This window comes from Henckelia pumila, chromosome 1 (assembly GCF_033568475.1).
Source record: "Henckelia pumila isolate YLH828 chromosome 1, ASM3356847v2, whole genome shotgun sequence".
Lineage (NCBI taxonomy): Eukaryota > Viridiplantae > Streptophyta > Magnoliopsida > Lamiales > Gesneriaceae > Henckelia > Henckelia pumila.
In genome coordinates this window covers 6,650,367-6,794,545 of record NC_133120.1, presented here as the reverse complement: position 1 = coordinate 6,794,545, position 144,179 = coordinate 6,650,367, and the positions used below count along the sequence as shown (strand labels likewise).

The following is a 144,179-nucleotide window of genomic DNA, read 5'->3' as shown; positions in this document are numbered from 1 at the left end:
TCCTTGCAATCTCTACTAGTGTCCTATTTTTCCTCTCAACGACCCCGTTTTGTTGAGGAGTCCTAGGACAAGAAAAATTGTGACCGATGCCTTTTTCTATACAAAAGTTTGAAAAATTCTCATTTTGAAATTCAGTTCCGTGGTCACTACGGATCTGTTTTATTGAAAGATTTTTCTCATTCTCAACTCGTTTAGCAAAAGTTTTAAAATACTCAAAGGCATCATTTTTGTGAGCTAAAAACAATGTCCACGTGTAACGTGAAAAATCATCTACAATGACAAACGCATAAAGCTTTCCTCCTAAACTAGCGTTCCTTGAGGAACCACATAGATCTAGGTGGAGAAGTTCAAGGGGCATAGAAGTGGATACAAAATTTTTGCTTTTAAAAGATTCCCTTGTATGTTTGCCAAATTGACACGCATCACAAACAGAATCAAGTTTCAAATCAAGTTTTGGCATACCAACGACTAAGTCAAGTTTTAAAAGTTTTTCGATGGTACTAGGACCAACATGACCCAATCGTCTATGCCAAAGAATGTTGTCATCAACATTCACGGATACAAGGCTTTTTATATTTGATAAAGATAAATTATTTAAAGAGACCTTGTAAACGTTCTCACTTCTATATCCTTTGAAATTTATGGATTTATCACTAATAAATGATACAGTGCAGTGTTGGGGAGTGAATTTGACTTCATAACCTCTATCGCACAATTGACTTATGCTTAGTAGATTATGCTTAAGTCCTTTCACTAGGAGTACATCATCAATTAGACAAGAATTAGATATACCTATTGAGCCGATGCCTTCAATTACTCCTTTGCTGTTGTCTCCAAAGGTGACAGTCCCCTTCTCCTTTGGTTTGATTTATTGAAGAAGATCCTTGTTCCCCATCATATGTCTAGAACATCCACTGTCTAGATACCATATGCTAGGGAGAGCATTTTTCTTGTTTCCCTGAAAATAATTGATTTTGGTACCCTTTAGTTCTTTTGGGTCCACAATGTTAGAAAAGGGAGATACAAAATAGACTTCTAAGAGTTCAGTCTCTCATAGCAACATCATCGCCACTTTCCAAGAGTGCTCCCAGTAGTAGGTAGGGCATATGGCCACTTTAAAAACCTATTTCCTTGGACAGAGCAACGTTCAACAGGGAGACCAGCCGCAAGTCAAGGCATTTTTAAGCCGGTCTATATTGAACTCCCTTAGATTTTGATCTCATAATGCCGACTAATGAGTTGTTAAGTACTCTTAGGCCTCCATTTCATATAGCTCTTTTGAACATATTGATATTTCAATGATCTGCATTTATTTCTAACATGACCAGATTTGCAACAATAAGAACAAGTAGGGGTTGATCTCATTTTAGCTTTAGCTATTAGACTAGCAAAGTCTATAGACTTTTTACCATAGCCTATTCCTCCCTTATCAAAGCTACATTTTTGCATGCTAAGTAGGTTGTTCAATTTATTGCTACTCACATTGAATTTATCGAAAGATTTTTCTAAGTGATCTAAGTCATCCTTAAGTCTAAGGTTATCATGCTCCTTAGTTTCTAATTCCTTTTTAAGATTTCTATTCTCTTTTCTAAGAACCTTAACCATATCAAACATATCTTTATAAGCATGTAAGAGTTCATCGTAAGTAGGTACCTCGTCATCGTCGTCAGAGACGATGTCATCACTTTTAGCCATTAAGCAGAAGTTTGCTTCCTCGTCGTCGTCGTCGCTATCACTCCAGGTAGCTAGTAGGGCTTTCTTCTTTCCTTTGTCCACTTTCTTCTTGAGTGGACATTCATTGGCGTAGTGACCTTGTTGTTGACAGTTGTAGCAGGTCACTTCTTTCTCAGGTTTCTTGTCCTTTTTGAATTTGTTTCCTCGCATGAATTTCTTGAATTTTCTTGCGAAGAGAGCCATGTCATCATCGTCATCTTCTTCGACTTGTGTAGTCAAGGCTATCCCTTTGTGCTTGACATCTTCTTTCTTTGATTCTTTTCTTGTGGACACTTCTAACTCATGGGTTTTTAGGGTCCCATGTAGTTGATCAAGATCATAGGCGGCAGTGTCCCCTTTGTTGGATTCGATGATGGCGGTTCTCTTTGCAACCCATTCTTTTGGTAGGGCACGAAGAGCTCTCCTCCAAACTTGCTTGGTAGGATATTGTTCTCCCAATTGTGCTAACTCATTGATGATTTGAGTAAGCCTTCGGAACATGGTGTCAACATCTTCGTTGGATTCCATCTCAAATGTTTCGTATTTGAGTTGGAGTAAGTCGATCTTTGTTTCTTTCACTTGGTTGGTGCCTTCGTGACATATCTTTAGCTTGTCCCATATCTCTTTAGCAGATGAGCACATCGATATCCGGTTGTACTCGTTCATATCTAAGGAACAATGCAAGATATTCATAGCTTTAGCATTTTGCGAAATTAATTTCATGTCCTCTTTTGAAAAGTCATCCATTCCCTTAGGAATTTCAACCCCATCAACTATTTTCATAGGTGTATAGGGACCTTTCACCGTCACTTTCCATAGGTCATAGTCTACGGATTGGATATATAGGGACATACGATTTTTCCAATACCCGTAGTTTATGCCATTAAAAAGAGGAGGACGATTAGTAGATTGCCCTTGAGCATAATCACTCGCTAGGTTTGCCATAAAAAGGATTTGAAAAGTATTTTCAAATGGCTTTGATACCACTTGTTAGAACCTAATGGGGGGGGGGATTTAGGTTCTATTGGCAACTTTAGCAATTTAAAGTGATTATGCAAGTACGCAAGCGGAAGACTTAAGCAATCAAATAAATAAGTGCGGTAAATAAATACGTAATGTAAATAAAGCAGTAAAAGGGATAAGAGATGTTTATGGAAGTTCGACGATAAATCGTCTACGTCTCCCCTTCTTGGTTAAGTCGATTAACCAAGGATCCACTAGCACTTCGAACGTCTTGGCCTTGATGGCTCCAAGGATAGCCTTACAACTTGGCACGATCACCGCGCCGATACAACTCAACACTCTTGGCCTTAAGGGCTCCAAGGATAGCCTCAACACAACACTTGGCTTCACACTCAAGTGCTTACAACGATAGCACAACACACTTGGCTTCACACTCAAGTGTTTACAACAATAGCACAACCAACTCACAAACTATTTTTACAAACACTCTCAAATATATCACACAAACACTTTGATAGTGAGAAATTGCTTGCAAAGGAGAGAAGAGATGAGTTGGGATGTCTCTAAATGGTCTTGGCAAGCCTCTATTTATAGTTGGCAAAGATTTGAATTTGAATTTGTGTGCTTGGAGCGTTTATTGGGAAGCCAAGGAGTAGAGACAAAGTGTAGGCGCCGCTGCCTTCTTTTTCCAGCACTGAGCAGCTTTTGTGGAAAAATCATATCTTCCAATCTAACCGTTGGATTGATCTGAAATTTAAACTGAAGCTTTAAAAATCTGGAGCTTCAATCTGAACGGTGGAGATTTGATTCTAACGAGTCAAACATTTCCAGTAAATCTCGGAAGTCGCAAAATCACGTTCTCGCTTTTGTTCTGAGCATTACTTTTCAAAAATTCGAATCTCACAATCCATCCGTTGGATTGGCCTGAAATTAACACACAATCTTTGTAACATCCTGATATTGATCGTGATTGGTGGAGATTGGATTTGGATGCCTCCATCGATTCCAGTAGTCTTCTGAATCCGATACTTCAGCAGTTAGCTCCTTGCAGAAATAGCTACTATTCAACATATTTGCAAAAATCATAACTCCATATCCAGCCGTTGGATTGATTTGAAATTTGGATACAAACTTTAAAACATCCTAGAAATCCATGTGATCGGTGGAGATCGGATTTTATTAACCGAAGCATTCCCAGTTATTTTCTGAAGTTGAGTCTTCATAGTTCATTCCTTGCAGAAGTAAGTACTGTGCAGCTTTGTTAAAAAAACTCATATCTTCATATCCAGCCGTTGGATTGCTATGAAATTTGGAGAGAAGCTTGAGAACATCCTGATCTTGATTTTCATTGTTGGAGATCTGATTTGGATGACCGAAAAGTGCCCAGTGAATTTTGCAAGTTTCTGCTTTATAATATTGGCTTGTCCTTGTCCATTTCTTTTACAACTTCAAAGTAACTTCCAAGAATTTGATTGTTAATATGATCTAATCTGCAAAGTCTCACTTTAAATGGTTAGTAACAATTAACAAAGTTTTGTAATCATCAAAACATAATAATATGAGATTTGTTAATGCATTAAAAACATTAATCTCATAACACGAGATTTGTATGCGTTTAAGGCGTAACAGACCAGATCAACACTAAATTTTTCTAACCTTTCACCCACATGGGTTGGCCCAAATCAGCTTTCGCTGCGCACTCTGATACTTATTGATATCGATATTATCAAGGATCTGACTAACTCCTACTGCAAAATAAATTCACAATTATTATTTGTTCCCAAGTGATTGTATCTTAAGAAAAATTTCAACTCATTATTTCAATGTGACTTTAATAGTTTAAATTCGCCACCTAAAGTCCTAAAATATCTGATACTTTCCTTAGTTCGATAACTTTAAATCATAGGTCACAACTTCAAGCTATAAAGGTCCGTAAAATCAATATATAATTTATGTCGATCTCAACCATAAATTAAAAGCTTTCTACCAACGAAACTATTCTTATTGTCTATTTACCAATTAAGCATAACACATATAATATAGAACTCGAGCTCTTGAGAAGTCTAAAAGTTCCCAAATTACTTAACAACGAAGCACTCAACTTTCCTAAAAGAAATTTCATCAATGCACAAATTGACTTTCGATCTAAATTTACAAACATAGAAACGTCATCCTACCGCCACTGATAATTTTCACAACTTACAAATTCTTAGATCTTTAAGTCATCGCACAACTTACACTTTACTATTTTTATATTACCATTAGTGCCCAAATTTTTTTCCACATAAGCTATCGTATGCTAATAACCGTCTACTAATCTACTAACTCTTCTTATCATGATAACTTCAATAAAAGAATTTTCTTAAAACTTTTCATGAAGCACAGTTCAAAATTTTTTTACACTGTTAGTCGTAGTCGAAACTCCGCCACATATCATTGAAAGATATGCTTAAAAGTTTTAAATAAATAATTTATGCACAAAAGCTATAAAAATACATGCTTTTGGAAATTATATTTTCGTTGCAAAAATATTTTTCTTAAAATTTTCTCACAAAAATTTAAAAATGTTATGCATGCAAGCAAAGAATTTCAGACATCATTTCAGAAATGAAAATTTCAATGGAAGTTGTTGCCTGCAAAAGTTATTAAATCCTTAATCGCCTCGCTAGACTTTCTCAAGCTTCTAAAATCATTTTAAACTTCTTCCAAAAATTTTTATGACCGATCCTCTAACAAAATCCCTCTTCGAACTTAAACTCTGAATTATATGAAGGAATCAAATTTTAGATCTTAAACTTGACAAAGACGACAACTCAAACAGCCGTTACAGCAACTTACAACAACTTACTGCAACTAATCTGACTGCATTCCTCAACAATGTAGTAGCAACTTAAAGAAAAGAAACTTGAACGCTTGACAACCGCTAGGAAAATCCACGAGAACCCAAGAATTGGACATCATCAATTTTTTAGTGACAGCAACCTAGAGAAACAATTTAATAATTTTGTCTACTGTCCATAGCAAGAATCTCACTTCTCAGATCATATCTATCACACTAACATGCATCTCAAACATTAAGTCAAGTCTCAGATTACACTACTAATTCAAACTAGAACCAAATCCAGAAACAACATGACAACCAGGGAAAGAAAAAAAAATTGTACCACATGCAACTTGCTTAATCTAATTGCTTGTTTATCTCGACTTCTAGGCTCTTATCTACTCAGACCAATGTTTTCCCAAATCACAATACTTAGTTCTAGGCTGCTCACAACCAGAAACTGTCCCAACAACGCAAAAACACAGTCACAAGTTACGCCCAACATTCTCCTTCAGAATGAAGGGAAGAACGAGGAACACAAAATTGACAGCAAATAATTGTTGGAAAACCTGTTCAGATCAATTAAGAATTGATACCCAGTGCAGCGAAAGTTTAAAAAATTTTATTTTTCTATATGGAACGATTCCATATCATTGGTATCAACACTTTACGATTAAATTATGTTGCAAGTAAAATAATAATAATCACAATTAATAATATTTTACCTCTTCAAGCAACGGATTGATTATGGACACCAACAGAATTTAATCTGCTCTTCTTGTATATCCCGGGAACCGATGGCTTCACGATCAATCTCCGAAATAAGCTCCACAAACAGAAAACAGAAACCCTCTGATTGATTGCACTAGAAATCAATCAGAAGTTTATCGTAGAGAATAAACAGATTTGATCTGTTAATTCGTAATGTAATTTTTCACAAAAATCAAAGACCGAATTTTCTCAAAAGGGACAGAGGATTTTCGAAAATCCCCTTGAATTATTTTATGTGAATTTCGAAAATTGTTAGAATTAATTGTGTCAATTTTCGAACACTACACATGTATTTATAGATAATTTTTAGACTAGATTAAGTTATAATTGTATTAGGACTCTAACTCCTTAGGGCCCACAATCCATAACTTAAGTCCAACAAGCCAAGCCCGTTGTTATAGAAATTAATATAAAATTCATTATGACTCCGATTGATAAACCGATTTCACCAATGTGAACAGAAACCATTTCTGCACCTTTTAAAGTCAAGATAATTTTTCTGAATCCGAATTCAGTGATTTCCAAAAATGCCCATCCCTATATCATTTTAGGAAATTCCACTCCCTTTTAGTTAAGAAGTCCAACTTTTCTTTCATTAAATTTAACTTTTTAAATTTAACTATCTCAACGGGGTTTAGTAATCCATTACTTGTGTGACCCTCAATGGTTCAGGGATACAGCTAGCCGTGGGCTCACAACTCCTTATGACTCGGAACAACAATTTCCGACTTGCCCAATGAATCATGGTAAGAGCGTCTAGCAACATCGCCCCATGATTCCATAGGTATCACTGATAGTGCCTGCAAGAACCAGTATATTTTGGTTAGCGTACAGTACGGTCCCTTCATCCAAATATCCCGATCGAATCAACAACCATTTGTGCATCGAGAGTCGTTCGAGATTCGATAACTATGCATTACATCTTGGAGATCAAATAGTGACATCGCATGTGTTACTAGGAAAACCGAGTAACCTAAAACACATCATGTACTCTGGCCAGAGATTCGTCACACTAATATCTCCTCAAATCGCATAGGATATCCACACTCGCAAGTATGTGGTGAATCCTTGACAACAAAGCATCGACTCCTATATGTGTCATAACTGTACCCAATCCCGACACCTGATGACCCCAATAGAGTCGGTAAACGAGTCAAAGTACAGTACTAGCATATAGAGTCTCAATGATGTTTCAAGTAGTAAGGACTAATGGTGTACAACCAAAACCGCGGACTTTATCCACTCGATAAGTGATAACCACTTGGAAAGTCCGAATAGGGTAGTTTGATCATTCATCATATGAATATCCATTTGCATGCTTTGAAAATCTTCATGTCCATTACCAATGAAACGTGGTACTTGGCATCACAAATGCTAGTCTCGATCTCGAGCGATCCTTATCCTTATTAGAGGACGGCTCAATTGACTAGGAAATGTTTAGAATATACAGTGACTATAAGATGTGTTTAATAATAGTGATCTCTCTTTATTCACTATCTCATCTTACTTACACTATAGTATATTCAAGGTCTTTATCAAAACATCAATAGTATATCACAATATAACAATATGAAAAAAGACAAAGAAAATGCCATTAATGAATGTAAATTATATTAAACAAAGATTGTTTATACATAGAGTCACAAAAGCCCTTAGCCACAAGTTGGCTAACCGGGCACCCACTCTTTCAATCTCCCACTTGCCCTAAAGCCAACTAGTCACACTACGCAATCCCATTGCTTCGCGATGTTTGTCAAACAATGGTCCTGGCAAGGGCTTAGTAAGTGGATCAGCGATATTGTCTGTAGAGGCCACTATCTCGACAGTGATGTCTCCTCTTTCCACAATCTACCGGATGATGTGGTATTTCCTCAGTACGTGTTTGGATCTTTGATGAGACCTTGGTTCCTTTGCCTGAGCAACGGCACCAGTGTTGTCGCTGTAGCGACCCTACCCGGATCCGCTACCTAATCAGAGTTAAGAACATAATTAAACATGCATTAAATAAATCGCTGCGGAAGACTTTAAATAAAAACAGACCGGCAGAATACAACCGGTTAAATAAATTCGATTTATACAACCAAATCGAATAAATAGCCTAAAGGCAAAACCTACAGCTAATCCTGCTGTCTTCACTGATCACTGGCTACTCCAAGCTCCTGGTGCTCCACCCTGCACCTACACCTGCCCCGTCGAATGGGGTGTCCAGATACACAAAAAAACTGGACGTGAGCTCTAAGATCAATACGAAAGCACTGGGTAAAACATACAAATATGATGCATGCAAATGATAGGGTATCCATATCTGGGATAACTGTATATAACTGCTCAGTAATGGCGCCTAGGACATGAGTGGTACAACCCGGGTAGCAAACCCTGCGTACACTGCTCATTCCTATAGGACGTGGACCGTGTCCCCCGATGCTAGCCACCCACGACCCATCAGTCAATAGGCCCTAGACATCAACCGTCCAGACAGGGCTGAGCGGCCCTACGTGGCTCATCTCGCAAGATGGATAGGCACAATATGATATGCACATGCTGCATAATAAATGACATACAAAATACAACATATAAGCATGCAAAACCCGCTGGCAATCTCAGTCTGTACTTGCGTACCTTACTACAGGCAGTTCCTAGCAGTCCCACTCTAGGTTCCAAGCCTATATCAGCTCTACAATGCAAATACCCATGCATCAATAATTAAGCTCTAAAAGCCTTAACTAAACTATTACATACTCATAAATAATTTAAGGAGACCATAGCTATACCTGCGTTCGTCGTCAGCCCGCTGATGACAATTGCCTCAAAACTAGGCCACAGCTCCGTCTCGATGCCTGGATCACTATGCCACTTCCGGATTCCCAATAGGATGCCTAGAACTCCCTAGATCTGAGTTAGAAGGCTTAGGAATCAGAGAGAAGAGAGGGAAAAGGTGCACTTTGAAATGAAATCTCGGCCCCCTATTTATAGACGGAGTTCGGAGCCTCCGAACCTGGTTCGGAACGTCCGAACACGATCGGAACCTCCGATCCCACCTTCGGAGCGTCCGATCGCCCAATATTACGTCAGCCATGACGTCACCTTGCTGACGTAAGAGATGACGTGTGCCCTGGTCCCGATCAGAACGTCCGATCTTGCCGACGGAGCTTCCGATCCACTTCGGAGCCTTCGATCCTGAGTTCGGATCCTCCGATCCAGTTCGGAGCTCCTGACTTGGTTCGGAGCTTCCGAACCCTCCGGACCTTCGAGACCTTTCCGGCTACTTTCGAGTGTCCTGAATCCATTTCTGGACTCCGTTTACCCATTTGGAATTTCCTTAATCATGTTTTACTTAATCTAAACATGATTACTCAATTAATATACTCATTAATTGCTAATTCTGGATACGGGTTACTATAGTCGCAGTATACCGGAACTGGACCAACGGCTTCAGGAATTACGCCCAACTCTTGGACGAAATTCCTCATCCAAACGGCCTTTTTAGCAGCAGCTGATGCTGCAATGTATTCTGCCTCAGTGGTGGAATCCGCTGTGGTGTCTTGCTTGGAACTCTTCCAAGAGACAGCACTGCCATTGAGCATGAATACAAATCTAGAGGTTAACTTCGAGTCATCCACGTCGCTTTGGAAGCTAGAGTCGGTATAGCCTTCCAATTTCAATTCTCTTCCTCCATAAACCATGAATATATTCTTAGTCCTTCTCAAGTACTTAAGAATATCCTTCATGGCTTTCCAATGCATTTGACCGGGGTTGGCCTGATATCTGCTCGTGACACTCAGAGCAAAGGCTACATCCGGTCTGGTAGATATCATCCCATACATAATACTACCTATGGCTGACGCATATGGTATGTGTGTCATTTTTTCTATCTCTTCGTCAGTCTTGGGACACATAGACTTGGATAGAAAAACTCGATGGCACATAGGTAGATGTCCTCTCTTGGACTCATCCATAGAAAACCTTTTCAATATGGTGTCGATGTAGGTTGCTTGAGTGAGTCCTATCATTCTCTTAGATCTATGTCTATAGATCTGTATCCCTAGAATATAGGATGCCTCACCCAAATCCTTCATCGAGAATCTACCTGATAACCATATCTTTGTTGACTGCAACATCCCTACATCATTCCCAATGAGTAGGATGTCATCAACATAAAGCACTAAGAACTTCACCGCATCCTTAACTACTTTCTTGTACACGCACGGTTCCTCCGGGTTTTTGATGAAACCAAAGTCCTTTATTGTTTTATCAAATTTCTGGTTCCAACTTCTTGATGCTTGTTTGAGACCATAAATTGATCTCTGAAGCCTGCATACCTTATGCTCGCTTCCCATGGATGTGAATCCCTCGGGCTGCATCATATAGATTTCTTCCTTAATGTTTCCATTAAGAAATGCAGTCTTCACATCCATTTGTCATATCTCATAGTCATACCATGCTGCTATGGCAATAAGGATTCTTATGGACTTGAACATTGCGACTGGTGAAAGGGTTTCATCATAGTCAACTCCTTGTCTTTGAATATAACCTTTTGCTACCAATCGTGGCTTGTAGGTAAGTACCTTACCATCAGGCCCAAGTTTTCTCTTGTAGATCCATTTACACCCTATCGGAACAATTCCATCGGGATGATCTACTAAAGACCAAACTTGGTTTGTATGCATCGAGTCTATTTCCGACTGCATAGCTTCAAGCCATAAATTAGAATCCACATCAGAAATTACTTCCTTGAAGTTTCTTGGATCACATCCAATATCGGGTTCACTTTGATCCCCTTCAAGAAGAAGACCATATCGAATAGGAGGTCTAGATGTTCTCTCGGATCTCCTAGATATAGGCGTGTCCGTTGAAGGTTCTTGAGGTGTGTGGTCGTTATTTTGTATCTCGGGTTCTTCTCGAATTTCTTCGAGTTCCATCATCTTGTCTTTCTTATCTAATAAGAACTCCTTCTCCATGAATGTGGCATTCCTCGAAACAAACACTTTTGTCTCATAAGGATGATAGAAATAATATCCGATTGAATTCTTCGGATATCCTACAAAATAACATAAGATGGATCGACTATCCAACTTATCTCCCACTGTCTGCTTCATGTAAGCAGGACATCCCCAAATCCTTAAGTACGAATACTTAGGAGCTTTGACATTCCATAACTCGTATGGAGTTTTATCTACTGCTTTAGTGTGGACATTGTTCAACAACAATACCGCCGTTTCAAGCGCATAGCCCGAAAACGAAGGTGGGAGCTCAGTGAAGCTCATCATAGATCGAACCATGTCCAACAAAGTTCGATTGCGATGCTCCGAGACACCATTCAGTTGAGGTGTCATAGGAGGAGTCCACTGAGAGAGAATCCCATTCTCTTTTAGATACTTAAAAAACTCGGTACTTAAGTATTCTCCACCTCGATCCGATCGAAGTGCTTTAATACTTCTACCTTGTTTGTTTTCTACTTCATCCTTGAATTCTTTGAACTTTTCAAATGATTCAGACTTATATTTCATTAAATATAAATACCCATACCTCGAATAATCATCAGTAAAGGTAATGAAGTAGGTGTGACCAAATTTAGTACTGATACTAAATGGTCCGCAAACATCTGTATGGATCAAATCCAACAGATTTTGACTACGCTCAGGCTTCCCTTTGAAAGGAGATTTAGTCATTTTTCCTTTTAGGCAGGACTCACAAGTAGGTAGAGAGTTAATATCAGACATATCAAACATGCCCTCTCCCACTAGCTTGTTCATCCTCCTTGAGGAAATATGACCTAGCCTAGCATGCCAAAGGTTTGCCGAGTTTTGACTATCGATTTTCCTTTTGTTTGTTGTTATCGGTTTATCAACATAATCAACTGGAACGTCTTTTAATTTTAAGTTATATAGATCGTTTTTAAATTGTCCATTTCAAATCAAACATTCATTCTTGTAAATATTGCAAATCCCATTCGCAAATTTTCAAGAAATATCTTCTCTATCAAGAATAGAAAAAGAAATAATGTTTTAATGAAATCTTGGTACAAATAAAAACATCTCTCTCAAAATATAGCATAAAATTGTTTTTGCAAAATTAAACAAATGTTTCCCATAGCTTTTGGATTCAACTCTGGAACCATTCCCGAGCCTTAACTGGGTCTCACCCATCCTAAGCTTACGACTTCTTGTCATCATCTGCAACTCATTGCAAATGTGAGATCTACATCTGATATCCAATACCCAAGAAATAGTATTAAGTGAAACATTTATAAAATATATCCTTTGTAGTTCGTAACTACTCGATATACATTCTTTGCAATTGCGCTTCTAGTAACCGGGTTTCTTGCAGTGATGGAAAACTTGTTTAGACTTGTCCAATTTTGCATGTAACATTTGGCCTTAAGATCATGGTCCAACCATTTCTCTAGTTCGGCCAACCTTTCGGCAGTTACATCAGCCGGGGCTGTTTTCGGAGAAGCCTTTTCTAACACTTAGAAAATATTTTTCCGAACTCTGGACAATCTTAACTTATTGAACCATTCCGTATAGTCGCGCCAGAAAGTTTGTTTTGTTCGAGAATTGAAACATGTGGATTACGAAGATTCATCATAATGATATACTGAGATGAAACAGACAATAATCGATGATTGTTTAATTAATTTACTAAGACATAAAATATGGCGAATTTTAATTTTATGAATTACACTCCCACTATTTTAACGATTTCACTATCCTCTAGTGAAAACGGGAAACTCCTTTCCTTAGTGAGATGGAGTCCAATTTACAAATCATAGTCCCGAATAATATCAGCCAACCATAATTTTCAAAAGGTAGAGCCCAATTACTTCCAAAGTAACCCCCATGTTTTTACCTCATGTCCAATAAGGGCCCAATAATATGACGTCGTTTATTGTGGCATGTCAAGATAACCCATCAATATTAAGTTGTGATGGACGGTCGCCATGTGGATCCCCCAATAATATGAGCCAATCCCATGGGAGTTCCACCCAACTTACAGCATGTGTCGATCCAATGTACAGCTTTCCGACGAACGGCCCCCCCCTCCAATAATATGAGCCGGACCGTGCCCGCGGGTAGCATCTCATACATTGATCTTTGATGGAAGGTAGGAATATTTAAACAATATTTAAATTCCCTTTTGTTTATCTTGATATCAATTTTAAATCATATTTAAAATGAGAGATTTTTAATTTTGAAAAATTTGTCTCATCAATCAATATTTGTATGCTTGCGGGATTCATGCAATTTAGTTCTAAACATTCATACAACAATAATATCATATATTATATTTAGGATGACCGACTCCAATACTAATCGACCCGTGGTTGCAAATCACGAGTCTAAGTCCAATCCTAGGTGATATGCAAGTATGCAATGCAATCCTATTACATTGAGCTTCCAATTTACATTTCTTCGGTCTTTATTGTCTGCTGGGCCCACCTTTGTCTTCAAATCTTTATCTCCCACTAAGTCTAATAAATTTACAATAAATTTCGATGACAAGTAGGGGATACATATTTAAGGGTGGGAACGGACCATAAACCAGGCCCACTTTTTATTACAAATGACAATTCAAATTGGGCCATAAACCAAGCCCATTAACAAAACCCAACAACAATAAAACCAAATGTAAATAACCTAACATACACCTACAAACTTGGTCATGGCAATCGATAATCCTTTTATCCAATAATTAATTCAATAATTAAATAATTGGATAACATGCAATGACATCATATTTAAAAAGATAAAATCAAATTTTATCTTATCATTTCATAAGATCATATCTTATCATCATATTTAAAAAGATAAAATCAAATTTTATCTTATCCTTTCATAAGATCATATCTTATCATCAATTGTACCAAAATAATTAATTTTATAAAATCTAATTTAACGGATAAAGTTTTTAAATTTTCAAAAAATTCAAATTTATCCAAAAATCAATTTTAAAATTTTCGGACTCGAACAATTTGATCCGATGCCTCGTGAACCAATCAAAAATAATTTTCGATCGGACCAAAAACTAAAATTTCAAAATATTAATTAAAAATCAATTTTATTTTTTTCCGGGCAGCCCGCGCCAAAAATTTTGTACAATCGATTAATTTAATCGTTTGATCTGAGCAACCTGGCTCTGATACCACTGTTGGAAAACGTATTCAGATCAATTAAGAATTGATACCCGGTGCAGCGAAAGTTTAAAAAAATTTATTTTTCTATATGGAACGATTCCATATCATGGGTATCAAAACTTTACGATTAAATTATGTTGCAAGTAAAATAATAATAATCACAATTAATAATATTTTACCTCTTCAAGCAACGGCTTGATTATGGATACCAACAGAATTTAATCTGCTCTTCTTGTATATCCCGGGAACCGATGGCTTCACGATCAATCTCCGGAATAAGATCCACGAATAGAAAACAGAAACCCTCTAATTGATTGCACTAGAAATCAATCAGAAGTTTATCGTAGAGAATAAACAAATTTGATTTGTTAATTCGGAATGTAATTTTTCACAAAAATCACAGACCGAATTTTCTCAAAAGGGACAGAGGATTTTCGAAAATCCCCTTGAATTATTTTATGTGAATTTTGAAAATTGTTAGAATTAATTGTTTCAATTTTCGAACACTACACATGTATTTATAGATAATTTCTAGACTAGATTAAGTTATAATTGTATTAGGACTCTAACTCCTTAGGGCCCACAATCCATAACTTAAGCCCAACAAGCCAAGCCCGTTGTTATAGAAATTAATATAAAATTCATCATGACTCCGATTGATAAACCGATTTCATCAATGTGCACAGAAACCATTTCTGTACCTTTTAAAGTCAAGATAATTTTTCTGAATCCGAATTCAGTGATTTCCAAAAATGTTCATCCCTATGTCATTTTAGGAAATTCCACTCCCTTTTAGTTAAGAAGCCCAACTTTTCTTTCATTAAATTTAACTCTTTAAATTTAACTATCTCAACGGGGTTTAGTAATCCATTACTTGTGTGACCCTCAATGGTTCAGGGATACAGCTAGCCGTGGGCTCACAACTCCTTATGACTCGGAACAACAATTTCCGACTTGCCCAACGAATCATGGTAAGAGCGTCTAGCAACATCACCCCATGATTCCCTAGGTATCACTGATAGTGCCTGCAAGAACCAGTAGATTTTGGTTAGCGTACAGTACGGTCCCTTCATCCAAATATCCCGATCGAATCAACAACCATTGGTGTATCGAGAGTCGTTCGAGATTCGATAACTATGCATTACATCTTGGAGATCAAATAGTGACATCGCATGTGTTACTAGGAAAACCGAGTAACCTAAAACACATCATGTACTCTGGCCAGAGATTCGTCATACTAATATCTCCTCAGATCGCATAGGATATCCACACTCGCAAGTATGTGGTGAATCCTTGACAACAAAGCATCGACTCCTATATGTGTCGTAACTGTACCCAATCCCGACACCTGATGACCCCAATAGAGTCGATAAACGAGTCAAAGTATAGTACTAGCATATAGAGTCTCAATGATGTTTCAAGTAGTAAGGACTAATGGTGTACAACCAAAACCGCGGACTTTATCCACTCGATAAGTGATAACCACTTGGAAAGTCCGAATAGGGTAGTTCGATCATTCATCATATGAATATCCATTTGAATGCTTTGAACATCTCCATGTCCATTACCAATGAAACGTGGTACTTGGCATCACAAATTCTAGTCTCGATGTCGAGCGATCCTTATCCTTATTAGCGGACGGCTCAATTGACTAGGAACTGTTTAGAATATACAGTGACTATAAGATGTGTTTCATAATAGTGATCTCTCTTTATTCGCTATCTCATCTTACTTACACTATAGTATATTCAAGGTATTTATCAAAACATCAATAGTATATCACAATATAACAATATGAAGAAAGACAAAGAAAATGCCATTAATGAATGTAAATTATATTAAACAAAGATTGTTTATACATAGAGTCACAAAAGCCCTTAGCCACAAGTTGGCTAACCGGGCACCCACTCTTTCAATAATTGCCTTGGCAGAAACTTAAAATATCAAGATAAAATTAAGGGGTCTTGACCAAACTTATTAAGCAGCCTCTAATCGTTTGACAGCCACGAAGCTCATTTAACAGAACCAAATCCCTTGACAGCAAACTCCTCCCTGACAGAACTAATTCTCTCTTAAAAAATACTCAACCAATCAAAAATTTTTGACTAGTAAATTTTGACAGCAAATTAAAAGAACATCTAGACAACAACCGGAAAGAAATATTTTATGACAACAAAATCCTCACTTTTTGACAGTAAAAGCCCCCTATTTACTACATCAACCTTGAACCTCACACCCAAATACAATACTAACAGCTGCCACAAAGACAAGAAAATCCTTCAATCCTCCCATCCAATTCCTACCCAATCAATTATGATACTCACGACAGAAAACAACGAGAATTTTACAGAAATCCCACGTTTTCACAAAAATCTTAGCATTAATACAACAACTAATTACAACAACCACTACACTAATTAAGTAGCAATTTGCCATAACCAATACATCACTAATACGACAAATTCCAGCAGCACATACAACAACAACCATCGAAATAAGATCAAGTGCCAAAACAAAAATTCATCGGTGACAGACAGCTCAAAGAAAATAGAAACCAAAAAAATATTAAGGAAATGTTAAACAATATTTAAAACTTGATTTTTCATGCATGCAAATCACCAATGACGAAGCTACGACCTCCTGAGATAGTGCATAAAGGTAGAAACACGTGTTTTAAAATAGGTTTTGAAGCTATCAATTAGAGCTATAACTGTATTTTAAACCCTTCACTTTAATTCTAGCACGAAACTTTCCCCAATTCGTGTTAGAGTAGGTGCCCGTCGAGCCAATGTGTTGGCCGATGGTCCTTGAGAGAACTCTTGTATGACAATCTTTATTTTAATAATATTTGACATTATTTAATTTGGCAAATCTTTATCTGTATACCCATGCAAGCTGCATAGATAAAACCCTTGAATATACAAATAGTAGAAAGAATATGAGATGGTCATGTGATGATTATCATGAAACTCATATTTGGAATACTGTATATTCTAAACTGTTCCTCGTCGATTCAGCCGCCATAAAGAAGGATAAAGGCCGCTCGAGATTGAGACTAGTATTTGCGATGTGAGTACCACTTGGTAAGGGACATGGAGATGTCCAAGAATGCAAATAGGTGCTCCTTGTAGAGTGCACTGAACAACCCTCCCTAAATGACTTTCCAAGTGGTTCTCACTTATCGAGTGTAGAAGTCCTAGTTTATGGTTGTACACCATTAGTCCTTATGATCCGGGACAACATGGAGACTCTATATGCTAGTGCTTCACTTTGACTTGTTTACCGACTCATTTGGGGTCATCAGGTGACAATGTTGGGTGTTGTGATGAAACATATAGGAGTCGATGCATTGTAGTCGGGGATTCACCGCTTACCTACGGGTATGGATATCCTATGTAATCTCATGTATACGTAGCTTGAAATCTCTGATCAGAGTAGGTGGTAATTAAGAAAGGGGGTTTATTGAATTACACCTTCGATGCAACTACGGCATGACACATAGTTATCGATTCAATGACAACTCTCGATAAACCAATGGTTGTCGAATCGGTCGGGATATATGAGTTGAAGGGACCGTACTGTACGCTAACCATAATTGATTGGTTCTTGCAGGCACTATCATTTGATACCTAGGGAGTCATGTAAGCGATGCTGCTAGACGTTTCACATGACTGGTTGGGTACTATCAGACTTGAGTTTTCTGACGTTCTTATTATCAAGGAGTTGATCAATAAGAATGGAGCTATTTAGGGTATGCTCATATAAGGGACTTGTTGATCCCGAATCACATGGAGATGTGAACCCATTGCTAGTTGTATCAATGAACCATTGAGGGTCACAAAAGTACTAGCTTTTTAGATCCCGTTGAGATTAAATTAGTTCAATATGTTGAACAACTTATAAAGGAGTGTATAAGTAAAATAAATTAGAAGTTTGACTTCTAAATTGGAGAATAAATGGAAAAGTAAATTTTAATTTATGAATGTGTTCCAAGATTAAAAGTTGACTTAAAATAATTAGTTTGTGAAAATGTTGATTTTCTAAACTATTATTTTGAACTTAATTAATTAATTCAAGTGTTGAATTAATTTTACACTAGTAGACTTTGTAATGTACAAATAATTAAATTAATTCAAGTGTTGAATTAATTAAACACTATTGAGTCTAGTAGAGCTCAAATTAATATAGTGTTGAATAATTATATACTAGTGGACTTGAATGAGTTCAAGTTGAATTTAATTAATTGATTAAACTTAAATGGGTTTAGGTTTAATAATTAATTAAAATATGTTCAAAAGTCATTTGAATATATATTTTTATATATATATATATATATATTAACGTGTATATATATATATGATATATATATATATATATATGCGTGTATATGGAAAGTCTTGCACTTTTTTATGCATGGTTTTAATTGTATCTATTTAATCCTTCTCCATTATTATATTATACACACATTCACATTCCAATTTAGAGTGGTGGCCGAACACTATATACAAAATTCTCCAAGTTTTTCTTTCAATTGTTTTGAGGGAGAAAGAAAAGGAAAATCTCAATGCAAAATTCTCTAAATATTCTAGTGCATATTTAGAGCGGATCTAGATCGTCTAGTCGTGGACCTAATTCGAAGGCTTGAAGTGTTGAATCCATTTTGAGCAAGGTGTGCTCTTGGAAGCTTGTAGATAGTTTCTACCACTTCAAGATCCTAGTTGTTTATCAACTTGGTTGAAGCCATAAATCAATCTTTGAGATTGATAGGTAAAACATCTAAACACCCTATGGTTGTTTGTGATTTTGAATGCTACACAAGTGCTCGGATCTCTTTTGTAAAAATTTTTAATATTTCCGCTGCGTTTCCGGGCACGATTTAACCGATCACCTTCAGTGGTATCAGAGCCTATGTTACTATTTTGTGTAGCATTTGTATGATATTATGTTGAGATAAATTTCTAACCGCATGAGAAAATCAAGATCTATCAATTTGGGGCTGTTTTTGGAAATTTGTTTTTATAAAAATGCTGCTGCCCATTTCGGGCAGCAGGGGCAGTCCACGGCTGCCCGACGGGCAGCCCTCTTTTAATAAAATTTTTTTTTTTTTGGGTTGGCCGGAATCTGACGACTTTGATATTGCAAAAGGTGTTTTGTGATATCCAAGTGTCATAAGCCCTAAGTTGTTGATATTGTAAAAGTTGATATTTTTATGAAAAATTGAAATTTTAAATTGTGTATTTTCTCATAAAATAAATAATTAAAGTGGGACTTTGATTATTTATAGTAAATGGTGATTTACAAGAAATTCGATTATAAATAAATTAATTAGAAAGTAAACAAAGGTGTTTGTTTATTTTGTTAATTTAATTTATAATTGTGGTGATTAGTGATTGTACCAAGATATATAATATTTGATCAATTGATTATTGAGATAATTAATTGATGATGTATGATATGTGATATTATGCATGAAGGATGATCAAAAGCCCAAGACCAATTTACTAGGTGTATGCTAGGATATTTTGTGTTGAATGGTTGTAATAATTATCAAATTATAAAGTGGGCTTGGTTTATGGCCCGTTCCCACCCCATGAGATGTATCCCTATTTGCCATGGATATTTTAATGTAAAATATTTGATAGTGAAAGTTCAAGATTGGAAGATGGTGGGCCATGATGAATTATGAAGATCCAAGACATGTAAATATTGGAAGCTTATGTAATTGTTACATTTGCATCCCATGCATTCCCTAGGAATTGGACCTAGGCCCGTGTTTGGCTCACAGGGGCCGAATAGTTTTGGGGCGATTGATCATCTTTGTTAATTTACTGTTTATAATATATGCATGATATATTATAAATAATGAGTATGTGCGTTATTATTTTATAATAACAAAGTTGCATGAATCCGGCAAACATACGATCAAACATGACGAGTTTTTTAAAATTAACGATGAGACCATTTCAAAATTAAAAAAACCCTCATTTTGAATTAGATTCAAAATTTATATCAAGCCCGAAAAAGGGAATTATAAATTTGTTTATAATTTCCATGTCTTCCATCGACAATGGATGCATGACGAACGCTACCCGTATTCAATGCTCGGCTCATATTATTGGGGGGGCTTGGATGCCGGAAAGCTGTGACATCCATTGACATGGTGATGTGAACTACGTGGAACTCACATGACTTCGTTTCATATTATTGGGGGAACTCATGGCGACCGTCCATTAAGGTTCAATATCGATGGGTAAGGCTTGACACGTCAAGATGAACGACGTCATATTATTGGGTCCTAATCAAGCGTGAGACAAAAGTTTATGTAAGGGTTGCATGGAGATGCAATTGGAAACTACCTTTTAGAAATTACGATTGGCTGATATTATTCGGGATCATAATTGGCTAATTGGACCTTATGTACCTACTAAGGAAAGGAGTGTCCCGTTTTCACTAGAGGGTAGTGAAAATGTCAAAACAGTGGGAGTAAAAACTTATAAAGTTAAAGTCCATACTTTATATCTTACTAAATATTTTAAAATAGTCATTAACATTTATCTGTTATTATTTTTCAGTACAAAGTTTTTGACAATGTCATCAATTCGCAATCCATTATCTGCAATACTCGACAAACATTTACTGACCGGTCCAAATTACCTCGATTGGCTAAGAAATTTGAAAATCGTCTTGAACTCGGAGAGGATTTCATATACACTTAATGAGTCACCCCCTGATAAGGCTCCGACTGATTGTAGCCCTGAGGAGCTACAGATTTACATGGATTGTTGTGACCATGACTTGAAAGCTAAGTGTTATATGCTGGGTTCTATGTCCGATAAACTGCAGAGGCGTTTTGAGGATGCTAAGAATGCTGCTGACATTCATTTGCATCTCAAAGAACTCTTTGATGAGCAAGCACGCCTGCTTTGGCATGGACATTATATGCGTAGCTGCAAGAAATATCTTGACCAGAATGGCTCTGGAAATGATACGTTCTACATTGAAGTGAACATTTCACTTAACTCTTCTTCTTGGGTATTGGATACCGGCTGTGGCTCACATCTCTGTAATGATTTACAGTTGATGACAAGAAGTAAGAGACTCGGGGATGGTGAGACCTTTTGGAGAATGGGCAATGGGGCAAGAGTTGCTGCCAAAGCTATTGGAGATGTTTACTTATTGTTGGACATTGATTTTAAGTTATGTTTGAGAGATGTTTTGTTTGTACCAGATTTGGTGAAAAACATTGTTTCCATTTCTATGCTTGATAAAGATGGATATTCTGTTTATTTGGCAAAGATGTTTGCAATATTTACAAGAATGAATGTTTAATTGTTACAGGACAATTGGAAAACGATCTCTATAATTTAAAATTGAAAGATATTCCTATGTATAATGTCCAAGAGATATCAACAACATCCAAAAGAAAACAAGATACTCTAAATCCAGCACACTTATGGCATGCTCGATTAGGTCATATATCTTTAAGAAGGTTGAACAAGATAGTGGAGAAGGCATGTTTGATATGTCTGATATTAATTCTCTTACTACTTTTGAACCCTGTCTAAAAGGAAAGATGACCAAAATTCCCTTTAAGGGCCATGTGGAGCGAGCCAAGGGACTGTTGGATTTGATCCATACAGATGTGCGTGGTCCACTTAGCATCACCACTAAGCACGCACATTCTTACTTCATTACCTTTACCAATGACTTCTGTAGGTATGGGTATGTGTATTTGATAAAACACAAATCTGAAGCTTTTGAAAGGTTTAAAGAATTCAGAAATGAAGTGGAGAAACAATTGGGACGAAGCATCAAGGCACTTTGATCGGATCGAGGTGGTGAGTACTTGAGTGCTGAATTCCAAGAGTATCTTAGGGAGAATGGGATTCTCTCACAGTGGACTCCTCCTGGTACACCTCAGTTGAATGGTGTTTCGGAACGTCGTAACCGGACTTTGATGGACATGGTTTGGTCTATGATGGGGTTCACGGAGTTGCTGCCATCCTTTTGGGGATATGCGCTTGAAACATCGGCACTGTTGTTGAACAATGTCCATTCAAAGGCAGTTGATAAGACACCATATGAGATATGGATGGGAAAACCTCCAAAGTATTCTTATCTTAGAATATGGGGGTGCCCTGCTTATGTGAAGCAGACAATGAGAGATAAATTGGATGCTCGATCCATTTTATGCTACTTCGTGGGATATCCAAGGAATTCGGTTGGATATTATTTCTATCATCCCAAAGAAACAAAGGTGTTTGTTTCTAGGAATGTGACCTTCTTGGAGAAGGAATTTCTATTGCATAGAAAATGGGAGATCATAGAACTCGAGGAAGTTCGAGAAACACCCACGATTGTAGAGCCCACACTCGAACAACCAAAAGAGGAGATAAAAGTTCCTAGGAGATCCGAGAGGGTCTCAAGACCACCTATGAGGTATGTTCTACTTCTTGAAGAAGGCCAAGATGAGGCTGACCATGGATGTGATCCAAGGACCTTCAAGGAAGCATTGTCTAATGCCGATTCATCCAAGTGGCTTGAAGCTATGGAATCTGAGATGAATTCCATGTATTCGAACCAGGTGTGGAATCTTGTGGATCCACCTGAAGGAATTGTTCCTATAGGATGTAAATGGATTTACAAGAGGAAACTTGGGACGGATGGGAAGGTGGTGACCTTCAAGGCTCGATTGGTAACAAAAGGTTATACTCAAAGGCAAGGAGTTGACTTTAAAGAAACTTTTTCTCCAGTCGCAATGTTCAAGTCTATTAGGATAATTCTAGCCATTGCCGCATGGTATGACTATGAAATATGGCAGATGGATGTGAAGACAGCTTTTCTTAATGGGGATATTAAGGAAGAAATTTACATGTCTCAAACTGAAGGGTTCACATCTATCGGAAGTGAGCATAAGTATGCAAACTTCAGAGATCTATTTATGGTCTCAAACAGGCATCTAGGAGCTGGAACCTCAGATTTGATGGTACAATAAATAGTTTGGGTTTACTAAGAATCCTGAGGAACCCTGTGTGTATAAGAAGGTTAGTGGGAGTGCTGTGACATTCCTGGTACTTAATGTTGATGACATTCTACTCATTGGGAATGATGTAGGAATGTTGCAATCAACTAAAGTATGGTTATCGAGTAAGTTCTCGATGAAGAACTTGGGTGAAGCATCTTTTGTATTAGGAATACAAATCTATCGGGATAGATCGAAAAGATTGCTTGGTCTCACCCAGTCCACATACATTGATACCATCGTGAATAGGTTCTCGATGGATGAGTCTAAGAGAGGACATCTACCAATGTGTCATGGCGTGTCTCTATCCAAGTCTATGTATCCCAAGAATGATGCAGAGATAGAGGCGATGACACACATTCCATATGCATCTGCAATTGGTAGTATCATGTATGCGATGATATCTACACGTACTGACGTGTCCTTTGCACTTAGTGTTACAAGTAGATATCAATCGAACCCTGGTCTTCCACACTGGAAAGCTGTGAAAGACATTCTCAAGTATTTGAGAAGGACTAAGAATATGTTCTTGGTTTATGGGGGTGGAGAACTAAAATTGGAAGGCTATACCGACTCTAGCTTCCAAAGAGATGTTGAAGATTCGAAGTCAACTTCTGGTTTTATATTCATGCTCAATGGTGCTGCTGTTTATTGGAAGAGTTCCAAGCAAAACAGCACTGTGGATTCAACCACTGAGGCAGAATATATTGCTGCATCCGATGCTGCAAAGGAAGCTATTTGGATTAGGAATTTCGTCCAAGAGTTGGGCGTTATTCCTAATGGAGTTGATCAAGTCCCGGTGTACTGCTACAACACTGGTGCCGTTGCTCAGGCAAAAGAACCAAGGTCTCATCAGAAATCCAAACATGTACTGAGAAAATACCACATCATCCGGAAAATTGTGGAACGAGGAGATGTCTTGTTAGACAGAGTCGCCTCCGCAGATAATGTTGTTGATCCACTAACTAAGCCTTTACCGGGACCATTGTTCGAAAAGCATCGCGAATCAATGGGTTTGAAAAATATGGGTAGTTGGCTCTAGTGCAAGTGGGAGATTGTTAGAGTAGGTGCCCGTCGAGCCAATGTGTTGGCCGATGGTCCTTGAGAGAACTCTTGTATGACAATATTTATTTTAATAATATTTGACATTATTTAATTTGGCAAATCTTTATCTGTATACCCATGCAAGCTGCATAGATAAAGCCCTTGAATATACAAATAGTAGAAAGAATATGAGATGGTCATGTGATGACTATCATGAAACTCATATTTGGAATACTGTATATTCTAAACTATTCCTAGTCGATTCAACCGCCATAAAGAAGGATAAAGGCCGCTCGAGCTTGAGACTAGTATTTGCGATGTGAGTACCATGTTTCATTGGTAAGGGACATGGAGATGTCCAAGAATGCAAATAGGTGCTCCTTGTAGAGTGCACTGAACAACCCTCCCTAAATGACTTTCCAAGTGGTTCTCACTTATCGAGTGTAGAAGTCCTAGTTTATGGTTGTATACCATTAGTCCTTATGACCCGAGATAACATGGAGACTCTACATGCTAGTGCTTCACTTTGACTTGTTTACCGACTCATTTGGGGTCATCAGGTGGCAATGTTGGGTGTTGTGATGAAACATATAGGAGTCGATGTATTGTAGTCGGGGATACACCGCTTACCTACGGGTATGGATATCCTATGTAATCTCATGCATACGTAGCTTGAAATCTCTGATCAGAGTAGGTGGTAATTAAGAAAGGGGGTTTTTTGAATTACACCTTCAATGCAACTACGGCATGACACATAGTTATCGATTTAATGACAACTCTCGATAAACCAATGGTTGTCGAATCGGTCGGGATATATGAGTTGAAGGGACCGTACTGTACGCTAACCATAATTGATTGGTTCTTGCAGGAAATATTATTTGATACCTAGGGAGTCATGTAAGCGATGCTGCTAGACGTTTCACATGACTGGTTGGGTACTATCAGACTTGAGTTTTCTGACGTTCTTATTATCAAGGAGTTGATCAATAAGAATGGAGCTATTTAGGGTATGCTCATATAAGGGACTTGTTGATCCCGAATCACATGGAGATGTGAACTCATTGCTAGTTATATCAATGAACCATTGAGGGTCACACAAGTACTAGCTTTCTAGATCCCATTGAGATTAAAATAAGTTCAATGTGTTGAACAACTTATAAAGGAGTTTATAAGTAAAATAAATTAAAAGTTTGACTTCTAAATTGGAGAATAAATGAAAAAGTAACTTTTAATTTGTGAATGTGTTTCAAGATTAAAAGTTGACTTAAAATAATTAGTTTGTGAAAATGTTGATTTTCTAAACTATTATTTTGAACTTAATTAATTAATTCAAGTGTTGAATTAATTTTACACTAGTAGACTTTGTAATGTACAAATAATTAAATTAATTCAAGTGTTGAATTAATTAAACACTATTGAGTCTAGTAGAGCTCAAATTAATATAGTGTTGAATAATTATATACTAGTGGACTTGAATGAGTTCAAGTTAGATTTAATTAATTATTTAAACTTAATTGGGATTAAGTTTAATGTTTAATTAAATTAAATAAGTTCAAATACATGTATATATATTATATATATATTTTCGAAATATATATATATATATATATATTCATGTTATATATATATGTGTGTGATGGAATTTGAAGGGTTGGAAGATTGGATGCAATTTTCCATGAAAGTCTTGCACTTTTCTATGCATGGTTTTAATTGTATCTATTTAATCCTTCTCCATTATTATATTATACACACATTCACATTCCAATTTAGAGTGGTGGCCGAACACTATATACAAAATTCTCCATGTTTTTCTTTCAATTTTTTTGAGGGAGAAAGAAAAGGAAAATCTCAATGCAAAATTCTCTAAATATTCTAGTGCATATTTAGAACGGATCTAGATCGTCTTGTCGTGGACCTAATTCGAAGTCTTGAAGTGTTTAATCTATTTTGAGCAAGGTGTGCTTTTGGAAGCTTGTAGATAGTTTCTACCACTTCAAGAGCCTAGTTGTTTATCAACTTGGTTGAAGCCATAAATTAATCTTTGAGATTGATAGGTAAAACATCTAAACACCCTATGGTTGTTTGTGATTTTGAATGCTACACAAGTGCTCGGATCTCTTTTGTTAAAAATTTTAATATTTCTGCTGCGTTTTCGGGCACGAGTTAACTCATCCCCTTCAATTCGATGGTCACACAAAATTGCAACGATACCTTAAGTCTATACCAAGTCCTCGCACGAGTTTCGATTCATTAATTTAACTGACAAAACTTACGTCTATCAATCTCTAAACAAGCTAGTCACTTAGTTGTATCCGACTAAAATCTATTATAAGAAAATAACTTACAATAGTAACACCATAATTAATATCTCATAATGCACAAGTTAATATTCTTCGACAAACTCCTACTTCCTCATCAAAATTATTAGCGCCACTTAATATCTCGAATAAATTCCACGTACTATCTAAGTTTGGAAGTAATATTGGTACACCAACTCCACTTAACTTGAAGTCGCATGTTCTTTAAAGACATTTAAAAAGGTACACTTTAAACTATTAAAAGATATTTTAAACAAAACAAACACTAAACTACACATTTAGGTAATTTAAACATCTAACTTTGAAAATAATTTTAAAAAGGGTGACATCAAAACATTTAAAGTAGTAATTCAAATATGATTAACATATAAAATTCATTAAAATTTACAGATTTTGAAGCAAGAATTCTCGAGCTTCTTGCAACCGATAGTAGGCACAAACCCAAACCAAGACCATTCTCTGATACCAACTGAAACGCCCCTCTAACCTCTAATATTTAAAAAATTATTAAAATAATGCAGAAGTTTTCAAAAAGATAATAATTTTGGCATGACCTATTTAAAACATTTAAGTTCCATCTGCCTGAACAACACCAAAAAAATTGAACTACAAGGGAACAATATAAACGATGAAAAAGCAAAAACTAAAATAAAGATAGTTCAAAGGTTACGAATGCGAAAGTTTAACAAACAAATGCTTAATATGCAAACAAAACTGATTTAGAAATTCTTAAATTTACATCTAACCAATATACAAAATAACAGATATCAAATCATTTAAAGTAACATATATGAAAGACTAGCATAGGTCGAAGGTATGTGCCAAGCCCGCTTCGCATTCAACTCAAGAGTCATGCCCCTAGATATCATCAAAAGTCTAACCTGCACCAAACAAAGTAGTGAGTCTAAAGACTTAACAATTATAAAGCATGAAGTAACGAAGGATACATAATACATGCACACGAATTTTTAAATAATTGTACTAAAATTACTTTGAAACATTCCTCGAAAAAATACTTGAAGTTAAAAGTAGACAAGACATAGAGCTTTAAAGAAATCGCATACAATGAACTCCCTCAACTTTAACTCAAACTCACGCTTGAAACTTTAAATTAACTCATGTCTTTAAACATAAACTATCATAAACTTTAACTTGAAATTTCCTCTGTGAATTTAGATCCTCGATTGTGACCCTCTTTTGCTTGATCGATCAATGGCTACAGTACTATGCTGGCAAGGAAGCCAAGATTTCTTCCGGCCCCACATTGCCCCTTTATGATAAGGAAACCAAGATTTCTCCCGGCCCCTCCTTAAACGTCTGGTTGGTAAGAAAATCTAGATTTCTTCCTGCTCCTCCTTACACGTCTGGTTGGTAAGAAAACCAAGATTTCTCCCAGCCCCTCCTTACACGTCTGGGTGGTGTGGAAACCAAGACGTCTCTCGACCCCTCTCTGCACGTCTAACTTCACAATCAACTTTCCTCATTCAAAACTTTTACTTTAACTCAACTTCAAACTTTTACTTTACTCAACAAGCATAAAGGTCTTGTACTCAACTTGCTTAAAACTTACTCAACTCAAATAAAAATTTCTTTGAAACCAATCACTCAAACATGCTTTAAATCAAGGAAAAATAATGGTTAAGTGGCTGCTACTAGGCTAAGCTAATCAACTACAACTCCCTTTTCACCTCAACCAAGGTTTACCACGAGCGTTCAAACTGAAAAACTCATAACTCAACCTTTCCTTAATCGAATTGGCTTTCTCTTGAACCGAAATCTTCAACACACCCTAAAATAATCCAAGAACTAGACTCTAACATCCGGAGTAAACCTGAGCAACATGTTCCAATAGGGTTCCCGGACAGCCCTTAAACTCCACCGAAAATCTACACTGACCACCTTAACTTAATTCATCCTTAACCTACATAAAAATTAACCAAATGGCTCCAAAATTGAACCGAAACGACCACCAAATCCTAGAATTGAATTATGGATAAGCCACCCTCTGTCCAGACCTCTTAATCCAACCTCCAGAACCAAACTCTAGAGGTAAAACAAAGGGACATAAAAAATCTGCACAAGTCCACTACTATCTTAATCCCTTACGAACACTTCACCGAATGAATTTCCCAACTTCCAACCTAAAAACCGACTCAATTAAATCCCCTTAGAACACGTTGAAACCTCGAGCCAATCCCTCACACCCGAAGCCAGCTCAAAGTCAAATTCTTAGCCGGTTTGCCCTAACCGGCAATCCTCTCCCACACGGCCACACTCTAGCCCTCAATCCCCTCATCTCCAGACCTTATAACCAACTCAAACGTCTTCCAATACACCAATTAAACTCCAAAACAACTTTCCTAGGCATCCCCTTAAGCATTATTCAATCAAATTTCCAGAAATGAACTCAAACAACACATGGATAGGGGCTGAAATTTTCGAAACTTACAAGCAACATCAAGAAGCTTTCAACACACATAAGATAGCTCATTTCAACACCAAAAACACACATGAATTTCGAAATATAGGCATGAACCCTACTGAAATTTCTGAAAATTTCTAAATCCCCATTCAAAAGTTATCAAAACACAAAATTCTTAAAGAAATCAAGTCACACAACATAATATCTTCACTTGGTTGCCAAAAGATTGATTTATACTTGCCTCAACTTCAAAAACACACAAGAAAAGGAGCTGAAAGGGCTGGAAAAACGTGAAGAGCAGCCCCTTTCTTTCCTAGGATCGAGCTACGGCCAGTGGAGAGGCGGGACGACGGCGGCTACTAGTTGTGGAGGAGAGGTGGCCGATGGTTTGGAATGGGAGGGGAGCAAAGGTGGCGGCCAAGAGGGTTGGGGGGGAAAAGGTTTCTAATTTTTGACTTGAGTTAGGGTTTGAGAATTAAAAACGTGGGTATTTAATTATGTGTGGGTAAAAGCCTTAAAAGTGCTACTTTAAAGGACTTAAAAAGTGCTACTAGGTATTTTACAACTCTTGCACTAATCTCACCTAATTTCTTAAATTTCCTATGTTTGAAAAGTTAAGAATTTGAGGAAAATAATTAAATTTCATTTGTCCGGGTTTTAAAATGCTAAATTTGAAAAGTTCTAAAATAAACTCTAAAAAGTCATAAAAACAATTCTGATCACCCGAAAAGTCTTAAAACCAAATTTTATTTATTTTTATGAGTTTATCATAAATCTCAAATCTTGCAAAACTAAAGTTATCGCCAAAATCCACCGTCTCCTCTTGTCGGACCCGGAAGCACTGAACTCGAGAATTATATTTAAATCAATGATTAAACATTTTGATGTCACCATGATATATAAAATATTTAAATAATAAATATAACGATTAAAATAATTTAAATAAAATAACTGAACAACTAAAAGTCATTTAAATAAATACACAATAGGGATTAAAAATCTTTAAAATAAATTGGATAATAAAAAATATTTAAATAAATAAGCTAGACATTTAAAATTATTTAAATAAATAAATAAGCGAGAAGTTTAAGTTATTTTAAATAAGTAAGATGTACAACTAAAATCATTTAAATAAGGAAGCTTAAACATTTAAAATCATTAAAACAATTAATTTACACAATAAAAATCATTTAAATAAATAAACTTAAGCAATTAAAAACATTAATTAAATAGTTAGTACAATAAAGTTATTTAAATAAAGAATTAATATTTTTATTAACTCATAATCAAATAAAGGATTTAAATAAACTAAACTTAAAAATAATAATCATAATATTTATTTAATTTAATGCATGCGATTTAGTATATTGGATTTTAGACACCACATATATATAAAAATTTAGATAATTAAATTTTTTTTCTAATGAAAATTAATACACTAAATTTTTGATAGAATTGATGTTCTCTAAACCTAATAAATCATATTATATTAACATTTAATAACAAAGCAACCGTTGTGTTGAAAACCAGTTGCATAAAGATATTCTTTTTTTTTTTTTAATGCGTTGCATACAGATTTGCGTTGCATAATTTTTAAAATTCATTTTTTTCAATATTCGCTCTATATTAAAAAATAAAATAAAATATTGATATTTTTTTCAAATCGTGATGGGTAGATTTTTTTATTGTATGTGGCAAACTTTTCTTTTCTAAAATTGTCCTTATATAATATAATTTTTTTTTTTATTCAACATTTGAAATTACAATTTCATCCCTCGAAATTTTTTAAAGATTATGACATGACCCCATATAAATATAATAAATTCAAATAACTATATAATCTTTCATTCATTTTATAACTATGATATATATTACCCTTATCCAAATATAAAATAAATTGATTTGAAAAAATATCTACTAGCACACAGCTTGCTCTTTGATGCACTAGTTATCTAATATATATATATATATGTGTGTGTGTGTGTAAATTATGATTATTTGTTTCATTTTTATTTTTTTTGGTATGCATTACATATCTTTTCATTTACATTATATTATAAAAGTGTGGACAATGGACAAAGGCTTTAGTTGAATTGTTGACTGAAAAAAACGGTGTACGTACTTTGTTATGTAAAATAGACAGTGTTATACTTTGTGTTGTAATACCAAAGATAACACAGTGCAGCGGAAATTTAAAGCGTAAATAAAACACAAGTAAATAATTTTGCATGAGTATAAAACTGGTGCGGGTGCCTTAGGGCTAAATATCACTAGTAAACGTATGATCAGTCTTACAAAGATAATCCTAGTGATTTTACAAAAAGTCAGTAAATTCTAAATTTCTCAACAAGTTGAGAAATCAAACTTGCATCCTAAACAAATCAGAGTAAATATAACAGATGCAACTCCCGTAGCCTAAATTTGAAGAGACAGTAAAGATCTTCAACAACACAATTCCCACAGTATTGTCTCTGATGTCTTCAACACGAACGACAACATGGGGACATGCAACAACGAAGGTTGCAAACCTTGCTTCAGAGTTCTTCAATTCTTCAACAGAAATCTTCAGAGATTATTGCAGCGGATTGTACGTCTGAAGCCTTATTAATCTTGTGCGTGAAAACCCCCTTTTATAGAATAGCATCCAACTTTTGAATGTTTCCTTAGATAGAGTCCTACATGAATAAGGAAACTTGTTTTAGTAGGAATAAAACTCTATCAAATCTAGCAAATCAAATCTTGATAATATCGAATAATATTATATCTAATAATTATCTTATCAAGGCACGATTTAAGCTTGGCAAATATATATCTTAACATATTCGAGATATACACAGGATATTTACCAAATATTTTATCTTGTCTAGAAAGCAAAATCTAATAATATCAATTAATATAAGAGCCAAAATTTCAAGGAATAAAATTCCTTTCAATCTTCCCTTTTTTGCTTTTTGGAAAAAATATTGCACAAGTAAACGTAAACATAAACTCCCCCTGAGTTTAAAAAACCTTCTCCCCCTGAATTGTACTTCTCCCCCTGAAGCGTTGTCCCTCGTGTTGTAACACCAAGGATAACACAAACCAAGACTTAGGGATTCTATAAACATAACATAAGAGGATTAAAAGGTGTTAGTCTAGTTAAGATATATTAGGTCAATAAGGCACATAACTAGAGCAAAAAAAACAGTTATATTAATCAAAAGATGAAACTAAACAACGAAGCAAAAATTAAGGGAAAGAAGCAAAAATTAAAACTGATCACTAGCACTATGTGAACCCTCTTGATCAGTAGCTTCTTCATCTTGTGCACTATCTCCCTCTGTTTGGCAGAAATGCCAAGTTGTCTCCGACAATCAGCCAAGACCATGCTGTAGAAGGCAATATCATCCTGTGCTTGAGCAATCTTTTCCTCAGCACGAGTCATCATCAGCTGAATAGTGGAAGCGGTAAATTCAAGAGGTGTAGAAGTAGGCACTGTTTCTTTAGTGTTGTCACCCGCGTTGGCAATCCGGGTGCAACATCAGCAACTTCAGCAGCAGGAGTAGGAGTGGCAGTCCAGGGCAAATCCAGAACTCGATTTCCCTTTAGGAGTCCAGCTGCTAACTTTAAAATCTCAGGTTGATCAGAGAGATCTTCTGTGATATTTCGGATGAATGCCTGAGACTCTAAAATGCCATAGATCAAGGATGTGAATGGAAGATTTGTAGACTTGAGTCCTCCATCAGCAAATTGGAGCACTGTACGAAATACTTGCTTCCCAAAATTGAAAGGACTCCCAGTCCCTATGGCATAGAGAATGAACGCTTGTGGTTGTGATTACTGTGGAGTTTGATGAAGGTGTCCAATTCCTCACAGCAATCTTGTGAAGGACAAAATAAAATGATAACTTGGCTGCAGAAAAATGGTCAGAAAACTTTTTGACCAAGCCACCAGTAAGGACAAAAATAACTTCATTAACATTTGGATGGGGTCCTTCATCAACATCGGGGGTTGAGTATAGAGAGTTGATGACAGCTGGAGTAAAATCAAATAGCCTACCCCCGAAGATACACCAAGCCATACTTTGAAGATTTTGGATCTTCAATGCTTGAGGTTAGATTAGCATAGAATTCCAGAATCACCCTTTTACAGTAGGGTATCACAACAACAACAGTAGAATAGAGTTGTCTAAGCTTTAGAAAATCAACAATATTGTACCTATCATAGGAGCGTACATCTATGTTCCTCTCATCCAGCAGTCCTCTATGAGTGAAGAGAGGCCAAACTACGGCGGCATCACCAAAATAAAACATGAGGGAATGAGCAGCATCAATGTCATAGTCCTCATCAACAGTGTTGTTGGTGGTGTTGACAATACCAACAGCAACACTGGCCTCAGCTGCAGAAACATCCTCTTTCTCTAGAGGTTCATCATCAGCATCCATGCTGGAAATCTCAACAGAATCTTCTTCCTCTCCTATATCAGCACTTTTGTCGGAAGAGCTTTCTTCAAGATGTGCTTTTACCGTAGCAAATTCCTCCATCATCTCAGCATCAGGTTCATCATCAGATTGATGACCTGTGGAGGCAGAGGGCGTAGCCTTTCCTTGCTTGAGGCTCTCCAAAATTTGAGCCAGAGTGGTGTCCTCATTAGAAAAAGTTTCCTCAAGAGAGGATTTGGGAGGGAATTTCTTCTGGATTTTGGCAGATGGGGCACTATCAATAGAACTTCTCTCAGAGGCAGATTCAACAATAGGTGTAGAGGAAGAAGCAGCAGTGGAGCCAGAGGGTTTCTTACGAGCAACGAACTCGTAATTTGCATATTCTGAATCATCACCGGAGCTGCGGTCTTCTTCTGCCATGGATATGCGAGGACCCTTATAAAACCTCTTGGATTGAGTAAAATCAGGGTCATACCCTGCTTGCCTTTTTTATCTGCGGACAATCGATGGAGGAGGATAAACACTGTTCAGGACATCAAAATTGGGCAAATTCTCCACATCGATCTCGTTTCCTCGTTCACCAGGCATGATTGTGGCAAGTGGTATGCGTTCCATGGGAACTGGAATCATCAGCAGAGAAGTGTCAAAAGATGGGTTTTCCGGTGTTGTAACACCGGCAGCAACATCGGGTTCTATATGGCCCATCTCGCTTTGGATGTCTTGAGGATCAAATCCTGCCATTGAAAATGAATTTGAGAGTGAGAGAGAGGTAGGGTTTGCAGAGAAAACAATAGGGTGAATTGAAAAATCAAGAGGATAATGATGCCCCATAAATATGAAAACTCATAAATAAAAACCCGTATCACCAACGGTAAGATTTTCCCTCTAACAAACCCATAATTACCCTAAATCCTTATATCTCAAGGTTATTAACGGTAACTTTCCTAACGGCCATAATTTAAAAACCGATATTAAGAGATAAAATCCCATAAATAAGAAAATAATCCGAGATATATATTTCATCCCAAATATTCCAAAATTAACGCCACATCAGCCTAACTCCACTGAAACAAAAATCAATCACAAGAATTCAATTTTCAGTAAATAGGGTAAATCATCAAAATTTGTCTATTTAGAACCTTACCCAAAAACAGAACCCTATTAGCAAAAATGTATATGCACGACCTATTTTATGCCTAAACAGAGTGTAACATAAAATAAAAATGCAATTACACGCAAGAGATATGTTCACAAGTGTAGTGTTACCTCTCGTGTTGACAACATCATCAACAACACCAAAGTTTTTCAAAATTATTTGAAATCTGCACACTTGATTACCCTTAAAAAAAACTTCTAGAAGTGGTAGCATGCACACTAAAAAAATAGTTTTCATTGGACTCAATTAGATAGCTTTTTCCATTTTCTTCCGATTTTTGATAAAGTTTGTATATATGACATTGGTCAACAAACTTGTTAAAAGACTGAACACTGAATTTGCGAAATCACTTTTCACATGGGACAAAAACATGAAATGCACGTACGTCTCTCAACTACTTAGTGTTTTAGTCAGAGTTCACAAGAAAGAAGGTCAGCGTGCTTAAAAAATTGCAGAAAAAACTTGGCATCAATTGAATCAATGTAACAGAGATTTAAACACTAAACATAACAGAGTGAGTGCAAAATGCCTAAAATCCTAAATATGCATGACAAGAACAACAGCAGTGTTGTCGGTGGTGTTGTAACACCAAAGACAACACATGCACAGGATTATAATGAACACATGCTGAGAGACCTCCGAAGGGTGAGAATATCTCATGATCTAATGCTTTAGTAAAAATGTCTGCCAATTTGTTATTAGTTCCAACAAACTCCATTCGAATCATACATTTTTTTACCAAATCTCGAATAAAGTGATGACGAATGTCAATGTGTTTTGTGCGTGAGTGTTGAACTGGATTATTTGATATATCAATAGCACTCTAGTTATCACAATAAACAATGGGAGGTTCACTCTTAAAACCATAGTCTTCAATCATTTGGTTCATCCAAAGAAGTTGTGAACAACAACTTCCGGCTGCCACATATTCAGATTCAGCAGTAGAAAGTGACACACAATTTTTCTTAAGACTATACCATGACACCAAATTATTACCAAGATAAAAACAACCACCCGTAGTGCTCTTTCTATCATTAACATCACCAGCCCAATCAGCATCACTAAAACCTACAAGGTTAGTGTTGGTTTCCCTCGTATACCACAATCCCAAATCCAATGTACCCGAAACATATTTCAAAATTCTCATAGCAGCTTTTAAATGGGTTACCTTTGGATCAGATTGGTACCTAGCACATAAACACACACTGAACATGATATCAGGACGACTAGCAGTCAAATACAAAAGACTCCCAATCATGCTGCGATACATGGTGTTGTCAACACCAGCCGCAACACTGTCTTTTCCTAATTTTTCACTCGAGCCCATTGGAGTTTTCATGTTCTTAACATTCTTTTTGCAAAAATTTTTCACCAAATTCTTTGCATACTTAATTTACCACAGAAAAATACCATCACTTGATTGCTTAACTTGCAATCCAAGAAAGTAATTAACTCTCCTACCATACTCATTTCAAAAGTAGAAGACATGCATTCAACAAAACTATCAACATGATTTTGATATGAGACACCAAAGATAATATCATCCACATAAACTTGACAAATAAGAATTTCACCTTTGGCTTTTTGAATAAAAAGAGTTTTATCAACCTCACCTCGTTTGAAGCCAATTTTGAGCAAATACTCTGTCAACCTACCATACCAAGCTCGTGGAGCTTGCTTCAAACCATAGAGTGTCTTCTTCAACTTGTAAACATGATTCAAGTGGTGTGGATCTTCAAAGCCTTTGGGTTGCTTCACGTACACTTCCTCATTTAAAATACCATTCAAAAACGCACTCTTCACATCCATTTGGTAAAGTTTTACACCCATATGACATGCAATAGCTAGCAATAGTCGGACTGACTCAATGCGGGCAACAGGAGCGAAGGTCTCATCAAAATCAACCCCCTCAACCTGTGTATACCCTTGAGAAACCAACCTTGTTTTGTTCCTAATGATGTTTCCTGATTCATCAGTTTTATTTTTTAAAATCCATTTTGTACCAATGACATTACCATTATCAGGAGGTGGGACTAAAAACCATAAATCATTTCGGACAAATTGCTCAAGTTCCTCATGCATGACATTTACCCAAAATTCATCATTTAAAGCATCATTGACATTCTTAGGTTCAATATTGGAGACAAAACAAGAATGCATTTCCTGTGAGTACACGGAACTCATGCATACTAACCCAACCATCTTGCGGTAGTCAACTTTGTCCTTAGCTCGGGTTTGTCTTGTTCCATGAACATCTCCAATAATCTGTGATGATGGATGATTCTTTTGTATCTTGTTCGGAATGTCCTTTTCAGTAGTTACCTTAGTTTCCTCATTATTTTGAGAATTTTCTTCATGAACAGTTTCTGGAGGAACCAGTGTTGTATTTGGTGTTGTAACATCCGGAACAACACTGTGTTCTTCGAGAGAAATTTTCAGCAAGCCTTCAATATCATCTTCAACAGTTTTTCCTTTGAGATCTTCACCATCATCAAAAACAACATTAATAGATTTCATAATTGTTCTGGTCCTAAGGTTATACATCCTATATGCACGACTATTAGTAGAATAACCAAGGAACAAACACTTATCACTTTTGGAATCAAATTTTGCTAGATGATTTCTATCATTCAAAACATAGCACACACAGCCAAAAATATGAGATTTGGCCTCTTTCCCATGAGGATTTCATAGGAAGTCATCGAAGAATCACTTCTCAAATAGACACGATTAGAAATATGGCAAGCTGTGTTCAATGCTTCTGCCCAAAATTTTTTGGAGATATTTTTTGAGCTCATCATCACCCTAGCCATCTCCTGCAACGTCCTATTCTTTCTTTCGGCAATTCCGTTCTGTTGAAGAGTTTTTGGAGCAGAGAACTCTTGTGAGATGCCCTTCTTATCACACAAAGAAGAAAAATATGAGTTCTCAAATTCCTTTCCATGATCAGTTCTGATCCTTGCTACTGTCAAAGTATGTAGGTTAGTAATTTTGGTAAACAACTTCATAAAAACATCAAAAGTTTCTGATTTTTCTCTAAGAAATCTCACCCATGTAAAACGAGAAAAATCATCAACATATACCAAAGAGTACTTTTTACCTCCATAGCTTTCAACTTCCATTGGACCCATCAAATCTATGTGCAAAAGTTCAAGACACCGCGTTGTCCCACAGTGTTGTAATACGAGGTGAAAAACACGGATTTGTTTACCTTTTTGGCATGCACCTCAAACATATGGAACACCAGACTTTATACTTGGAAGACCTCTGACAATTTCAAACATACTCAAATTCTTTAAAGTCTTGAAATTCACATGTCCAAGCTTTTGGTGTCATAGAATATATTCATCAACCTTTGAGTGTCTACAAGCTAATTCCTCACCGATTTGGTAGCAATTATCAACTGATCTTGTATCAAAATCTTCACAAGTATTCTTATCAAACTTCACATGAAAGTCATCATCACACAGTTGACTAATTGAAATTAAATTTGCATTAAGTCCTTTAATGTGTAAGACGTTATGAAGTTTTGGAAATCCTTCCACATTGAGTGTTTCTTTGCCAACAATTCTTCCTTTTGCACCACCTCCATAAGTCACTCTACCTCCATTTTGTTCGATGTAGTCCGTGAGGTGATCTTTCAAACCTGTCATGTGCCGAGAGCTTCCACTATCAAAGTACCAATTACCTGCAGTGTTAGCTTTCAAGGAAGTATAAATAACAAAACTTTTAACATCAGATTTTTGTGTCCATACTTTCTTCACAGTGGGTCCTTTTTTACCAGTGTTGCGCTTGGTGTTGGGCAACACGGGAGGCAACACCTGCTTAGATTCCCACAAAATATAGTCATTTTTAAGCTTACGACAAAAAGGCCTGATGTGACCAGGTTTGAGACAATAATGACATACAAAAGGACGCTTCCATTGTTTTGGCTTTGGGACAGAAACATTCTTCTCAACACTGGGTTTCTTACCTTTAGAAGCAGTTGAAGGATGGTTCAAAGAATCACTACCTTCCTTCACAAACACTGGTGTTTTGGAAGATTCACCAGTTTCAAAAACACTTTCTTTAAAACCAAGACCAAACTTATCATTATTACCTATAGTCAAAAGAGAATCAAGTTTGCTTGAACTGGAATTAAATTTAGCAAGTGTTGTTTTTGCTCTTTCAAGTTCCGAATTCAGCAATCTTAATTCCAAATCGTTTTTACTCATGAGAACCTCCAGTCTAGCCACAACAGCTTTCAATTCACTATTCTCTTTTGTGAGGGTTGTGTTCAACTGATTCATCTTGATCCAATCACAGTACAACTCGTCATAAAGTTTCTGTATACCTTCTAGAGTGTAAGCGTCAGCTACCTGTTCTTCATGATCACTGGAATTATCAAGGTTAGAAGCAACAAAGCAAAAAGATTTTTGAACTGTGTTGCGTCCGGGTGTTGCAACACCGGAGCCAACACCGAGAGGATTGATCTGAATTTTTTTCTTACTTTCCATCAAGGCAGTAAAAGATATAAGATCTGTCTGCTCAGCCTTTTCCTGTTCTCCTTTAGAATCATCATCACTCAGAGAAACATTCATACCTTTTCGAAGGCGATTGGCACACTCATATGCATAGTGTCCATATCCTTTACATTCTCTGCATTGAACATTATCAAAATTTTTACTTGAGGATTGAATCGTACCTTCATACCTTTGACGAGGTCCTCGAGTATTAGCGGGCTTTTGAGGCTTCTCTGAAGTAGGCAGTTTAGGAAATTTCGACGGTTGTGCACCTTTCACATCCTTTTTTTCTTTCATTATCTTGAGATAATCAGTGAATTTCTTCGAAATCAAGGCAAGAATTCCCTAAATAGCAAATAGGAAAAACTAATACTTTTGATTTGATCAACTACAAGAAAGAAAGAAAAGATTTTTCAAAGATAATCGTTTGGTGTTGTCTTGTATATTCCCTAAATAGCAAATAGTATTCTCCTTACCATCACAAGTTATAAGGACATAACAATTCACTAGTTATAAGGACATAACAATACATCACCAATAATAAATCGTCCTTTAACATACACTTTTAAGCACACTGATACACACCATGCTTATCAGACCACAAAATAATTTATGATTTGTATATTCTACTCCTAAATTCACGACCTCGTGTATAACTGAATTATTTTAAGAAACAAAAACTACACAACATGCAAGCTACTCATCTTGTGTATCATGTAACAAAAAAGAGAAGGAATATAAGAAAAATGAAAAAGAGATTAAGAATCTTGCTTGAGATGGAAGAACCATCATCTCCTCTGTCCATCAGCCTAGTAGTGAATTTTTTCCCTGTTTGATGATATTTTTTTACTATCCGAGGTGAAACTGTTACTTTGGAGAAGCAAAGATGGAACTGAAGGTATTTTGTAGTGACGCTTCCCTTTTTTCTAGGTTGAACACATTAAAGCTCATGATAGTCGGATACTCTAGGTTGAACACATTAAACTCTGCAACTTCTGCCACCTCTGCTATGCACTCTGCTCTTCAAATTCATGTTCTCGAGGATATCTTCAATTTTTGAATCGTTCACGTATAACAACTTCAGACATAAAGTGCAGAAAGGGTTAATGAATATTCGTAGCATATTGGAACTCCGAACAAAACAAGAAAAGCACACAACATACATATATTTTTATGCAACCATTAATTGAATAACACGAGGAAAGTAGCGTCTAAAAATCCAGACATGAAAAGAAAAAAAAATTCATGCCACTCTTTTTGTTGCATATATATATTTCTTAAATAGATACAAGTTGCGAATAATTGAACAGCAACACAAATTCAGTCACAAAAAAGGGGTTTACACATGTACTCCAAACTAGAATTCAAAGCTCATATTATCGGTCATGATTTGTGGAGTTCTTTAACAAAATATTTTCTCCACAATCAAAACACAATTCAAGTGATAGCAATATGAAATTATTTTTACATAATTTATTAGTTTATCGATAATTCTAAGCAGCCTTGTCAATGTATTTATCAATAACTTACATATCCAAGGAGGTCTAGGACTCCCGAAAATAAAGGCTGAAAGCAGCATAGACGATCTTCCAAACCTCTGCTTTTCAGTGCTTGGAGTAGTATATTGTCACTTAGCAATTACTTTTAACTGTTCAAAAACCTTTGCAACGGTGAATTCAAATGGGACCACGAAACACATACTACATTACTAGAAGTCAATAACAGTATGGGACCAAGAGAACTTGTAGAGCGTGCATCCCAAAACATAACTTTTTTTATCCAAACCACGAGTAATAATCTGACCTACACACAGATCCAAGTGAGTTTATGATGATACTTTCATGATTGAATAAACATAACTGTCGAATAAGCTCTTGGGAATTTTTGTTGGCTAGGCATTTGAAATATAAATTTGCCTTTTCCTCACATATAATTGCCACCCCTGGCTTGCAAGTTGCAAGAATTAAAACATTTCCATAAACCATTACAAAAATTTCATTACCACTCTTTATAGTAAATGACACTTCACATCTTTCTAGCTTCAAAATTAAGTTTCTCGATGAAAGAAATACCACAAAGTAATAGCAATATGCAGAAGATAAACAAAATTCATGTTACATCTCTTACATGTTTCCTCAGAATATTCAATACAAGTTGCTTCATGATGTCCTAATCTCTGGCTGGTTCCCGAATGCATGTCATACCTAGGAAACTTTAAATCAAAGGTTTCACGATACAGAGCATACTCAAGATGCAAACAAATTATCATGAGTAGATAAACACGAGAGAATCAGATTTCTCTGCACGAAACACAATGTTATGAAATGCTTGAGGATCTAGCTGCTTCTGTACCAAGTAGTTACAATCTTTTTAACTTTTAATCCTAGACGTAATTGAAGTTGGCATATGAAACAGTAATCCTTATCAAAAGCAGACAACAGGAACACAAACTACCAGTTCATATGACAGAACGCTTCCAAAAAATACAACGAAGGGCAGCCACAAGTAAACCAAAAAGTAAATTTAGCATGGAAGGTACAGATTTAATTTCAGAAAATATTGAAATGATGCCCACCTTGTTTTAGTGTTACATTCCTGCAATTTTTTAGTGTCTCGTGAAACATTGGTTCAATAAATAAAAGACTGCAACCAAACATTAACGTTATCTAATGATTGTCAAAAATTGGTATTTTTCTCTGAGAAAAGATGGGGGGAAATCATTGTTTTGGGCATAACTAACATTGGTGCAAACACACTGCCACGAAGGTAACTATAAATTATCAATGCACAAACCTGAGAATGGAACCATCAGAATTAGCAGAGACAGCCCTCGCCTCACTCTCAAAACAACAATCAAGAAGAGCTTCCCCATCCGTCTGAGCTTCTAATCTTAGCTCACGTTTATCCACATCGTATAGACGAAGATTCCGTTCAAAACACATGATGCATGCCACTCTTAAACAAAACAAACCCAAAAGTTTAAATTACAAAAACATAGGAGATGTGAAAATCAGAAGCAAGAATTCAATATCATAACTCAAGTGCACATCATTTGAACATCTAAAAGATAAACTCTAACATCAAAAAGCCAATATTCAGATCCCACGACATCTGAAATATGATTATGGAAATTATGTAAAATCAGTGAAAATCAGAACAAAACAAGAATTGGTAGCAATTCACCAGCGAAAACCAAAACCCGTGTCCATACGAAAACTCCCAAAAAAAACAACTAAATCCACAAACAGATAAAAAAAATCTCAATTTTATAAATCCAGAATCAATTTTGTAGCAAAGAATCACCTGCGCTGCAAAGATAAGTGGCAATGGCGGAGAGAGCAGCGTTGAATCCAGCTAGAATCGCCCGATCAGAAGATGATCGATCCTTTTTGGGAGAGGAAAAACTTGGCCGTGAGAAATGAGAATAGAAAAAGAAATCCCGTTTTACTGATTTTGGCCGAATCCGAATTCCACCGTAACCAATGGATCGGGTAATTTGATACTTGTGGTTAGCCCGTCTCATTAGCATAGATCCGTGAAACTGTTTCACAGAAGTGTTACTCATCTAATAATTACCTTATCAAGACTAGATTTAAGCTTGGCAAATGTATATCTTAACATATTCGAGATATACACAGGATATTTACCAAATATTTTATCTTGTCTAGAAAGCAAAATCTAATAATATCAATTAATATAAGGGACGAAATTTCAAGGAATAAAATTCCTTTCATCGACTTTGTCTTTTGTTTATATATACTTGGAGAAATGTGATGATGCTTTTAAAAATCAATTAAGGATGAGTCAAAATTGAAATATAGGAAATACCGGAGAGACTTAACTTATGAAAAATATATATAGTGGAATAGAGAATATTAACTAAATTTGTATGGAAAAGTATGTAAAACACCTGAAAAAATTTTAAATATAACACATGTCGACTTCTAATAGATATGTCCAAAAGAGTTCTAATAAAGTACTCAAACATATATTTAGTTGATGTTACACTATTCAAAGAAGGTTAATTTCTGTGAAATTCAGAAGAAAATAAGTATGAAGAAAAAATAAAGGGAGAAAATAAAACAAAAAGACATAAAAAACAATTCAATTTATTGAATGGAAAACAAGTAGTAATCTAATCTTATAAAAAAATAAAAAAAAATTGAAAAACTAATATATGGCGTTGACCGACGATTTTGGTTGGTAAAAATTCTAGCAAGTGAACTAGGTCAAGTTATAATATAGTTGGACAGAGTCCAAGTCGATCCCACAGAGACTAATGTTTAAATACTAAGATATAGACTATTCAGATTAATCTAGGCTAATTAAAATAAAGGATTTTTATAAATTATTAAACTAATGAAAATGAACTAAATTATTCTAAAGCAGAAGTTTAAATTAAATTAAATGAACAGAAAAGCTTTAAGACTGATTCAAATTTTAGGAAAATGACCAGAAACACACAACGGTACCAGACATCGATAATTGTCACGTATTGGATTTAATCAAACAAAACTCATTCATATTCATGACGAAATTCTCTAGAATAATTATTAATCTATTTCTAGAATTAATAACCCTATTTTCATTTAATAGTCCAATTATTTCTAATTGAATTTAATTAAACAAAAACGCATTCATGAGTTATGGAATTTTAGCTTTCGCCTAAAATCGCACACTGAAACCGAATACTATTTCTAGTCGGTTTAACCATGTGTTGATCAATATTTTTGAAGCTAATTTCAATCTTTTCTTTTTCAAGTCCAGATCGAACGACATACATGCAATTAATTGGCCAGATTAAACGCAAGAATTATGCACAAACATTAATCAATAAATATTTCATAAATCAAAATTCAATCAATCCGTCCCATAAACAAAAATCAATAGTCTGGCCCTATTGTGGCCCAGGTCAAAAGACGACTACTCCATAATAATAAAATCAAACAAAAGTTTCATGTTTGAATTCATAATAAAATAAAACAGAAAAAGAAGAAAAGAAAATTCTCAGCAATAGTGCCGAATCTTGCTAGCGTTGCGCGTTTCTTCTCTTCCAAGCTCTCAGCCGTCAAATCCCGAAAATCTCTCCAAAGTCTATCAGTAAAAAATCAGAAGTCCCAAAAGTGCTCTCCAATTAAGGCTTTATTCCCTTTTATACCTCCTTTATTTTCGTCCAAAATAATGTCTAATATTGCCCAAAATAATCAGAATTCCAAAAATCCCAAATTCTGCACGAATTATTATTATTATTTTTCATATTTGCAGTGTACACGGACCCCGGACATGGTCCGTGCCTAGGTTCGTGTATTAAAAATTCCAGCCCAAACTTTTTACGAAGCCACACGGACCCTATTCCAGAAGGTGCATGGGGTCCGTGCATTTCTCTGTGAATAACTTCTCAAAAGCCGATGGTACACGGACCCGTTCCCAGATGGTACACGGGGTCCGTGTATTATTTTTCCTCAAAACTCCATTGCTTCGAAGGTGCATGGACCCTCTTCCAAAACATGCACAGGGTCCGTGCAATAAATTCTATTCAATCTTCTTGACCTCTTATGATTTCTCCGTGTCATCCGGCCAAGTTCCAACATGGCATTGAATTGTTTGACTTTTTTTTCAATATTCAGTTCTTCTCAATTGTTAGTCAAACCTACAAACATAGAAAATATGACGATTTACGCGCAAAACTCAGAATAAAATGTCTAACAAGCACGAATACGACAAAATAAAGTGTCAAATAAGCTATAAGATTCGTGCTTATCAAATCCCCCACACTTAGCTTTTATTCTTCCTCGAACAAAATCAGAAGAAATTAGATGAGAAATATCGACACAGAATGGCACAATCAAAACCTTTCAATCTACCAAATCTCGTCACATCCAATCAAAAGCTCATACTTCGAAAATCACAAGCCTCGCTTTCGTCGCAATTCAAAACTCGAACACTACCCAGAAAAGATCAGCATAATGAGACGTGTGTAGTGTGAGTGTCAGAACTTATACTCCTCAAAAGTTATTCGGTTCAAGGATCTCTCATGTTTATTCACCAAACAAATTTTTTTTTTCTCTCTCGCCCCATATGCTTATCTTTCATATCCCTCTCTACTAAACGTGAAACAATTATGACTCGGTCAATAGGTTTTTTAAGCTTATAACGTTAGGCCACGGTTCACGGCTACAATAAAGGATGGGAAAACAAAAATGAGAGACAACAAACAAATTGTCATTTAGCGCAATTAAAAAGCTCAATTCCCCATCTATTATTGAATTTCATCACTTTCTTTTGATTCATCAATACATTTCATTCTCTTATTCTTTTTCCTCCTTTTCTTTTCAATACCCTTTAATTTTTTTTTTTCGGGTACTTTCTTCTTTTTTTTATTTTTTTTTAATTTTTTTTTTCTTTTCAACTCAACCCTTTCTTTCATTCAAAAATAATTCACTAACTCCTTCAAATATTTTTCTGTGAATACTTGGAGTTTTTTTGTATATTTAAAAGAGCCAAAAGGGTTTGTTTCTCTCAAAACTTAGGTAGAAAAAATAGTGTATGGCTAAAAATCAGGTGGTCAATGTAGGACAGAAGAGATGACGAATGGGGTCTAATTGTGTGCCATTGGCACACACCATTTAATTTTTATCAGGCTCAATGGGGTTACTAGGGACAAAAATGATGCATCAGGTAGGCTGGAAAGACACAAACGGTCCAAAGATCGCCTAAATCATCCCTAAGTCATAATCATTCAAATTTTCGCTTCGAGGACTAATCAGACAAGTTATAGGGATAACAACTGCAAACTTTCTCTCTTTTACCAAATTTTTTTTTTCATGAGATCACCTCTTACCAATTCACAATTAACTTGCATAAGTCTGACAAAAGTGCATGAAAGGTGTTTCATAAAGTCAATGCAAAACTAGTTTTTATCAAAGTCTCTCCTTGCAACTACAGCTAATCTCATTCAGTTCTAGGCACAAAACAATTTTTCAGGCAATCAAAAATCTAGCAAACTAATTGGTATGTCATGTACCACAAATGCTCATCTCTTTTTATTTTGAAATTTTTTTGCTAAGTGATGTGAAACAGAGTGTAATGAACGACCTACCCCCACACTTAGAATGCGACACTGTCCTCAGTGTTAAATGCTCAAAAAAATAAAGAGAAAAATACAAATAGCAAAAACACTTCCCTGAAAAATGTCGACGACCATGCAAAATTAGGGGCAAGCGGCAGCCTGAGCAAAGGGAACTACAAAACCAACCAAAACGCGTAAAATAGAACAATGACGCACACAAGCACACAAAAAGGCTTCCCAAATAAATTCAACAAAGAAAAAGCACCACTGAGGGAAAAACCACAATATCCATGAAACTCCAATTAATAAAAGCGAGAAATCGCAACAACAGTTAAAACTCATAACAAACTATCCATATCATCCAAAAGAACCACAGCAGACAATATCTCTAAACTACTCCTCCTCCGATGCAGAAGCTGACTCGGCAAGGTCATCCAGGGCAGAGCGATCAAAAGGCGGCGCATGAATGTCAGTGGAGTAGGACTGGGAAGTGGCATGATGCTGTAGTCGAACCATACCAGTGTGAAGCTCATCCAAGCAGTCAAATATGGCAGAGAAAACGCGACGAGTGCCTCGCGGAGCTATGGCGTGGACGTGTGCACCGGCGGGAGAATCAGCAGCCTGATCAAGGGCAGCTTTTTCCTGAATGCGAGCCTCTCGGGCTTCATCTGCAGCTGTAGGTGGTGGGACTGGGGGATCTCGTCCATGATAGTGAGTCTTGCGGCTCTCATGGTTCTTATACCATCCACCCTGTCGAAAAATGAAATACATACCAATCATAGCATGGGCAGTGAGCACGTGCTTCGGCGCTGGTGAAAGAGAAGCCTCGCCAGTCAAATCGACGCCGCAAGCCGTCAAAATCCTCGAAACTGTAATGGCGAAAGGAGCGTGCTGCTTGGCATTCGGAGCACAAGCCAAGTGAGCGACAGTATGCATATGTGAGATCAAGATGCTCGCCAATGGAATTGCAGTGATATCTCCCAACCCGTACAACATCTTATGAAACAAATACATATCCAGGTTGCATACCTCATTGTTTCCATACTTCCGAGGGATGATGTTTGCACTGATGAAGTAGCAGATGAGGCGATCAATCAAAGGGGAGTGGTAGGGAGGATGCTGTAACAAGAACCAGTTTTGACCCTACGGTAGGTGAGGCGCGACATAGCAAGGTTGAAATTGTAGGCAGGGTCAGACAAGATAGCATCATATTGGTTGTAAACAACCGGAGGGCCCTCATTCGGAATGTGCAAAAGCTGGGCCAAGAACTCACTCGTCACCTCGATGCGAACTCCTTTCACAAAAGTCTGAATTGTTTGCATCCCTGTTTTGTCCTTCTCTTCAATATTGGCATAGAACTGCCAAACCAACTCGGGATAGTAATCCCCTCGGATATCCAGAATAGAACCCCAGCCAAATCTATCAAACTCTGCTCGCAGTGGTACATGAGCATCAATAGTCGGGTGGATGGATTTTTCAACAATCATGGAATTACCCTTCATTTTCTCATACCACTGAAAATTTTCCAAATTAGTGAACCTAGTGTCATCAAACGCAGCCCTCCCTCCGCTGCGAGAAGACGAAGCGCCTCCCCGCGCATGCTTACTAACAGATTTTCTCGGCGCCATAGAAAAATAATCAAAAATTCCAACACCACCCCTTTCGCAAAACCTCCAATTAAAACCATACAACCACAATAACAAAGCAATATATATAACCAATAAATCCCAGGACGGAACCCCGCACAACTTCACTTTAGCAAACCGGGCAAAGAAACCAACCGTAGTCACAAATTCGCAAAAGAAATATAATCACCAATAATCCATGTTACCAATACAAAACGTCAATCATCAAACTCCATGAAATACTCTCGGCCAACAACCGTAATCAGAATTCAAACCTAAACCGAGAAATAAATCGAGGTGCCTCAAGAACGGAGGAGGTAAGCCACACTTACCCCAAGATGAAGTGAGAACGAAACTTGAAAGAGAAAGTAACAGGGCGGCCTAGGGCTCTCGATCATACAGAACAGAAGCAGGAAAGGCGCGGACTGTGGTTCTTGTTGGTGGCGTGGTGTGAAACAGAGGCGGAGAGTTGGTTGCTGGGTGTAGGACGGCGGCACGGAGGTGTATACGGGTGAAGAATATGGAGGTGATAGCCGGAGGAGGATGAACGGTGTCTGGAAATGGAGAAAAGAGGAGGAACAAATTTGGGGATTTAGGGATTTGAGGAGGGTGTGAGAGACAGATCGCGAGTCTGTCAAATTTAAATCCAAAATCGAAAGGCACGGACCCCATGTCCGGGTCCGTGTCTACATCCGTGTGCCCACGCATTGCGTAAAATTTCTGAGTGAAAAATGCACGGACCCTGGAAGCTGGTCCGTGTCACCTCCGTTCCTTGACGATTATGGTAATCAAAATACACGGACCCCGGATAGTGGTCCGTAATTGGGTCCGTGTAGCTACGCACTTTCACAATTTCTCACATTTTAAATATCCGGACCCTCACACAGGGTCCGTGTAGGGTCCGTGTCACCTTTTTTCAGCTCAAAATAATAAACGAAAAATAACCCTTAAAACTCACAATCTTAAACCACACAAATTAGTTTGCATCTAAGAATTTCAGATAAAACACTCAAGCACGCAGGATGCAAAAATGTACAGAGACTTCCCTGAATGATACGATTCCCAACAATATATGTGCTCTCCTCCTCAATCATCGATTTACTCAGATTCAGTAAAAATCTGCACCCACAAAAATTCACAGAGATTAACTAAAGAAAAACTAAAAATAAATTAAACAATAAAAACAAAACAAAACGAAATAAAAAATAAAATAAAAAAAAACAAAAGGAAAAAAAACTGGGTTGCCTCCCAGCAAGCGCTAAATTTATAGTCTATAGCCCGACTGTGCTTCCCTTTCAATTTTAAGGTGGATCATTTGATGTCGTGGATCTATATCCTTCGTCACCACGATTTCTGCCTATGCTGTCATCCACCATCACTATGGGTCCAAGTCCTTTTATATCATCGATGCTCCACCCCATTGTGCGAATATAATCGTGTAAGAGCCTAGCAAGCTTTGATTCTTCCCTACCTGCCAAATTAGATGACACAATTACAGGTATACTTGAATCTTCCAACGTCACATATTTCAAATAAGAGGGCAAAGATTTATATTCAAGTCCAGGAGGCTCTTCGACAGAAAATTTTAGAGTTTGCGAGATTGCAGTTAATTCTTTTGTCTTCAAAGAGGACAATTTCACTTCATTTCGTACCTCAACATTGCTACCTACACATGTACCACGAGCATCAACATTCAGACAAAAATCATTGACTTTAGGATAAAAGGAATCACTTTTAAACATATTAAACACCACTTGCTTCTCATTCAACCGAAGTATTAATTCCCCCTTCTGAACATCAATTAATGCTCTACTGGTTGCCAAGAATGGATGTCCTAATATCAAAGGAGTTTCACGATCATCATCCATATCAAGTACCACAAAGTCCACAGGAAAGATAAATTCATCAACTTTAAGCAAAACATTCTCTACTATTCCCTTAGGATATTTAATTGATCTATCAGCAAGCTTGATGGACATAGTGGTAGGTTCCATTACTCCTATACCCAATTTTTTTGCAAGTGAATATGGCATTAAATTGATACTAGCACCTAGATCACATAAAGCCTTATCAAATGACATACTACCGATAGCACAAGGTATAGAAAAACTCCCTGGATCTTGAAGTTTTGGTGGGAGCTTGTTTAGAAGTACTGCCAAACATTCCTCATTCAAATTCACGGTACCCAAATTGGTCAGCTTCCTCTTATTTGCTAGAATTTCTTTCAAGAACTTAGCATAACTTGGTATTTGAGCTAGGGCATCTGCAAAAGGGATGTTAACATGGAGTTTCTTGAAAATTTAAAGAAATTTTTTAAATTGATGATCAAAATTTAATTGTCTAGCTCTTTGGGGAAAAGGAAGACTAGAAATATCAACATTAGAATTTAAGTCATCTTCCTTACCTTTCTTACCTTTGCGTGGAGAGAGAATGACTTGTTCTAGTGTATGCTCTACCTTGAATTCTTTCTCCTCTGTCTTGACTGTCATAGCTTGTTGCACAAAGATGGCATTCACTTCCTTAGGATTCTTCACTGTGTCACTAGGTAGTGAGCCTGGAGCCCGGGAAGATAACTGGTTCGCCAATTGTCCCAACTGAGTTTCCACCCTTTGCATCATGGTATCATGGTTCTGCCATCTCATCTCGTTTCCAGCTATGTATTTTTCAAGCATATCTTCAAGATTTGACTTGTTCTCAGATGTGTTGAAACACGGCGGCATAGAAGGTCCAGCACCTTGTGGAGGTCTAACTGTTTGCTGCGGAGGACTTTGCTGTGCAAGCTGCTGAGGTAGATTAAAACATTGAGGCTCGACAGAATTTTCAGCCTGTTTCCACCCAAAATTTGGGTGACTTCTCCAACCCGGATTGTATGAGAAACTGTACGGATTAAACTGTTGTCGCCCTTGGTTCCCCACATAATTCACCGAATCTCCTTCAAAAACTGGCATCCCATCAAAAAATGCATCTGGCATGAATGGAATGCCACTTGATGGTCCTCCAACTGCCTCAGTGCTTCCTTGAACTTGATTCACTTGTTTTACTGGTGCCGATTTATTAGCTTGTAGTTGGGACACTTGATGGTTTAGTCCATCGAGTTTTGCTGTAATCGCTGTTAGAGCATCCATCTCAAGGAATCCAACTTTCCTTTCTCTCCTGCTGTCTTGCCAACCAACATTGCTTTCAGCCATATTTGATATGATTTCAAGTGCTGCTGTAGGAGTCTTTCTATAGAGGCTGCCATTGATAGCTGCATCAAGCATAGAACGAACAGATGAATCAACTCCAAGTAGAAAGTTTCTACTTGTTGGCCCACTGATAACCCATGCACCGTACATACTCTCAGCATCTTTTTAAATCTTGTCCATGCGGCATTCAAAGATTCCCCATCCTTTTGCCTGAAAGACATGATTTCATTCCGCAACTGTGTAACTTTGGTTGGTGGGAAATACTTGTGCATGAACACTTCAACCAGACCATCCCAGGTAGTAATCGATCCCTCTCGCAAATCTCGAAGCCACTCAATCGCTTCTCCTTGTAGTAAAAACGGAAATAACCTCAGCTGAACAGCATCAAAAGTCACTCCATTAAATTTGAAGGTGTCACATATTGACAAGAATTGCTCTAGATGAGCGTTCGGATCCTCAGAAGGCTCCCCTCCAAATATGACTTGCATCTGTATCATCTGGATGATGGCTGGTTTAAGTTCAAAAGTGTTCGCTTGAACTGCAGGACGAACAATGCTGGATCCGTATCCTCCAACCAATGGTCTATGAAGATCCATCAGAGTGCGGTTATTCTCTTCTTCAGCCATATCTTCAAGCCCCTCTTCAGATTCAAAATTTAGAGCCAAGTTATGCTGCCTTCGATCTCTATGTATACGACGAAGAGTGCTTTTAATCTCTAGATCAAGTGGTATGAGGTCTTCAGAATCTCGAGCACGGCTCATATAACATGAGATATACTCCTGAAAAAATTAAAGTGCACAAATCAACCACTTAAATAAAAATTAAACAAAGTAAAAAAAAAAACCTAGTCTCAAATAAATAATCAATCCTAATAGTAAACAAATAGTCCCCGGCAACGGCGCCAAAAACTTGACCGACGATTTCGGTTGGAAAAAATTCTAGCAAGTGAACTAGGTCAAGTTATAATATAGTTGGACAGAGTCCAAGTCTGAAACATCCTAAAACTCCTACTGAATTTTTTTTTTTAACAAAACTCTCTGATAATAAAATAATGAATATAAATATATATATATATGCCCATACATATATATATCATACTTATATTCATTATTTTATTATCAGAGAGTTTTGTTAAAAAAAAAAAATTCAGTAGGAGTTTTAGGATGTTTCATTTGGTATCAGAGCCATGGTCCTTGGAGGGTAACTAGTCTGCTTCTCGGAGCTCAGAAGCTGCACTGCCAGTCTGTAAGTTTTAAGTGTTTTAAATTATGATTTATGCATGGGACACATGAGTTATATTTTTAATGATTTATGAAAATGAGAATTTAAAGTTACGACAGTCTTAAAGTAAAAAATATTAGTTATGCATTGCGATTTACGTGGGGAAATATGTAGTGGTGCAGTATGCCTCCTAGACAGATGAACCGACGCGGTAATCCTCCAACTCCTCCTCAGCAAAATTCGCTCACAGCACTGGAGCAGGCCAGTGCTAATATGATGACAGGGATCACCGCACTGTTGGAGCAACATGCAGCACGACCCCGACTTACACACGACGAGGACGTTGCGGAATGGTTTCAGAAGAAAGGACCGAAGGAGTTTTCTGGTTCCACTGATCCACTCGTGGCTGAGGGGTGGATCCTTTCCTTGGAGACCATATTTGCTTATATGGGACTCACTGATGCAGATAAAGTAAAGTGCGCGGTGTACATGATGAAAGACGATGCAGCCCTTTGGTGGGAGGGCGCAGTTCGAGGTGTGAACCCACAGACTTTGACATGGGAGGAGTTCAAGCGGATGTTCTTCGCCAAATATTTTACTGAGGATGTGCGCAGCCGAATGATTCGGGAGTTCATGAGTCTCCGGCAGGGGGACAAGACGGTGGTTGAGTATATCAAGCAGTTCGAGAGGGGGTGTCATTTTGTGCCCCTGATTGCTGATAGTTCCGAGGAGAAGATGAGACAGTTCGTCGATGGGCTTAGGGCGGACATCAAGCATGATGTACGAATGATGGACGTCACCACTTATGAGGCAGCGGTGAGTAGGGCACTACGATCCGAGGATGGTAGGAAGGAGATCTTGAGGGAGCAGCAAAGGAAAAGGCAGTTCCCACCATCGTACCACGAGTCGTATCCGCAGCAGGATGCAAAGAAGCAGTCCATTGGGCCGTTGAAGGGCCCAAATCCACCGAGACAGCAGGGAGCTATCGTTCCTCGTGCAGAAGCACTACCTCTCTGCCAGAAATGCCAGAAGCCCCATCCAGGACCGTGCATGAAGGGATCAGGCATGTTCTACCATTGCAAGTAACCGGGACACATTATGCTGCACTGTCCCAAGAAGAATGTTGCCGGACAAGTCTATGTGATGCAGGCGGAGGAAGCAGTACCGGATACTTTGCGCATCATGGGTAATTTTATTTAACGCATTAAATTTGTCGCATTTAGATTGCTCGATTCAGAACTACACGAGGAAACTTGTTCTTGCCTAGAGTTTGTTTCAATTTCGAGGACGAAATTCCATTTAAGGGGGAGAGAATTGTAACGCCCAGAAATTCGTCACGTAAATTCGCATGCATAACTAGGAGATTTAATAATTTTAAAATAATGTGAAAATGTGTTAAATTGTTTTTATGAATTATTATGTGAATTATGTGATTTTTTGACATGTTTTAAATATTGTTTCGACATTTAAATCGGTATGATATGATTATGAATTTATTTGAGAAAATTTATTTTATGATCGCGTAGGCGAGACCGTGGACGGACGAGATGTTTGTTTTCACCCAAAATATTTTATGAGATTTTTAGGAGCCTTAAAATATTATTTTAAGGTATAATTTGATGAAAATTATGGTATTTATATATACGTATATTTATAGGTCCGTTTTTACCCAAAATAAGTCATTTTAATGACTTTTATTAATCTTTAAAAATCCCATTAATTATAATTTCGGGATTTAAGGTTTAAAAATCAGATTTATATTGTATTTAAGAATTTTAAAATTCTATATGTTTAGAGTATTTATTTAAATATTTAACCTAGAATATCCAAAATATTATCCTAAGATCTTCTATCCTAATCCTCCTACCCATTACCCTACGTAAATTCACCCCTAAGCCGCCTCCAACAGAAACCTTCAGCCTCCATTCTCACTCACCACACACTTTCACGTAAGTTTGAAGAAAAGTTTGGAGATTCGACGTCTCGATCGTCCCGGTGCGCCGATACGTGTTATTATCAATTTTTGGATCAAGCAATCGTCGAGGCACATTTGATTTCCATTCTTGAACACCATTTAGATTATATTAAACTATTTTTAAGATGAATGATGAGATTATTGCATGTGTTTTGGATTTGAATGACATTCTTCATAGTTCATCCTTGTTTTTCACGTATTTATGCATATGTCTTGGTTTCTGCATGTTTATGGCCATGATTTGTTCGGGCCTGCTGCACCAGGGTTCGAGGTCCTAACTAGGGTCCTTAGAGTCTGTTTAATGGGGTGGTTCGTTCATGGAGAAGGCTGGAACCCAAGCTGGGACGTGTCCCTTTCTCGGATCGGCAGATTTCCCGTAGCGACTTGATTATGGGTTAGGGGCTTCGGTTGGTTCAGGCAGGGTCTTGGCTTGAGCCAAGCCTGGTCCTAAAGTTGCGCCTGGACCTTGGGGTGGTCCAGGTGTCGGAGTTTTGGCCTGCTGTGGCCGGAGCTGGGCGGAAGAAAGGGGAAAAGGGGCTGTGTGTGAGAGTGCATGCGAGAGGGAGGAGAGGAACACACAGTTGAGTTTTGGGTTTCTTGAGGATTCTAGGATCGTCCATGAGAAAGAACTAGCATGGGTTTGAACTAGAGATGGGTTCAAGTCCTTGGGGGGGGGGGTGTCTGATTAAGGGTCTTAGATGGTTAGATGAGGGCTGGTTTGAGGGCTAAGGCAGATCACGGGTTCTATGGGCCTTGGAACGTGAGTTTTGGGATTTTTGTGCATGGGTTCTTGTGGTTCCTGCATGGGCGGCGTGCATGGGTGCAGGCTGGTCCATGAAGGGTCGGTTAGGGTCCTAAGGTCTTGGTTGAGGACTGGTTTCATTGGGCTAAGGCTAGGACCGATTGGATTCTTGGGTTTTAGCATATAAGGTTTGAAAATTTTGCACAGGAAATAACAGAAGCTGTATGGACGGTTTTTGGGTTCTAATTGGTATGGTTTGGGTTGTTTTGAGTTTAAGTATAGCGGTCGGCAGCTCGAGCAAGTCCTTGGAAAAATAAAAGTCCGTAAATATATATTTAACTCATGCATGCATTTTTATTAGATATATAAGTATGATTTTTAAGAAAATAAATTAGATATATATTTACGGGAAAATTTTCATGAAATAAAGAAATAATGAGAATTTTTAAGTTTATGCATTATGTAAGAATTTTTATGATAAGTTTAAATGCATGTTAAAAAAATATATTTTTTATGGAAGTTGAAGTGAAGGTGGAAAGTGATGTGGTTGGAGGCCGGGATACCTGGGCCCGGTGACCTTCCTAATAATGTTTATGTTGTGATGAGCTTATGGATCCAGCTGAGAGGGCTGGTGAAGTGGCAGCACAGAGGTGAAAACCCCACCGCCACGTACGTTGGTTTATAGATTGATCAATCGCTCAGTATGATGTCACCGACATGGATACGACCTGATGAGAACTAAGAAATCATGATATGTTATTTTTACGAAAATTATAAAGTATGATGAATTATGTTATAACATGATGATTTAGCAGTACAATTATTTTATTTCATGTTTATATGCATATAATTTTAAGATCATGCACGTATAATTATTATTCATGTATTTTATATGATGTGTGCTTGTGTGTGGTTTCATTTTGTTATGTAAGGATAGAACGTGCTGAGCCTCTAGGCTCACTAGATTTAAATGGTGCAGGTGAGCAAAATGTCGATAAGGATAATGTGTTTCCGACTGGCGGCGAGGGCGTATGAGTATCCAGGCGGCTAGAACCCGTGACCATTGCTCTAAGATGAATTTTATGTTGAGACTAGAACATTTATTTCCGCATATGTTTTATTATTATTGATTTTCAGTATCTGCATGAATTTTAGATTTAAGTATTTATTTTCTAAGTTTTCCTGAATTTTTGTGAAAGAAATATTATTTAGGGATTTTATTATGGAATATTTATAAATGATTATTTAGTAATTAATTTTAAGTATTTAATTGAATGTGTTGTATTTATTGTGTTTATGTATTTTAAATTAAGTAAAGTTATTTTTAAGTATGATATATATATGTATGGGCATATATATATATATATATATATATATATATATATATATATATATATTTATATTCATTATTTTATTATCAGAGAGTTTTGTTAAAAAAAAATTCAGTAGGAGTTTTAGGATGTTTCAAAGTCGATCCCACAGAGACTAATGTTTAAATACTAAGATATAGACTATTCAGATTAATCTAGGCTAATTAAAATAAAGGATTTTTATAAATTATTAAAATAATGAAAATGAACTAAATTATTCTAAAGCAGAAGTTTAAATTAAATTAAATTAACAGAAAAGCTTTAAGACTGATTCAAATTTTAGGAAAATGACCAGAAACACACAACGGTACCAGACATCGATAATTGCCACGTATTGGATTTAATAAAACAAAACTCATTCATATTCACGACGAAATTCCCTAGAATAATTATTAATCTATTTCTAGAATTAATAACCTTATTTTCATTTAATAGTTCATGTATTTCTAATTGAATTTAATTAAACAAAAACGCATTCACGAGTTATGGAATTTCAGCTTTCGCCTAAAATCGCACACTGAAATTGAATACTATTTCTAGTCGGTTTAACCATGTGTTGATCAATATTTTTGAAGCTAATTTCAATCTTTTCTTTTTCAAGTCCAGATCGAACGATATACATGCAATTAATTGGCCAGATTAAATGCAAGAATTATGCACAAACATTAATCAATAAATATTTCATAAATCAAAATTCAATCAATCCGTCCCATAAACAAAAATCAATAGTCTGGCCCTATTGTGGCTCCGATCAAAAGACGACTACTCCATAATAATAAAATCAAACAAAAGTTTCATGTTTGAATTCATAATAAAATAAAACAGAAAAAGAAGAAAAGAAAATTCTCAGCAATAGTGCCGAATCTTGCTTGCGTTGCGCGTTTCTTCTCTTTCAAGCTCTCAGCCGTCAAATCCCGAAAATCTCTCCAAAGTCTATCAGTAAAAAATCAGAAGTCCCAAAAGTGCTCTCCAAGTAGGGCTTTATTCCCTTTTATACCTCCTTTATTTTCGTCCAAAATAATGTCAAATATTGCCCAAAATAATAAGAATTCCAAAAATCCCAAATTCTGCACGAATTATTTTTTTTCTTCATATTTGCAGTGTACACGGACCCCGGACATGGTCCGTGCCTAGGTCCATGTATTAAAAATTCCAGCCCAAACTTTTTACGATGTCACACGGACCCTATTCCAGAAGGTTCATGGGGTCCGTGCATTTCTCTGTGAATAACTTCTCAAAAGCCGATGGTACACGGACCCGTTCCCAGATGGTGCACGGGGTCCGTGTATTATTTTTCCTCAAAACTCCATTGCTTCGAAGGTGCACGGACCCTCTTCCAAAACATGCACAGGGTCCGTGCAATAAATTCTATTCAATCTTCTTGACCTCTTATGATTTCTCCGTGCCATCCGTCCAAGTTCCAACATGGCATTGAATTGTTTGACTTTTTTTTCAATATTCAGTTCTTCTCAATTGTTAGTCAAACCTACAAACATAGAAAATATGACGATTTACGCGCAAAACTCGGAATAAAATTCCTAACATGCACGAATACGACAAAATAAAGTGCCAAATAAGCTATAAGATTCGTGCTTATCAGGCGTGATTTGGTTTGGCGGTGCTAACAATTATAAAACGTAAAACTTAGGGAAAAAAAGTTTTTTGGTCCATTAACTTGTTCATGTTTTGATTTTAGTCCATTAATTTTTCCGATATCAGTTTTGGTACACTAACTTTGCACTTACAATGTTTAATTTTTTGGTCCAACTGCATACGTGTCAACTTTTGATTGGTCCAAAATGATGATGTGGACCAATAAGAAGCTTACATGTATACAGTTGGACCAAAAAACACTGAAAATGCAAAGTTAATGTAACAAAACTTACATCGAAAAAGTTAATGAACCAAAACCCAAAGGAAATAAAGTTACAAAACCAAAAAACTTATTTTCCCTAAAACTTATATATCTCCAAACATATGCAAAAACATCTCCTAACATATGGAAAGTACTGTATTATCTCCAAACATCTGCAAAAAAGATCATATATATACGACAATTAATGTAATATAGTGGTATATATTAAATTTAATTAAAGTTTGAATTTAAAAAGTGACTGGGAGAAAAGGGTATGGTCCACACTCCCAGTGAAGAAGAAAATATTGATAATATTTGTTAGATATCACACATAAGTAGATCTATTAAGTTTTTGGAGTTGTATATCATTCTTATTTTTGAGCTAATATTGGAGTTGAGCTAGACACCGTTATTTCATTTGTGGGTGTGTTAGATGGATGTTCTGTATCGACTGGATATATATGGTCCGAGATAGCTTTTGAGATGGAGTTTGATTCTCAGTCCATAATCTTAACTCAATCTTAATTCTTTCGGAAAAAAATATATACAATTATTTTTTTGGAATCTATGATACACGTTTTAAAGTGAAAATAAAATAAAAGAGTACAAAACGACTCAAAGCATTGTTCCCACAAAAAAAAACCGTACCATAACAACGTCGAATATAAAAAGGACCTGACATCAATATATTGAATCAATGACAAATTAAAGATAATTTGACAAATTTCCTATAACAAAATGGAGCAAGTCGGTAAAAATGATGTAGTAAAGAATTGAATGAATAATTAATGGGTGAATGAAATAATTTTCCAAAATTGAACCATCCTAATTTGAAACTTAATTAAAAAACCGACAAATTAAAGTAAAAAGATATGTCCATATGATTGATCCAATAAAAACCCATAGTTGAAAATAAATGCACTATCAAATATTACCGAATAGGAGATGCAAGTGAGCCAAAAAAATCATAAACCTAAGTTTTTTTTTATTATTATTATTATTATTATTATTATTATTATTATTATTATTTTCTTAGGTTTGAACCCAAGAATCCCAATTGCTCAGCCAAATCATGCACACCCTCCTCATTGTCAAGTGTCCCAATTTCATCAACATCCTCATTTATCAGTTCTTCCCAAAACCCTTCATCAATTGACTTACAATCCCTCTTTTCCAAAGATTTTTCCTCCATAATCATTTGAGGTTTTTGCATGCACAAAGGCAATTTCTCAAGCTCCAAATCACCAAATCTTGGAATTTCACCATACTGCCCAATTCTAACATCGTTTTGGTATGCATATTCCATACTTCCTTGGCCTAAATCTGGAAACCCAATCCCAATTGTGGACAAATTGGTACTTCCCCCCTCTTGGAAAACTACTTCTTCAAGACCAACATTTTTTGAGACATGCTCTAATATTCTTCTTCTCCTTTTGTTGTTTAATGCCTCATCAAGTTCTTTCTTCTCGTCTTTTCGCCGCAGTATTTCTTGCAAGAAAGTGGGGCTTTGTATAGCATTTTCCCAGAAACTCATAGCTTGCTTTTGCTTCATTTCTGTAACTTTTAGCCTTTGTTCCATTGCTCTAAGGCACGATAAAGTGGTTTGTTGCTGCTACCTAAGTTTCACTAATTCCGTTGCTAGAACTTGTTTGTCGCGCCTCAAACGATCGATTTCTGCGTCTAATCCAAAACTTCCAAGCTCCACACACGAGCCTAGACTTTGATTAATCGCCGTTTGAGAAGTACTTGAATGTAAGTACTGAGTCTTTCTTCTTACAATGTTTTTAAGAAGATGCCTTTGTCCTCTTAAAAACCCTTCATTCGCGAACTCCCACTTATCTGGATCGACCTTCCTAAAGCCCTGGAACATTACATATATTCATAGTCTGTATCTCACAATCCAAAAAGCCTAGAAATCTTCAAAAATCATTATAAACTGCAGAATTTGATCATGAAAACACTTAATTAGTAGTGTTTAATTGGGAGAGCTAATCCAAAAAGCCTAGAAATCTTCAAAAATCCAAAGTGTGATTAGGCGATATTTGATTAAGCTTTTTAGAACACTGATTACAAGTACTAATGTATCAAGAATATCATAAGCAAACATAAAGTATCCCATAGACATATACACCAAACCTTTTATACCTAGATTTGGATCGAAATCACACTGAATTAAAGTTACTGAGATATATTTTTCCAAAAAGAAACAAAATACATTACGAAATAAATTGCGAAAAAGAGTGAAGATTTTTCACATTGCAAAGGTTTGAGGATCCCAAACAATGAAACTATTGTTACCTCGACTCCACGAAACGATTTCATTCGTACGCGGATCATCGACAAAATCATAAGTTTTGCTGAGAAATGGCGGAGGACCCGTCCTCAATATTGGCTGGGGAATCAGGTCCTCGTTGTCCCAGCATATGAATGAACTTGATCCAACATATTCATCCTTTATAGAGAAATTCATGATATTATTTTTTTAGGGATTTTTCCGATGTAACGACATCAGTTATATATATTCCTTCTTTTCTTGGTTTTTTTTTTTTTTTTTTTTTTTCTCTTTGTTCAAATCTTGAGGATACAAGAGGGTTTTGACAGAAGATTATCAGGAATTAATCAAAATTGAACAAGAAGATTGAGGGGATTCATTCAAAAAAGACACAGATTTAAGCTGAGGAAATGAATGGGGCCAGCTAGGTTTTGGAGAAGATGGAAAGAAGATTTAAATAGAACAATGTGTGTTGAATTCTTTATTGGCAATATGCATTATTTTATATTTTATTCATTATTTTAAGGCAATTGTTGAATACTTAGCTTTTAAATAGATTTAAACTTGATTAATTGATGAAGTAATTATGATGTAAATATAAATGATGTAATTGATATTTTGTGATCGTAATTTTTTGTTCTGAGAAGTGCGTATATTTGTTTTATCGATAAGCGAGTTCATATAGTACAAAAAATGAAGCATAAATAAAATTAGGGAAAATTAGCATTTTAGTTTTTTATGTTGGTTTCATTTTGATTTTTGGTCCTGTATATTGACTTGTTTTGGAAAAGATCCTATAACTTTGTTTTTATTTTGGATTTAGTCCTACATGTTGATTGTTTTGGTTTTGGTTACTTTTTGATTTTGGTCCTATACAAAGTTATGTTTTGAAAAAAAGAACATGAATTTGGATTTTTTTTGGATTTGATCCTATTAATTGACTTGTTTTTTTCATTTTGGTCATGGAAAAGATACGGTTTTGACCAAATTAAACTTGGTTAAGTTAGAATAAGCACATATATTTTTTATTTTAAAATAATAAATTAAATTTAAAATTTAGATGTTGACTTTCCAACTTCACCGCTTAAACTTTTATAATAAATAATTTTTTATGATTTTATAATTAAATAAATTAGGTTTAAAATTTAGATGTTGACCCTCTAATTATTTTTAAAAATAATAATTATGTTCTAAAAGGTACAATAACTTGGTTTTTTTTTTGTATTTTTCCTCCGTCGCCGAAACTGGAGGGAACAACAAAATTTTTCTTATTTGCAGTGTTCTAAAAAACACGCTTAAGCGTGATAAAAGTGAAACATACCTAAAAAGCTCTGCTTTCGAGAAAAACGGAACAAAAAAAGTCAACCATAGTTGAGAACGATAAAAAAATATATTAGAGTGTTACTTTTTAAAAGAACGAAAGTATGTTTTAAATATATTTTTAGTTTTTTAGCTAATTTTGTTAATTTAGGTTGAAACTTATTTATATGATCATTAATAGGTGCTAAGTGGGCGAACATTTAGTGCCAAATAAATAAAAAAATCAAAGTTACAGTTGAGAACGATATAAATGAATGTTTGTTTGTTACTTTTTAAAAGAACAAAAGTATGTTACATTTAATACATTAAATTAACAAGTTTTAGATTTTATTAAATTATTTAGATTAAAAAAAGTTTAAGCGTAATTTTTTTTTATTAGTTAGTTGTAATTATCTCAAACCAATAAGTAGATAAAATATGAAAGAATAAAAAATATTTATTACAAAAATAATTAGAGATCAACTTCTAAATTTCAAAACATGATAACATACAGGACGAAAATCAAAAAACAAATCAACTTACAGGACCAAAACCAAAATAAGCCAACATATAGGATTAAATCCAAAAAAAAATCGAGTTACATGTTCTATTCCAAAACAAGCCAACATACATGACCAAAATAAAAAAGAAGCCAACATACATGACCAAAATGCTAATTTTCCCATAATATTATTCAGCATATTAGTTTATACGATAATTTTTCATATGAATTTTTTTTAGATGGAGTATTAATTTTAAAGAAACAAGCTGGTGTACTTAGATATTTTCATTTTGATAAGTAAATTTTTGTCGTTTTGTCATGTTTCCATAGTAAAAGTGTCCCTTTATTATTTATTATTGTTTCCTGAAAGCATTTTTAGTAACACTAAATTAATCTCCAAAATAAAATATTTATCGCCAACCAATATTATAGACACGCGGCACCTTTCTACGATGCATGCCCTGGCACTACATCATTGGTCAAGGATGCCGTGGTTAACAAATCATATGTTATGTTATGTTTTATATTTTTTTCAATATAAAAGTGTAAATATTAAATATAATAACATAATCTTGAGAATTATGAAATTAAAATTTAAATAATTCTTATCTACGTCGATATAAAAATTCTATATATATATATATATTTTTAAATTTTATTTGAATACTGTTCAATAATGTTATTTTTAGCATATTTCGAAATCTTTTGCATTCTTTTTAAAAAATAAATCGAATGTTGTTAATATGACTCCGAATGGTGGTGGTAATGACAAGTTTCTAAAGAAATATGCAGACTTTCGTTTGAAAAATTCAGGCAAATGAGAATTGTTAAAAGAAATTCAAACAAGTGGGAATTTGTTTGAGATTATATTTAATTCACAAAAGCGGGAATTATGAGATAATTTTGAAAGTAATTTTTATTCCTTGAAATTTTCGGCCTTGTAAATATTGCATATTATTTAATTTTGTTTTCTAAACAAGTAATTAAATTTGGTAAATATTGTGTGTGCAATTCAAAAATTATATCAAATATATATACCATGATCAAATATATCTTGATAAGAAAAATCTTAGATATATTCTTATATGATATTATCGAGATATGATTTGATATGATTAATAGAGATTTATTCATACTTAAAAGTGTTTCTTTATTTTTGTAGGACTCTATTTATGAAAATCAATATTTCTAGGAATCTTGTCTATAAAAGAAGATTTCCAACGCACAAGTCAAATATAGCTTCAGACGTCAATTCTCAGAGCTACGACCGAAGAATTCTGATTGAAGAATTGAAGGTTTCTGAAGACGATTTTGTTGGAAAAAACTGGCGAGTTCCCAGACCAATTACGATTGATACCCGGTGCAGCGGAAGTTTAAAATTTTCTCATGGAACGATTCCATGGTGTGGGTATCAACCATACAACGATTGAATTATTTGTGTGTAAAATTTAAATAACAATTAAATAAATTTTACCTCAAATCTCGCAACGAGATTAATGGACACCAACAGAACAATTCTGCTCTTGTTGTCTCTCCCTGGAACCGATGAACGCCTTCAATCAGGTCCACGAACAGAGGTTTAATCCCTCTGATAGATTGCACTAGAAAATCTATCAGAAGTTTTCTGCGAAGAGATTACACGAATCTGATTCGTTATTCCTGACCGCGATTCAAAATCACAGACCGGAATTTTCTCGGGCAGAGCAAAGGGAGGGGACGGCCGATCGGTTTTGAGAGGGTCTAGGGTTTTCGAAATTTGCTCTCAAAATTTATGACCTGTTGTGTGTAATTTCTGTACTGAAATAACTTATTTATAATGCAGGCCACTAACACCTTAGGGCCCATTAGTCATAAGCTGGGGCCCGACAAGCAAAGCCCGCTCGTTCAGAAATTAATATAAAATTCATCGTGACTCCGATTGATGAAACGATTTCACCAATGTGCACAGAAACCATTTCTGCACGTTTTAAAGTCAAAATAAATTTTCCTGAATCCGAATTCAGTGGTTTCCAAAAATGTCCATCCCTATGTCATTTTAGGAAACCCTACTCCCTTACTCTTAATTAAGAAGTCCAACTCCTTAGTTCATTAAATTTAACTCTTTAAATTTAACTATCTCAACGGGGATTAAAACTCCATTACACTGTGTGACCCTCAATGGTTCAGGGATACAGCTAGCCGTGGGCTCACAACTCCTTGTGACTCGGAACAACACTTTCCGACTTGCCCAACGAATCATGGTAAAGCGCCTAGCAACATCGCCCCATGATTCCCTAGGTATCACTGATAGTGCCTACAAGAACCAGTAGATTTTGGTTAACGTACAGTACGGTCCCTTCATCCAAATATCCCGATCGAATCAACAACCATTGGTATATCGAGAGTCGCTCAAGATTCGATAACTATGCAATACATCTTGAAGATCAAATTAGTGACATCGCATGTGCTACTAAGAAACCATTTCTTAAATCACATCAAGTACTCTGGCCAGAGATTTGTCACACTAATATCTCCTCAGATCGCATAGGATATCCACACTCGCAAGTATGTGGTGAATCCTTGACAACAATGCATTGACTCCTATATGTGTCGTAACTGTACCCAATCTCGACACCTGATGACCCCCTCAGAGTCGGTAAACGAGTCAAAGCACAGTACTAGCATATAGAGTCTCCATGATGTTTCAAGTCGTAAGGACTAATGGTGTACAACCAAAACCGCGGACTTTATCCACTCGATAAGTGATAACCACTTGGAAAGTCCGGATAGGGTAGTTCGACTATTCATCCTATGAATATCCATTTGCATGCTTCGAACATCTCCATGTTCCCTACCAATGAAACGTGGTACTCCGCATCGCAAATGCTAGTCTCAAACTCGAGCGATCCTTATCCTTATTATCGGACGGCTCAATCGACTAGGAACGGTTTTAGAATATACAGTGACTATAAGATGTATTTCATGATAGACATCTCCATGTTCTACCACATCTTACATACACTATAGTATATTCAAGGTCTTTATCAAAACAACAATAGTATATCACAATATAACAATATGAAGTAATATAAAGTCATTGCCATAAAAGTGTAAATAATATTAAACAAAAGATTGTTTATACAAAGAGTCAACAAAGCCCATAGCCACACAGTTGGCTCACTGGGCACCCACTCTTACAATCTCCCACTTGCCCTATAGCCAACTAGTCATACTACGTAGACCCATTGCTTCGCGATGTTTGTCAAACAATGGTCCTGGCAAAGGCTTAGTAAGTGGATCAGCGATATTGTCTGCAGAGGCCACTCGTTCGACACTGATGTCTCCTCTTTCCACAATCTCCCGGATTATGTGGTATTTCCTCAGTACGTGTTTGGATCTTTGATGAGACCTTGGTTCCTTTGCTTGAGCAACGGCACCCGTGTTGTCGCAGTACACCGGGACTGGACCAACAAATTCAGGAATGACGCCCAACTCTTGGACGAAATTCCTCATCCAAACGGCCTCTTTAGCAGCAGCTGATGCTGCAATGTATTCAGCCTCAGTGGTGGAATCCGCTGTGGTGTCCTGCTTGGAACTCTTCCAAGAGACAGCACCGCCATTGAGCATGAACACAAATCCAGAGGTTGACTTCGAGTCATCCACATCACTTTGGAAGCTAGAGTCGGTATAGCCTTCCAGTTTGAGTTCTCGTCCTCCATAAACCATGAACATATTCTTAGTCCTTCGCAAGTACTTAAGAATGTCCTTCACGGCTTTCCAATGCATCTGACCAGGATTAGACTGATATCTGCTCGTGACACTCAGAGCAAATGCTACATCCGGTTTGGTAGATATCATCCCATACATGATACTACCTATAGCTGACGCATATGGTACATGTGTCATATTCTCTATCTCTGCATCAGTCTTGGGACACATAGACTTGGATAGAGAAACTCCATGACACATGGGTAGATGTCCTCTCTTGGACCCATCCATTGAAAACCGTTTCAATATGGTATCGATGTAGGTTGATTGAGTGAGTCCTATCATTCTCTTAGATCTATCCCTATAGATCTGTATCCCAAGAATGTAGGATGCCTCACCCAAATCCTTCATCGAAAATCTACCTGATAACCATATCTTTGTTGACTGCAACATCCCTACATCATTCCCAATGAGTAGAATGTCATCAACATAAAGTACTAAGAATGTCACTGCATCCTTAACTACTTTCTTGTACACGCAAGGTTCCTCCGGGTTCTTGATGAAACCAAAGTCTTTAATTGTTTCATCAAATTTCTGGTTCCAACTTCTTGATGCTTGTTTTAGACCATAAATTGATCTCTGAAGCTTGCATACCTTATGCTCGCTTCCTATGGATGTGTACCCCTCAGGCTGCTTCATATAGATTTCTTCCTTAATGTCTCCATTAAGAAAAGCAGTCTTCACATCCATTTGCCATATCTCATAGTCATACCATGCAGCTATGGCAATAAGGATTCTTATGGACTTGAACATAGCAACTGGTGAAAAGGTTTCATCATAGTCAACTCCTTGCCTTTGAGTATAACCTTTCGCCACCAATCGCGCCTTGTAGGTCAATACCTTACCATCAGGCCCAAGCTTTCTTTTGTAGATCCATTTACACCCTATTGGAACAATTCCATCGGGAGGATCCACTAAAGTCCAGACTTGGTTAGTATGCATCGAATCCAATTCTGATTGCATAGCTTCAAGCCATAAATTCGAATCCGCATCAGAAATTGCTTCCTTGAAGCTTCTTGGATCACATCCAATGTCGGGTTCATCTTGACCCTCTTCAAGAAGAAGACCATATCGAACTGGAGGTCTAGAAGTCCTCTCGGATCTTCTAGGTGCAGGCGTGTCCAGCAATGGTTCCTGAGGTGTGGGATCGTTATTTTGTATTTTGGGTTCTTCTCGAACTTCTTCGAGTTCCATCATCTCGCCTTTCTTATCCAATAAGAACTCCTTCTCCAAGAAGGTGGCATTCCGCGAAACAAACACCTTTGTTTCAGCAGGATAATAGAAATAATATCCGATTGAATTCTTCGGATACCCCACAAAATAACACAGGCTGGATCGACTATCCAACTTATCTCCCACTGTCCGCTTCACGTAAGCAGGACATCCCCAAATCCTCAAGTATGAATACTTAGGAGCTTTGCCATTCCATAACTCGTATGGTGTTTTGTCCACTGCTTTAGTGTGGACGTTATTCAACAACAATACCGCCGTTTCAAGCGCATAGCCCCAAAACGAAGGTGGAAGCTCAGTGAAGCTCATCATGGATCGAACCATGTCCAACAAAGTTCGATTACGACGCTCCGATACACCATTAAGCTGTGGTGTCATAGGAGGAGTCCACTGAGAGAGAATCCCATTCTCTTTCAGATAGTCCAAAAACTCGGTACTCAAGTATTCTCCACCTCGATCCGATCGAAGTGCTTTAATACTTTTACCTAGCTTGTTTTCTACTTCAGCCCTGAATTCTTTGAACTTTTCAAATGCTTCAGACTTATATTTCATTAAATATAAATACCCATACCTTGAATAATCATCAGTAAAGGTAATGAAGTAGGTGTGGCCATGTTGAGTCCCTACTCTAAATGGACCACAAACATCTGTATGGATCAAATCCAACAGATTTTGACTACGTTCAGGCTTCCCCTTAAAAGGAGATTTAGTCATTTTCCCTTTTAGGCAGGATTCACAAGTAGGTAGAGAGTTAATATCAGACATATCAAACATGCCCTCTCCCACTAGCTTGTTCATCCTCCTTGAGGAAATATGACCTAGTCTAGCGTGCCAAAGGTTTGCCGGGTTTTGACTATCGATTTTCCTTTTGTTTGTTGTTGCCGGTTTGTCAATACAATTCACTGGAACGTCTTTTAGTTTTAAATTGTATAGATCGTTTTCAAGTTGTCCATTTCCAATTAAACATTCATTCTTGTAAATACTGCAAATCCCATTCACAAAATTACAAGAATAACCATCTCTATCAAGCATAGAAATAGAAATAATGTTTTTAATTAAATCTGGCACAAATAAAACATCTCTCAACAATAATTTAAAACCATTCTGCAAAATCAAACAAACATCTCCAATGGCCGTAGCTTCAACTCTGGAACCATTCCCGAGCCTCAGCTGGGTCTCACCCATTCTAAGCCTGCGACTTCTTGTCATCACCTGCAAATCATTGCAAATGTGAGAAACACATCCGGTATCCAATACCCAAGAAGTTGTATTAAGTGACATGTTTATTTCGATATAGAACATACCCTTTGCAGTTCCCAACTGCTCAAGATACTCCTTGCAGTTGCGCTTCCAATGACCCGGCTTCTTGCAGTAATGGCAAACATCCTTGGATTTTCCATCGTTTGAAGCCTTTGTCTTTTGCTTCTTCTCGGGTTCCACTTTCTTGGGTGGGGCAGAACGTTTCTTGCCCTTCATACTTGGCCCCTTCTTAGCAGAAGATGAGGAGCCCACCAAGAAAGCTGGCTTATCCTTCTTAAGTGTGGATTCATATGTAACGAGCATATTGACCATCTCTTCAAGGGTGGCCTCTATCTTGTTCATATTAAAATTTATCACGAATCCATCAAATGAAGAAGGAAGAGATAGAAGCAGCAAGTCCACATTGAGTTCATGCTCCAACACCAAATCAAGGGTCGCTAACTTCTGTATGAGCCAAATCACTCGTACCCCATGATCACGGACCGAAGTCCCTTCACGCATGCGGCACGTCATCAACTCCTTAACAGTAGAGAACCTTTCAGCCCTCGACTGAGCCCCAAAAAGTTCCTTGAGTTGCGTGTGAATGTCAGCAGCATTCACCGTGTCCTCAAATCGCCTCTGGAGTTCATCAGACATCGAGGCTTGCATATAGCATTTGGTCTTGATGTCATGGTCACACCATGCATCAAGTTTGGCCAATTCCTCCGGACTTATGTCAGCTGGTGCTTCCTTCGGAGGTGCTTTCTCTAACACGTAGAGCATTTTCTCCGAAGTTAAGACAATCTTCAACTTCCGGAACCATTCCGTATAGTTGGCGCCAGTCAGCTTGTTTTGTTCGAGGATCGAGAATAAAGGATTTCGCGAATTCATTGTATGAAATACTGAAAAGGAAAACAGACATATATCAATGATTGTTTAACAATTTACTAAGACATAAAATAGGCGAATTTAATTTTATGAATCTCACTCCCACTATTTTAACGATTTCACCACCCTCTAGTGAAAACGGGAAACTTTTTCCTTAGTGAGAACATGGAGTCCAATTGACAAACTTATGGTCCCGAATAATATCAGCCAACCATAATTCTCAAAAGGTAGAGCCCAATTGCTTCCAAAGCAACCCCCATGTATTTACCTCATGTCCAATAAGGGCCCAATAATATGACGCCGTTTAAAGTGACATGTCAAGATGACCCATCAATATTAAGTTGTGATGGACGGTCGCCATGTGGATCCCCCAATAATATGAGCCGATCCCATGGGAGTTCCACCCAACTTACAACATTTGTCGATCCAATGTACAGCTTTCCGACGAACGGGCCCCCCCAATAATATGAGCCGGACCGTATCCGCGGGTAGCATCACATACATTGACCGTTGATGGAAGGTAGGAACATTTAAACAATATTTAAATTTCCTTTATTTATCTTGATATAAATTTTAAATCATATTTAAAATGAGGGATTTTATTTATAAAAATATTTGTCTCATCATTTTTAATTTATTGCATGCATTGCCGGATTCACGCAATTTATGTCTAAACATGCATACAATCATAATATCACATATTATATAGGATGATCGATTCCATTTCTAATTGACCCGTGGTTGCCAATCACGGGTCTTAGTCCAATCCTAGGTAATATGCAGTATGCAAATGCAATCCTATTACATATGCTTCCAATTTACATTTCTTCAGTCTTCATTGTCTGCTGGGCCCACCATCTTCAAATCTTGATCTCCCACTAAATCTAATGTATTTACAATTAAATAACAATGACAAGTAGGGGATACATTTTTAGGGGGTGGGAACGGGCTATAAACCAAGCCCACTTTTATTACATATGACATTCATATCGGGCCATAAACCAGGCCCATTAATAAAACCAACAACAATAAAGACAAAATGTAAATTCCTAACATACACCTACAAAATTGGTCATGGCAATCGATCATCCTTATCCAATAACATTTAATTCAAAATTAATTTATTGGATAACATGCTGTGGCAATTCAAATTTAAACAAGATAAAATCATATTTTATATATAAAATCACATTTCACATATAAAATCATATTTTATCTCCATATCAAATAAAATCATATTTTATCTATAAAATCCAATTTTACAAATAAAATCATATTTTATCTAATATATCATAAGATCATATCTTATCATCAATTGTACCAAAATAATTGATTTCAAAATTCAATTTACGGATAAAATATTAAAATTTTCCAAAAATTCAAATTTATCCAAAATCAATTTTAAAATTTACGGACTCGAACAATTCGATCCGAAATCTCGTGAACCAATCAAAAACAATTTTTGACCGGACCAAAAATAAAATTTTAAATATTAAAATTAATAAAAAATTAAAAATTAATTTTTCCCGCGGGCCACCCGGGACACTCCCGGGTTGGCCCGCACCCGGGGCGCGGGCCGGGGGCAGCCCGGCTGCCCCCTTAGGGCAGCGCCTGGCGCTGCCCGGGTTTTGCCCCGAAAAAAATTTTTTTTTTTTTTTATTTAAAATATTTATTTTGTTTCAAAAACCGAGACTCAAAAATTTTGTACAATTGATTATTCAATCGATTGATCTGAGCAACCTGGCTCTGATACCACTGTTGGAAAAAACTGGCGAGTTCCCAGACCAATTACGATTGATACCCGGTGCAGCGGAAGTTTAAAATTTTCTCATGGAACGATTCCATGGTGTGGGTATCAACCATACAACGATTGAATTATTTGTGTGTAAAATTTAAATAACAATTAAATAAATTTTACCTCAAATCTCGCAACGAGATTAATGGACACCAACAGAACAATTCTGCTCTTGTTGTCTCTCCCTGGAACCGATGAACGCCTTCAATCAGGTCCACGAACAGAGGTTTAATCCCTCTGATAGATTGCACTAGAAAATCTATCAGAAGTTTTCTGCGAAGAGATTACACGAATCTGATTCGTTATTCCTGACCGCGATTCAAAATCACAGACCGGAATTTTCTCGGGCAGAGCAAAGGGAGAGGACGGCCGATCGGTTTTGAGAGGGTCTAGGGTTTTCGAAATTTGCTCTCAAAATTTATGACCTGTTGTGTGTAATTTCTGTACTGAAATAACTTATTTATAATGCAGGCCACTAACACCTTAGGGCCCATTAGTCATAAGCTGGGGCCCGACAAGCAAAGCCCGCTCGTTCAGAAATTAATATAAAATTCATCGTGACTCCGATTGATGAAATGATTTCACCAATGTGCACAGAAACCATTTCTGCACGTTTTAAAGTCAAAATAAATTTTCCTGAATCCGAATTCAGTGGTTTCCAAAAATGTCCATCCCTATGTCATTTTAGGAAACCCTACTCCCTTACTCTTAATTAAGAAGTCCAACTCCTTAGTTCATTAAATTTAACTCTTTAAATTTAACTATCTCAACGGGGATTAAAACTCCATTACACTGTGTGACCCTCAATGGTTCAGGGATACAGCTAGCCGTGGGCTCACAACTCCTTGTGACTCGGAACAACACTTTCCGACTTGCCCAACGAATCATGGTAAAGCGCCTAGCAACATCGCCCCATGATTCCCTAGGTATCACTGATAGTGCCTACAAGAACCAGTAGATTTTGGTTAACGTACAGTACGGTCCCTTCATCCAAATATCCCGATCGAATCAACAACCATTGGTATATCGAGAGTCGCTCAAGATTCGATAACTATGCAATACATCTTGAAGATCAAATTAGTGACATCGCATGTGCTACTAAGAAACCATTTCTTAAATCACATCAAGTACTCTGGCCAGAGATTTGTCACACTAATATCTCCTCAGATCGCATAGGATATCCACACTCGCAAGTATGTGGTGAATCCTTGACAACAATGCATTGACTCCTATATGTGTCGTAACTGTACCCAATCTCGACACCTGATGACCCCCTCAGAGTCGGTAAACGAGTCAAAGCACAGTACTAGCATATAGAGTCTCCATGATGTTTCAAGTCGTAAGGACTAATGGTGTACAACCAAAACCGCGGACTTTATCCACTCGATAAGTGATAACCACTTGGAAAGTCCGGATAGGGTAGTTCGACTATTCATCCTATGAATATCCATTTGCATGCTTCGAACATCTCCATGTTCCCTACCAATGAAACGTGGTACTCCGCATCGCAAATGCTAGTCTCAAACTCGAGCGATCCTTATCCTTATTATCGGACGGCTCAATCGACTAGGAACGGTTTTAGAATATACAGTGACTATAAGATGTATTTCATGATAGACATCTCCATGTTCTACCACATCTTACATACACTATAGTATATTCAAGGTCTTTATCAAAACAACAATAGTATATCACAATATAACAATATGAAGTAATATAAAGTCATTGCCATAAAAGTGTAAATAATATTAAACAAAAGATTGTTTATACAAAGAGTCAACAAAGCCCATAGCCACACAGTTGGCTCACTGGGCACCCACTCTTACAGATTTTGCAATCATTGTTATTTCTTGTCCCCGTGTTGTCGTTGGTGTTGAAGACATCGGAAGACAACACTTAGTGTATAGTGTAGTGACCCGCACCGTGATCACCTACTAATCAAAACTTAAGCTTGCAATTAATTAATAAAATAATCTTAATCAAAGAAACTGCGGAATTAAAGTAAGTCAAATACCAGGTAAGCAAAACCTAGTGGTCAACCCCGCTATCCAGCCTTGGTCACCACCTAACCTCCCTGTCTCCGGGAGAACTACCTGCATCTGCCCCATGGAATAGGGTGTCCAGATACAACAAAGTACGGGACGTGAGCATGATAAGCTCAGTACGAGAGTATGAGTATACGGTGTTATGTGTGCATGTATGCAAGTGAACTGGGTACCAAGACTCTCAGGTCAAGAAACAAGCTCATAGACCGGGCCCAGGGTATATAGCACGCTGCGCCGTCGCATCAGGAGGTGGCTCATATACCCAGTGGATAATGGTGACCTGATACTAGTACATGTGTCCAACCATAAAGGTGACCTGACACAAGATTTACGTATCCAACCATCCACAAACTCGTAGGGTGAGCGCCCTACTACAGGATACCTCTAAGGTAAAAGCTCAATATGCTCATGTATGCAACATACAGTCATGACATTCTGTTTATAAAGACATATAAAACATGCAATCACATAATCCATTCAAACACATAATACATGCATACTCAATCTGGATATCTCGAATAATACTTCCGTACCTCAAAAACTAGGCAAGCTAGACCAGCACTATGTCCAAGCCTATAATCCGCACTACAATGCAAAGTACTCATGCATTATTATCTTATTCTAAAAGCCTTAACTATGCTATAGCATACTCCCTATTTACTATAAGGAGCCAGAGCTATACCTGCATCCGTCGTCAGCCCACTGATGACGATTGCCCCAGAACTTGGGCACCACTCCATCGTAACCTCGGAGCGCCTCGCCAACCTCCGGACCAAGCCTAGGAAGGCCGGAAACACCTCAAAAAGCTCCTAGAATGCTCTAAAATCGAGAGAGAAAGAATATGATTTGGTGTGAAAAATGAGGCTCTCGGATGGCCTATTTATAGGCCACGATCGGAAGCTCCGATCCTAGGATCGGAAGCTCCGATCTCCACCTGCAGCTACGTGTTCAATCCTCGAAGACACTTGGCACTGGACAGGGATCGGAAGCTCCAAACTGATCGGAAGCTCCGATCGAACCGCTTCTTTCGAACTGTTTTCGGGTGCTTCCGAACTGGTTTTGGACCCACGAGACCTACCCTACCATTTTCGGACGTTTCGGATCTGATTTTCCACTTATTTTATCCAAATAAGGACTCCTTAAACATGTTTTGACACTTTTAAAATTATATGTAATTTTCTAACATGTTTAAAATCACCTAATCTTGTAAAATGGAACCGGGCTACTACATATAGTGTTGTTTGAAGTTCTTTTCTGTATCTTCAAATTTAGGCTATGGGAGTTGCATCTTTTTGTTTTACTCTGATTTATTTAGGATGCAAATTTGATTTCTCAACGTGTTGAGAAATTTATGATTTATTGATTTTTCATAAAATCACTAGTATTGCTTTGTAAAACTGATCTTAATTTTTCTAGTGATATTTAGCCCTAAGGCACCCGCACGAGTTTTTATACTCGTGCAAAATTATTTACTTGTATTTTATTTACGCTATAACTTCCGCTGCACTGTGTTGTCTCTAGTGTTACAACACCAAGTACAACACTGTCTGTTTTTACATAACAAACTGCATACACCTTGTCTTTCACGTGGTATTAGAGCCACCACTTGACTTTACTAAGTGAGTTCTTGGTTATTGTTACAGGTTTGTTATGGATACTCCATACTCCAATGTTGCAATTCGTCCACCAATCTTGGATGGGACAAATTACGGCCCATGGAAACTGAATATGAGCATATACATACAATCTATTGATTCCAAGGCTTGGCAACGTGTTCTTGATGGTTGTTCATCACCAACGAGGGACGACGAGATACCCGGACCCAAAGCAAGAGCACAATGGACAGATGATGAAATCTCTTCGGCTAATTATAATGCAAAAGCCATTAATGTTATATTTACTTCTGTTGCCATGAATATGTTTAATCTTAATTATTTGTACTTGTGTGTGTGAAAGGGATGCTTGAGAGAAACTTCAAACTCACTGTGAAGGCTCGGCAAGTATTAAGAAGACAAGGATGCGTCTTCTAACTTCAGAGTTTGAGAAATTGAGAATGGAGGAAAGTGAGGCCATCATGCAATACAATACTAGATTGAAGAGCCTTGCCAATGAAGCATCTGTTCTTGGTGATCCTATCTCCAATGAACAACTAGTGTGCAAACTACTTCGTTCTGTCCCAAAAAGGTTTCACACTAAAGTTTGTGCTATAGATGAATCTAAGGATACGTCTATAATGGTTTTGGATAAGTTAATAAGTTCTCTTCGCACATATAAGATGGAGATGGAAGTAGAAGATGACTATAAAGGTAAGTCTATTGGTTTTCAAGTATCTAATGATAATTACAATGATTTTTCTGAGATTAAGCAGGAAGTGAAGGAATATGATTTGGGAGATGATTCAATCGCCTTAATCACAAAGAAATTTGGTGATTACCTTAAGGTGATGAGAGAAAAGAAGAAAAGTGAGAAAAGTCCATGTAGTGACCCGTATCCAGAATTAGCCATTAATGAGTATATTAATCATGTAATCATGTTTAGATTAAGTAAAACATGATTAAGAAAACTCCAAAAGAGTTAAGGGAGTCCAAAAATGGATTCAGGAAACTCGAAAATAGCCGGGAAGGTCCCAAGGGTTCGGATGGTTCGGAAGCTCCGAACCAAGTCAGGAGGCCCGAACTGGATCGTAGGATCCGAACTCAGGATCGGAGGCTCCGAAGAGGATCGGAAGCTCCGTCGGTAAGACCGGACGCTCCGATCGGGACCAGGGCACACATCATCGCTTACATCAGCAAGGTGACGTCATGGCTGACGTAATATTGGGGTGATCGGATGCTCCGAAGACAGGATCGGAGGTTCCGATCGTGTTCGGACGTTCCAAACCGGGTTCGGAGGCTCCGAACTCCGTCTATAAATAGGGGGCCGAGATTTCATTTTTAAGTACACCTTTCCCTCTCTTCTCTCTGATTCCTAAGCCTTCTAACTCAGATCTAGGGAGTTCTAGGAATCCTATTGGGAATCCGGAAGTGGCATAGCGATCCAGGCGTTGAGGCGGAGCTGTGGCCTAGTTTTGAGGCAATTGTCATCAGTGGGCTGACGACGGACGCAAGTATAGCTATGGTCTCCTTAAATTATTTAGGAGTATGCAATAGCTTAGTTAAGGCTTTTAGAGCTCAAATATTGATGCATGGATATTTGCATTGTAGAGTTGATGATAGGCTTGGAACCTAGAGTAGGACTGCTAGGAACTGCCTGTAGTAAGGTACGCAAGTACAGATTGAGATTTCCAGCGGGTTTTGCATGCTTATATGTTGTATTTTGTATGTCATTTATTATGCAGCATGTGCATATCATATTGTGCCTGTCCATCTTGTGAGATGAGCCACGTAGGGTCGCTCAGCCCTGTCTGGACGGTTGATGTCTAGTGCTCAGTGACTGATGGGTCATGGGTAGTTAGCATCTGGGGGACACGGTCCACGTCCTGTAGGAATGAGCAGTGTACGCAGGGTTTGCTCCCCGGGTTGTACCACTCATATCCTAGGCGCCATTATTGAGCAGTTATATACAGTTATCCCAGATATGGATACCCTATCATTTGCATGCATCATATCTGTATGTTTTACCCAGTGCTTTCGTATTGAGCTTAGAGCTCACGTCCAGTCTTTTCTGTGTATCTGGACACCCCATTCGACGGGGCAGGTATAGGTGCAGGATTGAGCACCAGGAGCTTGGAGTAGCCAGTGACCAGTGAAGACAACAGGATTAGCTGTAGGTTTTGCCTTTAGACTATTTATTCGATTTGGTTGTATAAATCGAATTGGTTTAATCGGTTGTATTCTGCCGATATGTTTTTATTTAAGTCTTCCGCAGCTATTTATTTAATGCATGTTTAATTATGCTCTTAACTCTGATTAGGTAGCGGATCCGGGTAGGGTCGCTACATTTATTGGTATCAGAGCATATACATGCAAGAGACTTGGGATATAGTATTGAGACTTTGGGTTATCCTTATAGGATTGATGAGACCTTGGAAGACGTGATGATGCGGAGATTAAGTTGCCCGAAGACTATCATCATCGGCAAGATTTCTGAAGATTTTTATAATAGGATACCAGCAAGTGCGGACAGGAGTGATGGATCGTGTCCGAGTTTTCAAGATTTCTACTCAGGTGGATCCTAGTTTTGGATTGAGTACCGGATGTCAGAGGCAGTGGCAGAGCATTGGATGGGACGCACTTGATGCTTGCATCTGTACAGTCCATACCATGATGACACTACTCTGAAAATTCTCCAGTCATAGTTGGAGAGATTGTCAGATAGACCTTCACCAGAGAATGCCTCGAGTGCCTAAAGCATGACAGGTATCGAGAGTGAGGTCTTTAAACTCATGCAGAACATGGTTTTGCCGGTATGCTGATATCGATACGTTCGGTAGGCACACGGGAAACTTAATGTTCAAAATCATGATATGAATACAAGAAGAACGCTGATGGTAGATCGCGAGCAGGAGGGGTCGACTGACATGCACTGACGCAGAGCATAGCTGATTAGCTATCACGAGCCATTTCACCGGAGTTCTTCGTAGGAGGACATGTAGAGAGACTTGGTTGGGAGTATGCTTGTATCGATGCGTGTGTCGATTAGAAGCTTCATGCTCAAGAAACAAAGACTAGTACGATGATTTTAATACTGTATCGTTGTAGTTGTAAACAGTATTTCAGTTGTAATGAATCATCATACTTTGGTTTTATCATTTCAAGTTCGATTGTACATTTCATTGTATTTTGAATACTGTATATATTACATGGGATTGTAATTGAGAAATGGTACATAAATGGAAGCAATGATACATGTTTTATTTATCCATCAATTCGTGAATGATTGCTAGTGATTTTGCTAGGATTGGCATTGTTTTAGTTGATTAGTTCAACTATTGCAGCTCATGGGATTTGAGTGGGCCGACTGTGACAGTTTGACTTGTGGTTAGTCTAGGCGTTTTCCTAGGATTGACCTAGTTAGTCAGTGAACTATGTTAGTGCCAACGATGAGTGGACTCATCTAGAGGCATTAAGGAAATTGTTCGGTTTATAACGTTGGACTTCGTTCTAAGTTGTTTCCTTGAGAAACAGTAGGCTATCTGACCTTTGTTAGGTTGAGACTTGTGATGATGGGTTTTCATCGGGATACCAGGTCCAGTATATGCCGAGAGTTGTGGACTATGACCATGACTAGACGTGATGGAGCGCGACCCTATTCCAGTATTACTCTAGGAGTCCTTGTACTTCAGAGGTTATCTGGGAGCCTTTGTGCTTCAGGAAATGGCGGTGGGAAGGCTACTCAGTCTAGAGATTTGGTGACAGCCACGACAGGGTATGACCTTGGATTAGATATTAGGTTTGACATCGATGGTTCGATATCGTCTGGTGTGCCAGAGATATTGTTTATGTTCTACTGTGGGAACCAGTCATGGAGGGATTTTCTTGACAAGTGTGTACTCTGAGCAGATAGGTTTTAACCTTTGGGTTACTGCTAGACGTGTGGATCTAGTAGGTGGATGAATTCTACCAGCGATGGCTATGGGTTGTCATCAGAGTTGTGGTTAGAATTTCCTTATGATAGGAATTATCCAAGAACTTGGATGAGATGCTGTTTTAAGACTAAGACTCGAATGTGAGGACTACTCCATGATGAATGACTTCATCTGCGAGAGATTATATCAAGATGTTGAAGATTGTACATGACTATTTAAGACGTGAGGGAAGCATGGCCTATGACCGTGAAACCTTGGTGATTGTCCAGGTAGGTTATTGAGGTAAGCTACCTTAGTCTTGAACTGTTGCACAATCTTAACAAGGGATATGATCAGGAAAGTGTCCGAAGATTGTGGAAATCTTTGGGATTTTTTAGTTATTCTTCTTGGACTTGACGAGCCGTGATGTTCATTCTGAATGAACGAGGTAAGGACAGTGAGTCCAGTGGTTGCGCTAAGTACTGTCTGATATTTTCAGAGGTTGAGCGTAGGATTTTCCATGGGATGAAAATGGGCTTAGTTTCTCTTGATGTTTGCCTTGGGTAAACAAGACAACGATTAATAGTGCTAAGGTGGCATGGGATCGGTGCTAGTGACTACTAGTGGTTATTGGTAACTCTGTCAGAGTTAGGATGGTTAAGTTCAGAATACGAAGCAGCGGTTAGTAGTGCTGAAAAGGCGCAGGACTTGTGCCAAGTAGACTACTTATGTACTATGATTTGACATTGTTTGGAAATGGTTCCTTGTGGCAGCTAAGTCATGGTTATTGACCGAGCCATGTAGGTTGGATGATCAGTGGTGGTCTGATCTGATAAGTGCGAGCTTAAGTAGATCGACGAGTTCGATTGGTTGAGTCAATCAGGGTTGATCGGGATGTAGCAGTTAAGAAATACTTGGGATAGTATTTTGTCGAGTAAGTGCTTATGAGATGAGTAATGAATACCATCTCAGAGAAATCGGAGATTTAAGTTATTTAGTCTCAATGATCGCAAGATATGAATCTTCTGGGATTGCTGTAATTGGGAACGATTGCAAGTAGACTTGTATAATCAAGTTAGGTGCTAACTTGACAGTGGAGACAAGCAAGTGAGTTGGTAGTTTCCAGTATAGTGAATTCTTGTTAAGAAAGAAGCTGATATTGATCCAATCAATTGCTTAGTGATAGCAATAGGTCAGGAAAGGATCATGTTGTTTTTTCATGTGAGAGTTTTTCATTGAACAACAATAGTGAAGATTCTTGACCGGACATTTCAGTTTAGTGAGGGCATCTATGTGCACCGTTGTGGTTGGATCCGACGAGTAGTTGGAAATGCTAATGGACATTAGCAAGGAAACATCAGTTGTCTGATCTGTGTGACATTAGCTAGGATCTGATTCTCGAGATCTAGCAGGTTGTGTCACTAATCTTCCAGCGAGTGATGTGCGATATGTGACTGAGATAATCAAGGATCGACTTAATAGCCAACGAGGTTTGCCTCTGGAGTCGAAGATTTCGCAAGATCGTGATGGATCGAGTTATTTCTTTCGAGTCAGTGAGTCACATCTATGCAGACTGTTTGTCAAGGATATTGCGTTGTAGCAATAAACGACAATCAGAGACGCATTGTGTGTCAAGTTACTTCGAGCGCAAGTATTTTCCATGATTGACTAGGGAATCGACGAGTTAGATCATTCAGTGCTGAGACTGATGAGTTCGGCAAGGGAGCGGTTTGACTATTGAGAATCCATTGGGATTTACTTCCAGGATCAGTATGTTCAACCTTGGGAGGTTGGTATGAACTGATGGTATTATCAAAGACTCTGAGTTGAGTTATACCAGGTGCAATGACTGTCGAGTTTCGAGGCGGAATAGGAAGAGTTTCCATATGTCTGTGCACTGTGGAATGTCTCAGTCGAGCATATTGGTGGGAGCTTGCCTTAGTCTTGATGAGCGCACAGTGATTGCGAGTATGTATAACTACCAGAAGGATGTCCAAAGATTGGGATTCATGGGTGAATAACCTATGGGTGAAGTGATGTAGATCATTAGCGGTGTAATAACATACATTGCAATGAATGCATGACTTCGCAGGTCAATGGCTAAGAGATGACGTAGCGTCATAAAATTGCAAGTAATGATAGTTATCATCAAGGCACAATGTTGAGGTTATACTAAGAAACATGGACAACAGAATGTACTAGACATGTTGGTTTAAGTTCCCAGTATTTCTTGGGAAGCCGGTTGTGCTTCAGGGAGAGTGGGGAGGATAACTAGTCTAGGGAACATTGTGAGCAGTTACGTTGCAGTATAGACTTGAGACAACTGGATTACTTTAAAGCGAGATTCATGTTAAAATGTGTCAGCACAATGTTGGGATTAGTGTTTTCCTGACTAGAGATGTTGAGCACCGAGAACTTTTGGAACCATTAGATGGTTAGATTCGAGAAGTAATTCTATGAATGCAGTAAAACCAGTCAGGTTATGACTTAGTCTTCGTCAGTATAAGATTTCCTTTGAGACGATGATCTTGATCAAGCGGTATTGTATCCTTCGTGGTCAGGAAGATCGTGGTCCGAGTGAAAGAAGTGTCGGTGTTACGATACGCTAGCGCAAGGGAAGTTCGATTGTCGACCAGTAGCGCAGTAATTTTCAGCTGGGAAAATGTTTATGCGGTTCAACAGTAATGAAGCTTGCAGCGAATTCTACGGGAGTCTGAGTGTGTCGGAAGCTATTTCGACCAGACACTCGAGCAAGGGTTTCTTGTACGTTCTCAAGGTATTACCTTAGATTTCGAGGATGAAATCTTTTAAGGGGGGGAGAATGTAGTGACCCGTATCCAGAATTAGCGATTAATGCGTATATTAATCATGTAATCATGTTTAGATTAAGTAAAACATGATTAAGGAAACTCCAAAAGAGTTAACGGAGTCCAGAAATGGATTCAGGACACTCGAAAATAGCCGGGAAGGTCCCAAGGGTTCGGATGGTTCGGAAGCTCCGAACCAAGTCAGGAGGCTCTGAACTGGATCGGAGGATCCGAACTCAGGATCGGAGGCTCCAAAGAGGATCGGAAGCTCCGTCGGTAAGACCGGACGCTCCGATTGGGACCAGAGCACACGTCATCGCTTATGTCAGCAAGGTGACATCATGGCTGACGTAATATTGGGGCGATCGGACGCTCCAAAGACAGGATCGGAGGTTCCGATCGTGTTCGGACGTTCCGAACCGGGTTCGGAGGCTCCGAACTCCGTCTATAAATAGGGGGCCGAGATTTCATTTTTAAGTACACCTTTCCCTCTCTTCTCTCTGATTCCTAAGCCTTCTAACTCAGATCTAGGGAGTTCTAGGCATCCTATTGGGAATCTGGAAGTGGCATAGCGATCCAGGCGTCGAGGCAGAGTTGTGGCCTAGTTTTGAGGCAATTGTCATCAGCGGGCTGACGACGGACGCAGGTATAGCTATGGTCTCCTTAAATTATTTAGGAGTATGCAATAGCTTAGTTAAGGCTTTTAGAGCTCAAATATTGATGCATGGATATTTGCATTGTAGAGTTGATGATAGGCTTGGAACCTAGAGTGGGACTGCTAGGAACTGCCTGTAGTAAGGTACGCAAGTACAGACTGAGATTGCCAGCGGGTTTTGCATGCTTATATGTTGCATTTTGTATGTCATTTATTATGCAGCATGTGCATATCATATTGTGCCTGTCCATCTTGTGAGATGAGCCACGTAGGGTCGCTCAGCCCTGTCTGGACGGTTGATGTCTAGTGCTCAGTGACTGGCGGGTCATGGGTAGTTAGCATCTGGGGGACAAGGTCCACGTTCTGTAGGAATGAGCAGTGTACGCAAGGTTTGCTCCCCGGGTTGTACCACTCATATACTAGGCGCCATTACTGAGCAGTTATATACAGTTATCCCAGATATGGATACCCTATCATTTGCATGCATCATATCTGTATGTTTTACCCAGTGCTTTCGTATTGAGCTTAGAGCTCACGTCCAGTCTTTTCTGTGTATCTGGACACCCCATTCGACGGGGCAGGTGTAGGTGCAGGATTGAGCACCAGGAGCTTGGAGTAGCCAGTGACCAGTGAAGACAGCAGGATTAGCTGTAGGTTTTGCCTTTAGACTATTTATTCGATTTGGTTGTATAAATCGAATTGGTTTAACCGGTTGTATTCTTCCGGTATGTTTTTATTTAAGTCTTCCGCAGCGATTTATTTAATGCATGTTTAGTTATGCTCTTAACTCTGATTAGGTAGCGGATCCGGGTAGGGTCGCTACAGTGCACAATATTTAAAATTTTCTAGTCTACCTACATTGTAGAAGCCTCAGAAACAAGCTAATACTCGAGGACCTAGTCAAAGGTATGAAGGTAAGAATCAGTCCTCCAATAAGAGTTTTGATATTGTTAAATGCAGGGAATGTAAGGGATATGGGTATTAAGCGAATGAATGTGTCAATAGTATTCGAAAAGGTATGATTTAACGCCCCGTTTTTATCTTAATTGACGTTATTAGAGATAATCAGTGATTTCAGAATTCGAGAGACGACTTTTTACTGAGAAGGGTCTATTTTGCAATTTTTGGAATTTTCAGAGACTAAAACGCAAATTTGGACTTTGTTATATAAAATGACTTTGACCAAGTCATTCCTCCATCACCACTTCACCCTCCCAACCATGTTCCTCCATTAGAGGTGAGAAAGGCTTCCAAGCTTTTGTGATTTCATTTTTAGCTCGATCCGTCCGTTGGAATTCGATCTCGAGTTGATATTTGCAGTCACACCATCGAGTGCTCCGTTTGGAAGTAAGTTTCTCTTATTTCTACGAGGTTTAAATTTTTGGATGACTTTAGAGTTGATTGATATTCGGAGAAGATGTTCTTGAGACAGCTATGATAGTATATCTAAGACGGTTCGGAGAATATCGACGTTTGGATTTGATATGATTTTTCCTTTGTTTTTTCAAAATTTGGATTTTTGAGATGTATTGGATTGATTTGGAAATGATTCTAGATGATTGATATGAGTTGTTTGGATTGATATTATGCTGTCTGCGTTTCCGGTTTATCAGAATATAGCCGTTATGCCGTCAGTTAGAGTTTCGGGATATCGTTTCTATTGATTTGATTATACCAAGTTTGATGAGGTTTTGATATCTATATTGATCTTGTGACTTCTTATTTTGATTGAATCGAAGTCAGTGGAGTTGCTAGATTGCAGCTTTGATCAGTTTGAAAGATTTGAGCCGGTATAGTATCGCTTTCTTACTTATCGATCAAATATCTTGACTAGATATTGAATGAAGTATTGTTGTTTTACAGATTGAATATTGTGAAACGACGAGAAGGTATAAAACGAATTTGGAATGAAATAGGACGATTAACTCGAATCCGGATTAATTCGAGTGTCCTAGAAGAAATCACATATTGCATGTTTATATGCTTATTTGAATTTATGATTGAATTGTTATTGAATGCATGAGATTTCATATGCATTCATATTGAGCTGATTGATTATTCATTTTGAATTAGACGATCTGGAGATTTTAGCTGAGTGGCCTTGGTAGGCGATTTACTACAAGCGTCGATTAACTCACTATAATGCTCTGGAGTCTAGAGGATTAAAATATGCCACGTCCACCTCGAAAGGGGAGTTCGGTGTGATTTTGGATATTTTAACCTCGGGATCCCAAACCGAAGAAAGAAAGAAAGAAGAATTCCTTTTGATTATCTGAGTCTGTTAATCCAGAAGTTTTAAAATCATGCATATCATTTTAATTCATTACTTGATTGGAATACTTTATTATATTTGGAAGTTGATTCATATCATGACTGATATGTTTTTATGAGATTACATGTTAGTCTTTTTTACTGGGAATTATATTCTCACCAAATTATCCGGCTGTTGTCTTTGTTGTATGTGTACTTGGCAACAAGTGAGGCAGGAACGAGCCAGAGAACTCATGGATAGGTGATCGAGAGGATAGAAGTGAGGCCTTTGGTTTAGGAGTCGAATCTATATTTCGAACTTGTATTGTATTTTGGATTGTATAACTAAAATCGAAGCATGTTCTACTAGATCGATGGAATGTACAACCCTAGAACTTCATGTATTTTGAGGAGATTGTTTTTGTAATGCATGATTTATGTTTTGGTTGAGTTGGGGAGTAGCATTTCATGATTTCGGTTCTGTTATTGCCTTGAATTTTTGGTTTTGCAGCAGGGCATGGACCCTGGACATGCCCCCGTGCATGGGTCCGGATGTCCTCTGTCTCGCGTTATTGTTTTTTTTTGCCGATTTGCATAGGCCCGGACCTTCGCACGGAGGTATGCACGTGGCGGGGGGGGGGGGGGGGGGGGGGCCGTGCAATGGTCCTTGGGTCATCTGTTTTATTTTTGAAAATTTTCGTATGTCCGGACCCTTATCTGGAGGTGGTCCGGGGACCGTGCATTTATAAAAAAATAAAAAAAAAATGTGTTTAATTCACTTGGCTTATTCTTTGCCTTTTGGTTGATTAATTATGATTAGATGATTAGAATCAAGGTCCTCACATTAAGTGGTATCAGAGCGATAAGATCTTGGACTGAATTTAGAAGCGAGCGGGGTAGATCGAGTCCGCATGAGTTGAATTTCCGCATGTGTTTGAGTTATTTAATTGATTTATTAAACACCATGTGAGCATGCTTTATTAATTGAGAATTATTTGAATTACATGATTATGCGATTTAAATTATAAAGCATGAATTATTTGAGATATGAACTGTAAATGTTCTGCTTGTTCTCGAATACTCTTGAGGTCGATTGAATTTGTCGATCAAGGATTGATGGATTCCGTATACTTGGGATTAAGATTTCAAGATTTTGTGTCTTATTTCGTTGGATAGCAGATATGTATCCTCGAAGAGTTTGGAACGAGCAACGACCAGCAGAAACCTCCTTGATTGATCATAATAGTACTACGAACTGTATTTATGCATGTTTAAATTCAGATTCAGTCGTATGACTTGAGTAAGCAGAACAGAGGTTTTTGGACACCGAATGTTTGAAGATCGAGGTAATTGTGTCCTAACTCTCTTGAGCATGAGATATATGTTCTTATGTATATTGAACAGGAATCGAACTGCATAAAATCCAGACTGGATAGAGTGATACTGCGACTGATCAGATTGATATTTATTTCTCATCGATGAAATCATTATTGAAGAGATCTCAGTCGTTTTAATCGCCGACTTGGAATAGTACTGAGAATACAATGGGATGTGAAAGCTGGTTATTAGAAATCAATCAGATAATTGACTCTCTAGACTACAGGTATGACCTTAGAACTCGATTAGTTGTATTCGACTTCAAGGCTTTGCGAGAAGTTGGTGGTTCTCGAAGAAGAAAGAATTAGAGAATCAAGATACGACTATCTATTGGAGTTTGTTTAATCAGAATATGAATCAACCTCCGATGCAACAGACTTTAGTCTTTGCTCTTTTTTTTGAGGATCAGCAGATTCGGAGAGCACCTGGAGATGATAGTATAGGTAATCGTTCGAATTTTGGTTTTCTGCTTTTATGACTGATAGATTCTGGTGAGTCCCCTTATTCTCTTTTGAGGAATCTAGATGATGCATTCCCTTATTGTTGAGTTTTTGAGTTACCGCAGTTACAACTCTTGAATTTACGAGAATAATATTGAATTGGGCAATATGGTACTTAGGTTATCGGATTTTGATTTTGTATCCGTTGAGCTGCTTTAACCTAGTACAGTTCAACCGAGGATTATTTTCAGAAATTTGGAAAATTCAGATCTGAATCGTTAGACGAGTGGAAACCCTCTGGTAAGAATTTTGATGTAAGGATTCTTTGATATTATTCTGTAGAGGAACCGTTTATTACAAAATTGTGTGGAGGGATTCTCAATGCTGCAGTCGATGTCCTGAATTGTAACCCAAAATGGTTGATTACCAGTGGGTATAGAGTGGATCGAAGTTGATTCGGATGAGTTTCTCAGATTACCTCTGATTTTCAGATCGAGAGAGCTTTGATTGGATATCAGGACATCGCAGTTGAGAACTGATAGGAAGTGTTCTTTAGACCGCACTCTTGTAGAGGTACGACCGCTTTGAATTTGTAATGCCGTTTGAATTGAAAGACGCTCCTACAACATCTAGGAATTTTGGAATCCAAAGCTCCCATAGATGTTAGATGAATTAGTGAGTATTCGTATCGGTGGAATTCATATTCGTTTGAAGAGTCGTACTGATCTTTCAGATTCGTTGAGAGCTATTTACAGATTTGCGTGCCGAGCAGTTACGCTATTCTATAGACGTCTGATTCTGATGGGATCGAATTGTCTTTCTCAATCATTTTATCTGGAGATTGAATTACTGCTGATCACCTCGAAGCTGAAGCCGTTATGAATTGATCTATATCGATGTCCTTATATGATATTGGAAGATTATGAGTACTATCCCTAATTCTTCAAGGGATTCTTATCGTGGATAAAGCCGATTACTTCACAGATTATGTTCTTCTATTTGGACTTCATCTTTTGAGATCAGTTCTTATTGATTGCAGAAGATATTGATCAGCGCTTTAGAACTTCTTATTCTTTTTGGACTGATGATCTTCAGTGCCTTGAAATTCTTCTTATTGAGATTGTGGTATGTTATTGATAATAAGGATCATTATTAGCTTGAGCTTCGAGACTGCTGAAGATGCTTGAGTCTCAATGTCTGAATCTAGACTTTGAGCTCACAGCGATATTATTGATTAAAAGATCTGGTATCTATTTTCTTATGAGGAGTTTTCCATAATATTCCCTTATCTTGGAAGCTGTAGTACAAATTTGCCGTACAGACCGAGTATGAGAAAGAGAAGATGATTAGAAGTGCTGAGGAATTTCTGATTGAAAATCCTTTTTTTCCGGAGATATCTAATGCAGCAGTTGTTGCTCTGAGTCGAAAGATGTGTTTTATTTTATCTACTATCGGTTTTCTCCTTGATTGATGAATACAACACTTTCGGTTTAGAATTCGAAGCAGATAGAAGTTCCATCAGCATTTAGATTTTGGAGCCGAATCAGAATTGTTTGAGAAGATCAAGATTGTTCACAGATTTGATTTGAATTTCAGAATTCGACAAAGAAAAGTCATAACTGAACCAGCCTGAAATTCAGGTCAGTATTGATGCTCTATTTTGAGATTGAGCATATTGTTGTGCTAGATGTATTTGATTTAGAGACAACATATCTGGAGATTGGCACATTGTAGTGTTTTCAGTATTCTTTTAGATGATCGAAAGATTTTTGATGATTGAAGAGTAAGATGGGTTAGAAGCAGATAAATAACGATGTTCGAGGTATGTTTTTTTTTTCGAGGTTCTTAACTGTCTGCAGTTGATGGCAGAAAGAGAACGACCCGACGTTCTGTCGTTCATTTTATTCTGGTTTAGAATAGGATGAAGATCATGGTTGATGGATTCGTCACGAGACTACTATGAATGATTCTTAGTCATGATCAGATGTTAGATTTTCTGTCAGAACTTTTGTCAGATTGTTTGATTGCAGAATTTTAGTCATGTCAGACAGAGATTTTTGATATACCCATCTTGTGGTATATTCTTTGAAGAGACTTTTGTTATTCGCGTACATCTGAGTACAGTGATTATTCTCAGAACAACGGACAGCCAGAACAGATGATTTGGATTTAGAGGCTTTGCCGAACTATTTAGAAAAGTTCTTGTATGAGCAGTACATGCCATATCTTTAACTCAGTATTACCAGATGTGGTAAAACATGGTACCTGTAGTGACCCATCCCGGATCCACTACCTAAACAGAGTTAAGAGCATAATTAAGCATGCATTAAATAAATCGCTGCGGAAGTCTTAAATACAAAAAGACCGGCGGAATACAACCGGCTAAACAAACTCGATTATACAACCCAATCGAATTTAAATAAGAACCTACAGCTAATCCTGTTGTCTTCAAGGTCACTGGCTACTCCAGACTCATGGTGCTCAATCCTGCACCTACACCTGCCCCGTCGAATAGGGTGTTCAGATATACAGAAAATACTGGACATGAGCTATAAGCTCAATACGAAAGCACGGATAAACATACAAATATGATGCATGCAAATGACAGGGTATCCATATCTGGGATAACTGTATACAAACTGCTCAGACTGGCACCTGGGATATAAGCTCGTCACATCGGGGTAGCTAACCACTGTGTGCGACCACTCATTCTCGAATCACGGACGCGGACCACGGAGTCCTTCCGGTATCAGTACCTAGGGGTACTCGATATCAAACGTCCTAACAGGGCTGAGCAACCCTAACTGGCTCATCTCGAAAGATATACAGATGTACAGGCACAAGATGAGATGCACATACCGCATAACAATAATAACATGCAAACACATAAATGCAACATATAAGCATGCATATCCGCTGGCAATCTCAGTCAGTACTTACGTACCTTTCTAAGGCAGTCCTAGTAGTCCCACTCTAGGTTCCAAGCCTATCATCAAGTCTACAATGCAAATACTCATGCATCAATCAATAAGCTCTAAAAGCCTTAACTAAGCTATTGCATACTCCTAAATAATTTAAGGAGACCATAGCTATACCTGCGTCCGTCGTCAGCCCACTGATGGCGAATATCCCGCAACTAGGGGCACACCCCTGCTGCAGCTCCACAGCCTCGAGCACTGCTCCGCTAAACGAGTACTGCTCAGCTACTATGTCAGACACTGTCTGACTATACTAGAATATATTTCCTACTCCAACTCTAAAATAAGAGTACCCAAAGCCCTAAAATAGAGCTACTAGGCGAAGGAGAGGAACTCGGAATTGGCAAGAAATGAGGAGCTCGGACCTCATATTTATAGGCATCAATCGGAAGCTCCGTTCCTCGATCGGAAGCTCCGTTCGTTTAGATCGGAAGCTCCGTTCCCCGATCGGAAGTTCCGTTCGTTACGTGTCAATTCGGTCCACATGCAACCACACACCTGTCACCGACAACCATCGGAAGCTCCGATCCTGATCGGACGTTCCGATCTCCCTGCTTCCGATGTGGTTCCGAACTCACCAAGATCGGAGGCTCCGATCCTGGATCGGTGGTTCCGATCCCACTCGAGTCATGAAACCCTCTAAGCCATTTTCGAGTGTCCTGGATCCATTTCTGGAATCCGTTAACCATTCTGGAATTTCCTTAATCATGTTTTACCTAATCCCGACATGGTTATACGATTTAATTACTCATTACTCATTAATCATTAGTTTTGGATATGGTCCACTACATTCCCACCACCTTAAAAGGATTTCGTCCTCGAAATCTAAGGTAAACCTCGGAATATAGTACAAACCACTTGTCCAATTCAGCAATAGTTCCGGTTCCAAATATTGGGTCGAATAACGTTCGACAGACCCAATCCTTGATAAAATAGTGTAACACTATTGACTACCGTCAGTTATCCATCGATAACCTCAACAACACGGCACCTTCGGTCCAAATTGCCCATTGAATCAGTCACACTGCCTACAAATCTTAGCGATGACACCCTTGCTAAGATAGTAATTAATCAGCAGTTATCTATAGATATGTACGAACTCCATCGCAGTCCAACTAGAGAACAAGATACAACACATTGTATCTCACTGGTCTAACGGTAACATCTCATCTCTTGATGTTATCGAAAAGCCCTAAACAATCGACCTAGATTCAACTCTCAGTCAAATCCTAGATATCCTTTTTCCAAGAACTCGTGTGAGTTACTTTTTATCACGAAGGATAAAATATATTTTCCAAAACAGTACCTTATGCGAATAGAAATGGCAGCTACCGGCCACCCGCTCGCAGAGCAATCGCACCACTGCACGCGACTCTAACCATTTTAAATCCTTAGAATAATTGCGATAAACCATGATTCGAATCTCGCCATCGTAGATAGCATCTACTCGATTACATTAGTCATCCTGCCATGGATAACAACAAAATCCTGACAATTCCTGGCGTCATAGTATGTACTTTCAGTACTCACCCTGCCATTGGCCAACAAATGTTCCCAAAGAACAACAACTAGCAAACAAAGATTACTAACCCCAATTGTGATAAGATCCTTATACACAATTTCTTGTCTAAAAGCATTCTTCGAGGTCGTCGTCTCGAAATTCACTAACATCATGCTGAAACTCCCAGATGGACCACACCATCCTCAGCAGTACGTAGTCTCAATCAGATGTTTACTTCCATATCAGAACTAGAGATAGTATCAACGAAAACGATTCCGGTTAATCCTGTTCCAGATAACCAAACCCTTGGCTCCCTAGCGGGGATAACCAAAATGATTCACCGCGATCCCGCACAGAATCTATCAATATGGATGGCAATTACGTTATCAAATCCTTTCAATGACACAGCATATCAGAACGCACTGGGATATCAGTGACAACAATCCTGCCAGACTCAGAAACACAAGTCTCAGCTGTTGTCTCATCCCATGAAACAACTAATGCTATCATGCTAATGCTCATTGAAATCCAAAAGCACTTGTCGAATTACCGCTCAAGAACAACTCTTGAGAAATCTGCTGGAAGCACCCAAGCTGATCATTTCGACTAACAGTCTCCAAAATTCGTTCACTGACAACCCTGGAACAATCACTGAATCCTTTTTCCGCAAACTGAATAAATCATTGCTAAAACCAAGCAATGTTCAGATCAAAATCCGTCACTGGTAGCCAAAGCAACGTTACCAACAACTACGATCGCAAAAGAAAACTAATGACCACTTTCGTGATCCGCAGAATCCAAAAGTCTCGATTCCCGCATCCCTGGAGATTCCTTAGCGATGAAGAATCCCCTAAATACACTTGAATCGCTATATCAAGCATACAATACTTAAAGTACTATTTCCAGCACTTGTTGATTCACTACATCCCAATCAACACCGATTGGAATAATATGATCGATCAAGTCAATCTAATGTAGCTCTCGATCTTCCTGACGATATAGACCTTAGTCAGACGATCACAGATCAATGAACTCTCATGGATGATCAATATCGACGATCTCCCTGCCACACGTCCGCAGATCCCAAATACTTGGAATTAAAAGAATCACAGCTGATTCAATCACTCATCTTTGACAGAGTCAGACAACAGTTACAAGTAGTCACTAGCGCTAAACATGCACCAGTCTAGACATACTATCACTGTCTATCTTCATCCAAGATGATCATAAGGACTTGTTCCATCCAAGCCGCAATACAAGTCCGAAAAGATTTCAACTATCGTTGAACATGCTTCTGATAACTATATCTCTTGCTAAGGCTGTAACAAATCGAGACTGAGGTTACTTGCCGCGGTGTCCCACCTGAAATCACCACCAAGTGTACACTGGCATAAATCACGCTATCCTCACGCCTCAAATAGTCATGTACAATCCTTAGCATCGGATATAATCTATCACTGAAGAAAACTATCCTTGCCGAAAAATACTCATCCCCGAGTCAAATGCTCTAGGAAATTCACTAACACAACTCCTGAATAGCCCTTATCACCAGAGCATCCAAACACCGACTAGATCCACTAGTCCAGCAATATTCGATAGTGCTAAAACTATCTGCTCAGAGTACGCACTTGTCAAGGAAATCCCTCCAAAACTGGTTCTTATGACAAAAACTGCAAACCAATATCTCTGACGACAGTCAGACGATATCTATACCACCGATACCTAACCAGGCATCCAATCCAATGTCATACCCCGTCGTGACTGTTACCAAAACTCTAGACTAAGTAGCCTTCCCATCGCCAAATCCTGAAGAACGAAGGCTTCCAGGCATTCTCCGAAGTACGAAAGACTCCCAAAGTAATACTGACATAGGGTCGCGCTCCATCATGTCTAGTCTTGGTCATAGTCCACAACTCTCGGCATATACTCGACTTGGTATCCCGATGAAATCCCATCATCACGAAGTCTCAACCTATGAAGGTCAATCAAACTACTGTCCTAAGGAAACAACAAAAACTCAAAATTCCAAACAAGATCAATATTTCCGTGCCCCCAGATGAATTACCTCATCAATGGCACTAACCCAGTCAAACGACTAATCAGGTTAACCCTAGGAAAACACCTAGACTTAATCCATGTCAATTCGTTACCGCTGGCTTACTCAAAATCCATGAGCTAACCTAGTTGATTACCAATCAACTAATTCCAAGCCAAACTTTATAAAATTACTTGCAATCAATCACGAATTGCTGAATAAATAAAACATGTATCATTACTTCAAGTTATGTACAATTTCCTTTATTACAATCCCATGTAATACATACAGTATTCAAAATACAACAAATGTACATCCAATAACTTGAACTGATACAACCAAATTCTGATGATTCATTACAACTGAAATACTGTTTACAACTACAACAATACAGTATTTAAAATCATCAAATCTTATCTTCGTTCCTTGAGCATGAAGCTTCCCATTGACACACGCATCGATACAAGCATACTCCCGTCCAAGTCTCTCTACATGTCCTCCCGCGAAGAACTCCGGAGAAATGGCACGTAATAGCTAACCAGCTATGCTCTGCGTCAGTGCATGTCGGTCGACTTCTTTTGCTCGCGATCTACCATCAGCGTTCTTCTTGTATCCGAATCATGCTTTTGAACATGAAGTTTCCCGTATGCCTAACAAAAGCATCAATGCAAGCATACCGGCAAAACCATGTTCTGCATGAGTTTACAGACCTTACGCTAGGAACCTGCCATGCCTTAGGCACTCGAAGCATTCCCTGGTAAAGGTCTATCTGACAATTTCTCCAACTACGAGTGGAGAATATTCGAGGACTGGAACCACATGGATTATTAAACACCATTCGTTCCAAAAAGCCCTCAGAGGTATCTGACGCGATATACTCGATCTTCTCTTCCAGTCTTCCTTGGCTGGAATCCATATATTCTTCGATCAACATCCCAATGCATCGAATGATGAACTGTCCACAGCAGTCAGTCTATCTATCGATATGCTACTACTGGTGTTCTCATCACTGTTGCATTCCTTATAGTAAAGAATTATGCCACAAACCTCGGCAATGAAGAACCAAATCTTCTTTCGCTGGGCCTCAATCAATCCTACAAGGATAATCAAGAAGTCTTAATATCAATTTCCTAAGTCCCTTGCATGCATTGCTCTGATACCAATAAATGTAGTGACCCATCCCGGATCCACTACCTAAACAGAGTTAAGAGCATAATTAAGCATGAATTAAATAAATCGCTGCGGAAGTCTTAAATACAAAAAGACCGGCGGAATACAACCGGCTAAACAAACTCGATTATACAACCCAATCGAATTTAAATAAAAACCTACAGCTAATCCTGTTGTCTTCAAGGTCACTGGCTACTCCAGACTCCTGGTGCTCAATCCTGCACCTACACTTGCCCCGTCGAATAGGGTGTCCAGATATACAGAAAATACTGGACATGAGCTCTAACCTCAATACGAAAGCACGGATAAACATACAAATATGATGCATGCAAATGACAGGGTATCCATATCTGGGATAACTGTATACAAACTGCTCAGACTGGCGCCTGGGATATAAGCTCGTCACATCGGGGTAGCTAACCACTGTGTGCGACCACTCATTCCCGAATCACGGACGCGGACCACGGAGTCCTTCCGGTATCAGTACCTAGGGGTACTCGATATCAAACGTCCTAACAGGGCTGAGCAACCCTAACTGGCTCATCTCGAAAGATATACAGATATACAGGCACAAGATGATATGCACATACCGCATAACAATAATAACATGCAAACACATAAATGCAACATATAAGCATGCATATCCGCTGGAAATCTCAGTCAGTACTTACGTACCTTTCTAAGGCAGTCCTAGTAGTCCCACTCTAGGTTCCAAGCCTATCATCAAGTCTACAATGCAAATACTCATGCATCAATCAATAAGCTCTAAAAGCCTTAACTAAGCTATTGCATACTCCTAAATAATTTTAGGAGACCATAGCTATACCTGCGTCCGTCGTCAGCCCACTGATGGCGACTATCCCGCAACTAGGGGCACACCCCTGCTGTAGCTCCACAGCCTCGAGCACTGCTCCGCTAAACGAGTACTGCTCAGCTACTATGTCAGACACTGTCTGACTATACTAGAATATATTTCCTACTCCAACTCTAAAATAAGAGTACCCAAAGCCCTAAAATAGAGCTACTAGGCGAAGGAGAGGAACTCGGAATTGGCAAGAAATGAGGAGCTCGGACCTCATATTTATAGGCATCGATCGGAAGCTCCGTTCCTCGATCGGAAGCTCCGTTCGTTTAGATCGGAAGCTCCGTTCCCCGATCGGAAGTTCCGTTCGCTACGTGTCAATTCGGTCCACATGCAACCACACACCTGTCATCGACAGCCATCGGAAGCTCCGATCCTGATTGGACGTTCCGATCCCCCTGCTTCCGATGTGGTTCCGAACTCACCAAGATCGGAGGCTCCGATCTTGGATCGGTGGTTCCGATCCCACTCGAGTCATGAAACCCTCTAAGCCATTTTCGAGTGTCCTGGATCCATTTCTGGAATCCGTTAACCCTTCTGGAATTTCCTTTATCATGTTTTACTTAATCCCGACATGATTATACGATTTAATTACTCATTACTCATTAATCATTAGTTTTGGATACGGGCCACTACAGTACCGATCCTGAAGGTCCATGGTTCGAATTAGATGAAGTTATGAGACTCCCTGAGCTAGGGAAGAGAAGATTGGGAGTATGGTGCTTGATGCTTGCACTAGCTGACAATTGTCGCTAACTCCTATGAAGATCTTTTATAACTGCTGTCAGATGATTATCTTGATGGCATCTTTCGATGAGTTGTACGAGCAAAATCGAAAATCTCATTGAATTGAGAAGATGAATTATCTGAGTCACCTGAGTTGAGACCAGATTTGATTCGAGGTTATTAGGACAGATAAATATTGTCTATCGAGAAGAAAGATGACTTGAACTAGAAAGTCGAAGAATACGAATTTTAGATGCAGACTTCGTATTTTTGATCGAGAAGATCGAATATTTCTGAAGATTTTGATTTTCAGAGGATTTGTCAGATATGAGAAGAGAGAGGAATCATATAGCGACCCGACCCGGATCCACTACCTAATCAGAGTTAAGAGCATAATTAAGCATGCATTAAATAAAATCGCTGCGGAAGACTAAATACAAGTAGACCGGCAGAATACAACCGGCTAATCAAACTGGATTTATACAACCCAATCGAATTACTTTAAATAAAACCTACAGCTAATCCTGCTGTCTTCAAGGTTACTGGCTACTCCAGGCTCCTGGTGCTCAATCCTGCACCTACACCTGTCCCATCGAATAGGGTATCCAGATACACAGAAAATACTGGACGTGAGCTCTAAGCTCAATACGAAAGCACGGATAAACATACTAATATGATGCATGCAAATGACAGGGTATCCATATCTGGGATAACTGTATACAAACTGCTCAAACTGGCGCCTGGGATATAAGCTCGTCACATCGGGGTAGCTAACCACTGTGTGCGACCACTCATTCCCGAATCCCGGACGCGGACCGCGGAGTCCTCGAGGTATCAGTACCTAAGGGTACTCGATATCAAACGTCCTAACAGGGCTGAGCAACCCTAACTAGCTCATCTCGAAAGATATACAGATGTACAGGCACAAGATGATATGCACATGCCACATAACAATAATAACATGCAAACACATAAATGCAACATATAAGCATGCATATCCGCTGGCAATCTCAGTCAGTACTTACGTACCTTTCTAAGGCAGTCCTAGTAGTCCCACTCTAGGTTCCAAACCTATCATCAAGTCTACAATGCAAATACCCATGCATCATTCAATAAGCGCTAAAAGCCTTAATTAAGCTATTGCATACTCCTAAATAATTTAAGAAGACCATAGCTATACCTGCGTCCGTCGTCAGCCCACTGATGGCGACTATCCCGCAACTAGGGCACTCCCCTGCTGCGAATCCACAGCCTCGAACACGGCTCTACAACACGAGCACTGCTCCGCTACTATGTCAGACACTGTCTGACTATACCAAAACAAATATCCTACTCCAACTCTAGAATAAGAGTACCCAAAGCCTTAAAATAGGACCATGAGGGTGAAGGAGAGAATTCGGAATTGGCAAGCAATGAATGCCTCGGACCTTATATTTATAGGCATCGATCGGAACCTCCGATCCTCGATCGGAACTTCCGATCCTTGATCGGAACATCCGATCCTGCCATCGGAGCTTCCGAACATCCATATCTGCCACATGTCAAAATATCACTGGTTGACTTCGGATAGGGCGATTGGAGCTTCCGATCCCGATCGGAGTTTCCGATCCTGCCCCATGTCATGCATGACGTAATATCGATCGGAGCTTCCGATCCTTCAGATACCAAATTGGTTTAATTAACATAATTAATCTCTTAATTACCAATTTCGGTTACGGGGTACTACATTCTCCCCCACTTAAGATATTTCGTCCTCAAAAATAGATCTTAAGTACCGAATGCAATACAAGGTACATAAACATTCCTTATTCAAATCAAACGTTACAACCGAATACAACTCAAAACTGAAATCAAAACAACTCAGGATGGTCTTCACGCATCCTTTCTTCAAGCTTCCAAGTAGCTTCCTCAGTTCCTCGGCGCTGCCACTGAACTAAAACCAAAGAAATGATTTTGTTCCGTAAAACCTTATCCTTATAATCCAGGATACGAATAGGTTTCTCAGCATAGGTCAAATCCTTGCTCACTTGAACCTCAGACCGCTGCCGAATATGAGACTCATCCGCCACATACCGTCGCAACAGTGATACGTGGAACACATCGTGAATACTGGAAAGATGCGGTGGCAAAGCTAGTCGATAAGCGAATTCGCCAATGTTCTCCAAGGTCTCAAACGGACCGATAAACCTGGGAGACAACTTGCCTTTAATACCAAATCTGAGAATCTTACGAAAAAATGACATTCTCAGAAATACTGTCTCCCCCACTTCTTTCTAGAAGAATGGAGTATGACAAGTCGCCCGTACAACGCCTCAACAGGTGTCCTCCCAATGCTACGATGGTACCTATTGTTGTACGCGAACTTAATCAATGACAACTGATCTGGCTAAACCGAACCAAAAATCCATAGTACACGCCCAAAACATGTCCTCCAAGGTATGGATAGCGCTCTCCATCTGACCATCTGTCTCTAGATGATATTCAGTATTTAAACTGAAAGCAGTGTTCGTAACACGCTGGACACTCCCCCAGAATATGGAAGTAAACCTGGGTCTCGATCGCTGACAATGCCCACCGGCATCCATGAAGTAGAACGATCTTCTGGATGTATAACCGAGCCCTACGATCAATAGAGTGATCTCGACTGCTCTTCGAATACCCATTGTTCCTGCGAACCTTAGCAGTGATAGTTCCTCGTCAAGTATACCACTTGATACCGACTATCCCTCTTGCTAGAATCAGTTCGTACTAACGAGAAAGCTAGATACAACCAACCTGTATCTCCACTGGTCTAACACTGACATCGAATCCCAGAGGTAACCGCAAGTGTTAACTAATCGATTCTCACTTGACGTCCTGCCACGGATAACAACCAATCCCGAAAGTTCCTAGCATCGACAGACTTACATTTCGTACTTATTTTCTTCGATGCTGACTAATATTCTCAAAGAATATCACCGCTATATTGCTGAACACATAGATGGGACCGCAACATCTACAACATTAGTAGTCTAGATTAAAGATCACCACTATCTCGTCACTCGAGATATCAATTGAATTCGGAACACTGGTTATCCAACCATAGATAAAAATCCCAAGTCACACTTGACTTGCTACCAAGATGAACAAAACTAGTTCACCTCAACCCTTCGTGCAATCCATGACACATGCGGTAAACCAACGAATTTACCCGATAGATCTCGGTCGATCCCAACACCTCAATGGAATAGCACATCAGAACGTACTGGAAAATCATCGACAACAATCTCACTAGACTCTGAACACAGTCTCAGCTATCGTATCATCCCACGAACAAACAACTGATATCGGCCTGCTAATGCTCATTGAATTCCGCAACACTCGTCGAATCACAATTTAACGAAAATCCTCCGAGAAAACTACTGGAAATGCCTAAACAAGTATTCGGCTAAAAGTTCCCAAAACTGTAATCCAATAGCATGGAACAATTCTATTTCCAAAACTGGGTCAACCATTGCTAATACCAAGAAATGTTCAGATCAATTATGTCTTTTCTTACCACTGATAACTTTTACCCGAGTTATCGAACTAGCCATGACTTACCAAAGTCAAAACATGCAATCACCTCCCGTGATCTATCGAACTTGAAAGTCCAAACGACTGCACTCCGAAAATCTCAACCACCCGAGAATCCTGAATGCAAATAATTCTTGTAGTAGCCCGTGCCCTAATTGAGTAATTAAAGGATTAATGCTAATTAATTGAATTAGGTATCGGACGGATCGGAAGCTCCGAAGGCACGATCGGAAGCTCCGAACAGGATCGGAAGCTCCGATGAGCGATCGGAGGCACCGATGTTATTACGTCAGGCATGACGTATGGTTGGATCGGAAGCTCCGATCAGGACTGGAAGCTCCGATCACCCCTATCCGGAGTCAACAAGTGATATTTTGACACGTGGCAGATCATGATCTTCGGAAGCTCCGATGGTGGGATCGGACGTTCCGATCAAGGATCGGAAATTCCGATCGTTGTCTATAAATAGAAGGCCGAGGCTTCACTTTCATTTGCCAATTCCTAGTTCTCCTTTCCTTTCTAGTCCTTTTGGAGCTGTTCTAGTCTTCTTAGGCTTGGTTCGGAGGTCGGAGAGGCGTTCGGTAGTCGTAGCGGAGTCGTGCCCAAGTTCTGGAGGCATCGACATCAAAGGGCTAACGACGGACGAAGGTATAGCTTTGCTCCCTATAAATATTTAGGAGTATGCAATAGCTTAGTTAAGGCTTTTAGAGCACTTTAATGATAGTAGTATCATTTGGCAGTGTAGAGCAGACTATAGGCGTGGACCTAGAGTTGGTAGAGCTTTCACTGTTTTGAGGTACGAAAGTACTATTCGAGATATCCTGACTGAGTATGCATGTATTATATGACTGCATGATTTATATGCCATGATATTATGCTGCATTCATTTGCATCTTGCTGTATCTCCTTCGAGATGTCTGTAGTAGGGTTGTACCCTATCCTGTTAGTGGATGGACTTCCATCGATTTGGGTCCGGCGTATCCACGGTTATCTTGGTATGGGAGCCACCTCCTGAAGCGACGGCACAGCGTGCTACATACCAGGGCCCGGTCTGTCTCTGTTATCTGATCTTTGACCTCGAGTCTATAGGGAGTTCACTTTGCATGCATGTATACTCATACTCTCGCACTGAGCGTTTTATGCTCACGTCTCATACTCTGTATTTTCTGGACACCCTATTCCATGGGGCAGGTTTGCGATTGGACGAGGAGGGTGGATCCAGGAGGGGCTAGTCAGTGGTTGGCCAGCTGGAGCTCCGTCTAGGTTTCATTACTGTTGTTTGGGTTTATACAGCTATTCGATTTGGTTGTATATTATTGGATAAATTACAGATTCCTATTCTTGGGATTGTATAATGTTTATGGTTTCCGCAGTTTTATTCTGATATCTGTTTTATTAAGTTAATTGCATGCCTAAGTTCTGTTTAGTAGGTGATCCGGGTAAGGGTCACTACATTTATGGTATCAGAGCATGCAAAAGATTTCTTGGGATTTAGTCTCATCTTGAGGTATTTTTGTAGATGTCAAATCGTGACGACCAGAGTTCTCATGGCAGTGTTGGTGGGCGTTGGGGTGATGCCGACCGGGAGCCTCGTCGAGAACGGCGTCATCGTCACCATGACGACGAGCGTTTCACTGTGCGTCGATTCTTAGCTATGGGTCCTAAGCCCTTAGTTGGAGGTGAGTCTCCGGAGGATGCGGAGAACTGGTTAGACCGCATGGAGACGACTTTTCAGACTTTCCAATGCACCGATGAGCAGAAGGTGGAGACCCTTGGCTATCTTCTGGATGGGCGTGCGCGCAGGTGGTGGAGGTTTACTTCTGCACCTTTTGTTGCGGCGAGAGGAGTGGCCACCTGGGCCGAGTTCCGCACAGCTTTCCAAAAGCGGTATTTTCCTCCGGCACTGCGTCAGTCGAAGGCAGGCGAGCTACTGAGTCTGCGACAGGGAGCCATGTCTATCAATGAGTATCAGCAGAGGTTCTTTGATCTTCTATCTTATTGCCCCGAGATTGCTGATAGCTCAGAGATGAAGTATAATCTGTTCCTTCAGGGCCTTAACCCTGAGATCCATGACCGTGTGGCGGTTGGTGACGACATGTCCTACGAGGGTTTGGTGAGCTGTTGTCATCAGGCAGAGGACAGCATTCGGCGGAACAGGTCTTTCCCTCAGTCGAGGCCTGCTAGTTCTTTGGGTCCCCGTGCCCAAACTTTCAAGAAGTCTGGATCTTCTTCTTCCTCTGGTTCGGGAGGTGTTGTCCGTTATGGTAAGAAGGACAAGTGTGATCATTGTGGGAAGAACCATCCATCCGACAAGTGCCGTAGAGCTTCTGGAGCTTGTTTCCGTTGTGGAGAGACTGGTCATATCCGGAGGGATTGTCCACTGTCTGGGGGAGGCGGTTCTGGTTCTGGTTCAGGATCGGGTTCTCAGGCCACCGTTCAGCAGAGGTCGTAGGGACAGTCTGCTGGGAGTTCTCATATGAGGCCACGAGCTTCTGGCCAGGTGTTTGCCCTGAGACATGATCAGGCTGTGGAGGAGAATGAGAAAGTCATCGCAGGTACATTTATGCTTTATGGTATACCTGCTCTTGTACTTATTGACACTGGTGCATCTCATTCCTTCATTTTTGCACGTTTTGTTAAGAGGCATAAGTTACCATGCATTGCACTAGATGTAGTTATGTCTGTTTCTACTCCGACGGGCCAATCTGCTTTGGCTAAGCGTCTAGTGATGGGTTGACCTTTAGAGTTCGAAGGGAACATTCTGTTAGCGAATCTCATGGTCCTGGCGATGGACGACTTTGATTTCATTCTGGGAATAGATGTGTTGACTACCTATCGAGCTTCAGTGGACTGCTATTAGAAACTAGTACGCTTTCATCCGGAGGGGAGTGAGAGCTAGTTTTTCTATGGTGAGGGAGCGCGACCCCCGATGCCTTTGGTATCAGCTTTGAGAGCCTGTCGAGCTCTAGAGTCTGGCGGGGAAGGCTACCTTATCTATGCAGTTGATTTGTCCGCTGAGAGTATTGGGATAGAGAGCATTCCTGTTGTGGATGAATTTCCAGATGTATTTCCTGATGAGATTCCGGGTTTTCCTCCTGCTAGGGAAGTTGAGTTTGGCATAGAGTTGATGCCGGGTACTTTGCCTATTTCTAGAACACCGTATCATCTGGCTCCGTCAGAGATGCGTGAGTTGAATAATCAGCTACAGGATCTTTTGGACAAGGGGTATATTCGTCCTAGTGTATCTCCTTGGGGAGCTCCTGTTCTCTTCGTGAAGAAGAAGGATGGGTCGATGCGGCTGTGCATTGACTATCGGCAGCTAAATCGAGTCACTGTGAAGAACAAGTATCCGTTGCCTCGTGTTGATGACTTGTTTGACCAGCTGCAGGGCACACCAGTTTACTCCAAGATTGACTTGAGATCTGGGTATCATCAGTTGAGAGTCCGTGATCAAGACGTAGCCAAGACTGCATTCCGTACTCGCTATGGGCATTACGAGTTCCTAGTGATGCCATTTGGTTTGACTAATGCGCCGGCTATATTCATGGATTTGATGAACCGTGTCTTTAGGGAGTACTTGGACAAGTTTGTCGTGGTCTTCATTGACGACATCTTGGTTTATTCGCGTAATACGGAAGAGCATGTTTCTCACTTGCGGTTGGTACTACAGACTCTTCGAGATGAGCAGTTATACGCCAAGCTGAGCAAGTGTGAGTTCTGGATGGATAGAGTGGTCTTTCTTGGCCATATCATATCCAGGGAAGGGATTTCTGTTGATCCAAGCAAGATTGAAGCGGTACTTAATTGGTCGCGTCCGACGACGGTTGCTGAGATCCGTAGTTTTCTGGGTCTAGCAGGGTATTATCGTCGCTTCATTCTGAACTTCTCTCAGTTAGCTCGACCGTTGACGCAGCTTACCCGCAAGGGTGTGGATTTCGAGTGGTCCTCCGAGTGTGAGGAGAATTTCCGTGAGCTTCGACGGCGGTTGACTTCTGCGCCGGTGTTAGCATTTCCGTCAGGATCTGGAGGGTATGTAGTTTACACAGATTCTTCTCTTCAAGGGTTAGGTTGTGTCCTGACTCAGAATGGGCATGTGATCGCATACGCTTCTAGACAGCTGAAGCTTCACGAGGACAACTACCCAGTCCATGATTTGGAGTTAGCAGCCATTGTGTTCGCCTTGAAGATCTGGTGTCATTATCTGTATGGCGAGAAATTTGAGATCTTCACCGACCATAAGAGTCTCAAGTATTTGTTCACTCAGGCGGAGTTGAACATGAGGTAGAGACGTTGGATGGACTTGCTTAAGGACTATGATTGCGAGATTAAGTACCATCCGGGAGCTGCTAATCTCACCGCTGATGCTTTGAGTCGCAAGGTGCGATTATCCGCACTTCAGACTTGTTCGATGTCTAGTGCGATCAGTGACTGTTGTACTTCAGGTTATACCTTCAAGCATAAGAAAGGTATGCAGAGTATCCAGATGTTTGCGATATTATCTGAGCCAGCCTTGTACTCGCGGATCCGAGATGCTCAGATGTCTGATTCGAAGACCCAGCGTTTAGCTCGTCTAGCTAACGAGGGTAGCTCGTCTGGATTTCATTATCAGTCAGATGGCTTTCTGTGTTTGTCTGTTAGGCTTGTGATTCCACATGATGAAGAGTTGCGAGAGGAGATTTTATCTCAGGCACATCGCACTAAGTTGAGTATTCATCCTGGGAGCAACAAGATGTACAAGGACCTACGTACTCGTTTCTGGTGGAAGGGAATGAAACGCAGTGTTTATCAGTTTGTTTCGAGATGTTTGGTGTGTCAACAGGTCAAGGCAGAGCACCGACAACCTGGAGGATTGCTTCACAGTCTGCCTATTCCTGAATGGAAATGGGAGTTTATCACAATGGACTTTGTGACCCATTTGCCGGTATCCCCGAGGAACTGTGATGCTATCTGGGTTGTGGTGGACCGACTCACCAAGTCAGCGCATTTCATTGCCTATAGCCGAGAGTACTCTGTGGATCGCATGGCACGGATGTACATTCAGGAGATCGTCCGACTTCATGGAGTGCCTGTGAGCATTGTCAGCGATCGGGACCCCAGGTTTACTTCTAGGTTCTGGGGGAGTGTTCAGCGTGCGATGGGTACTACTCTCAGTTTGAGTACAGCCTATCATCCGGAGACTGATGGTCAGTCAGAGCGCACTATCCGTACGTTAGAGGATATGCTTAGAGCGTGCGTCATGGATTTTGGTTCAGCCTGGCAGGATCATTTTCCGTTGATCGAGTTCTCTTACAACAACAGCTATCATACTAGTATTGGGATGGCACCTTTTGAGGCGTTGTATGGGCGACGTTTTCGTACTCCACTCTTCTGGGAAGAAGTGGGGGAGAGACAGGCTGAAGGACCGGAGTTTATCCAGCAGGCGATAGACATTGTTGATCAGATCAAGAAACGGATTAAGACTGCACAGGATCGTCAGGCCAGTTATGCTAATATAAAGCGTAGGCCTTTGCAGTTCGAGGTCGGGGAGAAAGTGTTTCTGAGAGTGTCACCTTTCCGCAAGATTCTCAGATTTGGCCTTAAGGGCAAGTTGTCTCCCAGATTTATCGGTCCGTTTGAGATCTTGGAGAGTATTGGCGATTTGGCTTATCGACTAGCATTGCCACCGCATCTATCCAGCATTCACGACGTGTTCCACGTATCTCTGTTGCGACGGTATGTGGCGGATGAATCTCATATTCTGCAGCGATCTGAGGTTCAGGTAGACAAGGATTTGACTTATGTTGAGAAACCTCTTCGCATCCTTGATTATAAGGATAAGGTTTTACGGAACAAAGTCATCCCTTTGGTTTTAATTCAGTGGCAGCGCCGAGGCACTGAGGAAGCTACTTGGGAGCTTGAGGACAGGATGCGTAAAGACCATCCTGAGTTGTTTTGATTTCATTCTTTAAGTTGTATTCAGTTGCAAACTCTGTAAACGTTTGATTTGAATAAAGAATGTTTCTGATTTCTGTATTTGCATTCGGTACTTAAGATCTGATTTCGAGGACGAAATATCTTAAGTGGGGGAGAATGTAGTAGCCCGTGCCCTAATTGAGTAATTAAAGGATTAATGCTAATTAATTGAATTAGGTATCGGACGGATCGGAAGCTTCGAAGGCACGATCGGAAGCTCCGAACAGGATCGGAAGATCCGATGAGCGATCGGAGGCACCGATGTTATTACGTCAGGCATGACGTATGGTTGGATCGGAAGCTCCGATCAGGACCGGAAGCTCCGATCACCCCTATCCGGAGTCAACAAGTGATATTTTGACACGTGGCAGATCAGGATCTTCGGAAGCTCCGATGGCAGGATCGGACGTTCCGATCGAGGTTCGGACGTTCCGATCAAGGATCGGAAGTTCCGATTGTTGTCTATAAATAGAAGGCCGAGGCTTCACTTTCATTTGCCAATTCCGAGTTCTCCTTTCCTTTCTAGTCCTTTTGGAGCTGTTCTAGTCTTCTTAGGCTTGGTCTGGAGGTCGGAGAGGCGTTCGGTAGTCGTAGCGGAGTCGTGCCCAAGTTCTGGAGGCATCGACATCAAAGGGCTAACGACGGACGAAGGTATAGCTTTGCTCCCTATAAATATTTAGGAGTATGCAATAGCTTAGTTAAGGCTTTTAGAGCACTTTAATGATAGTAGTATCATTTGGCAGTGTAGAGCAGACTATAGGCGTGGACCTAGAGTTGGTAGAGCTTTCACTGTTTTGAGGTACGAAAGTACTATTCGAGATATCATGACTGAGTATGCATGTATTATATGACTGCATGATTTATATGCCATGATATTATGCTGCATTCATTTGCATCTTGCTGTATCTCCTTCGAGATGTCTGTAGTAGGGTTGTACCCTATCCTGTTAGTGGATGGACTTCCATCGATTTGGGTCCGGCGTATCCACGGTTATCTCGGTATGGGAGCCACCTCCTGAAGCGACGGCACAGCGTGCTACATACCAGGGCCCGGTCTGTCTCTGTTATCTGATCTTTGACCTCGAGTCTATAGGGAGTTCACTTTGCATGCATGTATACTCATACTCTCGCACTGAGCGTTTTATGCTCACGTCTCGTACTCTGTATTTTCTGGACACCCTATTCCATGGGGCAGGTTTGCGATTGGACGAGGAGGGTGGATCCAGGAGGGGCTAGTCAGTGGTTGGCCAGCTGGAGCTCCGTCTAGGTTTCATTACTGTTGTTTGGGTTTATACAGCTATTCGATTTGGTTGTATATTATTGGATAAATTACAGATTCCTATTCTTGGGATTGTATAATGTTTATGGTTTCCGCAGTTTTATTCTGATATCTGTTTTATTAAGTTAATTGCATGCTTAAGTTCTGTTTAGTAGGTGATCCGGGTAAGGGTCACTACAATTCTCTTACTGTTTCGAGACATTTACTTAAAGGATCCAAACTCATAAGCACGACGGCTTATAGTATCGTCCCAAGTATCTCTCGGTTCATGATATCTTAATTACTGATCTGCTCAACCAATCAACCTCGTCGACAAGTTGTGACTATCACACAACTTGTCACTACCAACCAAAATATGGCAACCATCCGCTAGGTCTTGATCCTTTGAAATCTCACATGGCTCGATAAATAATCATGATCTCACGGCCATGTGTCCGCATATCCCAAATACTTGGAATCAAAAGAATCACAGCTGATTCAATTCACCTATCTCTGACAAGGTCAGACAATAGCTATTAGTAGTCACCAGTACCAATCTCGTATCGATACTGACTCACTACCAACTGTCGCTAAACTTGCTCCTGATAACTATATCTCTTGCTAAGACTGCAACAAATCGAGACTGAGGTTACTTGCCGCGGTGTCCCACCTGAAATCACCACCAAGTGTACACTGGCATAAATCACGCTATCCTCACGCCTCAAATAGTCATGTACAATCCTTAGCATCGGATATAATCTATCACTGAAGGAAACCATTAATGCTGAAAACTACTCATCTCCGAGTCAAATGTTTCAGGAATTTCACAAACCAAAAACTCCTGGATAGCCCCTATCACAAGAGCATCCAAACCCCGACTAGATCCACTAGTCTAGCAGTATCCAATAGACTAAAACTATCTGTTCAGAGTACGTACTCGTCAAGGAAGATCCCTCCAAGACTGGTCCTTATGACAAAACTGCAAACCAATATCTCTGACGACAGTCAGACGATATCTAAACCGCCGATACCTAACCAGGCATCCAATCCAATGTCATGCCCCGTCGTGACTATTACCAAAACTCTAGACTAAGTAGCCTTCCCACCGCCAAATCCTGAAGCACGAAGGCTTCCAGGCATTCTCCGAAGTACGAAAGACTCCCAGAGTAACACTGGCATAGGGTCGCGCTCCATCATGTCTAGTCATGGTCATAGTCCACAACTCTCGGCATATACTCGCCTTGGTATCCCGATGAAATCCCATCATCACGAAGTCTCAACCTATGAAGGTCAATCAGACTACTGTCCTAAGAAAACAACTTAGAACAAAAACTCAAAATTCCAAACAAGATCGATATTTCCATGCTCCCAGATGAATTACCTCATCAGTGGCACTAACTCAGTCAAACGACTAATTAGGTCAGCCCTAGGAAGACACCTAGACTAACCCCATGTCAATCCGTTACCGTTGACTTACTCAAAATCCATGAGCTATCCTAGTTGATTAGTCAACTAATTCCAAGCCAAACTTAGTAAAATTACTTGTAATCAAACACGAATCTTTGAATAAGTAAAACATGTATCATTACTTCAAGTTATATACAATTTCCTTTATTACAATCCCATGTAATACGTACAGTATTCAAAATAGAGCAAAATGTACATCCAATAACTTGAACTGATACCACCAAATTCTGATGATTCATTACAACTGAAATACTGTTTACAAATACATCAATACAGTATTTAAAATCGTCGAACTTGACTTCACTCCTTGAGCATGAAGCTTCCAATCGACACACGCATCGATACAAGCATACTTCCGTCCAAGTCTCTCTACATGTCCTCCAGCGAAGAACTCCGGAGAAATGGCACGTGATAGCTAACCAGCTATGCTCTGCGTCAGTGCATGTTAGTCGACTTCTTCTGCTCACGATCTACCATCAGCGTTCTTCTTGTATCTAAATCATGCTTTTGAACATGAAGTTTTCCGTATGCCTACCAAAAGCATCGATACAAGCATACCGGCAAAACCATGTTCTGCACGAGGTTAAAGACCTCACTCTCGAAACCTGTCATGTTTTAGGCACTAGAGGCATTCTCTGGTGAAGGTCTATCTGACAATCTCTCCAACTACGAGTGGAGAATCTTCAAGGACTGGAACCACATGGATTACTAAACACCATTCGTTCCAAAAAGCCCTCAGAGGTATCTGACGCGATATAACCGATCTTCTCTTCCAGTCTTCCCTGGCTGGAATCCACATGTTCTTCGATAAACATCCCAATGCATCGAATGATGAACCGTCCACAGCAGTCAGTCTATCTATCGATATGCTACTACTGGTGTTCACTGTTGCATTCCTTATAGTAAAAACTTCTGCCGCAAACCTTGGCAATGAAGAACCAAATCTTCTTTCGCTAGCCTCAATCAATCCTACAAGGATAATCAAGAAGTCTTATTATCAATTTCCTAAGTCCCTTGCATGCAGTGCTTTGATACCATAAATATAGCGACCCGACCCGGATCCACTACCTAATCAGAGTTAAGAGCATAATTAAGCATGCATTAAATAAAATCGCTGAAAGAGTGGGTGCCCGGTGAGCCAACTTGTGGCTAAGGGCTTTGATGACTCTTTGTATAAACAATCTTTTGTTTAATATAATTTACACTTTTATTAATGGCAATGACTTTATCTTTCTTCATATTGTAATATTGTGATATACTATTGTTGTTTTGATAAAGACCTTGAATATACTATAGTGTAAGTAAGATGTGGTAGAACATGGGGATGTCTATCATGAAACACATCTTATAGTCACTGTATATTCTAAACTGTTCCTAGTCGATTGAGCCGTCCGATAATAAGGATAAGGATCGCTCGAGCTTGAGACTAGCATTTGCGATGCAGAGTACCACGTTTCATTGGTAAGGAACATAGAGATGTTCGAAGCATGCAAATGGATATTCATATGATGAATGATTGAACTACCCTATCCGGACTTTCCAAGTGGTTATCACTTATCGAGTGGATATAGTCCACGGTTTTGGTTGTACACCATTAGTCCTTACTACTTGAGACATCATTGAGACTCTATATGCTAGTACTGTGCTTTGACTCGTTTACCGACTCTATTGGGGTCATCAGGTGTCGGGATTGGGTGCAGTTACAACACATATAGGAGTCGATGCTTTGTTGTCAAGGATTCACCACATACTTGCGAGTGTGGATATCCTATGCGATCTGAGGAGATATTAGTGTGACGAATCTCTGGCCAGAGTACATGATGTGATTTAAGAAATGGTTTCTTAGTAGCACATGCGATGTCACTATTTGATCTTCAAGATGCATTGCATAGTTATCGAATCTCGAGCGACTCTCGATATACCAATGGTTGTTGATTCGATCGGGATATATGGATGAAGGGACCGTACTGTACGCTAACCAAAATCTACTGGTTCTTGTAGGCACTATCAGTGATACCTAGGAAATCATGGGGCGATGTTGCTAGGCGCTCATACCATGATTCGATGGGCAAGTCGGAAATTGTTGTTCCGAGTCACAAGGAGTTGTGAGCCCACGGCTAGCTGTATCCCTGAACCATTGAGGGTCACACAGTGTAATGGATTTTTAATCCCCGTTGAGATAGTTAAATTTAAAGAGTTAAATTTAATGAACGAAGAAGTTGGACTTCTTATTTAAGAGTAGAGGAGTAAGATTTCCTAAAATGACATAGGGATGGCCATTTTTGGAAATCACTGAATTCGGATTCAGAAAAATTTATCTTGACTTTAAAAGGTGCAGAAATGGTTTCTGTGCACATTGGTGAAATCGGTTTATCAATCGGAGTCACGATGAATTTTATATTAATTTCTGAACATGCGGGCTTTGCTTGTCGGGCTTGAACTTATGACTAATGGGCCCTAAGCTGTTAGTGGCCTGCATTATAAATAAGTTATTGCAGTACAGAAATTAAAAATAACAGGTCACAAGGATTTTTCGAAAACCCTAGTCTATTTTTTAAAGGTGGCCGCCCCCCCCCTCTCTCCCTCTACTCGAGAAAAATCCAGCCTGTGATTTTGAATTACAGTCTGGTTTAACGGATCAAATTCGTTAATCTCTTCGTAGAAAACTTCTGATAGATTTTCTAGTGCAATCTATCAGAGGGATTAAATCTCTGTTCGTGGACCTGATTGAAGAACAGTTCGTCCATCAGTTCCAGGGATATACAACAAGAGCAGAGAAATCTGTTGGTGTCCAAAATCTCGATTCGAGATTAAAGGTAAAAATTTTATAATTGTTATTTAATTTTTACACACACAATTTAATCGTAAAGATTTGATACCCAATATGGAATCGTTCCATATAATAAATTTTTAAACTTCCGCTGCACCGGGTATCAATCTTGTTTGATCTGAAAGCCGCATTATCCAACAGTGGTATCAAAGCCAGGTTGCTCAGATCAAGCGATTAAATTAATCGATTGTACAAAAATTTTTAGGCCTCGGTTTTTGAAACAAAATAAATATTTTAAAAAAAAAATATTTTTTTTCGGGCAAAAACCCGGGCAGCGATTGGATCGCTGCCCGGGAGGGGCAGCGCACGGTGCTGCCCGGCGCAGCGCTGGGCGCTGCGCAGGGCAGCGATCGTCGCTGCCCTAGGGGCAGCCGGGCCGCCCGGCCCGAAAACGTCCCGGGCGGCCCGCGGGAAAAATTATTTTTTAATTTTTAAATTAAATTTTAATATGTTAAAATTCTATTTTTGGTCCGATCGAAAATTGTTTTGATTGGTCCACGAGGCGTCGGATCGAATTGTTCGAGTCCGAAAATTTTAAAATTGATTTTTGGATAAATTTGAATTTTTGGAAAATTTTAATATTTAATCCTTTAATTGAATTTTGAAATTAATTAATTTTTGGTACAATTGATGATAAGATATGATCTTATGGATATATTGAGTAAAATATGATTTTATGTATAAAATTGGATTTTATAGATAAAATATGATTTTATTTGATAAAAAGATAAAATATGATTTTATATGTAAAATAAGATTTTATGTATGAGATATGATTTTATTTTTTTAAATTTAAAATGCCATTGCATGTTATCCAATAAATTAATTTTGAATTAAATGTTATTGGATAAGGATGATCGATTGCCATGACCAATTTTGTAGGTGTATGTTAGGAATTTACATTTGTTTTATTGTTGTTGGTTTTATTAATGGGCCTGGTTTATGGCCCAATATGAATGTCATATGTAATAAAAGTGGGCTTGGTTTATGGCCCGTTCCCACCCCTTAAAAATGTATCCCCTACTTGTCATTGTTATTTATTGTAAATACATTAGATTTAGTGGGAGATCAAGATTTGAAGATGGAGGTGGGCCCATCAGACAATAAAGACAGAAGAAATGTAAATTGGAAGAAAATGTAATAGGATTGCATTGCATACTGCATATTACCTAGGATTGGACTAAGACTCGTGATTGGCAACCACGGGTCGATTAGAAATGGAATCGATCATCCTATATAATATGTGATATTATAGTTGTATGCATGTTTTAGACATAATTGTGTGAATCCGACAAGCATACAAAATTTTAAAAATGATGAGACAAATTTTTATAATTAAAAATCCCTCATTTTAAATATGATTTAAAATTGATATCAAGATAAATAAAGGAAATTTAAATTTGTTTAAATGTTCCTACCTTCCATCAACGATCAATGTATGAGATGCTACCCGCAGATACGGTCCGGCTCATATTATTGGGGGGGCCCGTTCGTCGGAAAGCTATACATTGGATCGACACATGTTGTAAGTTGGGTGGAACTCCCATGGGATCGGCTCATATTATTGGGGGATCCACATGGCGACCGTCCATCACAACTTAATATTGATGGGTCATCTTGACATGTCACAATAATCGGCGTCATATTATTGGGCCCTTATTGGACATGAGGTAAAAACGTGGAGGTTGCTTTGGAAGCAATTGGGCTCTACCTTTTGAAAATTATGGTTGGCTGATATTATTCGGGACTATAAGTTTGTCAATTGGACTCCATGTTCTCACTAAGGAAAACAGTTTCCCGTTTTCACTAGAGGGTAGTGAAATCGTTAAAATAGTGGGAGTGAGATTCATAAAATAAATTTCGCCTATTTTATGTCTTAGTAAATTGCTTAAACAATCACTGATATTTGTCTGTTTCTTTTCAGTATTTCATACAATGAATTCGCGTAATCCACTTTTCTCGATCCTCGAACAAAATAAGTTGACTGGCGCAAACTATACGGAATGGTTCCGTAAGTTGAAGATTGTCTTGACTTCGGAGAAGATGCTCTACGTGTTAGAGAAATCTCCTCCGAAGGAAGCACCAGCTGACGTAAGTCCGGAGGAGTTAGCCAAGCTTGATACATGGTGGGACCATGATATCAAGACCAAATGCTATATGCAAGCCTCGATGTCTGATTAACTCCAGAGGCGATTTGAGGACACCGTGAATGATGCTGACATTCACGTTCAACTCAAGGAACTTTTTGGGGCTCAATCGAGGGCTGAAAGGTTCGCTACTGTAAAGGAGCTAATGACGTGTCGCATGCGTGAAGGGACTTCGGTCCGTGATCATGGGCTACGAGTGATTTGGCTCATACAGAAGTTGGTAACCCTTGATTTGGTGTTGGAGCATGAACTCAACGTGGACTTACTACTTCTGTCTCTTCCTTCTTCGTTTGACGGATTTGTGGTAAATTTCAATATGAACAAGATAGAGGCCTCCCTTGAAGAGATGGTCAATATGCTTGTGACATATGAATCCACATTAAAGAAGGATAAACCGGCTTTCTTGGTGGGCTCCTCTTCTTCTGCAAAGAAGGGGCCAAGTACGAAGGGTAAGAAACGTTCTGCCCCACCCAAGAAAATCGAACCCGAGAAGAAGTACAAGACAAAGGCTTCAAACATGGAAAAATCCAAGGATGTTTATCATTACTGCAAGAAGCCCGGTCATTGGAAGCGTAACTGCAAGGAATATCTAGAGCAGTTGCGAACTGCGAAGGGTATGTTCTATATTGAAATAAATGTTTCACTTAATACTATTTCTTGGGTATTGGATACCGGATGTGGATCTCACATTTGCAATGATTTGAAGGTGATGACAAGAAGTCGCAGGCTTAGGATGGGTGAGACCCAGCTGAGGCTCGGAAATGGTTCCAGAGTTGAAGCAAAAGCCGTGGGAGATGTTTATTTGATTTTGCAGAACGGTTTTAAGTTACTTTTAAGAGATGTTTTATTTGTTCCGGATTTAATTAAAAACATTATTTTTGTTTCTATGCTTGATAGAGATGGTTATTCTTGCACTTTTTTGTGAATGGGATTTGCAATATTTACAAGAATGAATGTTTAATTGGAAATGGACAACTTGAAAACGATCTATACAACTTAAAACTAAAAGACGTTCCAATAAATTATGTTGATAAACCGGCAACAACAAACAAAAGGAAAATCGATAGCCAAAACCCGGCAAACCTTTGGCACGCTAGGCTAGGTCATATTTCCTCAAGGAGGATGAACAAGCTAGTGGGAGAGGGCATGTTTGATATGTCTGATATTAACTCTCTACCTACTTGTGAATCCTGCCTAAAAGGAAAAATGAATAAATCTCCTTTTAAGGGGAAACCTGAGCGTAGTCAAAATCTGTTGGATTTGATCCATACAGATGTTTGTGGTCCATTTAGAGTTGGGACTCAATATGGCCACACCTACTTCATTACCTTTACTGATGATTATTCAAGGTATGGGTATTATATTTAATGAAATATAAGTCTGAAGCATTTGAAAAGTTCAAAGAATTCAAGGCTGGAGTAGAAAACAAGCTAGGTAAAAGTATTAAAGCACTTCGATCGGATCGAGGTGGAGAATACTTGAGTACCGAGTTTTTGGACTATCTGAAAGAGAATGGGATTATCTCTCAGTGGACTCCTCCTATGACACCACAGCTGAATGGTGTATCGGAGAGTCGTAATCGAACTTTGTTGGACATGGTTCGATCCATGATGAGCTTCACTGAGCTTCCACCTTTGTTTTGGGGCTATGCGGTTGAAACGGCGGTATTGTTGTTGAACAACGTCCACACTAAAGCAGTGGACAAAACACCATACGAGTTATGGAATGGCAAAGCTCCTAAGTATTCATACTTGAGGATTTGGGGATGTCCTGCTTACGTGAAGCGGACAGTGGGAGATAAGTTGGATAGTAGATCCAGCTTATGTTATTTTGTAGGGTATCCGAAGAATTCAATCGGATATTATTTCTATTATCCTGCTGAAACAAAGGTGTTTGTTTCAAGAAATGCCACCTTCTTGGAGAAGGAGTTCTTATTGGATAAGAAAGGCGAGATGATGGAACTCGAAGAAATTCGAGAAGAACCCGAAATACAAAATAACGATCCTACACCTCAGGAACCATTGCTGGACACGCCTGCACCTAGAAGATCCGAGAGGACTTCTAGACCTCCTATTTGATATGGTCTTCTTCTTGAAGGGGATCAAGATGAACCCGATGTTGGATGTGATCCAAGAAACTTCAAGGAAGCAATTTCTGATGTGGATTCAAATTTATGGCTTGAAGCTATGCAGTCGGAAATAGATTCGATGCATACAAACCAAGTTTGGTCTTTAGTAGATCCTTCAGATGGAATTGTTCCAATAGGGTGTAAATGGATCTACAAGAGAAAGCTTGGGCCTGATGGTAAGGTATTGACCTACAAGGCGCGATTGGTGGCAAAAGGTTATACTCAAAGACAAGGAGTTGACTATGATGAAACCTTTTCACCAGTTGCAATGTTCAAGTCCATAAGAATCCTTATTGCCATAGCTGCATGGTATGACTATGAGATATGGCAAATGGATGTGAAGACTGCTTTTCTTAATGGAGACATTAAGGAAGAAATCTATATGAAGCAGCCTGAGGGGTTCACATCCATGGGAAGCGAGCATAAGGTATGCAAGCTTCAGAGATCAATTTATGGTCTAAAACAAGCATCAAGAAGTTGGAACCAAAAATTTGATGAAACAATAAAAGATTTTTGTTTCATCAAGAATCCGGAGGAACCATGCGTGTACAAGAAAGTAGTTAAGGATGCTGTGACATTCTTAGTACTTTATGTTGATGACATCCTACTCATTGGAAATGATGTAGGGATGTTGCAATCAACAAAGATATGGTTATCAGGTAGATTCTCGATGAAGGATTTGGGTGAGGCATCCTATATTCTTGGGATACAGATCTCTAGAGATAGATCTAAGAGAATGATAGGACTCACTCAATCAACCTACATCGACACCATATTGAAACGGTTTTCAATGGATGGGTCCAAGAGAGGACATCTACCCATGTGTCATGGAGTTTCTCTATCCAAGTCTATGTGTCCCAAGACTGATGAAGAGATAGAGAAAATGACACATGTACCATATGCATCAGCCATAGGTAGTATCATGTATGGGATGATATCTACCAGACCGGATGTAGCATTTGCTCTGAGTGTCACGAGCAGATATCAAGCTAATCCTGGTCAAATGCATTGGAAAGCCGTGAAGGACATTCTTAAGTACTTACGAAGGACTAAGAATATGTTCATGGTATATGGAGGAAGAGAACTAAAATTGGAAGGCTATACCGACTCTAGCTTCCAAAGTGACGTGGATGACTCGAAGTCAACCTCTGGATTTGTGTTCATGCTCAATGGCGGTGCTGTCTCTTGGAAGAGTTCCAAGCAGGACACCACAGCGGATTCCACCACTGAGGCTGAATACATTGCAGCATCAGCTGCTGCTAAAGAGGCCGTTTGGATGAGGAATTTCGTCCAAGAGTTGGGCGTCATTCCTGAAGTTGTTGGTCCAGTCCCGGTGTACTGTGACAACACGGGTGCCGTTGCTCAGGCAAAGGAACCAAGGTCTCATCAAAGATCCAAACACGTACTGAGGAAATACCACATCATCCGGGAGATTGTGGAAAGAGGATACATCACTGTCGAAAGAGTGGCCTCTGCAGACAATATCGCTGATCCACTTACTAAGCCCTTGCCAGGACCATTATTTGACAAACATTGCGAAGCAATGGGTCTACGTAGTATGACTAGTTGGCTATAGGGCAAGTGGGAGATTGAAAGAGTGGGTGCCCGGTGAGCCAACTTGTGGCTAAGGGATTTGATGACTCTTTGTATAAACAATCTTTTGTTTAATATAATTTACACTTTTATTAATGGCAATGACTTTATCTTTCTTCATATTGTAATATTGTGATATACTATTGTTGTTTTGATAAAGACCTTGAATATACTATAGTGTAAGTAAGATGTGGTAGAACATGGGGATGTCTATCATGAAACACATCTTATAGTCACTGTATATTCTAAACTGTTCCTAGTCGATTGAGCCGTCCGATAATAAGGATAAGGATCGCTCGAGCTTGAGACTAGCATTTGCGATGCAGAGTACCACGTTTCATTGGTAAGGAACATAGAGATGTTCGAAGCATGCAAATGGATATTCATATGATGAATGATCGAACTACCCTATCCGGACTTTCCAAGTGGTTATCACTTATCGAGTGGATATAGTCCGCGGTTTTGGTTGTACACCATTAGTCCTTACTACTTGAGACATCATTGAGACTCTATATGCTAGTACTGTGCTTTGACTCATTTACCGACTCTATAGGGGTCATCAGGTGTCGGGATTGGGTGCAGTTACAACACATATAGGAGTCGATGCTTTGTTGTCAAGGATTCACCACATACTTGCGAGTGTGGATATCCTATGCGATCTGAGGAGATATTAGTGTGACGAATCTCTGGCCAGAGTACATGATGTGATTTAAGAAATGGTTTCTTAGTAGCACATGCGATGTCACTATTTGATCTTCAAGATGCATTGCATAGTTATCGAATCTCGAGCGACTCTCGATATACCAATGGTTGTTGATTCGATCGGGATATATGGATGAAGGGACCGTACTGTACGCTAACCAAAATCTACTGGTTCTTGTAGGCACTATCAGTGATACCTAGGGAATCATGGGGCGATGTTGCTAGGCGCTCATACCATGATTCGATGGGCAAGTCGGAAATTGTTGTTCCGAGTCACAAGGAGTTGTGAGCCCACGGCTAGCTGTATCCCTGAACCATTGAGGGTCACACAGTGTAATGGATTTTTAATCCCCGTTGAGATAGTTAAATTTAAAGAGTTAAATTTAATGAACGAAGAAGTTGGACTTCTTATTTAAGAGTAGAGGAGTAAGATTTCCTAAAATGACATAGGGATGACCATTTTTGGAAATCACTGAATTCGGATTCAGAAAAATTTATCTTGACTTTAAAAGGTGCAGAAATGGTTTCTGTGCACATTGGTGAAATCGGTTTATCAATCGGAGTCACGATGAATTTTATATTAATTTCTGAACATGCGGGCTTTGCTTGTCGGGCTTGAACTTATGACTAATGGGCCCTAAGCTGTTAGTGGCCTGCATTATAAATAAGTTATTGCAGTACAGAAATTAAAAATAACAGGTCACAAGGATTTTTCGAAAACCCTAGTCTATTTTTTAAAGGTGGCCGCCCCCCCCTCTCTCCCTCTACTCAAGAAAAATCCAGCCTGTGATTTTGAATTACAGTCTGGTTTAACTGATCAAATTCGTTAATCTCTTCGTAGAAAACTTCTGATAGATTTTCTAGTGCAATCTATCAGAGGGATTAAATCTCTGTTCGTGGACCTGATTGAAGAACAGTTCGTCCATCAGTTCCAGGGATATACAACAAGAGCAGAGAAATCTGTTGGTGTCCAAAATCTCGATTCGAGATTAAAGGTAAAAATTTTATAATTGTTATTTAATTTTTACACACACAATTTAATCGTAAAGATTTGATACCCAATATGGAATCGTTCCATATAATAAATTTTTAAACTTCCGCTGCACCGGGTATCAATCTTGTTTGATCTGAAAGCCGCGTTATCCAACAATCGCTGCGGAAGACTAAATACAAGTAGACCGGCAGAATACAACCGGCTAATCAAACTGGATTTATACAACCCAATCGAATTACTTTAAATAAAACCTACAGCTAATCCTGCTGTCTTCAAGGTTACTAGCTACTCCAGGCTCCTGGTGCTCAATCCTGCACCTACATCTGCCCCATCGAATAGGGTATCCAGATACACAGAAAATACTGGACGTGAGCTCTAAGCTCAATACGAAAGCACGGATAAACATATTAATATGATGCATGCAAATGGCAGGGTATCCATATCTGGGATAACTGTATACAAACTGCTCAAACTGGTGCCTTGGATATAAGCTCGTCACATCGGGGTAGCTAACCACTGTGTGCGACCACTCATTCCCGAATCCCGGACGCGGACCGCGGAGTCCTCGAGGTATCAGTACCTAAGGGTACTCGATATCAAATGTCCTAACAGGGCTGAGCAACCCTAACTGGCTCATCTTGAAAGATGTATAGATGTACAGGCACAAGATGATATGCACATGCCGCATAACAATAATAACATGCAAACACATAAATGCAACATATAAGCATGCATATCCGCTGGCAATCTCAGTCAGTACTTACGTACCTTTCTAAGGCAGTCCTAGTAGTCCCACTCTAGGTTCCAAACCTATCATCAAGTCTACAATGCAAATACCCATGCATCATTCAATAAGCGCTAAAAGCCTTAATTAAGCTATTGCATACTCCTAAATAATTTAAGGAGACCATAACTATACCTGCGTCCGTCGTCAGCCCACTGATGGCGACTATCCCGCAACTAGGGCACTCCCCTGCTGCGAATCCACAGCCTCGAACACGGCTCTACAACACGAGCACTACTCCGCTACTATGTCAGACACTGTCTGACTATACCAAAACAAATATACTACTCCAACTCTAGAATAAGAGTACCCAAAGCCTTAAAATAGGACCACGAGGGCGAAGGAGAGAATTCGTAATTGGCAAGCAATGAATGCCTCGGACCTTATATTTATAGGCATCGATCGGAACTTCCGATCCTTGATCGGAACTTCCGATCCTGCCATCGGAGCTTCCGAACATCCTTATCTGACACATGTCAAAATCTCACTGGTTGACTTTGGATAGGGCGATCGTAGCTTCCGATCCCGATCGGAATTTCCGATCCTGCCACATGTCATGCATGACGTAATATCGATCGGAGCTTCCGATCCTGATCGGAGCTTCCGATCTCACCTTCGGAGCTTCCGATCCTTCAGAGACCAAATTGGTTTAATTAACATAATTAATCTCTTAATTACCAATTTCGGTTACGGGGTACTACAAATCATTTTTGAGATTGTTTTAATCTCACGAGAGTCTGGAGATGATAGGCGATCTTGCTTATAGAATTGTGTTATTCCTTATTTTTTTGGTTTTCACGAAGTGTTTTCCGTCTTTTGATGCGGATTATCACCAGATCCTTGTTGTTGGATTACCAGATAAGAATATATTTTGCTCTTTAGCTGATGAGACCAGATTTGTGGAGATGAAAAATTGCTTGAGACGACTGATTCAGAGTTTCGACCTGAATTAGAAACAATTCTAAGACAGACCGATCTGGTTTGTGTTATTGAAGTGGAGCTGTTACGGACTTGAAGAAGAGATTTGGGAGACAGAGTCCGTTTTGAGGCAATGTTTTCTGGACTTGTTGTCTGAGAGATGAATTCTCTTGCAGTTTTGGGTTTATCCCTTAGCTTTTAAGATTGAACAGTATTCGATTTCGAGGACGAAATCTATTCTTAGAGGGGGAGAATTGTAACGCCCCATTTTTATATTAATTGACGTTATTAGAGATAATAAGTGATTTCAGAATTCGAGAGACGACTTTTTACTGAGCAGGGTCTATTTTGCAATTTTCGGAATTTTCAGGGACTAAAACGCAAATTTGGACTTTGTTATATAAAATGAATTTGACCAAGTCATTCCTCCATCACCAGTTCACCCTCCCAACCGTGTTCCTCCATTAGAGGTGAGAAAGAAGCTTCCAAGCTTTTGTGATTTCATTTTTAGCTCGATCCGTCCGTTGGAATTCGATCTCGAGTTGATATTTGCAGTCACATCATCGAGTGCTCCGTTTGGAAGTAAGTTTCTCTTATTTCTACGAGGTTTGAATTTTTGGATGACTTTAGAATTGATTGATATTCGGAGAAGATGTTCTTGAGACAGCTGTGATAGTATATCTAAGACGGTTCGGAGAAATATCGACGTTTGGATTTGATATGATTTTTCCTTTGTTTTTTCAAAATTTGGATTTTTGAGATGTGTTGGGATTGATTTGGAAATGATTCTAGATGATTGATATGAGTTGTTTGGATTGATATTATTTTGTCTGCATTTCTAGTGTATCAGAATATAGCCATTATGCCGTCAGTTTGAGTTTAGGGATATCGTTTCTATTGATTTGATTATACCGAGTTTGATGAGGTTTTGATATCGATATTGATCTTGTGACTTCTTATTTTAGATAGAACCGAAGTCAGTGGAGTTTCTTGATTGCAGCTTTGATCAGTTTGAAAGATTTGAGCCGGTATAGTATCGATTTCTTACTTATCGATCAAAGATCTTGACAAGATATTTAATGAAGTATTGTTGTTTTACATATTGAAGATTGTGAAACGACAAGAAGTTATAAGACGACTTTGAAATGAAATAGGACGATTAACTCGAATCCGGATTAATTCGAGTGTCCTAGAAGAAATCACATATTGCATGTGTATATGCTTATTTGAATTTATGATTGAATTGTTATTGAATGCATGAGATTTCATATGCATTCATATTGAGCTGATTGTTTATTCATTTTGAATTAGACGATCTGGAGATTTTAGCTGAGTGACCTTGGTAGGCGATTTACTACAAGCGTCGATTAACTCACTATAATGCTCTGGAGTCTAGAGGATTAAAATATGTCACGTCCACCTCAAAAGGGGAGTTCGGTGTGATTTTGGATATTTTAACCTCGGGATCCCAAATCGAAGAAAGAAAGAAAGAAAGAAAGAAGAATTCTTTTTGATTATCTGAGTCTGTTAATCCAGAAGTTTTAAAGTCATGCATATCATTTTAATTCATTACTTGATTGGAATACTTTATTATATTTGGAAGTTGATTCATATCATGACTGATATGTTTTTATGAGATTACATGTTAGTCTATTTTACTGGGAATTTTATTCTCACCGGATTATCCGGCTGTTGTCTTTTTTGTATGTGTACTTGGCAACAGGTGGGGCAGGAACGAGCCAGAGAACTCATGGATAGGTGATCGAGAGGATAGAAGTGAGGCCTTTGGTTTAGGAGTCGAATCTATATTTCGAACTTGTATTGTATTTTGGATTGTATAACTAAACCGAAGCATGTTCTACTAGATCGATGGAATGTAAAACCCTAGAACTTCATGTATTTTGAGGAGATTGTTTTTGTAATGCATGATTTATGTTTTGGTTGAGTTGGGGAGTAGCATTGCATGATTTTGGTTCTGTTATTGCCTTGATTTTCTGGTTTTGCAGCAGGGCACGGACCCTGGACATGCCCCCGTGCATGGGTCTGGATGTCCTCTGTCTCGCGTTATTGTTTTTTTTGCCGATTTGCATAGGCCCGGACCTTCGCACGGAGGTATGCACGTGGCCCGTGCAGGGGTCCATGCAATGGTCTGTGTAAGGGTCCGTGGGTCTTCTGTTTTATTTTTGAAAATTTTCGTATGTCCGGACCCTTATCCGGAGGTGGTCCGGGGTCCGTGCATTTATAAAAAAAAAAATAAAAAATTTGCGTTTAATTCACTTGGCTTATTCTTTGCCTTTTGGTTGATTAATTATGATTAGATGATTAGAATCAAGGTCCTCACATACGAACACCTCCCCGAGTGATGAGGATTCTTAGGAAGAACAAGAAAAGAATGAACATGTAGACCTTATATCTTTTACTGCTTTGCTGGAAGGAAAGAAAAATTTTCAGATAAATCCACTCGGTATTGTCTCCGGTGTTGCAACACCTGGACGCAACACAGTTCAAAAATCTGTCTGTTTTGTGGCTTCTAACTTTGATAATTCCAGTAATCATGAAGAACATATATCTGAAGTATATACTCTGGAAGGTATCCAGAAACTCTAAGAGGATTTTGTATAGTGACTGGATCAAGAGGAACAAATTAAACACAACTCTCTCTAAAGAGAATGCTGAATTGAAAGTTATTGTGGCTAGGCTGAAAGTTCTCATGAGCAAAAAAGACCTGGAATTGGGTTTGCTGAATAATGAACTTGAAAAAGCGAAAACAACTCTTTCCAGATTTAACTCGAGTTCGAACAAACTTGATTCTCTTTTGACTATGGATAAATATGATAGGTTTGGATTTGGTTTTAAAAACATTGTTTTTGAAATTGGTGAATCTTCTAAATCACAAGTGTTTGTGAAGGAAGGTAGCAATACTTTGAACCATCCTTCAGCTGCTTCCCAAGGTAGGAAACCTATTTCTGAAAAAACTATTCCTGTACCAAATCCAAAACAATGGAAGCGTCCTTTTGTTTGTCATTACTGTCTCAAACCTGGTCATATCAGACCATTTTGTCGTAAGCTAAAAAATGACTATATTTTGTGGGAATCTAAGCAGGTGTTGCCCCCCCGTGTTGCACAACACCAAGTGCAACACTAACAAAGGACCCAAGGCAAAGAAAATTTGGGTACCAAATTCTGATGTTAAGTGTTTTGTTATTATACTTCTTTGAAAGCTAACAATACAGGAAACTGGTACTTTGATAGCGGAAGCTCCCGGCACATGACAGGTTTGAAACATCACCTCACAGACTATATCGAACAAATAGGTGGTAGAGTGACCTATGGAGGTGGTGCAAAAGGAAGAATTGTTGGCAAGAGAACACTCAATGTGGAAGGGTTTCCAAAGCTTCATAATGTGTTACATGTTGAAGGACTTAATGCGAATTTAATTTCGATTAGTCAATTGTGTGATGATGACTTGCATGTGAAGTTTGATAAGAATACTTGTGAAGTTTTTGATAATCCTAACAAATGTATCATTACAGGTACAAGATTAACAGATAATTTCTACTAACTCGATGAGGAATTGGCTTGTAGACACTCAAAGGTTGATGATTTTAGTCTATGACACCAAAAGCTTGGACATGTGAATTTCAAGACTTTGAAGAATTTGAGTAAGTTCGAGGCTATTAGAGGACTACCAAATTTAATGTCTGGTGTTCCATACATCTGTGGTGCATGCCAAAAAGGTAAGCATACCCGTGTGTTGCACCCCATGTTACAACACTGTGGGACAACACGGTGTCTTGAACTCTTACATATGGACTTAATGGGTCCTATGGAAGTTGAGAGTTATGGAGGTAAGAAATATTCTTTGGTTTGCGTAGATGATTTTTCTCATTTTACATGGGTAAGATTTCTTAGAGAAAAGTCAGAAACTTTTGATGTTTTTAAGAAATTGGTCAATAAGATCACTAATTTGCATGTCTTGACAGTAGCAAGGATTAGAACCGATCATGGAAAGAAATTTGAGAACTCATCTTTTTCGTCTTTGTGTGACAAGAAGGGCATATCTCAAGAGTTCTCTGCTCCTAAAAATCCTCAACATAACGGCATAGATGAAAGGAAGAATATGACGTTGCAAGAGATGGCTAGGGTGATGATGAGCTCAAAGAGTATATCCAAGAGATTTTGGGCAGAAGCATTAATTAAACACAACTTGTCATATTTCCAACCGTGTTTATTTGAGAAGTGGTTCTTCAATGACATATTATGAGATCCTCATGGGAAAGAGGTCAAATCTCAATTACTTTCATGTTTTTGGTTGTGTGTGTTATGTTCTAAATGATAGAAATCACCTAGAAAAAATTTGATTCCAAGAGTGATAAGTGTTTGTTCCATGGTTATTCTACTAATAGTCATGCGTATAGGATGTATAACCTTAGAACAGAATAATAATGGAATCTATTAATCTTTTTTTGATGATTTTGCAGATTTCAAGGGTAAAACTGTTGAATATGATGTTGAAGGCTTGCTGAAATTTACTGTTGATGAACCTAGTGTTGTCCCTGATGTTACAACATCATGCACAACACCAGTTCCATCAGAAATTGATCATGAGGATAATCATCAAAGTGATAAGGAAACTGAGTTAATCAATGAAAAGGACATTCCGAGCAAGATACAGAAAATTCATCTTTAATCACAGATCATTGGAGATATTCACGGAACTAGGCAAACCCTAGCTAAGGACAAAATGGACTACCGCAAGATGGTTGAGTTAGTATGCATGAGTTTCGTGTACTCGCTGGTAATTCATTCTTGTTTTGTCTCAAATGTTAAACCTAAGAATGTCAATGATGCTTTGAATGATGAATTTTGGGTAAATGCCATGCATGAGGAACTTGAGCAATTTGTTCGAAATGATGTATGGTTTTTGGTTCCACCTCCTGATCATGGTAATTTCATCGGTACAAAATATATTTTCAAAAAAAGAACCGATGAATCAGGAAACATCATTAGGAACAAAACAAGGTTGGTTGCTCAAGGGTATACGCGGTTTGAGGGGGTTGATTTTGTGAGACCTTTGCTCCTGTTGCTTGCATTGAATCAGTCCGACTATTGTTATTTATTGCATGTCATATGGGTATAAAATTTTACAAAATGGATTTATAAAGTGCGTTTTTGAATGGTATCTTAAGTGAAGAAGTGTATGTGAAACAACCATAGGGCTTTGAGGATCATGTATATAAGCTGAAGAAGGCACTTTATGGCTTGAATCAAGATCCACGAGCATGGTATGGTACGTTGACTGAATACTTGCTCGAAATTGGCTTCAAACGAGGTGAGGTAGACAAAACCCTTTTTATTCAAAAGGCCAAAGGTGAAATTCTTATTTGTCAAGTTTATGTGGATGACATTATCTTTGGTTATTCTTCTCAAAAGCATGTTGATAGTTTTGTTGAATGCATGTCTTCTACTTTTAAAATGAGCATGGTAGGAGAATTAACTTATTTTCTTAGATTGCAAGTTAAGCAATTAATTGATGGTATTTTTCTTTGTCAAAGTAAGTATGCAAAAAATTTGGTGAAAAAGTTTTGTAAAGAGAATGTCAAGAACATGAAAACTCCAATAGGCTAGAGTGAAAAATTGGGAAAAGACAGTGTTGCGGCTGGTGTTGACAACACCATGTATCGCAACATGATAGTGAGTCTTTTGTACTTAACTGCGAGTCGTCCTGATATCATGTTTAATGTGTGTTTATGTGCTAGGTACCAATCTGATCCAAAGGTAACTCATTTAAAAGTTGTTATGTGTATTTTGAAATATGTCTCGGGTACATTGGATTTAGGATTATGGTATACAAAGGAAACCAACACTAATCTTGTGGGTTTTAGTGATGCTGATTGGGCTGGTGATATGAATTATAGGAAGAACACTACTGGTGGGTGTTTTTATCTTGGTAATAATTTGGTGTCATGGTATAGTATTAAGCAAAATTGTGTGTCACTTTCGACTACTGAATCTGAATATGTGGCAGCCTGAAGTTGTTGTTCACAACTTCTTTGGATGAACCAAAGGATTGAGGATTACAGTTTTAAGAGTGAACCCCCATTGTTTATTGTGATAATTCGAGTGCGATTGATATATCAAAGAATCCAGTTCAACACTCTCGCACAAAACACATTGACATTCGTCATCACTTTATTCGAGACTTGTTAGAAAAAAGGTATGATTTGAATGGAGTTTGTTGGAACCAATAACCAAATGGCAGACATTTTTACTAAAGCTTTAGATTACGAGAGATTCTCAACTCTTCAGAGGTCTCTCAGCATGTGTGCATTATAATCCTTTGCTTGTGTTGTCTCCGGTGTTACATCACCATAGACAACACTATTGTTTTTCTTTTCATGCATGTTTAGGATTTTAGGCATTCAACATTCACTTTGTGATGTATAGTGTTTTAATATCTGTTACAGTGATTCGACTGATGCCAAGTTTTTCAGCAAAATTTTTATTGAACACACTGGCCCTTGTGTTTTTGAACTCTGACTAAACCACTAAGTAGTTGAGGGATGTACGTGTATTCTATGTTCTTGTTCCATGTGAAAGGTGGTTTCGCAAATTCTTTGTTCAGCTTTTTACTAAGTTTGATGACTAAAGTCATATATACAAACTTTATAATCGGAAGAAAATGGAAAAAGCTACCTAATTAAGTCCAATGAATACTGTTCTTTTAGTGTGTAGGCTACCACTTTTGGAAATTTTCTGAAATAAAGGGTAATCAAGTGTGTAAGTCTCAAATCCTTTTTTGAAAAACTTTGGTGTTGTTGATGATGTTGAAACACGAGAGACAACATTATACTTGTGAACATATCATGTTCATGTGATTGCATTTTTATTTTATGTTACACTCTGTTTCAAGCATAAAATAGGACATGCATATGCATTTTTGTATAATAGGGCTCTGTGTTTAGGTAAGGCTCCAAATAGACAAAATTCGATGAATTATCTTATTTACTGAAAATTGAATTTTTGTGATTCATTTTTGTTTCATTGGAGTTATGCTGAAGTGGAGTTAATTATGGAATATTTGGGCTGATATCTATCACGGATTGCTGCCATATTTATGGGATTTTATTTCCGATTCCTTTTTCGGCCATTTTGAAAAGTTACCGTTAGTAACTTAGAGAGATAAGCTAAATAGGGTAATTATGAGTTTTCTAGGAAAAATATTACCGTTTGTGATAGGGTATTTATATATATATATCTATTTTTATTCGGGCATTATCATCTTCTTGAATTTCCTTTTCACCCGATCGTGTCTCTGCAAACCCTATCCTATTCTCACTCTCAAATTCTCTCTTTAAATCACAGGCCTTGATCCCCATGATATCCGAAGCGAGATGGATTACAAAGAACCCGATGTTTCCGCCAGTGTTGCAACACCAGAAGTTCCATCTTCTCCTCCATCTCTTCAAATCATTCCAGTGCCTGAAGAACCGATTACACTTGCTGCTATCATTCCCGGATAGCCTGGGAACGAGATTGATTTAGAGAATCCTCCTGATTTTTCTGTGTTGAACCGTGTTCATCCTGCTCCAGTTATGGCCCGCAGATCAAAGATGCAATAAGGGTACAATCCCGATTTCACTCCTTCAAAGAGGTTTTACAAAGGGCCTCGTATGTCCTTGGCCGATGAGGATCACACCTCTGGTGATGATTCTAAAAATGGTGATTACGAGTTTGTGGCGAGGATGCAACCCTCCGTCTCCACCGCTGCCTCTGCCTCTGCACCAGTTGCTGAATCTGATGGTGTTCCTGTTGGAACAAGTTTTCAGATCAGTGTGATATGATACCCGGAGCAGCGGAAGTTTAAAAATTTTTATTTTCTTATATGGAACAATTCCATATCATGGGTATCAAATCCTAACGATTAAAATCAACATGTAAAATAATAATAACAATTAATATTTTACCTCTTCAAGCTATGGCTTGATTATGGACACCAACAGATTAATCTGCTCTTGTTGTAAATCCCAGGAACTGATGACTCGCTCGATCAATCTCCTGAATTAGGTCCACGAACAGAAAACTAAAACCCTCTGATTGATTGAACTAGAAATCAATCAGATGTTTATCGAAGAGATTTACAGATTTGATCTGTCAATTCAAAATGTAATTTTTCAAAAATCACAGACTGAATTCTCTCTCAAAAGAGAGACAGGATTTTCTAATTCTCCTTAGAACTCTTCTAGGATTTTCGAAAATTGCTCTGTCAATTATGAGGTTGTGTGTCTAGTACTGCAATAACTTATTTATAATGTGGGCTGCTAACACCTTAGGGCCCATTAGTCATAAGTTTAAGCCTGACAAGCAAAGCCCGCATGTTCAAAAATTAATATAAAATTCATCGTGACTCAGAATGATAAACCAATTTCACCATTGTGCATAGAAACCATTTCTGCAGCTTTTAAAGTCAAGATAATTTTTTTGAATCCGAATTCAGTGATTTTTAAAAATGCCCATCCCTATGTCATTTTAGGAAATTCCACTCTTTTTAGTTAAGAAGTCCAACTTCTCTTTCGCTAAATTTAACTCTTTAAATTTAACCATCTCAACGGGGCTTAGTATTCCATTACTTGTGTGACCCTCAATGGTTCAGGAATACAGCTAGCCGTGGGCTCACAACTCCTTGTGACTCGGAACAACAATTTTTGATTTACCCATCGAATCATGGTAAGAGCGCCTAGCAACATCGCCCCATGATTCCCTAGGTATCACTGATAGTGCCTGCAAGAAGCAGTAGGTTTTGGTTAGCGTACAGTACGGTCCCTTCATCCATATATCCCGATTGAATCAACAACCATTGGTACATCGAGAGTCGTTCGAGATTCGATAAATATGCAATACATCTTGAAGATCAAATAGTGACATCGCATGTGCTACTAGGAAACCAAGTAACCTAAATCACATCGAGTAATCTGGCCAGATATTTGTCACAATAATATCTCCTCAGATCGCATAGGATATCCACACTCGCAAGCGTGTGGTGAATCCTTGACAACAAAGCATCGACTCCTATATGTATCGTAACTGTACCCAATCCCGACACCTGATGACCCTCATAGAGTCGGTAAACGAGTCAAAGTATAGTACTAGCATATAGAGTCTCCATGATGTTTCAAGTAGTAAGGACTAATGGTGTACAACCAAAACCGCGGACTTATCCACTCAATTAATAATAACCACTTGGAAAGTCCGAATAGGGTAGTTCGATCATTCATCATATGAATATCCATTTGCATGCTTTGAACATCTCTATGTTCCATACCAATGAAACATGGTACTTGGCATCGCAAATGCTAGTCTCAATCTCGAGCGATCCTTATCCTTATTTGCGAACGGCTCAATTCACTAGGAACTGTTTAGAATATACAGAGAGTATAAGATGTGTTTCATGATAGTGATCTCTCTTTATTTACTATCTCATCTTACTTACACTATAGTATATTCAAGGTCTTTATCAAAACAACAATAGTATATCACAATATAACATTATGAAGAAAGATAAAGAAAATGCCATTAATGAATGTAAATTATATTAAACAAAGATTGTTTACAATAAGAGACTCTCAAAGCCCTTATCCACAACTTGGCTAGTGGGGCATCAACTCTTTCAATCTCCCATTTGCCCTATAGCCAACTAGTCATACTACGTAGTCCCATTGCTTCGCGATGTTTGTCAAACAATGGTCCTGGCAAGGGCTTAGTAAGTGGATCAGCGATATTGTCTGCAGAGGCCACTCTCTCGACAGTGATGTCTCCTCTTTCCACGATCTCCCGGATGATGTGGTATTTCCTCAGTATGTGTTTGGATCTTTGATGAAACCTTGGTTCCTTTGCCTGAGCAACGGAACCAGTGTTGTCACAGTACACCGGGATTGAACCAACAGCTTCAGGAATTAAACCCAACTCTTGGACGAAATTCCTCATCCAAACGGCCTCTTTAGCAGCAGCTGATGCTGCAATGTATTCTGCCTCAGTGGTGAAATCCGCTGTGGTGTCCTGCTTGGAACTCTTTCAAGAGACAGCACCGCCATTGAGCATGAATACAAATCCAGAGGTTGATTTCGAGTCATCCACGTCACTTTAGAAGCTAGAGTCGGTATAGCCTTCCAATTTCAATTCTCTTCCCCCATAAACCATGAATATATTCTTAGTCCTTCTCAAGTAATTTAGAATATCCTTCACAGCTTTCCAATGCATTTGATCGGGATTGGCCTGATATCTGCTCGTGACACTCAGAGCAAAGGCTACATCCGATCTGGTAGATATCATCCCATACATGATACTACCTATGGCTGACGCATATGGTATGTGTGTCATTTTCTCTATCTCTTCGTCAGTCTTGGGAGACATAGACTTGGATAGAGAAACTCCATAACACATAGGTAGATGTCATCTCTTGGACTCATCCATAGAGAACCTCTTCAATATAGTGTCGATGTAGGTAGCTTGAGTGAGTCCTATCATTCTCTTAGATCTATCTCTATAGATCTGTATTCCTAGAATATAGGATGCCTCACCTAAGTCCTTCATCGAGAATCTACCTGATAACCATATCTTTGTTGACTGCAACATCCCTACATCATTCCCAATGAGTAGGATGTCATCAACATAAAGCACTAAGAACGTCACAGCATCCTTAAATACTTTCTTGTACACGCATGGTTCCTCCGGGTTCTTGATGAAATCAAAGTCCTTTATTGTTTCATCAAATTTCTGGTTCCAACTTCTTGATGCCTGTTTGAAACCATAAATTGATCTCTGAAGCTTGCATACCTTATTCTCGCTTCCCATGGATGTGAATCCCTCAGGCTGCATCATATAAATCTCTTCCTTAATGTTTCCATTAAGAAATGCAGTCTTCACATCCATTTGCCATATCTCATAGTCATACCAAGCTTGTATGGCAATAAAGATTCTTATGGATTTGAACATTGCGACTGGTGAAAAATTTCATCATAGTCAACACCTTATCTTTGAGTATAACCTTTTGCCACCAATCGTGCCTTGTAGGTCAATACCTTACCATCAGGCCCAAGTTTTCTCTTGTATATTCATTTACACCCTATTGGAACAATTCCATCGGGAGGATCTACTAAAGAGCAAACTTGGTTTGTATGCATCGAGTCTATTTCCGACTGCATAGCTTCAAGCCATAAATTCGAATCCGCATCAGAAATTGCTTCCTTGAAGTTTCTTGGATCACATCCAATGTCGGGTTCACTTTTATCCCCTTCAAGAAGTAAACTATATCAAATAGGAGGTCTAGAAGTCCTCTCGGATCTTCTACAAAGAGGCGTGTCGTTTAATGGTTCCTGAGGTGTGGGATCGTTATTTTGTATCTCAGGTTCTTCTCGAATTTCTTTAAGTTTCATCATCTTGCCTTTCTTATCAAGCAAGAACTCCTTCTCCATGAAGGTGGCATTTCTCGAAACAAACAATTTTGTTTCAGTAGGGTGATAGAAATAATATCCGATTGAGTTCTTCGGATACTCTACAAAATAACATAAGGTGGATCGACTATCCAACTTATCTCCCACTGTCTGCTTCACATAAGCAGGACATCCCCAAATCCTCAAGTACGAATACTTAGGAGTTTTTCCAGTCCATAATTCATATGGTGTTTTGTTCAATGATTTAGTGTGGACATTGTTCAACAACAATACCGCCGTTTCAAGCGCATAGCCCCAAAATGAAGGTGGAAGCTCAGTGAAGCTCATCATAGATCGAACCATGTCCAACAATGTTCGACTGCGACGCTCCGAAACACCATTTAGTTGAGGTGTCATAGGAGGAGTCTACTGAGAGAGAATCTTATTCTCTTTTAGATATCCCAAAAACTTGGTACTTAAGTATTCTCCACCTCGATCCGATCGAAGTGCTTTAATACTTTTACCTAGTTTGTTTTCTACTTCAGCCTTGAATTCTTTGAACTTTTCAAATGATTCAGACTTATATTTCATCAAATATAAATACCCGTACCTAGAATAATAATCAGTAAAGGTAATGAAGTAGGTGTGACCAAATTTAGTACCAATACTAAATGGGCCGCATACATCTGTATGGATCAAATCCAACAGATTTTGACTACACTCAGGTTTTCCTTTAAAAGGAGTTTTAGTCATTTTTCCTTTTAGGCAGGACTCACAAGTTGGTAGAGAGTTAATATCAGACATATCAAACATGACCTCTCCCACTAGCTTGTTCATCCTCCTTGAGGAAATATGACCTAGCCTAGCATGCCAAAGGTTTGCCGGGTTTTGACTATCGTTTTTCCTTTTATTTGTTGTTTTCGGTTTATCAACATAATTAATTGGTACGTCTTTTAATTTTAAGTTATATAGATCGTTTTCAAGTTGTCCACATCCAATCAAACATTCATTCTTGTAAATATTGCAAATCCCATTTACAAAATTGCAAGAAAAAACCATCTCTATCAAGCATAGAAACAAAAATAATGTTTTTAAGCAAATCTGGCACAAATAAAAAATCTCTCAAAAGTAACTTAAAATTGTTCTACAAAACTAAATAAACGTCTCCCACAACTTTGGCTTCAACTCTAGAACCATTTCCGAGCCTTAGCTGGGTCTCACCCATCCTAAGCTTACGACTTCTTGTCATCACCTTTAAATCATTGCAAATGTGAGATCCACATCCGGTATCCAATACCCAAGAAGTAGTATTAAGTGAAACATTTATTTCAATGTAAAACATACCCTTTGCAGTTCGCAACTGCTTGAGATATTCTTTGCAGTTACGTTTTCAATGACCGGGTTTCTTGCAGTGATGGCAAACGTTTTCAGATCTGTTCACGTTTGAAGCTTTTGTTTTGTTCTTCTTCTTTGGCACAGTTTTCTTGGGTGGGGCAGAACATTTCTTACCCTTTCCACTTGGCCACTTCTTAGAGTTAGAAGAGGAACCAACAAAAAATACCGGTTTATCCTTCTTTAATATGGCCTCATATGTGACAAGCATATTGACCATCTCTTCAAGGGTGGCCTCTATCTTGTTCATATTGAAGTTCATCACAAAACCGTCAAACGACGAAGGAAGTGAAAGAAGTAACAAGTCCGCATTTAGTTCGTGCTCCAATATCAAATCGAGTGTTACCAACTTTTTAATGAGCCCAATCATGTGTACCCCATGCTCACAGACCGAAGTCCTATCTCGCATGCGGCATGCCATGAGCTCTTTGATGGTGACATACCTTTTCGATCTTGACTGAGCTCCAAAAAGTTCCTTGAGAGTATCTTGAATGTCAGCAGCATTCACTGCATTCTCAAATCGCCTCTGAAGTTCATCAGACATCGAAGCCTGCATGTAACATTTGGCCTTGACATCATGGTCCCACCATTTTTCAAGTTTGGCCAATTCTTTTGGACTCACATCGGCCGGGGCTTCTTTTGGAAGAGGCTTTTCTAACACGTAGAAAACCTTTTCCGAACTTAGAACAATCTTTAACTTATGGAACCATTCCGTATAGTTTGCGCCAGTCAGTTTGTTTTGTTCGAGAATCGAGAATAGTGGATTGCGCGAATTCATTGTAATGAAATACTGAAAAAAACGATAATAATCAGTGATTGCTTAATTAATTTACTAAGACATAAAATATGGCGAGATTTATTTTATGAATTTCACTCCAACTATTTTAACGATTTCACTACCCTCTAGTGAAAACGAGAAACTGGTTTCCTTAGTGGAAACATGAAGTTCAATTGACAAATCATAGTCCCGAATAATATCAGCCAACCATAATTTTCAAAAGGTAGAGCCAAATTGCTTCCAAAACAACCCCCATTCTTTTACCTCATGTCCAATAAGGACCCAATAATATGACGCCATTTATTGTGACATGTCAAGATGACCCATCAATATTAAGTTGTGATGGACGGTCGCCATGTGGATCCTCAATAATATGAGCCAATCTCATGGGAGTTCCATCCAACTTACAACATGTGTCGATCCAATGTACAGCTTTTCGACGAACGGGCCCCCCCAATAATATGAGCCGGACTGTGCCCGCGGGTAGCATCTCATACATTGATCGTTGATGGAAGGTAGGAACATTTAAAAAATATTTAAATTCCCTTTTGTTTATCTTGATATCAATTTTAAATCATATTTAAAATGAGGGATTTTAATTTTGAAAATTGTCTCATCTTTAAATAATTTGTATGCTTGCGGGATTCATGCAATTTAGTCTAAACATGCATACAACAATAATATCATATATTATATAAAGGATGATCGACCCCAATAACTAATCGACCCATGGTTGCCAATCACGAGTCTAAGTCCAATCCTAGGTGATATGCAAGTATGCAATGCAATCCTATTACATTGAGCTTTCAATTTACATTTCTTCGGTCTTTATTGTCTGCTGGGCCCACCATTATCTTCAAATCTTTATCTCCCACTAAGTCTAATAAATTTACAATAAATTTCGATGACAAGTAGGGGATACATATTTAAGGGTGGGAACGGGCCATAAACCAGACCCACTTTTTATTACAAATGACAAATCAAATTAGGCCATAAACCAAGCCCATTAATAAAACCCAACAACAATAATAAAAACCAAATGTAAACAACCTAACATACACCTATAAAATTGGTCATGACAATTGATCATCCTTTTATCCAATATTTAATTCAATAATTAAATCATTGGATAACATGCAATGACAATTTAATTAAAAAGATAAAATCAAATTTTATCTAATATATTCATAAGATCATATCTTATCATCAATTATACCAAAATAATTAATTTTATAAAATCTAATTTAACGGATAAAATTTATAAATTTTCCAAAAATTCAAATTTATCCAAAAATCAATTTTAAAAATTTCGGACTCAAACAATTTAATCCGATGCCTCGTGGACCAATCAAAACAATTTTTGATCGGACCAAAAACTAAAATTTCAAAAATTAAAATTCTTAAAAAAAATTTTTAATTTTCCGGGCTGCCCGGGAAGCCCCGCCCCCACGTGGGGCCCGGGCATGGGCAGCCCGTCGCTGCCCTTGGGCAGCGCCGATCGCTGCCCTGTGATCGCTGCCCTTGGGCAGCGCTTAGCGCCGCCCTAGGCAGCCCCGATCGCTGCCCTTGGGAAGCGACGATCGCTGCCCGTGTTGCCCTTCAAATTTATTTTAAAAAAACTTTGTTTTTGTTCCTAAGAACCCGAGGCTTAAAAATTTTGTACAATCGATAAATTTTAATCATTTGATCTGAGAGCAACCTGTCTCTGACGCCACTGTTGGAACACGTTTTTAGATCTGTGTGATATGATACCCAGAGCAGCGGAAGTTTAAAAATTTTTATTTTCTTATATGGAACAATTCCATATCATGGGTATCAAATCCTAACGATTAAAATCAACATGTAAAATAATAATAACAATTAATATTTTACCTCTTCAAGCTATGGCTTGATTATGGACACCAACAGATTAATCTGCTCTTGTTATAAATCTCAGGAACTGATGACTCGCTCGATCAATCTCCTGAATTAGGTACACGAACAGAAAACTAAAACCCTCTGATTGATTGCACTAGAAATAAATGAGATGTTTATCGAAGAGATTTACAGATTTGATCTGTCAATTCATAATGTGATTTTCCAAAAATTACAGACTGAATTCTCTCTCAAAAGGGAGACAGGATTTTCGAATTCTCCTTAGAACTCTTATAGGATTTTCGAAAATTGCTCTGTCAATTATGAGGTTGTGTGTCTAATTTCTGTATTTCAATAACTTATTTATAATGTGGGCTGCTAACACCTTAGGACCCATTAGTCATAAGTTCAAACCTGACAAGCAAAGCCCGCATGTTCAGAAATTAATATAAAATTTATCGTGACTCAAAATGATAAACCAATTTCACCATTGTGCAGAGAAGCCATTTCTGCAGCTTTTAAAGTCAAGATAAATTTTCTGAATCCAAATTCAGTGATTTTCAAAAATGCCCATCCCTATGTCATTTTAGAAAATTTCACTCCCTTTAGTTAAGAAGTTCAACTTCTTTTTCGCTAAATTTAACTCTTTAAATTTAACTATCTCAACGGGGATTAGTAATCCATTACTTGTGTGACCCTCAATGGTTCAGGGATACAGCTAGCCGTGGCTCACAACTCCTTGGGACTCGGAACAACAATTTTCGAATTACCCATCGAATCATGGTAAGAGCGCCTAGCAACATCGCCCCATGATTCCCTAGGTATCACTGATACTGCCTGCAAGAACCACTAGGTTTTGGTTAGCGTACAGTACGGTCCCTTCATCCATATATCCCGATCGAATCAACAACCATTGGTACATCGAGAGTCGTTTGAGATTCGATAACTATGCAATACATCTTGAAGATCAAATAGTGACATCGCATGTGCTACTAGGAAACCAAGTAACCTAAATCACATCGAGTACTCTGGCCAGAGATTTGTCACACTAATATCTCCTCAGATCGCATAGGATATCCACACTCACAAGCGTGTGGTGAATCCTTGACAACAAAGCATCGACTCCTATATGTGTCGTAACTGTACCCAATCCCGACACCTGATGACCCTCATAGAGTCGGTAAATAAGTCAAAGTATAGTACTAGCATATAGAGTCTCCATGATGTTTCAAGTAGTAAGGACTAATGGTGTACAACCAAAACCGCGGACTTATCCACTCAATTAATAATAACCACTTGGAAAGTCCGAATAGGGTAGTTCGATCATTCATCATATGAATATCCATTTGCATGCTTTGAACATCTCTATGTTCCATACTAATGAAACGTGGTACTTGGCATCGCAAATGCTAGTCTCAATCTCGAGCGATCCTTATCCTTATTTGCGGACGGCTCAATTGACTAGGAACTTTTTAGAATATACAGTGACTATAAGATGTATTTCATGATAGTGATCTCTCTTTATTCACTATCTCATCTTACTTACACTATAGTATATTCAAGGTCTTTATCAAAACAACGATAGTATATCACAATATAACATTATGAAGAAATATAAAGAAAATTCCATTAATGAATGTAAATTATATTAAACAAAGATTGTTTACAATAAAAGACTCTCAAAGCCCTTAGCCACAACTTGGCTAGCGGGGCATCAACTCTTTCAGTTCCTTCTACTGTCACCTTTGAAAAATCCGCACATATAGAGATCGTCTTTTCTGATGAAGATGCTACTCTGGCTCAAATTTTGGAGAGCCTCAATCAAGGGAATACTGCTCCCTCTGTTACTCCTATTGTTCATCACTCTGATGATGAACCCGATGATGAGATGATGGCAGAATTTGTTGCTTGCTGCAATCCTCCATCCGATTGTTCATCATCTTCTTCCGCCTCTGATGCAAGTTCACCCAATAAAAGTGCTGAAATTGGTGATGAAAAAGACTTTGAAGATGTTTCTAGTTTCAATGCTGATGAAGAACCTCTGGAGGAAGAGGGTATTTCTACTGCTGAATACAGTGTTGCAGTTGATGTTGCCAACACCACATGCAACACTATTGATGATGGGTATGATGTTGATGCTGCTCATTCCCTTCAATTTTATTCAGGAGATGATGCTGCTGTTTGGCCCCTCTATGTGCACAGAGGGATGATGGATGAAAAGAACAATGATATGGATTCCTACAACAGGTATAATTTGATTGAATTATTCAATCTTAGAAAGATTTATTCTACTGTTGTTGTTGTGATGTCCTATTGCAAGAGGGTAGTTCTGGAGTTCTATGCCAATATAACTGCAAGTATTGAAGATCAAGATTTGCCAAAGTATGGCTTAGTGTACCTTCAGGGCAGGATGTTTGAGTTTACTCAAGCCTTGATCAACTCTCTTTACTCAAACCTTGATGTGGAAAAAGGACACCATCCAAATATCAATGAAGTGATTACTGTCCTCACTGGTGGTGTGTTCAAGAAGTTTATTGATCATTTTTCTGCAGCCAAACTCACTTTGTTCTACTCCGTTCTTCACAAGACTGTTGTGAGGAATTGGACGCCTTCATAAAACTCTACAGTGGTAACTAGACCACAGGTGTTCATTATTTATGCCATAGGGACTAAGACTCCTTACAATTTTGGCAAGCTAGTGTTCCGAACAATGCTCCAGTTTGCTGATGTAGGCTTAAAGTCTACAAAGTTTCCCTTCCCATCCTTGATCTATGGTGTTTTGGAGTCTCAAGGGTTAATTCGAAACATTACTGAAGATTTTTCAGATCAACCTGAGATTCTAAAGATAGCATTTGGACTACTCAAGGGGAATCGAGTACTTGATTTGCCCTGGATTTCCACTCCTACTCCTGCTGCTGTTGCTGATGTTGCACCCGGTGTTGCCAACACGGGTGACAACACTGAAGAAACTGTGCATACTTCATATCCTCTGGAATTATCTATGACTACTCTTCAGCTGCTGATGACTCGTGCTGAGGAAAATATTGCTCAAGAACAGGAGGACGTCGCTTTTTACAGTGCTTTGCTCGCTGATTGTAGGAGTCAACTTGGAATTTCTGGCCAAAAAGGGGGAGTTCCTAGTGCACAAGCTGAAGCTGACGCTGCTGGTCCATCTGGGACAAAAGATGATGAGTATGAAGCTATTGATCAATAAGGATCTGATAGTGATCAGTTTTAGTTTCTCTTGTTCCTCTCTCATCTTTGTTTCGCTTTGTTTTTAATGATCAATATATCTGTTTTTGCTCTAGTTATGTGCCTTAACTGTTCTAATATGTTCTAACTAGACTATTCTCTTCTACCCCATTTATGCTCTGATATATGAATTATGAAATCCTTATGTCAAGGTTGATGTTATCCTTGGTATTGCCAACACGAGGGACAATACCTTCAGGGGGAGAAGTATTTTAAACTCACGAAGAGTTTATGTTTATTTTTACTTGTGCTATTTTTTTTCCAGAAAGCAAAAAGGGGGAGAATGAATGAGACATTATAGTTTTTTTCCTTGGGAGTGTGGGGGTATAATCGGAAAATTAAATAAAATTTAAGAAAATTAACCATGACATCAAAAGCAGTTTTTCTAAGGTACGCACACTTAATAATATAGTAAAGATTACTATATAATATAAAATGAAATTATCAATCATGATCGACTCCATTAATAAACTCAATGAAGCATCTTGAGATAAACAAGTCTATTTAACCCCGACTAATAATGATGCATAAACATCCTAAGTTTCGATACTGGACTAATTGTCAAATTCTTCTTCTTCTTTTTCGTCCTCCAATTTTCCAAATTTTGATCTATCTTATGACTTTTTTCGGAATAAATCCCTTACAGTGAACAACCCCACAATGAATTTTTTCGGAATAAATCCCTTACTTTGACCAAGTCTTGACGGATTACATAGAAAATAATCACGCTGATCGTTGAGCAAAAACAAAATTACAAGATTGAATATCCAGAGCAAGGATCTTACAATCTTCAATAATATTAGGCCCACGAACGAAGAATCTTGTGCTGTAGAATTTAAACCTTCAATAATCAAAAGAGCATTAGATTCGATGGTAATATGTGAGAGTTTCATATCTAGGGGTGAGCATTCGGTTAAAACCGAACCGACCGAACCGAATTAGCCGAAACCGAATAAACCAATTTTTTTTTAATAAACCGCACCGACCGAATTTTTCAATAATACCAAAAAAACCGAACCGAATTAAATTTGATTATTTCGGTCGGTTAAGAAAATAACCGAGATTTCTGGAAAAAAAATTAAAAGATGCATACACTGTGCATCATCTTCCCCAATCCAATTAAAAAGTAAACTTAGTGGTGACACAAAATTCAACTATTATCAATTGCAAGCAGAAAGCAATTGGAACCTGTCGAACTCAAAATCCAGAATCAGAACAACAAATAAAACTAAAACCTATGGATTCTCAGAAACCAAAAAAAAAAAATCAATGAACCCCGATCTACGATTCAAATGTAAACTACCGAGTACTGACTAAGAAATGGATTATTTACCTAATTGAATCCTTGAAGGAAAAGTTTTTACAAATATTAGTGATTTTTCTTTGTTGATTATTCGAACATCTGAAATCATTCTTTGAAATTCGAATTTTGCGGCCGCAGTGAATTAGGGCAGAGCCGCAGAAGCAAAAGCAGAAGCAAAACTCAGGAGAATGAAAATAGATTTGGTTGATAGTTTGGGTTAAAAAAGGCAGCCCATATATGATAAATTGGGCCGAGATGATATCATGTAAAATATGTAATATAGACCCATATATAACTTAAATAAAATATATTATAACAATTCGATTATTTCGATTAAACCGAATTGTGCAAAATCAAAACCGTAAGCGAATCGATTTATCCAATTTTTAGATTTTCAAAACCGAATTACCAAATTGACCGAACCGAATTTTAAAATACTATCGGTTCGGTTGGTTTTTTTGGTTTAACCGAATAGTTTCACACCCCTATTCATATTTATTATTCAGCTGAGAGCTTCTCTTATTCCCAGTGCTTCGTCAATTAATGGATCGGTAATTCCAAGCAGACTGCCTTTCATGGCTGCTACTACTGCTCCTTGATGGTTCCTGATAATGCATCCATATCCAGCTTGACCAATATTGGCAAACACCGCAGCTGTAGTTCTTTGATGACGGAGTGTAGATTGCTGATGCATAGGCCCTTTGCGAGCTTCTTTCCACTGAGAAAGGATATTGTCCATGGCTGTCTGGAAAATTGTTGTTGTGGGGCTGTTCTTTGTATTCCAGACCAATGCATTTTGATTCTGCCACAAGCTAAATAACACCACGGTTGCAATCTCTACTGTACTGTGAGATTTCGTTGAAAATAATTGGTTCCATCATCTTTCAAAAGAGCCCCCTAAACTGTTGGAGAACGCGGCGATCAGATCAATTAGGATTGATACCCGGTGCAGCGGAAGTTTAAAATTTTTGTATGGAACGATTCCATAATAGGTATCAACCTTACGATTAAATTGTGTGTGTAAAAATTAAATAACAATTATAAAATTTTTACCTTTAATCTCGAATCGAGATTTTGGACACCAACAGATTTCTCTGCTCTTGTTGTATATCCCTGGAACTGATGGACGAACTGTTCTTCAATCAGGTCCACGAATGGATATTTAATCCCTCTGATAGATTGCACTAGAAAATCTATCAGAAGTTTCTACGAAGAGATTAACGAATTTGATCCGTTAAACCAGACTGTAATTCAAAATCACAGGCTGGATTTTTCTCAAGCAGAGGGAGAGGGGGCGGCGGCCACAATCAATAAAATTAGGGTTTTCGAAAATTATTTTGTGACCTGTTGTGTGTAATTTCTGTACTGCAATAACTTATTTATAATGAAGGCCACTAACAGCTTAGGGCCCATTAGTCATAAGTTCAAGCCCGACAAGCAAAGCCCGCATGTTCAGAAATTAATATAAAATTCATCGTGACTCCGATTGATATACCGATTTCACCAATGTGCACAGAAACCATTTCTGCACCTTTTAAAGTCAAGATAAATTTTTCTGAATCCGAATTCAGTGATTTCCAAAAATGGCCATCCCTATGTCATTTTAGGAAATCTTACTCATCTACTCTTAAATAAGAAGTTCAATCTTCGTTCATTAAATTTAACTCTTTAAATTTAACTATCTCAACGGGGATTAAAAATCCATTACACTGTGTGACCCTCAATGGTTCAGGGATACAGCTAGCCGTGGGATCACAACTCCTTGTGACTCGGAACAACAATTTCCGACTTGCCCATCGAATCATGGTATGAGCGCCTAGCAACATCGCCCCATGATTCCCTAGGTATCACTGATAGTGCCTACAAGAACCAGTAGATTTTGGTTAGCGTACAGTACGGTCCCTTCATCCATATATCCCGATCGAATCAACAACCATTGGTATATCGAGAGTCGCTCGAGATTCGATAACTATGCAATACATCTTGAAGATCAAATAGTGACATCGCATGTGCTATAAGAAACCATTTCTTAAATCACATCATGTACTCTGGCCAGAGATTCGTCACACTAATATCTCCTCAGATCGCATAGGATATCCACACTCGCAAGTATGTGGTGAATCCTTGACAACAAAGCATAGACTCCTATATGTGTCATAACTGTACCCAATCCCGACACCTGATGACCCCATTAGAGTCGGTAAACGAGTCAAAGCACAGTACTAGCATATAGAGTCTCAATGATGTTTCAAGTAGTAAGGACTAATGGTGTACAACCAAAACCGCGGACTATATCCGCTCGATAAGTGATAACCACTTGGAAAGTCCGGATAGGGTAGTTCGATCATTCATCATATGAATATCCATTTGCATTCTTCGAACATCTCTATGTTCCTTACCAATGAAACGTGGTACTCTGCATCGCAAATGCTAGTCTCAAACTCGAGCGATCCTTATCCTTATTATCGGACGGCTCAATTGACTAGGAACAGTTTAGAATATACAGTAACTATAAGATGTGTTTCATGATAGACATCCCCATGTTCTACCACATCTTACATACACTATAGTATATTCAAGGTCTTTATCAAAACAACAATAGTATATCACAATATAACAATATGAAGAAAGATAAAGTCATTGCCATTAATAAAAGTGTAAATTATATTAAACAAAATATTGTTTATACAAAGAGTCATCAAAGCCCTTAGCCACAAGTTGGCTCACCGGGCACCCACTCTTTCAATCTCCCACTTGCCCTATAGCCAACTAGTCATACTACGTAGACCCATTGCTTCGCGATGTTTGTCAAATAATGGTCCTGGCAAGGGCTTAGTAAGTGGATCAACGATATTGTCTGCAGAGGACACTCTTTCGACAGTGATGTCTCCTCTTTCCACAATCTACCGGATGATGTGGTATTTCCTCAGTACGTGTTTGGATCTTTGATGAGACCTTGGTTCCTTTGCCTGAGCAACGGCACCCGTGTTGTCACAGTACACCGGGACTGGACCAACAACTTCAGGAATGACGCCCAACTCTTGGACGAAATTCCTCATCCAAACGGCCTCTTTAGCAGCAGCTGATGCTGCAATGTATTCTGCTTCAGTGGTGGAATCCGCTGTGGTGTCCTGCTTGGAACTCTTCCAAGAGACAGCACCGCCATTGAGCATGAACACAAATCTAGAGGTTGACTTTGAGTCATCCACGTCACTTTGGAAACTAGAGTCGGTATAGCCTTCCAATTTTAGTTCTCTTCCTCCATATACCATTAACATATTCTTAGTCCTTCGTAAGTACTTAAGAATGTCTTTCACGGCTTTCCAATGCATTTGACTGGGATTAGCTTGATATCTGCTCGTGACACTCAGAGCAAATGCTACATCCGGTCTGGTAGATATCATCCCATACATGATACTACCTATGGCTGACGCATATGGTACATGTGTCATTTTCTCTATCTCTTCATCCGTCTTGGGACACAGACTTGGATAGAGAAACTCCATGACACATGGGTAGATGTCCTCTCTTGGACCCATCCATTGAAAACCGTTTCAATATGGTGTCGATGTAGGTTGATTGAGTGAGTCCTATCATTCTCTTAGATCTATCTCTATAGATCTGTATCCAAAGAATATAGGATGCCTCTCCCAAATCCTTCATCGAGAATCTACCTGATAACCATATCTTTGTTGACTGCAACATCCCTACATCATTCCCCATGAGTAAGATGTCATCAACATAAAGTACTAAGAATGTCACAGCATCCTTAACTACTTTCTTGTACACGCATGGTTCCTCCGGATTCTTGATGAAACCATAATCTTTTATTGTTTCATCAAATTTCTGGTTCCAACTTCTTGATGCTTGTTTTAGACCATAAATTGATCTCTGAAACTTGCATACCTTATGCTCGCTTCCCATGGATGTGTACCCCTCAGGCTGCTTCATATAGATCTCTTCCTTAATGTCTCCATTAAGAAAAGCAGTCTTCACATCCATTTGCCATATCTCATAGTCATACCATGCAGCTATGGCAATAAGGATTCTTGTGGACTTGAACATTGCAACTGGTGAAAAGGTTTCATCATAGTCAACTCCTTGTCTTTGAGTATAACCTTTTGCCACCAATCGCGACATGTAGGTCAATACCTTACCATCAGGCCCAAGCTTTCTCTTGTAGATCCATTT

General features: G+C 38.6%; 2 protein-coding genes and 1 pseudogene across 9 annotated transcripts; 1 reads left to right on the top strand and 2 right to left on the bottom strand.

Moving 5' to 3' along the window:
* Positions 1-31,502: 31,502 nt before the first annotated feature.
* Positions 31,503-42,790, bottom strand: LOC140874797 (uncharacterized). 8 transcript variants are annotated; one of them, XM_073278208.1, is made up of 6 exons: positions 42,591-42,790; positions 42,081-42,242; positions 41,415-41,499; positions 40,818-40,935; positions 40,059-40,365; positions 31,503-34,363 (listed from the first exon to the last, which is right to left on the bottom strand). In XM_073278208.1, exon 6 carries the CDS (start codon positions 34,047-34,049, stop codon positions 33,243-33,245), a length of 807 nt encoding a protein of 268 aa, XP_073134309.1. In that variant the 5' UTR covers positions 34,050-34,363; positions 40,059-40,365; positions 40,818-40,935; positions 41,415-41,499; positions 42,081-42,242; positions 42,591-42,790; the 3' UTR covers positions 31,503-33,242. The 8 variants fall into 8 exon arrangements, with proteins under 8 accessions (XP_073134309.1, XP_073134302.1, XP_073134304.1 ...); XM_073278201.1 differs by lacking the exon at positions 31,503-34,363 and having other exon boundaries at positions 36,033-40,365; XM_073278203.1 differs by lacking the exon at positions 31,503-34,363 and having other exon boundaries at positions 36,033-40,365; positions 41,415-41,491.
* Positions 42,791-59,353: 16,563 nt separating this feature from the next.
* Positions 59,354-60,799, bottom strand: LOC140894513 (heat stress transcription factor A-2c-like; annotated as a pseudogene).
* Positions 60,800-75,363: 14,564 nt separating this feature from the next.
* Positions 75,364-123,525, top strand: LOC140894508 (uncharacterized). Its single transcript, XM_073303015.1, has 5 exons — positions 75,364-75,786; positions 121,987-122,092; positions 122,530-122,931; positions 123,202-123,392; positions 123,514-123,525. Exons 1-5 carry the CDS (start codon positions 75,364-75,366, stop codon positions 123,523-123,525), a joined length of 1,134 nt encoding a protein of 377 aa, XP_073159116.1.
* The last annotated feature ends 20,654 nt before the right edge of the window (positions 123,526-144,179 follow it).

Bases quoted from the DNA above. Each gene is read 5' to 3' on its own strand.
- LOC140874797 (XM_073278201.1), bottom strand. From the start codon at position 39,584: ATGAAAGAAAAAAAGGATGTGAAAGGTGCACAACCGTCGAAATTTCCT.
- LOC140894508 (XM_073303015.1), top strand. From the start codon at position 75,364: ATGCGTCTTCTAACTTCAGAGTTTGAGAAATTGAGAATGGAGGAAAGT. The intron at 75,787-121,986 runs GTGATGAGAGAA...CTGGTTTTGCAG, and splicing joins AATTTGGTGATTACCTTAAG to CAGGGCACGGACCCTGGACA. The intron at 122,932-123,201 runs GTAGGAAACCTA...CTTCTTTGAAAG, and splicing joins TCCTTCAGCTGCTTCCCAAG to CTAACAATACAGGAAACTGG.